The following is a 144,179-nucleotide window of genomic DNA, read 5'->3' as shown; positions in this document are numbered from 1 at the left end:
GAAGTAAATATTTTTATCTTCATTTTATAGCTGAAGAAATCGAGGTTCAGAGAAGTAAGATGATTGGCTGAGGACGTGGTGGAGGTGGGATTTGAACCCAGATATGGCTGACTCCTGACTCTGCTAGGTTCCCTCCACTGCAGTTCACTGTCTCGTCAGGCACAGCCAGGCCACTGGGTGGAAGGCAGGGTTAGGTCAAAGCTATTCTGCCCCTCAGGAGGAAGTGCAGACTAGCCAGGAATAATTCATGGCAGACTCCATTTGCCATGAGCTTCTCCTCCCAAGGCATCATGGTGGCAGAACCAGGAATAGGTGGTCTCAGAGATGCCCTGTGCTTCGTTCACTATTTCTTTCTTTTCTTTCCTTTTTCCTTTTCTTCCTCCTTCCTTCCTCCCTCTTCCTTCCTTCCTTCCTTCCTTCCTTCCTTCCTTGTAGGTTCCATGCCCAACATAGGGCTTGAACTCACGACCCTGAGATCAAGAGTCACATGCTCTACCAACTGAGCCAGCCAGGTGCCCTTCTTTTTCACTATTTCTGCTTCAGAGCAACAACCTTGAGGTCCATCTACCTCAAGCTCTCATCCTATGGTGGACCCCCATTATGCTATCCCCTAGAGTGGTATTTGAGCCCCTGCTTGTGCACCTCCACAGACAGCAAGCCCACTCCCCACAAAGGCAGCTCTGCCATGGCTACCATTCCAAGCTGTGTTGGCCCAGGTCCTCCAAGCCTCCATCAGTCTATTGATAGAAATACAGCCCCATATACCAGTAATTGGCTTTCTCTGACTCTGTCCCCAGCATTCCTGCAGACACTCCTAGGGATGCCCTGAAGGTGTCTCACAGGTGCTCTACCTTTGGAGCTACGCTTCCCAGAATGAAACCACCTGCATTAAAAATGTTGATTTTTTATTTAAAAAAAATGTTTAACGTTTATTTATTTTTCAAGGGAAACAAATGCAAAAATGAACTATTGGGACCTCATCAAAATAAAAAGCTTCTGCACAGCGAAGGAAACCATCAGCAACACTAAAAGGCAACCGGAAGAATGGGAGAAGATATTTGCAAATGGCATATCAGATAAAGGGTTAGTATCCAAAATCTATAAAGAACTTATCAAACTCAACACCCAAAAAACAAATAACCAACTGAAGAAATGGGCAAAAGATATGAATCGACACTTCTCCAAAGAAGACATCCAGATGGCCAACCAACACATGAAAAAATGCCCAACATCATTCATCACCAGGGAAATACAAATCAAAACCACAGTGAGATACCACCTTGCACCTGTCAGAATGGCTCACGTTAACAAGTCAGGCAACAACAGATGTTGGCGAGGATGTGGAGAAAGAGGATCTCTTTTGCACTGCTGGTGGGAATGCAAGCTGGTGCAGCCACTCTGGAAAACAGTATGGAGGTGCCTCAAAAAATTAAAACTAGAACTACCCTACGACCCAGCAATTGCACTACTAGGCATTTATCTACAGGATACAGGTGTGCTGTTTCGAAGGGACACATGCACCCCCATGTTTATAGCAGCACTATCAACAACAGCCAAAGTATGGAAAGAGCCCAAATGTCCATCGATGGATGAATGGATAAAGAAGATGTGGTATATATATATATATACAATGGAGTATTACTCGACAATCAAAATGAATGAAATCTTGCCATTTGCAACAACGTGGATGGAACTGGAGGGTATTATGCTAAGTGAAATTAGTCAGAGAAAGACAAAAATCCTATGACTTCACTCATATGAGGACTTTAAGACACAGAACAGATGAACATAAGGGAAGGGAAGCAAAAACAATATAAAAACAGGGAGGGGGACTAAACATATTTCTCTTAAATATGGAGAACAAACAGGGTTACTGGAGGGGTTGTGGGAGGGGGGATGGGTTAAATGGATAGGGGGCATTAGGGAATCTACTCCTGAAATCATTGTTGTACTATGTGCTAACTAATTTGGATGTAAATTAAAAAAATAAAATTAAATAAATAAACAAACATTAAAAAACATAAACAACAGAATTTTTGCAACTGGTGCTGACAAGTACAAAGGGAATTCTGAAAATTTATATTATGGCTATTTTGCAGTGAAATCTCAAGAAGAACATAGAGATTAATAGGATTATTCTGCAAAGTGAAAACAGTCTGCATCTGAGGCATGTTATATATTTTAATAAAACTATGCAGTGTATGAATGTAAAAAAAAAAATGTTTATTTTTGAGAGAGAACGAGCAGGGGAGGGGCAGAGAGAGAGGCAGAGAGAATCTGAAGCAGACTCTGCACTGACAGCAGCAAGCCCAGTGTGGGGCTCGAACCCAAAAAGCATGAGATCATGACCTGAGCCGAAATCAGACACTCAATCAAGCCACCCAGGTCCCCAAAACCAATCCTCAGTGCCCATAGGAGGTATGCAGCCAAATTGTCAAGAAGCCACCGTTGATAAACCGTGCTGATGCTCCTTCTGGCATCTTCACAAAACTGTCCCCTCCTTTTTGCAGTACTCCTGGGACTCAGATGTGGGCACCAAGGATCCCCTCCCTAAATCATCCTTTTCCCCTTGCCCTGTCATCAAACCTCTTTTATCTTCTTCAACTCTCTTTCCTTAGCATGACTTTTTCCCAGGGAGCCCTCTATGGCTTGTGCAAACAGACCCTCAAGAACCTTCCACCTCCAGTCCTCCAGACCTGTTCTGATAGACCTAAATCCTAGATTCAAATCAACCTCGGCAAAAATAATAATAGCTAACATTCTTTCATTGGACAAGTGTTTATTGGGTTCCTACTTTGTTCCCAATAGCGTTCTAGGCTATAAGTTCTTATCACGCACTGGGCAGCATTATAAGGACCTTCCACATATGAGCTCATTTAATCCTACAATAGCTCCGGTGAGGAAACGCAGGCACCAAGAGGTAGGTAAGTTGCCGAGTAATAACCATAACCACCATTCATTGAGTCTTCTCTCTAGGTAAGATACCAGACCAGGCACGATGCATTCATTCCCCGGGGCCGCACAGAAGGAAGTGGAGAGGTCTAGGGTAGGCCAGGTGCGGTGTGAGCCCCAGCTCACTGGGTGGCCCTCGCTTTACTCCTTCCGTTTGTCCTAAAGGAAAGCACCCTTCGATGGCTGAAATGCCCAGACTGCAGTGAGTTTCCCTGCCTCCCTAGAACCTGGAGGGAAAGCAGAGGGGAGAGGACCGGGCCCAGAGGTGCCAGCGCTGCGTGCAGAGGGGCAACCGTGACAAGGTCAATGGGGAGATCCGCCCCAAACAGTGGACTCCAATTGCTTCCCAGGAGGAGCCCAAGCTGCAGGGGGCGCCCGCGAGCCGATATCCCCCGCCCAGTTCTCGGCCACCCCTGGCCGCCGGGACCCGCCGCCCAACGCTCAGACGCCGGGAGCCCGAGCCCGGCCGGCGTGGAGGGAGGGGGTCTCCTGCAGGTTCCAGGGGTGACCATGTTTCGGGGCCCACAAATAATCAGAATCGGGAATATTTCTGCCTACTTTGTACTGGAAACAGCAGTACACGACGTGGGGTGGCGAAGAGGATAAATGTAACACCTGCGGGTCTGTGGCAAACCCACGAGCCTGGGGCGGGGCGGACAGGGCTGGCTGCGCCGCCTTGGTCAAGACACACCCCTGCCCCAGGTCTCAGTTTCCCCATCCGTGACTGTCAGCGTGTAGCTCCCTCGAGCCGGGCAGGTGGTGGGGAAGATCAGGGTCAGAGGTATTCCCCGGTCCCCTCCCTCGGCGCTGGTTCCGGGCGGACACGGGTGGCGGAGACGAGGGAAATCGGCTCGCTGGCGCGGGGGGGGAGCGTTGCGGGCTCTGGCGCCCCCTGCAGGTCGAGAAACGCCGCGCCGCCCGGAGCCGGCCGGGGAGGGCGGGCTCGGCTGCGCGCGCGCTGGTGTCACTGCGGGGGACGGAAATGACTCACCGCTCCTCCGGGCCAAGGGGCGGCCGGGGCGAGTGCTGAGACGCGGCCACAGGAACCCGGGACAATGGCGGGAAGCGAGAGGAATGTGGGCCTGGCTGCCGAAGCGCTGCCACTGGGTGCCCCAGACCCGGGCCCTGCGGAGGGGCGGAGCGAGGCGAGGCGGGGCGGGGTGGTCGGGCGGGGCGGAACGGGGCGGGGACGGTGCGTGGCGGCCCATCCTGTAGAACCGTCCCGGGTCCTCTTTCCAGCGCGCTACCCCGACGCCGCGGTGGCTCTCCGTTGCCCTCACTACAGGGCTCAAACTTGACTGGACGACAGAAATATCCCAGGGTTTGTTAAAACCCACATCCCGGGCCCCCACCCCAGAGGTAGGTCAGAGCTGGGGCGACACCAACGTGCGTGTTGAACAAACTCCTAGGAGGTGCTGCGAGGCAGGGGTCCTGGGACCACTCCTTGAAGCAGCACCACGTTAGAATGAAGCTCAAGCTACTCAGCTTAGAAAAAAAGTTCAGGCTCCTGTTACGGGGTTGCCCCAGCCTCACCTCTTCCCCACTTCCTGTCCCCCTCCACACATGTTGTAGCACAACACGATTTAAAAATGAGCAAAGAACTTGAACAGACATTTCTCCAAAGAAGCTATATGAATGGCCAATAAGCCCATAAAAAATGTGCCATCACCAATCATTAAAGAAATGCAAACCAGGGGCGCCTGGGTGGCTCAGTCGGTTTAGCGGCCGACTTCGGCTCAGGTCATGATCTCGCGGTCCGTGAGTTCGAGCCCCGCGTCCGGCTCTGTGCTGACAGCTCAGAGCCTGGAGCCTGCTTCGGATTCTGTGTCTCCCTCTCTCTGACCCTCCCCCGTTCATGCTCTGTCTCTCTCTGTCTCAAAAATAAATAAGCGTTAAAAAATTAAAAAAGAAAAAAAGAAATGCAAATCAAAACCACAGACACCAGCTTACCCATTAGAATGGCTACTGTCAAAAAAACAAAAACAAAAACAAAAAACAGGGGCACATGGCTGGCTCAGGAGGAAGAGTAGGTGACTCTTGATCTCAGGGTCATGAGTTTGAGCCTCCAATTGGGTGTAGAGGTTACTTAAATAAATAAGTACTTAAAACAAAAGCAAACCAAGTGTCGATAAGGATGTGGAGAAAGTGCAACCCTTGTGCACCATTGGTGGGAATGTAAAAGAGTGGCTTTTGTAAAAAAACAACAACATGGCAGTCCCTCAAAATATTAAAAGTAGAATTACCATATGATCCAGCAATATACCAGAAAGAATTGAAAGCAGAAACTCAGGGGCACCGAGGTGGCTCAGTCGGTTAAGTGTCTGACTCTTGATTTTAGCTTAGGTCATGGTCTTACTGTAGTGAGGTCTCTGTGCTGACCATGTAGAGCCTGTTTGGGATTCTCTCTCTGCCCCTCCACTTCTCTTCCTCTCTCTCTCTGTCTCTCCCTCTGTCTCTCTCAAAATACATAAATTTTAAAAGTGAGGGGGGGCCTACGTGGCTCATGTGGTTGAGCATCTGACTCTTGATTTTGGCTCAGATCGTGATCTCACAGTTCATGGGATCGAGCCCCACGTCAGGCTCCGTATTGAGAGCACAGAACCTGCTTGGGATTCTCTCTCTCTCCCTCTCCCTCTGCCCCTCCCCGGCTCAAGCATGTGCTCTGTCAAAATAAATAAATATTTTAAAATTTTTTAAAAAAGAAAGCAGAAACTCAAAGAGATACTTGTATGCCTGTGTTCATACCACCATTATTCACATCACCAAATAATGGAAGCAAATGTCTATCAACAGACGAATGGATAACAAAATGTGGGATATACATACAATGGAACATTATTCAGCCTTAAAAAGGAAGGAAATTCAGACACAGGCTACAACACGGATGAACCTTGAAAACATTGTGCTAAGGGAAATAAATCAGTCACCAAAGGACAAATATTGTACATTTGCACTTACGTGAGGAACCTAGAGTAGTAAACTCATCAAGATAGAAGATTTGCCAGGGATGAAATAGGGAAGGAAGGCAGGGGAGTTATTATTCAATGGGTATAGAGTTTCAGTTCATTTTATTTAAAAAAATTTTTTTTAAGTTTCTTCTTGAGAGGGAGAGACAATGTAAGTGGGGGAATGGCAGAGAGAGAGAGAGGGAGACACAGAATCCGAAGCAGGCTCCAGGCTCTGAGCTGTCAGCACAGAGCCCGATGCAGGGCTTGAGCCCACAAACTGTGAGATCATGACCTGAGCCGAAGTCAGAGGCTTAACCGACTGAGCCACCCAGGCGCCCCTGTTTGTTTCTTTTAATTCACACATTTATGCTAATGGACAGTGGGCTCCTTGAGGGTGGGACATCACTCAATTCTGTGCCCTCTGCACAAAAACAAGTAGGGTGAGTCCCCGGAAAGATTTGGTCCATGAATGGATGGGGGGTGAGAGTCAAAGAAAGAGTGAGTGGATGTGTAGATGGGTGGATGGATGAGTTACTAGATGTGTGAGTAGATGGATGAATGTCCCCAGGGTGTAGAGGGGCCCCTGCAGTCACCTGGGCTTTTTGCCATCGAGTAGGAGCCTGTCCTAAGAGGCTGTGCCCACCGACCTGGCCCAGCATGGTGAACAGCTCGGCAGTTTTCCAAATCTGGACATGAGTTTTGGGCATGAGCCCTAGGCCAGCGGTACTGCACATACCCTTTGGCAAATGTCATGGTGAAACTGCATGACTCTGGAGACCTGAGTTCTTTTCCCAGCTCTGCGCTCATTCTGTGACCTTGGTCAAATGGCTTGCTCTTTCTGGGCCTCTATTTCCCGCCTACAAAGTAGGGAAGGGGCAAGGTGCTAAGGTTTGCCTGGCTCTAAATCTTTGTCCATTTGTTTTTCTTTAAACGATTTTTTTGTCTATTTTGAGAGAGAGAGAGACAGAGACAGCGTGAGTGGGGGAGGGGCAGAGAGCGAGAGGGACAGAGAGGATCCCAAGCAGGCTCTGCACTGTCAGCACAGAGCCCTATGTGGGGCTCAAATTCATGAAACCATGAGATCATGATCTGAGCTGAAACCAAGAGTCAGACGCTTAACCGACTGAGCCACCCAGGCACCCCTTCTTTAATCAATTTTAATCAAAGTTAATGATGAAATGTTTTGAGTCAAAAAAGGTACGAGAAATACTAAAACAGACATCCATGTACTTACCTACGCAGATTTAACAAATGTTAACATTGTCCCACATTTGCTCCATGTTTCTTTAAAAAAATAATAATAATAACAATTAGGGGCACCTGGGTGGCTCAGTCGGTTGAGTGTCCGACTTCAGCTCAGGTCATGATCTCGTAGTTCGTGAATTCAAGCCCCACGTTGGGCTCAGTGCTGACAGCTCAGAGCCTGGAGCTTGTTTTGGATTCTGTGTCTCCCTCTTTCTCTGCCCCTCCCCTGCTCATGCCCTGTCCCTCTCTCTGTCAAAAATAAACATTAAAAAAATTAAAAAAAAAAAAAACAAATAGAAAAAAACTGAGAAATCTAAAGCTTTTCCCCTCCTTCCCCGTTTAGATAACCACTACTCTCAAGTTACTATATGCTTCCCGTCCGCCCATATGTGCTTTTATTCCATGGCTATGTATCAAAATGTACAATATTATATTAATACTATCTGATTACAAAAATACTACACACATGTAATATATACTAATATGTGTTTATAAATGGTATCATACTGTGTAAATTCCTTTGAAATTTGCTTTTTCACTCCTGTTTCTGAGATTCATCCATGTTGATACATTCTGATCCATCCTTTTATTATTTTTTTTTTTAACATTTATTTATTTTTGAGACAGGGAGAGACAGGGCATGAACAGGAGAGGGTCAGAGAGAGGGAGACACAGAATCGGAAGCAGGCTCCAGGCTCTGAGCTGTCAGCACAGAGCCTGAAGCGGGTCTCGAACTCACGGACCGTGAGATCATGACCTGAGCTGATGTCGGACGCTTAACCGACTGAGCCACCCAGGCATCCCAATCCATTTTTAAAAAAATATTTATTTATTTTTGAGAGAGAGAGACAGAGCGTGAGCAGGGGAGGGGCAGAGAGAGGGAGACACAGAATCTGAAACAGGCTCCAGGCTCTGAGCTGTCAGCACAGAGCCCGACGTGGGCCAAACCCATGAGCCACAAGGTCATGACCTGAGCCGAAGTCAGACGCTCAACTGACTGAGCCACCCAGATGCCCCTGGATCCATTCTTTTAAAATGCTATTTGTATAGTTTTGAATTGTACGAATAAACCTCAGTTTATTGATCCATTCTCTTACTGATAGACTGGTTGCTGCTTCCCTTTCTGTTATTATGCAGAGCACTGCAATGAAGATTTTTGTACATGTCCCTAGTGCAAACATGTGGGGAGGTTTCCATGCAAATAGTCGCATATCTTCTGCTCTCACAAATCCCTCAGAAACACTTGGGACCATAGCATTTCCAGTTTTAGAATGGTTCTGATCTTAAAAATGTAATATGCTGAATGATTCTATTTCTTGAAAAGACAAAATTCAAGTGGATGGAAAACAGATCAATGGCTGCCAGGGGCAGGGGTGACTGGGGGGGAGAGTGTGATTATAAAGGGGAGAAATCAGGGTTGTTTGGGGTTGTTCTGTATCTTGATTGTGGTGGTAGTTGCACAAATCTACACGTGTTAAAATTCTTAGAACTGTACAAAAAGGGGGTTGCCTGGGTGGCTTAGTCAGTAAAGTGTCTGACTCTTGATTTTGGCTCAGGTCATGATCTCGTGGTTCATGAGTTCAAGCCCCACATCGGGCTCAGCACTGACAGTGCTTTGGATTTTGCTTGGGATTCTACCTCTCTCCCTCTCTCTCTGCCCTTCCCATGCTCTCTCTTTCTCTCTAAGTAAATAAATAGAGTTTTAAAAAAAGGACTGTTGGGGTGCCTGGGTGGCTCAGTCGGTTAAGTGTCCGACTTCGGCTCAGGTCATGATCTCACTGCTCGTGAGTTTGAGCCCTGCATCGGGCTCTGTGCTGACAGTTCAGAGCCTGGAGCCTGCTTCCGATTCTGTGTCTCCCTCTCTATGCCCCTCCCCTGCTCATGCTCTCTCTCTCTCTCTCTCTCTGTCTCTCAAATATAAAATAAAACATTAAAAAATAAAGGACTGTACAAAAAAAGAAAGAAAAATCTATTCTAAATTTAAAACTATTTAAAAAATAAAAATGTTTCAATGTAATGTGGTGGATATATCACATATTACCTAAAACTCCCAGTGGGGCATCCCATAATCAAACAGTAATGTTTCTTCAGCAAAATTCCCATATGGACAATCATGTTACATGGAACTATGTACATGAAGATTATTACATGAAGACTATAAATAACTCAAATTAATTCAGTGTTTTCTTTTTTTTTATTGTAATAAAATACACGTAACAAAATTTACCATCTTACCCATTTTTTTTTAAAACGTTTATTTATTTTTGAGACAGAGAGAGACAGAGCATGAACGGGGGAGGGTCACAGAGAGAGGGAGACACAGAATCCGAAACAGGCTCCAGGCTCTGAGCTGTCAGCACAGAGCCCGACGCGGGGCTCGAACCCACGGACCGTGAGATCACGACCTGAGCCGAAGTCGGACGCTCAATCGACTGAGCCACCCAAGCGCCCCATCCATCTTACCCATTTTTAAGTGCACAGCTGGTTCATTGGTAGGAAATACAATCACAGTGTCATGCAGCCATCATTATCCTCCATCCAGAGAATGATTTTCATCTTATAAAACTGCAATTCTATACCACATCCTGTCCCCCTCCCAGCCCCCGGAGAACACCATACAATTTCCATCTTTATGATTCTGACTGCCCTAAGTACCTCATATAAGTGGAATTATATACAGTATTTGTCTCTTTGTCATTGGCTCACTTCACTTAGTACAATATCCTCAAGATTCATTCATGTTGTAGCACGTGTCCAAATTTCCTTCTTTTTCCAGGCCGAATAATATTCCAGTGTGTGTGTGTGTGTGTGTGTGTGTGTGTGTGTGCATCACATTTTCTTATCCATTCATCTGTGGACCCTTAGGTTGCTTCCATGTTTTAGCTGTTATGAATAATGCTGTCATGTACGTAGGGGTACAAATTTCTCTTCGAGATCCTGCTTTCAATTCTAGATCAGGTTTTGTCCTGAAGTGCATTTAAGGCAAACTTAGGGGTGAAAAAAACTTGCAGTTTTCACAGTTTTCTTGCATTTGGGAATTGAAGATAGGGAACTGTAGGCTTGTACCGATTCATAGTCCCACCAGAAATATACGACTTCTCCTTTCCCCCATCTTCATCAACATGGTGTTATCAGGCTTTTTAATTTTGGCCAATCTGATCAGCCTGAAATGAGGTCTCATTATTTTTATTTGAATTCCCATGATTGCTCGTGAGGTTGAGCATTTTTTGTTTCTCTCTGGGTTTCCTCTTCTGCGAATTCCATGCTTCTCCTAAATTCTCCTTTTTTTATTGATTTATAGGGATTTAAAAATATATCCTGGATATGAACAAGTAGCAATGGATTGCAAATATCTTGCCTTTTCTTTTTTACGGTTCCTTTTGTCATAACAGAATGTAAAAAGATTGTCAAATTCATCAATATTGTCCTTCATGATGTGGGTGGGCCCTTTGTGTCTTATTTAAGAAACTCTTATTTGCTTAACTCTGTTAAGAAACTCTTAAACTTCATGTTCATGAACTTATTCTCTTGTAGTTTTTTTTTAAGTTTTAAAGTTTGGCTTTTTATATTTATTTTTTTTTTTAATTTGAGAGAGAGAGAGAGAGGAGCATCTGGGTGGCTCAGTCTGTTAAGCGTCTGACTTTGGCTCAGGTCACGATCTCACGGTTTGTGAGTTCCAGCCTTACGTCGGGGTCTGTGCCGACAGCTCAGAGCCTGGAGCCTCTTCGGATTCTGTGTCTCCCTCTCTCTCTGTTCCTCCCCTGCTCACGCTGTCTCTCTCTGTCTCTTAAAAATAACTAAACATTAAAAAATAATAATAATAAGTGAGAGAGAGAAGAGAGAGCCTGAGCAGGGCAGAGGGAAGGGGAGAATTTTAAGCAGGCTACAGGCTCAGCGCAGAGCCTGATGCAGGGCTTGATCTGACCACCCTGAGAGTACGACCTGAGCCGAAATCAAGAGTCGACCTGCTCAGCTGACTGAGCCAGCCAGGCGCCCCACCGGATATATTTTTTAAACTAAATATGGGGCGCCTGGCTGGCTCAGTTGGTAGAGCATGTGACTCTTGATCTCTGAGTTGCGAGTTCGATCCCCACCTTGGGTGTAGAGATCAGTGAAAAATAAAGTCTTGCAAAAATAAATAGAAAATATATCTGGACTCTTTGAGCAGAGTCTGAGGAAGGGATCTAATATTATATTTTGCATTTTAGCCACTTGTTCTAGTATCGTGCTCCATCAGTCTCTTCCTTACCCACTGATTCGTAGTAACCACCCCTGCGGTGGCCCGAGTTCCCATCAGCCCACGACCCGTCTTTGCGTCCTCCCTCCACTCAGTTCCATGCTGTTTGTCCACCTTTGCTAATAATAAATCTTTATACAGGCAGGACAACCCGCTCCCTCCTTATTCTTCTGCAATAGTGTCTTAACGACGCTTGACCCTTTAGTCCTTCCCTTTTTTGTTACAAAAGTTCAAGGAAAAGGTGTCCATTTCTATAGAAAAAAAAAATGTTGGATTTTGGTTAGTGTTGTCCATGGGCCACAATTTCCGTTAGTAAGGAGTAAGTTAGTAAGGAGGAGAACATTTTCTTCCTCAGAAGAGAGAGGGCAGTTACACCTCACTCATTCTGAGGTTATTTTTCAGCAACCTCCGATGTCTAGAAAACAAGAGAAAACAAGAAGAGGGCGAAAGGTCTCTGAGAAGCTCCAGACAACCCAGAGCCTATGCACTAAATCACACCCCTTCCCACAGGAAACCTCCTCGGGCCTCCCTCAGCACCTAGTTATTCACATTTACCTTGGTCTCCACTCTAAGAAACTTGATCATCTGGTTTCCTAGCCAGATTTGGAAAAGTCCAGAAGATAAGAGGCCAGCAGAGTGCGGCCACTGACTTCTGGAACCTTGGCGGCACTGCTGGGCACTCAGGTCGTGATCTCACGGCTCATGAGTTCGAGCCCCGTGTCCGCGCTCTGTGTTGACAGCTCAGAGCCTGGAGCCTGTTTTGGATTCTGTCTCTCCCTCTCTCTCTCTCGGCCCCTCCCCGGTTTGCACGCTCTCTCTTTCTCAAGATAAATAAACATTAAAAAAAAAAAAGGCAGATCCGTCCCACGTTGTCAGTCATTCATTCAGGAGCCACCGTCACCTGGTGGCTTCCAGCTGTGGCCATTCCAGTTGGAGGTGAGAAGGGAAAGTGAAGAAACTCGAGTTCAGCAGTTCCTCTTAGGCAAGTGAGGTGGGATATGCACCGACTCCCTGCGGTCCTGTCCCACGGGGAGAGGTTGGCCCTGTGGCCCTACCGGGCTGCATAGGGACTGGGAGACAGAATCCTGAGGAGGCAGGTCACAGAGGGCCGTTGTAGAACTTTGACTCCCATGCTGAGTGAGACAGGGAGCCATTGGTGGGTTCGAAACTGGCAACGACTTGATCTGATCTGTGAAACCTCTCTCCAGCTGCCACGTGGAGAAAGCTGAGGTGAGGAGAGCGTGGGGTCAAGGGCAAAAGCAGGGAACTCGGTTTGGATAAGCCGCCCCTCGGGCGGAGCTGACCTCTCCCTCCCTTGCTCCGTTTCCACGACATTGCTCACGCTTTCGCACTTATCCCTTGTCCATCTATCGTCTTCCGGGTCAGCGTGTCCACAGTATCTGGCTCAGAACAGGTGCTCGCCACGTCTGTTCCAAGCATGTGAGACGCACCTGAAATAACATGTGGAACCTGGCATGTTGGCTGGGGTTCTTTGCAAGCAGAACAGACCAGTTCTGGCTGTCAAAAGGGAAGGGAAGGGAAGAGAGGGGAAGGAAATTTGGGAGAAGCCCAGCACCCACAGGAAGCCTGGAGCACCAGGCTTGGAAGAAGCACCGGAAACAGAAGAGAAGGTCCTCCGCAGTCAGGTTCCCCTGTGGAGCTAAAGAAGCCACCGGATCTGGGACTCTCCAAGTCCTGGGAGGGGCTGACTTGGAAGGACTTCGGTCACGTGGTCAGGCTTTGGTCTCACTGGAGTGGAGGAAGAACTGTGGTCGAGAAAAAACCTCCAGATACCCCTTTGGCTTCCACGAGGGGAGGGTAAGTTGCCCTGATTCATTGTCTCAGTGAGGCCTCGCTCTTGAAGGCCAGGTCATGGGAAAGGAAACCAGGGAGCTGTCAGGGGAAATAAATGCTGGGTGGCCGAGAGCCAGCAAATGTCCACTATGCTTTCCTAGGGCTAGCAAAGCACAGAGGCACGACCTGTGACCTGTGGACTGCGAAGGAGAAGCATCTTCCTCACCTTGGCGTCCCTGTGGGCACCACAGGACCTAGCACTCACTAGGTGCTCACCTAAAGCTCATCCAGTGACTGAACGGCAGGCTGACTGGCCACGGACCCCCAAGGGCTATCAGTGTCTCCTGAAACATCAAGTTTATGAATAAAAGGGGACGGGATGAAATGGCAGCAGCCTCAATGAAAAGATTTGCCAAAAAGAAAAAAAGAAATGTCTCGGGAGAAATTACAGCCCTGTTCTTTCCAGCCCTTCCCAAAGGCCCTGTCAATCTAGCTCTGAGCAGGATTAATGTTTATTTAAAGCAATTGGCCCCATGCAGCCTGGCCGATCGTGTTGGATGCAGTGGAGAGATTGGGCAGCAGGGGGTGGGCTGGTCTCCAAACCCTCTCGGAAGCCAAGGATCTGGCTCTGACACGGCATCGAGGAGTGAAACCCAGCAGCCTCAAGGGGAGAGCCAAGCTGTTGTGTGATGTGAAGTCAGTGTCTTCCAGGGAAATCCACCGGACCAGGCATCAAGAAGTGTCCCCACAGGTGCTCCTGGGCCTGGGACATCGCAGAAACGCCCTTAGATACATTGCAGGGATGAGTGTTTGTAGGAGGGGGGGGGGGGTGAGGCGGGAGCTGCACCCTGAGCCCTCAGCCCAGGCACCTGCAACCAGAGTGGAAACACACTTTCAGCTTTTCCACGGAAGACTCTGTTCGAGGAAAGGATTCTTCTGCGTAATAACAAGACCAAGTGTGGGGTCTAGTTCACTAACCCAGTGCACACCCATTTTACAAAGCGGCTTGACTTTGTGTGTGGGAAGGACACTTGTTATGTGACGTCATTAAGCCTTAGTTTCCTCATAAAATGAGGCTAACATCAGGAGACTGTGGCGAGATAAAATGGGACAGGGCATGTGACTTGATACTATTTTGGTATACTCATTGGCGTTCATTTCTCGCCCTGTATTTTTCATCCCCTTTCCCTCCTTCAGTGGTTTTGAGGGTTGAGACAGGGTGGAGAGGAAGAGGGAGGGAAGCAGGAAAACCTTAGAGCTCTTTTGCCAACTACACTTCATTCAGTAGTAAGAAAAGTTTTTTTAATTAAAAATGTTTAAAAGGGACACCTGGGTGGTTCAGTCGTTTAAGCGTCTGACTTCGGCTCAGGTCAAGATCTTGTGGTTCATGACTTTGAGCCTTGCATCAAGCTCTGTGCTGACAGCTTGGAGCCTGGAGCCTGCTTTGGATTCTGTGTCCCCTCTCTCTCTGCCCTTCCCCCACTCACGCTGTTTATGTCTCTCTCTCTAAACAAATAAACTTAAAAAAGAGAGAGAGAGCCTAGCCCTCAGGAGAACTGAGATGGTTTTTGGAGGGATAAAGGGAGAAAAGAGGATGCATGCAAGGGTTCAAAGCACCTTGGCCAGAAGCAGGGGGGAGAGGAGACCCCTTTCCAGAAGCAGGAGCACAGTCCCCTGGCCTGAAGAAGAATGACAAAGGGCAAGAGACCTGTGGCTCTTAGGGAGGCAGCAGGAGTGGGGGGCTAATGGTTTGAGGATGCATCTAGGCTGGGCCAGTGACCACGAACAGGGAAACATCGGACCTAGGGGGGCCCTGCGGACCACGTAAGGGCAGCCTCAGAAGTGACTTGGGGATTGTTGTATGAGGACCACAGTGCCAGCCTCCCACCACACAGCATTGCATTAAGAGCTCGGAACCACAGAAACTCCTGGAACAGGTTGTATACTTACCCCCACCACAGCCCCCCCGGCCAACGCCAGCCTGATGGAAAGAGACTGGAAGTAAAAAATGAGGCATAGTTATAGAAGACAAAGAAGATTCTATTTCTTGCCTCCCCGAGGTGCCTGGGCACTGGGAGATGGAAGGCTGGGATCCGGAGGGGACTGCACACGCACTTCGTTCCTCCTCGGCTTTCCTCCCTGTCTCTGCATGGAATGCCGCCTTCTCCCCAGACCCCAGTTGCCTCCTCCATTAAATCCAACTTTGGCTTCCTCTGCAGGGTGGAGCCACATTTTCTGACCGCTGTAAAACACTGGGGCTGTTTACTTCATCCTGTGGGTCCGTTAGACCCTTGCAGGAGCAGGGTAGAGGGCCGTGAGGAAAGAACGGTACAAGCTGGTCTCTCAAGGCTCCCCATGCCCCCACCCCCCTCCAACCCAGCCCTCGAGAGGGCCATGTGGCCTGATCCCAAGACTTGGCAAGACAGCCACAGACATCTGCAAAGTGACAAAAGGGGAGGCGGAGCCTAAGAAGAAAACAGCATTCACACGTGGAAATGCCTGGAAATGTTTTCCAGACACATTATTCTTCTCTGGGCTGATTTTCAAGGCCAACAGGTCCTGGGGCCCAAGGCCCCTGGAGGTGACTCAAGTGGCCTGAGCAATACGCAGCCACTTCCTCCCTGGAACGTGTGTGTGAGCATGTGCACACATGTAGGATGTGTATGGACACATGTATGTGAGTGAGTGTCGGCGTGCGTGGAAGCGTGGGTGTGTGTCCATCCCAGGACGGGGCCTCTCCCTGGACCTCTGGAGCCGGGTAGGGCATTTAGCAATCCCCTAGACCCAACCACTTCTTTCCAGGGATGTGGGGAAAGAAGTTTACGTCAACTTCCAAAGGGGCGTTTTAACCTGTACTTCACAGAGAAGCAAACCCGGGGCCAGATGTGTTGTACCCCCCCCCCCACGGCCAATGCTCATTTTGTTTTTGAAATCTAATTGACATATCTTTTTTTTTTAATGTTTATTTATTTATTTTGAGAGAGAGAGTGTGCGCGTGTGCGAGTAGGGGATGGGCAGAGAGAGAGACAGAGAGAGAGAGAGGGTGCGCAGCACCCGAGGCGGGGCTCAAACTCACGACGGTGAGATGGTGACCTGGGCCGAAATCGAGAGTCAGACACTTAGCCGACTGAGCCGCCCAGGAGCCCCCTGATGGACATCTCTGGGCACATACTATGTGCCAGACACTGTTCTAAACACTTCACACGTGTTAGCTCATTTTGTCCTAATGGCGGCAGGTACTATGATTAGCATGTCAGAAAGGAGGGCCCTGAGGCACAGGGTTTAAGTAATTCACTAAGATAGGGGAAAAAAAAAAAAAGCAAGGGGAGGAGTCAGGGAGGAGTCAGAAAGCCGACATTCACTGAGGGAGGGGAGAAGTGAGCAGGGAAGGGAGGAACGCCACTGAGGGCTCCATTAATAAGCCAGGTTAGCACAGTGGGCAGCTGGGTTCGTCCCCACCAGGGCCAGCTGAGAGGCTGCAGAGAACCCACATCAGGATTCAGCAGGGGAGTGAGAACGGTCCTCATTGGTTGGTCTCGCCTGGGGTCTTGGCACTTCTCAGCTGCCCCTGCGTGGGCTTCACATCCAGGGAATATCCTGGGGGTAGAGATTCAAGAAACCACCCTCATGAGGTACTGTCCCCAGCTGGCTCCAGGTGGCCCAGGGGACACAGGCATGGCAGGATCTGTTACCTGGAATGAGGCCTAACACACGCGTGCTCAACAAATGCTCATTTTTCTTCCCTACTCTCTACAGACACTTCTCCCCCCACCCCCGCCAGACATTCCTGAAAACCAGTAGAATCGGTTCCATTAAATGTCTGTCAAAATGTGATGTGCCTTTACCACACCATGGACTTTTCATATGTCAAAGACTCACAGGTTAGAAAACTTGCTTTATCAGATCACGACCCAAGTGCTACTTCACAAAAATCAGTCGCTGTGAATGTTCATAGCAGCAGAACTCGTGACAGTCAACCGGTGGAAGCAACCCAAATGTCCATCGGTGGATGAACGGATTCAAAATTGTGGTATATCCATACAGCAGGATATTATCCAGTCATAAAAGGGACCGAAGTATTGATACATGCTATAGCATGGATGAACCTCAAAACATATCGCTAAATGAAAGAAGCCAGACACAAAAGGTCATATAATATGATTCCACTTATATGACGTTCCCTGAATAGTTAAATCACAGAAAGCGTATGTGTCATTGCCAGGCTGTGGGGTGGGGTGGGGAGGAGGAATGAAGAGTGATTGCTTCATGGGTACAGGCTCTCCTTTGGGGGCAATGAAAATGCTTTGGGACTAGATAGAGCTGATGGTTGCACAACATTGTGAAGATACTAAACACCAGTGAAATATTTTGCTTTAAGTGGTTAATTGTACATTATGTGAATTTCATTTCAATTTAAAACAGTATCTCACGGTCACATTGTCCATAAGGAATAGAGAGAAGAGTCAAAGGCAGATCTCAGGTGAGCCACACAGGAAACAGGAAAGCGACCTCCCCTGCCCAGAAAGTCCTGCCAAAGGGATTCCCAGTGTCAACCACAAATTAAGAGAGAACAATAAAGCGGCATTTTTTTGTCTTTCAAATTGGGACGTGTTTTCACAAATAATACCCCACTTTGGCATGAGTATAGCAAAAAGGCATTCTCATACACTTCTGGTGGGATAAAAATGAGTCTAGGGGGCACCTGGGTGGTTCAGTCGGTTAAGCATCAGACCTTGGCCTAGGTCATGATCTCATGGTTCATGGGCTTGAGCCCCGCATCGGGCTCTGTGCTGTCAGCAGAGCCCGCTTCAGATCCTCTGTTTTCCTCTCTCTTTGCTCTTTCCCCTTTCACACACACACTCTCTCTCCCAAATTAAATAAACATTAAAAACAAAAAAAAGAAAAAAGAAGTCTTCCTTATTTAAAAAAAAAATGAGTCTAGCCATTTTGGAGGTAGGTTTGGCATTTTGTACTATGAGACTTTACATGGTTCAAGCCTTTAAAAAGTATTTTTTTAATGTTTATTTATTTTAAAGAGGGACAGAGTGCAAGCAGGGGAGTGGCAGAGAGAGAGGGAGACACGGGCTCCAGGCTCTGAGCTGTCAGCACGGAGCCTGACGCGGGGCTTGAACCCACGAACAGCGAGATCATGACCTGAGCGGAAGTTGGCTGCTTGACCGACTGAGCCACCCAGGCGCCCCGGTTCAAGTCTTTTTAAATGAAACATTTCCTTTCCAGTTTTTATGTGCAGGTGTTTTACTCAAGACTGCATTTTTAGCTGGACCTTAAAGAAGGATGTGTATATGTCCTAAGTCCATGATCAGTGGTCTGATATTTTTTTTTAGAAGAAAAAGTCCCTACCCTTTGACTCAGTGTACCCTGTTAGGGTCCTGGCCAGAAACAGGCCCAAGCATTTAGTCTATAACTGAGGTGGTATTTCAAATCAGTGAGGGAATATTCCTATCAAGGAGAAAGGCTGAATGATGGAATTTGGACAGTTGGCTATTTGGAAAAAAAACAAGTTTAGATCTTTACCTCATACTTTATGTCCAAATAAATTCCAGACGGGTTTAAAAACTACATGAAGAAGGAGAGGAAGGAGGAGGAGGATGAAGAAGACGAGGGGGGCTAGAGAAAAGAAAAATAGAGTTCTAGGAGAAAATTAGGAAAATCTCTGTCTGGTACTCAAATGGGAACAGTCCTACAAGCAAAAAGCAAAAGGAAGAATATAATAAAACAACGAAAGTTTGGAAAACATAAAAATGTAAAGTGTACATGTTAAAAATCACCCAAAACGGGGGTGCCCGGCTGGCTCAGTCAGTAGAGCAGATGACCCTGGTGTCAGGGTCTGAGTTCAAGCCCCGTGTTGACCATGGAGCCTACTTAATTAAAAAAAAAAAAAAAAAAATCACCAAAAACAAAATCAAGAGGTCATTTCTAAGATTACAAGAATACTTGCAACACTCATGACAGACTAGACATTTTCAAGTGCTTCTAGAATTCAACAAGAGAGGGGCTCCTGGGTGGCTCAGTCGCTTAAACTTCGACTCCAGCTCAGGTCATGATGTCCAGTTGGGTTTGTGAGTTCCAGTCCCTCACAGGGCTCTGTGCTGACAGCTGGGAGCCCGGAGCCTGCTTCCGATTCTGTGTCTCCCTCTCTCTCTCTCTGCCCCTCTCCTACTCCCGCTCTGTCGCTGTCTCTCTCAAAAATAAACATTAAAAAATTTTGTTTTGGGGCGCCTGGGTGGCTCAGTCGGTTCAGCGTCCGACTTCGGCTCAGGTCATGATCTCACGGTCCGTGGGTTCCAGCCCAGCTTCGGGCTCTGTGCTGACAGCTCAGAGCCTGGAGCCTGTTTCGGATTCTGTGTCTCCCTCTCTCTCTGCCCCTCCCCCGTTCATGCTCTGTTTCTCTCTGTCTCAAAAATAAACGTTAAAAAAAATTCTTTTTTTTAAATTTTGTTTTAATCCTTAAAAAGAAATCAAGAGAAAAAAAGCTAAAAGTAGGAAAACGGACAAATAGGGGAAGGGTAGATGTTGGCATCTATTTTTAAAACGCAGCAGGCACGTGGTCAGGGGACTGCGGGGAGCAGGAACAGAAGCCAGGCTTTCCGCGGAAAGGACATTCCCTTTTTCCAGCCAGGGACAGTGACCCGCTGGCCCCTGTGTGCGCCAGGCCTCCAGGGAGCAGGGGGCTGGGATGCCTGAGCTCGCCCTTTCCCTGGGGCGGGAGGAACAATTCCATCCTTTGTTGAGGCTGCACCCGGGGCGGGCCCCCGGGGAGGCGGTGCGTCCTCTCCCAGTTTTCCGGGGCGGACGCCGGCCTGCGGGCGCTGGGAGTTGGGCGCGGGGCCGCCTCCCGCGCGCTCCACCTGGGCTCCCGGCCGGGGCGCCGGCCACCGGGGGGCAGTGCTGCCCAGCGGACGGCCGGCCTGGGCCCGCGCAGGGAGCCCACAGAGGCCCCGTTCTTCTCCGCGGGGAGATGAGTCACAGCCCAGGCAAGTGTCCGGAAGGGCCTCGGATCCGGTGCGGCTGCGGACCCCGGGAGGGGGGCGGCGGGGGCGAGCGCCGGAGTCAGCCGGCTCTCTCCGGCTCCCGGGTTCCTAGGGCTTGGCAGGCCGCACCGCGAAACTGGGTCAGGCCGGTGGCCTAGTTTGTGGTTTAGCAACAGTGGCCAGTGGCAGGAGGTGAGTAGGCAGGGCATCTCGATTTCCTCTCTGGCTCATTCATGTGACAAACATCTCAAGAGCCCCAACTAAGTGCCGGGCAGGTCAGGGGACACTCTGACGGGCAGTTTCTAGTGAACTTCTGAAGCCCAGGCCATGTGAGTTCACAATGTGTAATCTCAGGACCCTGGAGGCTGGGCTTGCCTGGGTAGGTCCCCAGGTCACTGGGCTCCCTGTCACGTATCAAACTCAGCTGCTCAAATTGGAAAGCCTCATCCTGACACTGGATTCCCTTGGGATCTAACCCCACCGTCTCTGCACTCCACCATGTGTCCTCACTCTGGTGTCCCATACACCTGCCCCTCCTTCCAGCTCATCTGGGCCTGGGGCCTGTGTTTTTATCCCAGCTGGCAATGGCCACCTGCCTCCTGCTACCTCCAGCCCGCCCTGTCATCTCTCTGCTTCTGACCCTGCCCTGAGATGTCCCAGGACTGTATCTCTTTTTCTCTGGTTAAGAAACAAAATTCAGGGGTGCGTGGGTGGCTGAGTTGGTTAAGCGTCTGACTCTGGATTCTGGCTCAGGTCACAGTCTCTCGGTTGGTGAGATGGAGCCCCAAGTCCAGCTCCGTGCTGGCAGCGTGGAAACTGGTTGGGATTTGCTCTCTCCCTCTCTGCCCCTCCCCTGCTCGCGCTTGCCCTCTCTCTTCAAAGAAATAAACATTAAAAAAAAGTTCAACTGAGTAAATTTGAAAATCGAATTGGCCTTGTTAAATGAGTCATGAATCAGGCAGCACCCCCTCTAGCAAACAGAGGGGACCTCGGAGCAGTTGTACGAAATGAAGGTTTTTATAGGGTGGGGCAAGAAAGTTATTAGCCAGAAAAGAAAGAGAAAGAAAGAAAGAAAGAAAGAAAGAAAGAAAGAAAGAAAGGGGAAAGAAAGAAAAAGGAAAGAAAGGAAGGAAGGAAAGAAAGAAAAGAAAGAAAAAGAAAGAAAGAAAGAAAAAGAAAAGAAAGGAAGGAAAGAAAGAAAGAAAGGAAGAAAGGAAGAAAAAAGAAAAAAAAGGAATGTTCCAGGTGAGGTCTCTTTCCCTTAGGGGGAAGGGTTGGGGGTCCTATAAGCAGCTGACCTCATCTTCCTTTAGAGGATGGGGAGCCCCTGTGGCAGACTCCTTGGCCCTGGTAGGAAAATTCTTGACTGACTGGTTACGACTGCATTTCTCAGGGAGGTTGAAACTGCAGTTAGATTCCGTATTAAGCCCTTGTTTGGGGACTCAGCCGAAGTGACACCATTTGGGGCCTGTGGTTTTTATTTTTTATTTTTTTAACACTTCCCAAAATTTTCACCTATTGCAAATAGAGGATTATCTTGTCACCTGGTCCTACGTTGTGAGCTCCTGGACCTCAGGGAAGCTGGAAGCCACCTGTAGAGACCAGGGCTGTGAGCTGGAGGCGGGGTGGGGGGGGGGGGGGGGGGGGGTGGGGGTGGTGGTGCAGCTGGAGACCCGGAAAGGAAGGGCCTCTCTGGCCGAGGAGGAGGAAGCATAGGGGAAGGAAGAAGCAGCGAACTTGAGCAGCACAAAGACCTTATGTACCAGGAGGAAGGTCAGCGAGAGAGTCAAATGGAGGAGGGGCTGAGTCTCGAGGAAACCGGCTGTTTCTCCCCTCTTTTTCCTTCCTCTTTCCTGCAGCCCCCAGGTCCCCACTTGAGGTCGAGTCTGACACTGAAGTGACACGGCCATTGCTGCCGCTTACACTTTGTTTTGCTGACAATGGCGGCTCACCCCGCCCCCGCCCAGCCCCCCTCCCTGCTTCCGGACAGCTTCCAGAACATCAGAGTCCGCTCTGCCTGCGTTGCAGGTGGACGTACTGAGGCTCAGAAGGGCTAAATGACTTGCCAGGAAACACTGCAGAGGGGTGGGGGGGAGGAGGTGGGAGGGGAGAGGGGCAGGTAACTCCAGGCCCCAAGCTCTCCACTCTGGAGGCCGGACCAAGTGGGAAGTAGGTGCCCTGGGCCTTTGCTGGATGACTGTTCATAGCTTTGAAGGTGTCCGTTTGTCTTTAGCCTTTTTAAATTATTTTTTTAATGTCTGCTGTAGAATGTCCAAGCCATACAGAAGTGTATAAAATAGAAGCCCCATGAAAATCTGATTCTCTTCCAGGTCACATCTCGCTGTTAACAGTTTGGTATAAATCCTTCCAAGCTTTTCCAAACAGACAAACGACCAAATAAATAGATTTGAGCATACCGTTCTAGAGCTTACTCGGTTCTCTTGCTTTGTCCCTTTCTTAGAAGGCTCCTAATATCCCACCATATGGTTAACCTGGCCCTCTCAGATGGATGACTAGGGAATTTTCCGGTTTTGTCTTTACAGGTACACATCCCTGGTGCCCTGGGGCAACATCTCTGGGGGAGTAACTTTCTAAAAGTCAACTTGTGAGACAAAGGAAATTCGTGTGTCTGCTAGTTTCTTTAAAAGCTTGTGACTGGTCTGGGGCGCCTGGGTGGCTCAATCCGTTGAGCATCCGACTTTGGCTCAGGTCATGATCTCATGGGGATCATGAGTTCGAGCCCCACATCTGCCTCTCAGATGTCAGTGCAGAGACCCCTTCAAATGCTGTCTTCCTTTCTCTCTGCCCCTCCGCCCGATGGCGCTATCTCAAAAATAAATAAAATATTAAAAAAAAAAAAAGCTTCTGATTTGGGGTACCTAGGTGGTTCATTCAGTCAGTTAAGCGTCCAACTCTTTAAAAAAATTTTTTTACATTTTATTTTTTTCATAGAGAGAGACAGAGCACAAGCAAGGGAGGGGCAGAGAGAGAGGGAGACCCAGAATCCGAAGCAGGCTCCAGGCTCTGAGCTGTCAGCACAGAGCCCGACGCGGGGCTCGAACTCACAAACCGCGAGATCATAGGGTCCAACTCTTGATGTCGGCTGGGGTCATGATCTCAAGGTTCATGGCATCAAGCCCCACATCTGGCTCCACGCTGCGCATGGGTCCCGCTTGGGATTCTCTCTCTCCCTCTCCCTCTCCCTCTCTGCCCCTCCCTACCCGCCCCCTCTCAAAATAAATAAATAAAACATTAAAAAGAAAACATAAAATAAAAGCTCGTGATTGCAAGGGACTGTCAGGCCCTGGCAGGGCAGGCTGCATGGAGCCACCCCGCGAGCAGTTTCAGGTGTCGCCTTCCAGTGATCCCTCCCTCACCACCTGCTTCCCTGCTCCCTGGCCTGGCCCTCACCCCCAGCCAGGAAGCAGCTCAGTCTAAAGCTTCTAGAAGCCCTTGTGCACGAGTCTCTGGGGTGCTTCTCTCAACCCTGACCCATCCCCCCAACACACACACAGGGCACAACCTCCTTATTTGCCATCAACTGGGCTGATGCTGCCCAGTCAGCCATGGACTCCCAGAGTCTCCCTTTTGCAGCTTAGCAGCTCTGTGCACTAGCTTTGGTAACAAATCCTCCTCTCCCCTCCTTTTAAGGCAGTGACAAAGGCAGAGAAACTGTTTCTCTCCAAAAGCAAATCAGGCCGTCTCCACTACCTCAGAGCTGGGCCTAGATCTGCTCATAGGGTGTCTGCTTGTCTTAATGTGGGGTCTGGGGTCCACTCTGGGGGTGTCTGGTGAGTGGTGTGGGCCAGTCGAGCAGTGGAGTTTCATGGCACCTGTCTACACACACAGCTCTGAGCCAGGCACTGGGGGGTGCCCAGTCTACCTTCTTTCCCTCAAGGAAACATTAAAAAAAAGTTTTTTTATTTTTGAGAGACAGAGACAGAGCATGAGCAGGGGAGGAGGAGAGAGAGAGAGGGAGACACAGAATCCGAAGCAGACTCCAGGCTCTGAGCTGTCAGCACAGAGCCGGACGCAGGGCTCGAACCCACAAGCCGTGAGTGAGATCGTGACCTGAGCCGAAGTCGGACATTCAACCGACTGAGCCACCCAGGCACCCCTCAAGGAAACAATTTTATATTAGGCAGCAGAAAGACTGTAACCAGCCCAGTCGAAATGCTGAAACCCTGGGACTCTGGCCTGCTCCACAGGCCTGCACAAATCCTCTGTCCTTTCCATACCTTAATAAGTCATCCACCTTTCATGAGCTTTTCCTTCATTCAGGGACTAGTTTGGAGATGGGAACCCACAGCAGCAGCAACTGCCTCTTTTACAAGCTATGTGCTGATGTGGTTTGGAGTGTTGGGGTTCGGAGCCAATGGCCAAGAAAGAATTCTTGAGATGTCTTTGGAGCAGAGAGAGAGGGGGTTTTATTAAAGCATGGGGACAGGACCCATGGGCAGAAAGAGCTGCTCTGGGGGCACCTGGGTGAGGTGCATCTGACTTCTGTGAGTTAAGCCCCTCCCCCACTCACACTCTCTCAAAAAATGAATAAACGTTAAAAAAAATTAAAAAAAAAAGAGCTCCACTGACTGGGGTTGTGAAGAGTGATCATAAATCTTCAAGTTGGGAGGGGGTTAAGAAATAGCGGAAGTCTCTAAGGTATTTTGGAAGCAAGGTTTCCAGGACCTTAAAGGGGCTAGCTGCTGTTTGGAAAAGGTCGTTTATTACTGTTTAGTAAAAACTCGGTCATGAGACCCTTCAGATGTACATCAGGGGCCATAAGCTTGGAGGATGATTGTCAACATATATCTTTGCGGGGGGAGAGAGAAAGGAAGTTTCCAAAGGAATATTTATATGTTAAAATAGATTTACAGGCCCCCCGGGGGGGTCACGATGATGTTAAGCTAAGATTTTCTTTTGCCCCTAGCACAGTGTCATCATCGAGGCAGGAGAGTTCCTGGAGGGACGTCGCTCCACGTCTCTGTGTCTCTTAAGGACTTGTCAGTGAGCTGTAAGTTATAAGGAAACTTATTTTCTTTTTCTTCTGCCTTTGTTGCTCCCATCGAGTGCCAAATCGTTTTTGGTAAGATAATACCCAGTGCTGACGAGGCTGTGGGGAACTTGTTACCCCTGCATGTGCTGCTGACTGTGGTTTAGATGGACTCTACACTTCAGGAAAGCAATCAGGCCAAGTGCACAACAGCTACAAGGTGTAACTTTTGACCCACCAACCCATCTTTGGCATTACAAAAGCTTCCTCCTTCCGGGACCTTTTTTTTTTTTCTTTTTTTAACGTTTTTATTTATTTATTTTGAGAGAGAGAGAGGAAGCAGGGGAGGGGCAGAGAGAGAGAGAGAGAGAGACAGAGAATCCCAAGCAGGTTCCACACGCTCAGTGCAGAGTCCTACGCGGGGCTCGATCCCATGAACCGTGAGATCATGACCTGAGCCAAAATCAAGAGTTGGACGCTTAAGCGACTGAGCCACCCAGGTGCCCTTGGGGAGCTATTTTTAATAGGAGAAAAGAGGGAGCAATCTTATTTAAATGTCTAACCAGCGAGAGCTTGTTCACTAGATGGAAAGCTCCAGGGCCCTTTCCTTGGGCCTATGGGCTGCCAGAGGCTGCCGCCCAGAGTAGGCTAAATGTTTGCAAACCAGGGGGCCAAGAGATGCAGGGTGGTGTGGTGGTCAGAGAGCCAGCCTGCCTGATTCAAGGCCCATCTCTGCCACTAAGCTGTGTGGCCTTAAAAGTTGTATCACCTCCCTGTGCCTCAGTTTCTTCCAGTAAAACGAGGATGCTGACTAGAGCGGGACCAAGTGCATGGAATTATTATGAGCATAAAAAGGTAAATTATGTGAAGCAGAAGTGTGTAGAAATATCAGCTGTTATAATCACCGAACAAACCAAAATGGGGCGATTATGAATGGTACCTAAGGGCACGTGTGACTCCTGATCTCTGGGTCGTGAGTTTTAGCCCCACATTAGGTGTAGAGACTGCTTCAATAAATATTAAAAAAAAGAAAAAAGAAAAAAAAAGGTAACTAATACTGTGCAGCAAAGTGGAGAAGATATGAATGATGTAATCACTCCTCTCTGTTCTCCGTCTCTTACCTTGCCCTCTCTAGTATGTTCTTTCTGAGCTGTCATGTAGCCGAAAAGCAAAACTAACCCTGTTCTGCAAAACAGCACACATTCCTTCCCTGCTTGTGTCCCTTCTACTGATAGCTCCCTTCTATGGATAGCTTTCAGCCATCATGATTGGAATAACTTCCCCTTGCATCCTAGCTAACAGAATGAATGCACAAAGGCAGGCATGAATGAATGAATGAGTGCATGAATGACAAGTGCTGGAGTAGAGGGAGGCCCTGGATGCCAAGGAAGCCAGGGTAGGCTGGCCACTGCCTGGGCAGAGGTGGGCAGGCCTGAGAGGCTGGTTATGCGTCCTGATGGGTGCACACCCAAGGGGCAGCTAAACAGTGTCCTCTGACACAGTGCCTGCACACAGCCCAGCTCAGGGAGGTGGCCCTCGTACTGGTTCCGGCAAAAACCTCTGCCCACCCTGGGCTGCAGCCTCTGTGCCTTCCCCTCCGGTGGAAGGACCCTGCGCTGCAAGGCTTGCATTTTGGGGGCAGGAAGCGGGGCTCAGTTCCATCCAGTTCTCCGCCTCCCTATTCATCCTTCCCTGATCATCTGCCTGCTCACAGGAGGCTGAGAGGGGGTGTGTCTGTTTTTAAGGCCTTTGGCATCTATTTCAGAAATTAAACACTGAAGCAATGGCTGATACACTAAAAAGTTTTTCTCTGGTTTGCCTCAAATTTGTTTGGGGTAGGGGATAATGATAAACACCCCTGTTGCTATAGAGATGTGCTCCCCTTAGGCAGAGTACTAACAGCTCCCTACTTTAGGCTAGGCCTTATGCTAAGTGCTTCTGGGGTTTGATCTCTCATTCATTCATTCATTCATTTTGAGATGGCATGAACAGGGGAGGGGCGGAGAGAGAGGATCCCCAAGCAGGCTCCACGCTTTCAGCGCACAACCCCACGTGGTTATTGATCCCACGGTTCGTGAGATCATGACCTGAGCCAAGATCAAGAATCGGACGCTTAACTGCTTGAGCCACCCAGGTGCCCTGGCTTGATCTCATTTAATCCTGATAACCCTAGGCCTTACATACTAGGATGATGTCTAACTTCACAGGTGAGGAAGAGGAGTTTCTGGAGGTGAAAGGGACTCGTTCAAGATCACACAGCTACAAAGCAGAGTAAATCTTTTATGTTATTTAAAGTTTCATTTATTTAAATAATCTCTACTCCCAACATGGGGCTTGAACTCATGACTGTGAGATCAAAAGTCGCACACTCCACCAACTGAGCCAGCCAGGTGCCTAAGTAGAGCAAAGATTTTAAACCAAGTATTTCTCGACTCTGAAGCTAACGGCCTTACAAGTGTGTAACTGGACTCCGCCTTGGCCTTGTCTGAGGATGTGTCTTTGGCCTCTCAGTATTTAGTGCCTAGAAAACAAGCTAGAGTGACCCAGAAGAGCTCCACAGAGGCACTCTACCTCTCTCTCTTTCCCTCTTTTCCTCCCTTTCATTTGCAAAGTAAGATATCAGAGATGGGATCGCCTATGTTGTTTCTGGGAGAAGGAATAGTATGCAGTTTTTTGTACTTTTCCATATGGCTTGACTTTAAAAAGCCATGAGCATTTATCTTTAAAAACAATAAAATCATGAAGACATTACTTTAAAAATACATGTGGAGATTTTTATTTATTAAGCATGTGTTTACTTTTAATTATTTCTAAGATTTTATTTATTTGATGTTTATTTTTGAGAGAGAGAGAGACACAGTGCAAGCGGGGGAGGGGCAGAGAGAGAGGGAGACACAGCATCCGAAGCAGGCTTCAGGCTCCAACTGTCAGCACAGAGCCCAACATGGGGCTCAAACTCACGAACTGTGAGATCAAGACCTAAGTCAAAGTCGGACACTTAACTGACTGAGCCACCCAGGCAGCCCTAAGATTTTATTTAAGTAATCTCTACACCAACATAGGGCTCAGACTCACAACTCTGAGATCAAGAGTTGCACACTCTACCGACAGAACCAGCTGGGCGCCCCAGGCATGTATTTACTTCTAGATCCTACTTTGCTCTGCCAGCCAGGAAGCTCCAAGTCGAACTCTGCTCAACTGCAGACTGAGCAACTGTTTTGCTGGCCTGAATCCTGACTCCATCCTTTACTATCAGGTGGCTTTTTGGCAAGTTGGCTTTTTGGCAAGCCCTCTATGCCTCAGTTTCCTCATCTATAAAATGGGGATAACAATACTTGCTTCATAGGGTTGTTGCGAGGATTATACAGCTTAAACACTTAGGAGAGTGGCTACATCACAGTGTCTGTAAATGTTAGCCATTTTTCCATTGGAATAGATTTTCATTGGCTGGATTTTTACTGTCAAACCGTTTTTCAGGAAGGGCTCACAACTGTTAGACCCTTTCACCTGTGTCCTCTTACCTTGCACCCCATTCATCTGTCGCCAATGTCTTCTCTTTTTTTTTTTTTTATTTTAAGGTTTATTCATTTTTCAGAGACAGAGACAAAGTGTGAGTGGGGAAGGGCAGAGAGAGGGAGACACAGAATCCAAAACAGGCTCCAGGCTCTGAGCTGATGACAGCACAGAGCCCGACGCGGGGCTCAAACTCACAGACCATGAGATCATGACCTGAGCCGAAGTCAGATGCTTCACCGACTGAGCCACCCAGGCGCCCCTAATGTCTTCTACTCTTGACATGATCTATAACATCCCATTGAACTCTTAATTATAGATGCCACTGCTTATAATCTGTACCATGAGCGTGTACCACTTAAGAAAAAAAATTGAAAGACAGTGTTGATTCTAAAGTACATGCTAATTTCAGAGTTGTTCAAATGCGGAGGGATAAGAGTGTTAGCTTTTAATCCAGGAGTATGTTAGGGATGTTCTGGTCCTTTATTTCTGACTTGGCCCCTTCCTGCCTATGAACTGCCCCTGCTGCTTTGATGGCATCTGTATCGGTTGACCTGGAGAAGTCTCCCACCTGGCGCAGAGCCACTCTCGTGGCTGTTCCTGTTGGGTCGGCTCCAGGCAAGTGAGTCTAACCCTGGTGCTCAGCTGGTGCAAGAGGTTCAAGCTTCCTCTAGGTTAGGCACCTGGTAACCAGAACTGGTGTTGATCTCCCAAGCCAGTGGCTGTCGGGTCAGCTGACCTTGTCATCTCCAGTGACTGCTCTGCTGCTTCCTGTTTCGGCCTGTGCGTTCGATTGTTCACGTGGGTAATAAAAGTGATTCATTTGAGATAAGTTCCTAAGGAGAGCAGCGCGGAAGAAAAAACTTGACCAACGTCCAGTGTAATTTCCCCAGGCAGCACGCAAAGGGCAGAGCTCAGCAGTCATTTCCTGGTCTGTGTAGGTTTCCATCTCCAAATGAAATTTGGAGTCATTCCTTGTAAGTTCATGTCTTCTGTGATTCAGGGAAAAGTGGGGCGTGTTGGGGAAAAGTTAGGCCTGACAGCATGCTGACCCCAGAGCTTGGAGGCACAGGCAGGGACTAGCATAGGTGTCTATGTTGACCGAATGCCTTGCCTAAAGAAGAGTGCTCATCCACGGCCCTGGAGACAGAGGAAATAGAATTCAAATCCTGGATGTCATTTCTTAGTTGTATGGCCTTGACCAGTAAGTCGGTCTCTCTGAACCTCCACAGCTCTGTAATAATACTTGAGTTGCTGGAAAGTACCAGGAATAGCATTGAGCACTTGGCCAATGCTCAAGGAATGGTAGTAACAAATGCTGAATGCCTACTGGGTACCTGACACTGTACAGACAGATACAAAATAAACACTACTTGTGTAGGGGAGGCATTATTACAGCATTTATATAGATAGATAGATCTCGAAGCTCCAAAAGTTACAAGCTGTTAAGTGGCAGGGTCTGCAATCAACCTTGGGACTACTGCAGCCTCAGCCAACACTTCTGCAAAGTCCTCTGGGCAACAGGCCCTGGGGTGAGAAACGAGGCCAATCTGCTATATGAACACCCTCCTGATGGGCCAGATGGGGCCAAGCCTAGAAGGCTGGGTCTTTGCCAGGTGCTGAGCAGCGTGGCCCAGACATTCTGAAGGAGGTGCTCTCTCCAGGTCGCACAAGCTGGGTCAGTTGGCTCTGGGCCTCTCATCCAAATTCCCCAACACAGGGGTACTTCCATGCCTGCAACCCAAGGGCTAGTCTTTCATCTCTCCATGGTTCCAAAGAGCTGTCACTGTGACCCACAGGCCAGCCAGGGGCAGAGCCCCGAGGCTACAGGACCCCCTCGGGGGAGGCATTTGCCTTCTTAATGAGGCGGCAACACCTAAGGAGCAGTGACAGGCAACAGGGCATAGGCCAAGGAAGTGGTGTAGAAATTAAGACTGATGATTTGAGAAAGACAAAAGGGCAAGACCACTTTGTGCTGGGGCAGCATATCTGTGACCACCAAGAAGAGGCCATCGACGTAATGGTCAGAGACTCAAATATCTGCAAGAATTGGAATGTCATGAAATTCAGTAAAACCAGTGAAACAGGCTCATGTCCCAAAGCAGGTGATGGTAGAGACACCCTGATGTGGGGCTGCGGGCGCTTGGAGCACAGGCCCACAGGGGTGTTTGCTTCCTCTTCTAAGCTCAACTGGTATCATTCAAGCTTGAAGCCTAGAATTTCTGCCAAATTGTCTTAGGGGCTTTAGACGTCGGGGAGACAGTTGGGGAATACAAGGAAATGGATACCTGTGTGCTCTGGCAGTTTCCATCTGTTTAAGAAACATGAAGGAAGTGGGGGGCCTGGGTGGCTCAGTTGGTTAAGTGTCCAACTCTTGGTTTCAGCTCAGGTGATGATCTCACGATTTGTGGGATTGAGCCCATGTCAGGCTCTGCACTTGCAGCATGGAGCCTGCTTGGGATTCTCCCTCTCTCTATCTCTGCCCCTGCTCACACCGTCTCTCTCAAAATAAATAAATAAACTTAAAAAAAAAAAAAAGCATTTAGGAAGTATTCCTGCTGGTCCTATAGAAAGCTTTAACTGTGCTTTCTTCAACAATAAAGGATTGAATGATGGTATGAGACAGACCCAGTGCATCACTTGACTTACTGGGTGAACTTCCCATTTTGCATTTGAGCCAATTAGGCTGAGTGCAAACATGTTTTTGTTTTTGTTTTTTAACATTCTACATATTTTTAAGTAATCTCTACACCCAATGTGGCTCAACCTCATGACCTCGAGATCAAAAGTCACATGCTCTTCTGAGCCAGCCAGGCGCCCCAAAGCTGAGTGCAAACTTAGGTCTTTATGGTTTCCATTTTATAGTAGCCTCACTCCTTGCTGTATTTCATACCATTATCTCTTTCTCAGCTATCTTTTAATATTCATCCTTATTTTTCTGTAAGAACATTCCATTATTAATCAATTGGAAGATCTACACAAAACAATTTACCGGAGTCACCGCTTCACCTGTCTTCAGAGGACAGTCCTTTGTCATCACTGTATTACACGTTTTCCTAGCCAAAGTCTAGGGTTTATTTTCAGAACAGAAGAACAACTTCCCATGGTAGTACAGGTAAAGAAAGTTCCTAGCTTTCGATCATCTCTAAAAGAGAAACCACAAGGGTCATCAGAGTTGTAGGCTCTAATAGGGAGAATAATGCCAGAGTTGGTAAAAGTGGAATTAAAATTGATCTTCTTTCCTCAATCCCAGCCTCAGTCTTTTTCTCTGACTCAACTATTAAACCCACAAAATGCCAAATCACAACCACACAAAGCTACCCAGCTACCTGTAATATAAATACATCAATTTACACCCTGCTCAAGCCAGCTTTTTGCTTTTGGCTAAAAGCAAGCTTTACAGAGCCAAGCACAGGATGAAATTGCCTACAAATCTTCACTTCTCCTAAACATCTTATCATAAACAGAAGCTAAAGTTATGATGACCATTTCTCCAGGTTGCACTTTATTGCTGACAGCTCTTCCAAGGGGATTTAAAAACAAAAAAAACCAGTATACTCCAAATGGATGCTTTACCTGATTTTGAAACTGACATACAATTAACTATATTTAACTCTATTGTAGATATTACTTGTATATTATAATCTATACATTCTATAGTTAAAATGCATTGTTAGGCCAGAAACTGGTCAGAATTTTATCGCCCGCAAACCTTCATTCTGATGAATCTGATGGCTGGATTCACTCTCCGGTTTTTGGCTTGAGAGGCGATATTTGGCTTCTCAGTCTCTTTCTCATCCCTGTGCTGGCTGGCTGAGAGCCAAGTCCTCTGTACCCATCGGCCACTGCCTCAACCCAGAAGCATGCTCCTGCCGTAATGCTGTCTTGTTGCCCTGAGGACAGTACAAACCAGCTGAATCCAACTTTACTTTGGCACAAGTAGGCAGAGGACATCAACCATCATAAAGTCAAGATTTGCAGACCTAAGATCAAGTTACAGGTCTTCAAGTGTCGCTTTAAATCATTTGAAATTGTGAAAAGATAGCATGGCTGCTAACTGCGAGGCACCCCTGTGGGCACTAAGATAGGAAATCACATCTGAACATAAATGATCTCTTGCCAGTTCTCCGAATGGCATGCTTCTGGCAAATGGGAGAAAGCAGTATCATTCCGATAAAATAGCATCGCTAGAATCTGACCCAACCACATCTTCCCTACCTTCCTTGGGTCACTCAGTCTGAAGCAGTATCATCCTGTTATTATCTGTCTCCACAGATAAATGGAAAATTTAAGTCTGTTTCTACGTGACTTACATTCCGCAATCTTCCATTCACCCTGGCGCTGTGACGTTCACATGAAGAGGTAGTAAGCAATCTGGCCTTCTCAGAGAATGCATCTTCCAAAAATGCGACTTTTACTTGATCACATACATTGGTTGGAGAGCAAATCATTTAATGTTGTCAAGAATAAGAAATGGTATCTTATCATTTTCAAATTATAAAGCAGACACATTCTGAAGTAAAAAATCACAACGGGGGGCGCCTGGGTGGCGCAGTTAAGCGTCCGACTTCAGCCAGGTCACGATCTCGCGGTCCGTGAGTTTGAGCCCCGCGTCAGGCTCTGGGCTGATGGCTCGGAGCCTGGAGCCTGTTTCCGATTCTGTGTCTCCCTCTCTCTCTGCCCCTCCCCCGTTCATGCTCTGTCTCTCTCTGTCCCAAAAATAAAATAAAAAACGTTGAAAAAAAAAAATCACAACAGGTTTAAAGATAAGATGCTTCTGTGCTACTTTTTGTAAGATAGGTGATTCTCAAGAAGCAACTTGGGCACATTTTCAACTGGCTTTCAAATTTATAACTTCCACCCTTCACAGAGCCAACTGGAAGAACTTTCAAATAATTTCTCGGTGCAAACAAGTCTTCGAGAGCACACGTGGCTAATAAAAGTTTTGCTTATTTCACCTCCTCAAAAGGCCCACGTCACTAGACTTTCCTTTGGCTACTTTAACGAGATAGACTTACTATGAGGCTGTTGGTTCCCCCTAAAAGACTATAGTTTTCTTTTGCTCAATAGTTATTTTCCCTTGTTCTACAGCTTTTCTCTATTATTTTTTAAATTGTATGTATGCACGTTATGTACTCTCTACCCCCAAAGCGGGGTTTGAACTCATAACCCTGAGAGATCAAGAGTCTCCCGCTCCACCGACTGAGCAGCTGGGCGCCCCAAGCTTTTCTGTGCTTTTAAAGAAAGCATTAATAATCACAGCAGTTCTCCCAGAACACATCAACATAAAAGCTGCTGCGTCCCCGAGGCATGAACTGGCACAGGGATGGTACCTGTACTATTTACTCATCAGCCTCCTTGCTTCATTTGCTGTGGTGCCTCATCAGGCTCCCGACGGAGACAGACAAAAGCAGTGAACCTTCCCACACACAGAAGAAACATTTGTGAGAGTGGTTTTTTTTTTACAAGTCTTTAATTTAAAAAACTCAAAAATATATAATCAAGCATTTTACATAATGCATACATTCTTAATATCTGCAGGTACGATAAATAACAGAAGGCAAAAGCAGATATACTGTATTGCTTCTCTTTGGCAAATCACCAATTATCACCCCCTGCAGAAACATATGATACATGTAAAAAAAAAAAAAAAACAAAAAACAAACAAAAAAGCAATACCACGGTCTTAAAATTGTCCCTTAGTATAAACAACAAAATATTTAGCAATAATACAGTAGATGGACTTTTCAAATGGACTAAAATTTATAATACTTTACACCACGGGGTTAAAGTAGCAAGCTGCTTTCCAAAGTTAAGGCCCACAACAATAGTTATGGGGGCGGGGCCATGACAGGACACACACATCGTTTTCCTAGTTATAACCCTGGCTATGTCATATTCAAATTCTACCTCGTGGATAACGTTCCTAAGGAAAACAAAATCGTTTCCCTAGGGGTTTTACTTGTAGGTCGGAGGTCTGACCTCCACCCCCCAACCAAATTTGCATTTTTTAATGAGGAAATTCAGCTTTCTTCAGCCAATATTTACCATCTAACTCAGTGGCCCAGAATAAAAAAAAAAAAAAATCCTTCCACTTTACAGCTAAGATATACATTGTGGATCTACTGAAGCAATATATACATCTTGGAACTAAAAGTTAAAAAAGCAAAGGGCCCATTCAACACATAGCAGCTTATATCTAAATATATACATGTATGTATATGTTTTCACAGTTAAACTTTAAAAAAAAATTTACATTTGATATGTTTGGAAATACTTCTCCTATAGTCTATAAATAATATTTTAATATGATCAAATGACCAAAATGCACTACAAGAATGTATCAAATTAAATAAATCTTCTAAACCTTGAAAAACAGATACTTGAAGTCAGTCAAGCTTGAGGTTTGTGTCACGTGTGCTCGGTCAGTCCCTAGCACCAGGAAGACAGAGCCCTCTAAATGCGGTAGGAGAGAAACTCCAACACTTTGGAAGGAACTGGCAGCTCCTGGACTTCTTGGGTGGGCATCACTCTCCTGATTGACATACGACATAAATGTTGAAGGCTAGGGACTTGCCTTGGAGTGGCCCAAAAATACACACTTCCATCATGTGTCCTAAACAGAAACAAAAGAAATCATTAGCTCAGTCACACGTGTACATGTATTTAAACATCCTACAACTCCAACAACTATCATTCAAAGCTGTGTATGAGAGTCATAAGCTACACATTAAAACCTAACTTAAAAAAAATTTGATGTTTTTGTTTATTTTTGACAGAGAGAGAGAGAGAGAGAGAGAGAGAGAGAGAGAGAGAGAGAATATGAATGAATGCAAGCAGGGTAGGGGCAGAAAGAAAGGGAAACATGGAACCTGAAGCAGGCTCGAACTCACGAACCATGAGATCATGACCTGAGCCGAAGTCAGACACTTAACAGACTGAGCCACCCAGGTGCCCCCATGTTAAAACCTAATTAAGAAGACCTAACCAACGATCTCCTCTATGACAAAGTAACAGTAGTACAAAGAGCCCTTCTGGAAGATTTAATGACAATAAAATACTGGCTGCTTTGACCAAAAGCCACCTTAAATTGCCTCTTAAAGAGAATAGAAAATTCTATTTACCCAGCAGCTAAAACACTGCCATCAGTAGAAAAGGCACAGCAAAGACCATTGCTCAAAGGTGCAACTTGAACTGGATAATCTTCATCAATTCTCCAGAACCTCACCATTCTAGAAAGGAAATAAATTGTACAGTGAGTAACAGGAAATTTAAAGTAAAAGCAACTTCTATAATTCAGATAAAAATGGCACTCTGTTCCAAGTCACAAAATACACACAACATGCACATATCACATCACTGCAGCAAGCAATTACTGTAACTTGTTTTATCAAATATTTTCTAGCCTATACCAATTGGTAATTTGGACCAACTGACACTTAAGGGACTATAATGCATGGCTACCTCTCCTTCCACGTATTCAGATCTAAAATGGTCACAACCGGAATCTTTCTCTTTACACTCAATTAATATCTGATCTGTTTTACTCTCTTTCCAAGGCATTAAAAAAAGCCTTTTCACATAGGTAGAGTGTGTCTACAAACAGCAGAGACCTGACATTCAAAATCTGAACAAACAGAAAAACAGTGACTGCTGGCCAAAAAAAAAAAAAAAAACACCCAAAAAACTCTCCCTGTACATTTGCTAATGTCCTGGAAAGATGATAATGAGTCACTTTCTGAATTTCTGAAACTGCTTACTGCTGCATCCTTGCACACTGCATGATAAAAGCATGAGAAAACGGAATGGCTGTATCTAGTTTCTGCTTTGTACCAATCAGCAGTGCATCTCGCTCGTCTGCCATCTCATCTTGTAGCCTCAACTGCAGTGGACACAAATCACCATTTTTACCATTTATTCCACTTTGAAAACGTCTTTCTGCTTCAACCTTTACAAGGTATTACTGAAAAAAAAATCTCTGTGGGCTCATTAAAAATCTCCCCAGGGGCGCCTGGGTGGCTCAGTCGGTTAAGCGGCCGACTTCGGCTCAGGTCATGATCTCGCGGTCCGTGAGTTCTAGCCCCGCGTTGGGCTCTGTGCTGACAGCTCAGAACCTGGAGCCTGTTTCAGATTCTGTGTCTCCCTCTCTCTCTGACCCTCCCCCGTTCATGTTCTGTCTCTCTCTGTCTCAAAAATAAATAAACGTTAAAAAAAATTAAAAAAAAAAAAAAAATCTCCCCAGTTTGCTTACACTGGTTAACAAACATGGCGCACAGGGAAGGCGTGCATTACCTTTAGTGCACCTGGATACGCTTCAGGCCAATATTTTTTTTTCTTTTTTAATGTTTTATTTATTTATTTTGAGAGAGAGAGAGAGGGAGAGAGAGGGAGGGAGGGAGAAGTGGGGATGGAGAAAGAGAGAGAGACAGACAGACAGAATCCCAAACAGGCTCTATGCTGTCAGCACAGAGCCTGACGCGGGGCTTGATCTCATCAACTGAGAGATCAAGACCTGAGTTCAGGCCAATGTTCTTTAAGACACACAACATCTCCCCAAGTCTTGTTTAGAGAAAGAGACACTAAAACCCACACTGCAGAAAGGCTTTTTTTTTTCTTTTAAGCTTTGAAAATGTTTTCATTAAGTAGAAAGATAAAAGGAAATCTTTAAAAGACAATAATAAATAGGTCAAATTGTAATTCACACACTTACTTATCATCAGCAAGGCTTGCAACATGCAGTCCATCATGACTAAAAGACACAGATCGTACCCATCGGTCATTTGCTCCTCCAGCAAATATTGGAGTAGGCGGGGGAAACAGGTGCCTGAGGTCAAATACATGTATTCAGTGGAAATGAGGGTCACTTCAAGAAGCAAAACTATCCAGGTACAGAGTACATCTGTCTTTGAATGTTTAAAGTGGCCTCAACGAACACAACTGAGGAGCCTGGGGAGAGCTGATAGATTCATATTCAATGAAAGGAACCTTAGAAGAATTACTAATCTCCTTTTTACAATGCGGTTTAAATCACTAAGATTAACTCCAACTTCAGTTTCAACTATTTTCCCTGACATGAAACTCTAAATATAATGACCACTTCTACAGAGTCATATGCTGTTACATGACAATAACACGATCTGTATCAAGACAGCCAAATTTATTTTTAGAATTTGTATCTACAGCTTTGCATTATTCAAGGACTTAAATAATACTGCAACTTAAAAATTATGGCAAAATGCAATTTTAGGTTCAACATGTTAGTGATTCCAATCATTCATGTAACTTCTTAAAAGCTATACGGACAGCCAGAGATGAATTACAGACTACAATTGATGCATGCTGCACCCACCCAAATTCCATCAGAATGTCTCCAGTATGTGGATCCCAGATATATACTCGAGTATCATAAGATGCAGTAGCCAGCAATGCTCCATCAGGAGAAAAGTCACAAGCTACAACATCATGGTGATGTCCTTCTAGTTTCCGTATCATGGTATATTTATCCATATTCCAAAGGAAAACCTGCAATAAAAAGGCAAATGTTATAGCTTCCTTCAGACACACAGAGGACAAAATGGCACAACTTAAACTACAACTGCTACGCTTAATTAACATTACATTAAATTAAACATTATAAATTATGAATAATTAAAAGAATATGCTCAGTGTCATAGTCAGATTAAAATCAGTCTTTAAGTTAATTAAAGTAGACATGCAAATTCTATTTCAAATGTTTCTGTTAAATGTTAATTTAAAAATAAGCCTAAATGTAAAAAAGGCAATGCAATTTAACCTTAACCACAAAGTTATACTGAAATCCATTTATTCCAAAAACTAATTAACTAAAATATACAGAAGTAAATAGGGTTAAGTACTACAAACCCCCTTCTTTTTTTTTTTCCAGAAACTACCAAATTTGTAAAAAATATACAGACAGAAAATGTAATGTTAACAAATTGTTACTCCATTGGCATCTCCCTTTGAGATAATCACTTGTTTACAATAGGCTTGGGTCACCAACGTGAGCCTAGGAAGAGAAACAGATACTGCAAGCAAAGAGAATTTTCACAGCCAAATGAAATTTCTTTGGCAAACAACAAGGATGTTAAACCACATTATGAAATGAAAAAACTAATTTATGAAAATATTACAATTAACAACATGTCTGTGAATCAAGATTTGCCAATCTTATTTTTCCCAAACCGACCACAATCATTAGACATTTAAACTATAAAACATTTAAATTACTTTAGTACAAGTTTACATATACTTTTCAATTGTATAAGACCAGAACTTAGACTGTGCAGAATAGCTCTGAATAGGATTCAAACGTTTACTTCAGTCTAGTTACATTAAATGCGAGCTTGGAGGTTTAGAACGATCCTAATAAGACAATCTCTCCTCTTGGAGTAAAGCAATCCTTTTTGCTACTTTTTTTTCTGCACAGACACAATACATTACTTCCAGAGAAAAATAAATACGAATTTTAAGTTGGATCAAAGACTTAAGGTATCTCTAACATCGCAAAGAATTCCAAAAAAATAGCACAGAGAAACCATCTGAACGCCAATGACATTACATTAAATTGGTTTCACATGTCAGACTCCCAATTCCTTGAGACCGGAAGATCAATTTACTTGGAGGAGTCAGTGGGTTTCACTGCGGGGGAAATTACTTTAAAAAAGAAAAAAAGAAAGAAAGAAAAGCAGAAAGTGGACATCGACCAGCACCTGTGTACGTACAGTACACCTTGCAGCCGAATGCAAGGTTACTTCATCCTACGGTAAAGGTCGCCCCCAGCCCGGTAGCCAGAGATGCCACTCTTTCTGCCCAGCTAACACCATTGTGCGCCTGTGTGCGAGTGGTGCCAGCATAACCTCAATCACACCAATATTGCTGCCACCACCTGTGACAGGGAAAGCAAGAAGCATATGGAAAACACACAGCCTAAAATAGCAATGTCAATATCTAGCTTTGTTCTTCTTATGATTTTTAAAGAACTGAATACTTTTTTTCTAAACTTCCAACATTTGCAACTATCATTTTAACATACTTCTTGGCTAAATAAAATGCATTTATAACCAGCCTCCCACCCCCCATTAACTCAGTGTATTGTGAATATCACATGTATTTGGACTTCAACAATTTTCATAAACATCTGAAGCTAAATAAGATCTCCTGCACTATACTAAGTCAGAGCTGGTAGACAACTAAAAGAGAGTTCATCAATAAGCATAACCCTCTCAAGTCACTTCATACTTAATCTGTCTACAGGTATGCTATGCAAGATAGACCATGTCAATTCATCTATAATTCACTCTAGACATATACGAGTGCTATTTTTATTATTAGATTTTTAAGTTACTTTTTTTCAGTTAAATGTCCAGGACCAGCTGGGACTCAAAACTTTTTAAACGGCAAACTGGACAAAAAAATAGAACAACAGAGAAGAAAATAATTAGCGGGAATGTCTTAACATTTGGACTAGATCTCTTCTATATCGCATAAACTTTCCTAGATCTTAGAAAAACATAAATTTGACATATCCCTTACTTTAAGAATATTACCTCTAACTAAAAGCAATCCAATTTCTCACTCCACAATCAGTAACTATATTTAATTTCCCTCATGCAAATTTTCCCCATAATGAAATAAAACATTTAAGATATTCATGACACCGAGCAGACTTAATAGGTTACTTAGATTTAAAGTGATTATGCACACATTATAATCCAATTCACAATGAATGTCCAAGAACTTTGATACATACTGCTTTACTGGCTCCCACTGAACACAGCATAGACGAGTCAGGAGAGAATGCACAGCTATACACCCAGTTCTGATGGCCCCTCAATACTTTCATCATGTTTCCTGAACAAAAAGAAATAACTGGTGTTAACCCCAGAGTTCACTTCCAAAGAGTAGCATTTCAAAAATGGCAGAATCACAGAATCGCAAGCTTCTACAGTGGCAGTGATTTATCTGTAACAGGGGTTGGACACTACACCAGTTGCCTGTCTTTGTCAAGTTCTACTGGAACACAATCATGCCCATCTGTTTCTGTTGTACTACAACAGCAGACGGAACTACAGCAGAGATGGCATGGTCCACAAGCCCAAGATATTTACCATCTGGCCCTTTAGGAAAAAGTCTCCTGACCCTTCATCTACGAAGACAGAATTCTTTTAGTCTAAGCCCCTTATTCTACAAATGAAACATTTCAAGGCTGAGACTTGAGAAACACCTTCAAAATACCTTTCATCCTTCTTCCTTTTTGATAACTACATTCCGCTCAAAAGCCCCCGTGCATTAGACCTAAAGCACACAACTATGTCTACGTAGATTTTAACTCTTAATTTTACAAATACCTACTGAATGCCTACTGTATGTCAGCCACTGAGGATACAGCTGTGAATAAGACAAAGTCCCTACTCTCTTGAGCTTACGGTTAGTTTACTGAGTCTATGTTCTTAAAACATATGCACTGAAAATGTATTGAGAAAGCAAGCAGTATTTAATATGCAAAACAAAATAAAAATTTAATTACTGTTACAACTGTTGAGAAATCTCTTCATCTCTCAACAGCTGAGCAGTCAGCAAATGATGAAATGCAGAGGAGGTCCGTCATGGTTTGGTAACATTAGCATATGATTTTTATCAGGCAATGGTTATTACCCATCAGCCGGAACGAGTCTCCAAACCTGAGGGTTTTGTCTCCCACTACATTTAAGTTGCAACACCTCTGAGCAAGACCTTGACCTCCAGCTTGAGGTTGGTAGAGCCCTAAAACATATTATTTAAGTATAAGGTGTTAGCCAAAACTGTAATGTCTTTCATTAGCAGCTAAAAAGGGGGAAGAAATGCTCATCTCTGGTCCTCTCAAATAAGATAGAACTCTCCAACTCTGTAAGCACTGCAACTGACAAAGTTTCAGAAAAACTTGAGTAGTTAACACTAACATACCTTTTATTATATTGGAGAGCAAGTCTTTTACTTTTGATAATTTGTTACTTAACCTATCCAACTTACTATAATGCTTATTAGCATTTAGGTATTACAGATTCCAGTGTATAAATCACATTTTAATCTATATTTGATTTGATTACTAAATTATGTGTCTGTAACTTCAAAATCTACTTAAATTTTTGCTAAGCAAATGAAGGAAGTTAATAACCTTCCCTAAGATGAAAGAAATAAACCAACACAGACCAGTTCATACCAAATCCTAAAACTGACCCAGATTTTGTCCTCAAATCGTTGATACAGATCTGTGTGGTTAGTTTCTGAATAATATGTTGTTCAGAGTAACTGCTGGCTCCTATTCTGGATTACATTTATGGTTTTGCTTGATCTACACAGAGAAAGGGACCAAATGATTAGAGAAAAGGAAACTTTGATCGTATGCCACTTTGAAAGTCAAATGCCCTAGATGATCGCCACCTCTCCAGAAACTCATTATGTTTCACAGGCTGGAAAAAAGACATACCATCATCTTTCAGGTCCCACACTCTCAGAGTTTTGTCTCTTGAAGCTGATACAAGGATCAAGCTCCCATCTGGAGCAAAAGTTAAATCTCTGACCACTTCAGTATGATCCACCAAGTTAAGGAGGAGTTTTCCTAAATGCAATGGAAAAGGGGAAAAAGACAATGTTAGTAATTTTATCAGCTTCTATTTTTTTAAAATAGGGCTCTTCACCATTAAAAAAAAAAAAAAATCTAAAGTAGAAATCCTTGGCACCTCCTTAGCTTATCAAGTGTAAGGTGACTTATTAGCACTTTTACTATCACCTTTAAAGAGTCTCTATTTTTATACTGTTTTAAAATGGATTATTTCCAGGAAAGCAAAGCCTAAATTTTTTAGGGAAGTTTAAAGGGAATTCCTGAAGTGTAAATCAGTTAATTTACTATCAGGAAAGCTTAATTATCATTTTTAATCTTTGTAGAGTATGATTTTAAATATAAAGTCAAAATTTCCCTTGGCTTTGGATTACTAACAGAATGTCAAGCTCCCCAGAAGATAAATGTTATCAAATAACCATCTAAATTTTCAAAGATAATCAGTGAAAAAATGTACTTGAAAGAGTTTTGTTTTCTATGAAAATCTATGTGCTTTCCTTAAGTTTTTTTTTTTCAAGAATCCAATCAAATTTACTGACTCATTATCCTCACTCAATATTGGTATCACTTGCCGTGTTCTACCATATTGTTTTAATGCTCATTTAAAAAAACCTTCAAATTTTTGAGTACATACTATCAGTCAGAAACTGTGTTAGTCAGTTAACAATATGTTCACTTTTAATTGCCCAAAGAATTTAACTTCAACCTATCTAGTTAAACTTCAGATAAAATGTCACTAAAACCTTCCAAAGGTTAGACAATGATTGCTGAAACCACATTTGCCTTGAAAGCCTCCAAGCTATCACTGAAAAAGTATATAAGAAAACACCCTGCTATTTGAGTCATAAACTAAATTACTAGTTTATAAATGATAATTAACTAAATGTTCCTTAGACATGCCCTTTTCTGCTGTAATATTCTCTGAAGAGTGATCAAGCAGTAAGAACTCTATTTTCTTAAATTAAAACCACGAGCTGAAGATGATATTCAGGCCAATTATAAAGACACATTCATAGCATCAATACTTGCTTTTCAGTAAGTTAAAACCCTCAAATCACATCTTCTAGTGCCTAGAGATGCCCTGCATCATAAAACAATCAGGTTTGCTTTTAAAACTATGGCTCTGTACCTGTATATACATCCCATATTTTGATACGCCCGTTGTTTAATCCTGTGGCAAGGAGTAGCTGATCTTGTCCAAATCTGAATCGATGCCATTCTATATTGACACAACGACTCTGTTTTTCTGGAACTGAAGATCCAAAAGCAAGACTCCAGACTATGTCACCACAGTCTATAATATGTTCACGAGGCTTATTTTTCTGAGCACCATCACTGTTTTGTCTTGACAATCTCAAACTGCTTGAATTGGTGATATTCTTGGTGCCATGCAAGAGACTGAGGGGAAAAAAAGGTCAGACTGAAACCTAGTTATTATTTACTCTGAACTTCTATAGATATTAAATAATGATAAATGTTTGTTAAAATAACTTCAGCATTATTTGTCACAGTGACACTGAATAACAATAGACTCCTATAGATGAGAAGGGGGAAAGCTGCTATTAGTCACAAGGGTGTGACCAAATAAAATCAGATCAAAAGAAATTCTCAGTTGCAAAAAAAGACTAAATTCAACAATAATCAATTTATAATTTATTTGTTTCAAAATTTTCCTCAAAACCACTATGTCTATTAGGACTCCTTTAGCTAACCTAAAACGAGTATAAACAAGCAAAACACAAAACAAAAACCTGATAATTATAAAACTGACACCAGAAAATTACCTTAAAAATAACCCATAATAATCAGTAGTTTCCCATACTTTCTAGACCTAAAGCAATATGTAACTATGACACTAATGAATATAACTATGAAGGTCAAGTAGACACAAAAAGCAGGGAGAGATTAAATTTAGTATATGATACATCTTAGAAAAACGTTTAACAAAAATACTGAAACTCAAATAAATCCAAGCAGAGGAATTTTAAGTACATAAGAAGTAATTACATGATCAATTACATGTTATCTAATAAAATGCTGTGAAATCCGAAAAGTGTCACATAGCAAAGGTCACCTGCCCTAGCACAACACAAGGTATACACTACCAAGGAACCATGATTCTGCTTTTTAATACACATATTCTACACTGTATAAGGTCAGATAATTCTTCCTACAAATTTTCCAATACATATATTCAGCTTATGATTAAGACATATTTATAATAGTCTACCAAGGAAAAACTTACGTTATCAATATCTTTTTATTACTCCACACACAGAAAATAGTAAATCCTACCAAGAGATACAAAATACAAAAAAGGAAAGAGTCTTACAAGTTCTTAAGGCACTGGGACCACGGAACAAGCTTTACTGTACGATGTCCTTGTGACCAAGCAAAGTATGAACCATCTGGAGCAAAAGCAACAGTCCAATTTTCACGACCACATTTCTTGTCAAAAGGAGCCGCTGGAGCTAAAAGTTCACCTATAGTACGTGATCTCACTAAAAGAAAAAAACATATATATAGGATGTCACATATAACCAACAATGGAGACTGCCTCCATATTAATTTGAGACTCTCCACTCCGTTGAGCTTCTATGCAGACAAGGTATAAGGAGCTCTGCTTTCTACCATCTGAAGGGAGACCCTTGGTGTGAAGACGCGTTAATGATAACAACTACCTTCAAGTTTTGATAAAATGATTTTCCAACATTTCCTCACCCAAAAGCTTTTTTAGAAAGCTTCAATAAAAAAAACTGGTTAAGTGATAATAATGTAATATATCAGAGCTAACAATTACTAAGTCCTGACTTTTGCATTGCCTTAGGTTTTCAGCAAATTGCTAACATTTAAAATACAACAGACTAGGGGTGCCTGGGTGGCTCAGTTGGTTGAGCATCTGACTCTTGATTTCGGCTCAGGTCGTGGGATTGAGCCCCACATTGGGCTCTACACTGAGCATGGAGCCTGCTTAGGATTCTGTTCTCTGTCTCTGTCTCCCTCTGTCCCTCTCCACTGCTATTGGGCACGCTCCTCTCTAAAATAAAAAATAAAAATAAAATAAAATGCAACAGACTAAACAAACTTACCCAAAAGTTTGTAGCTTTCAAAAATCACAAACCACTATAAAATACAGTATTACATCATTACTCAAAGGAAAGCTCTATTAAATGGTCTATTTAAATGTGAATATTCTTTTTTTTCAGGACCACATCACAAAAATCACACAAAAAACCTCTAGAACTAGAAGGGACTTATAGGTTTAGTATAACCTCCCAACTAGTGCTTTAAAATGCTTTACATTCGTGGGGCGCCTGGGTGGCTCAGTCGGTTGGACGTACGACTTCAGCTCATGTGATGATCTCATTCATCAGTTTGGGCCTCACATTGGGCTCTGCGAGGAAAGCTTAGAGCCTGGAGCCTGCTTTAGATTCTGTGCCCCTCTCTCTCCCTCCTCCCCAACTTGTGCTTGCCAGAAAGAAAGAAAGAAAGAAAGAAAGAAAGAAAGAAAGAAAGAAAGAAAGAAAGAAAGGAAATGCATTACATTTGTGATTCTCAAATAGTGGTCCTCAAGCATATTACTAGTGGTCACAAACTGACCTCAAATTGGAAATAATTCTTTTGGTTTTCAAGGACAAATTTCATATATTTTAAGTTTAGTTAAGAGTACTTCAATTTAGCATTCGTAACAAAAACTGGCATATTACCAGAGTACACAGAGAATTTTTGTTCTGCATTTAACAAGAAGCATGATCAACAAGCTCTTGCTGTTCATGTGTGCAAGCAAATTTGGCCAGAATTTCCTCAATTTGAGGAAAAGAATCTTTATCAGTGTATCACCAATGCTCTCTTGGATTGGTCTTGATTTCAAATTTTGCTACTCTCCCTTTTTAGGTATAAATTATTACCAGTTTTGTTTCCCTATTTTGTGATTGGTTGTCTGGTCAACACAGTGTATTTTTATGCTTTTGGTTTAAACTTCCCAGCAACTAAACTACATATATCCTTATAAAGGGGTGCCTGGGCGGCCCAGTAAGGTGAGTGTCTAACTCTGGATTTCAGCTCAGGTCATGATCTCACAGTTTGTGGGATGGAGCAATAGCACAGAGCCTGCTTGGGATTCTCTCTCTTCCTCTCAAAATAAATACACTTAGAAAGCAAAACAAAAAAAAACCCTACTTCTACTTATTGCTAGAGCAGACTTACACATACAACCCCCTCAAATGTATTCATTCAGGTGTCACTTCACGTCTCAATGCGTGCTCTGCCAATAGCCAGTGGAGCACCTGGTATATGACAGGTGACCAGTAAATATTTATTGAATGAATATGAAAGCATATGTAGAAGTTACCATTCTTACTGATTTCAATGTTTCCTTGCCCAAGTCTTTGATACATTTACCCACGAACTATGGTTTAAAAAGTAAAACAAAACTGAGACCAAATTTTCTAAGATATTCATAAATATGAATGCCTAAAAAGGCTTCTTCTATTTTTGTGCAGCCGACATTACCAAAAACTTCCCTTTTAATAACTCAAAAACCTTCCTCTTTGCTACTCATCCACTCAGTCCTGACTGTGACCTAAGAGAATAAGTTTAATCCTCTCTCACATGATAGTCATATATTGAAGACAGCCATGACATCAGCAACTAAATCTTTTCACCAGGCTAAACTCCACAGGCCTTTCAATCATTCCTTAGATTACATGATTTCAAGTCCATTTCCCACCTTCGCCTCCATCACTTCTCTGGATAAACTGCAGTTAGTTATGGTCCTCATAAAAGTGGCACCCAGAACGAAACACTATACTTTAGGTGTGGTTGAATCGAAGCAGCAGAACCCCCATCTACCCCTGCCTCGATTGTATCAATACAGCATAAGGTGACATTAATTTCACAGGCAGTTATATGACTTTCTTAATACAAAATCCACAAACCAGTGACCCTCATATGCCTGCACAATGATTTTTCTTTTCTCTTTTCTTTTCTTTCTTCTTCTTCTTCTTTTTTTTTTGAAACATACAAGTGATTTTTGAAAGGGCTTGCTGCTGCTTATATTCCTCCAAGCCCACAGTCATACTTGGACATCTCACCACAGTAGTTCATTGTGCCTGGCCCCTGAATTTGCAACTGCTGCCTAAATCCTTTTTTATAACCTAGGTTTCTGTTTAATCATACCTATCTTTAAAAAAATCCATAAATTTTAGGAGGAAAAATGAAAGTTCACAAATAAGGGAAGAAAATTTTATTTACTTTTTTTATTTAAAATTTTTTTTTCTCTATTTTTGAGAGAGAGACAGAGTGCAAGCAGGGGAGGGGCGGAGAGAGAGAAGGAGACACAGAATCCAAAGCAGGCTCCAGGCTCTGAGCTGTCAGCACAGAACCCAATATGGGGCCAGAACGTGTGAACTGTGAGATCATGACCGACTAAGCCACACAAGTGCCCCAAGAAACAAGTTTTAAAATTCAACTGGGGAAAAAAAATTTCAACCAAAAAATCCAAACATTATCGTAAAGAGAAAGTCCCTGGCTAAATTCGATGAGTATACTCGTGTTAACTCAAACAACAGAGGACTGGCCCTTGCATTCAACTTCAAAAACATCTGGTTAATTAGACTATACCTCACCACTCCTTTGGCAAGCATAAGCAAGACTAACTTTCCCACAAAAGACTCATTTCTTTTTGTCTATATTTTAAGATCACTCTATTTTTCTTTTACCTTGCTGACAATCACAAAACTCCTCTTGTATAAAGGCTGGAAATTAACAACTAAAAAACTGGTTCAAATAACAAAGACCATGAAATAATAAGTGAATTTATTCTTAAATATTCAGAAATTCAAGAAATGGGGTCACTATTTTTTTTTAAGTTTATTTATTTAGAGAGCTTGTGAATATGTGCATGCGCGCAAGCAAGAGACAGAGAGGGAGAATGAGGCTGTGCACTGCCTGGAGAAGCCCAATGCGGGGACTCGATCCCACCAATCCTGAGATCATGACCTGAGCCGAAATCTAGAATCAGATGCTCAACCGACTGAGCTACCCAGGCGCCCCTGGGGTCACTATTTTAAAACTGCCAAATAAATAGCTGCCATAATGTCACGAGTATTATATGAATAATTACCTTGGTGTTTCCTTGCTTGTTAACAGGCATATTAAATGATCTTTGCATCAAATGATTCAAGCACTGGTTTAAATATTATCAAGTAGCACAAGGTTGTAATGAAGTGCTTTAAAAAATGTTTTTAGGTTAAATCTTTATTATCTGCATCTGTTTAATGTTAGTATCCTAAGAAATCCATGATTTAATGACTTTATATAAGGGAAAAGCTGCCTGTCCTGGGAATTCAGCCATAAAATACAAGACTACATTATCTGTACAGTAGTAGTAACACACTGAGTCACTGCTGAACCAAGCAAACCAGATTTAGCTCCTTCTTCACATTCCTGCCTGCAATTTCAAAACCAGAAAGGGAGGATCTGTGGTAGTGCCTTGTGAAAGAGGGCAGTAGCTCCAGGCACTCACTCCCTGTCACATCGCACTTCTTTAATCACTCAAGGAATCTTGCCTCTTCTTTTAGTACTTGAGAAACCAAAGAGCTATAATTAATACCCAAGAAAAAAGGGGAAAAGTTAAGTCCCTACTGATAGATACAGAGCTACACGGAGATAGCAGTGTTTAACTCTGTATCCAAACGGTACTTCAAAAAGAAAGAAACAAAGAAACAAAGAAACAAAAACTGGGTTTTTAAAAAAAGCTTAAGAAAAGGCCAAAGTTCTTTTAGATATTTGGCACTTAGCTAGTAATATTATATTATATCCAGGAAATAACACTGGGACCTAACTAAATATGCAAAAATTTTAAGTGAAAAGGCTGCTTAGTGGACGGTTCTACCTTATGCACGTATGCTCAGAAGCTCTATCCATCCCTTAGGAGAGGACTGGAAAGTTTTCAATATAGTTCATCAAGATGAAGTAAAACACAGATAAATGAAAGATAAATCTGTGATATTATGGGGGCGGGGGTGCAGCCCACTGGACTAAGAATAAGAACTTCTGAGTTCTCTGTTCCACTTCAGGACCTACTTAATAGACTTAAAGCACAGTTAAAATAAAAATGGGGCATGGATTTTGTTTCCTCTGTATATCTAAAATAGTTATTAAAACCAGAGTTAAAGTCCCCTCCTAACCTGCCATTCGACCTTATCTCTAAGAGAACAAAAGTCCAGAATTCTAAGATAGCAGTCTCTAGATGTAAAAATTCAACCCACACACAGGACAGAGGGGCCTTTTGGCTATTTCAGCTTCTCCCTTTCTCTAGAAATACCTCCTCCATCTATTTTAAGGCATCCATTTAGCCGACCAACGGAGAAATGCAAAGGCTCTCTGCTAAGTAGCCACCTCCAATTTTCATCTACTTTATTTTTTATAATTTTTTTACTTATTTTTTTTTTTTTTTAGTAATCTACAGACCCAACATGGGGGCTCCAACTCATGACCCCAAGATCCAGTCACATGCTCCACCCACTGAGCCAGCCAGGCGCCCCACCAATTTTCACTTCATTAACACTGTAAGTTCAGTTTTTGGTTTTTTTTTTTTTAATAAAAACTGGACATATTTAAGGCGTATAACGTGACCTGGTAAGTTCGGTGTTTACTAGGCATATCAATCAATGCACAGCACCAACTCCCCCCGTTAGTTGTTCCCGTTACTTTACCCCAAGAGAGAATTTAAACGTGAGGTGCTTTGAACCGAGCCGCCGACACAACCTTCAGTGTCTACTGCGCAGACCTCAGTGTGGCAGGGCTAGTCTCCAGCCCCGTTTTGAGGCAGCCTTTGCAGGCTGCGCTTTCATCCAACAGCTTTTCCTCGCTCACTCCACCCAACCATTCAGCTCCTCCCTGCTCCTCAGTGTAGGAAAGATAATTGAGTCTCCTCCCCTGAACCCGACGCCTTTCTTAACGCCAGGCCATTTTTTTTTTTTTTTTAAACACTGCTTTTTCCAGGCTGATAGCACCTCTTCGGTCGCATTTCTCCTTTAAGAGTGGTTGATACACATGAGGACCCCTCCCCTTCCATTACAGCTCAGAACACACAAGTTTACTTTTCCCGTCGTAAATTTCGAGTCCGCGAGACTCGCCCAGCACTCGCCTATCCCATCCACTAGACGCCCCAGTCGTCCAGCGTAGAGACAGGTTGATGGCAGTGCGGAGACCTCCTTAGAGGAAACTGGGTCCCCAGGGGTGGGTGCCGCCCCCGGCCACACGGTCACTAGGGCCCTCGGCGCCCAGGTTTCCCTGGACCCTAAGTTCTGCCCACTGCCTCTCGCCGAGCCATCAACGCTGACCCCATTTACCCCTCGGCGACACCCACCAGCGGGGCCGCTTCCTTCCTCTTCGCTCCAGGGCTTTGGCCCCGGCTCACCCGACTTCCCTCTGACTCCGAGACTGTTCCTCCTCTAGGGACTCCCTGCCTCTCCGCAACCCCCGCGGGCTCACCAGCACCCCTCACCCCCCCCCCGTCCCATTCCTCACCGATCTCTTTCTCGTTGACCCTCGGGGGAAAGCTGGCCATCTATGGGGCACCGTCTGATTCCGGGGGCGCGATGCGGACGCAACGACAGAGAAGGGATCCGCGAACGTTGAGGGGCGTGACGCGGGATCGGTCCCTCCCGGACCGGGGGACGGAGGGGAGGGGCGGGGGCGGTGGCGGCAGCCTCTGCCGACTGCCCCGGGAAAGCTCCGGAAGGCTTCGGACCAAACTACGGAGTCAAACACAGACAATAGACCCCGCTCCCTGCCTCAAGCCTACGGACCAAGACACTTCCTCCGACGCCGCCAACTGCAAACCAGACACTGGAGACAAAATGGCGGGCGGCGCGGGAGATAGCAGGGCGGCGCGGGCGGGGTCTCGTGACGTCGCCACCCGAGCTCCCGCCCCCCGACGCTCGGGACGTGACGGCCTGGTCTCGGCGCCCCGCCCTGTTTCTGTGAGGAACCACCAGCCAGGACAGGAAGAGGGGAGAGGCTGAGGCGGAGCAGGGGCTGCATCCCCAGCCTAGGCGAGGCTGGATTGCTGAGGAGGAGCTGTGCGTCCGGCTGGGTCTCGTTCCATCCCCACCCCCAGCCCCGGGACCGGAGCATTGTCTGTGTATCTAAGTTGAAGTACCTTGGAAAAGGCAAGCGGAGAAGTTTATAATACACGTTAGCCCGCCGCTTAAAGACGGCATGGAATTGGGGCGCCTGGCTGGCTCAGACCATGTGACTGGATCTCAGGGCCGATCTCAGGGCTGTGAGTTCAAGCCCCACGTCGGGTGTGGACCCTATTTAAAAAAAAAAAAAATGGAATTTACACTGACTGAACCGAAAAGAATAAAAAAGACGTTTAAGGTTTTAACCCGCTTCGGCCACCTCCCCAGTCCCCACGTGTTTGATGCAAAAAAAAAAAAAAAAAAAAAGACGAGAATGAACATCGTCGCTGCGCCCCAGCCTTGCGGGGGCCGTCGTCCCGACGTGGGCGGCGGGTGTTTGCCCGGGCCGAGGTCCCACCCCGCCCCGGGGCCTCCCTGCGCTGCCTTTGTGTTGGCGGGTCAGGCACCCCCGCGGCTTCGCCGGGCGGGTGGTCGGCGCGGTCCCGGCCTCAGCGGAGACAGACCCCGCCCTGTCAGCTCACCCCGAGGTCTGGGCCTTCTGGAGGCTGCTAGCTATTCACACAGCAGGGCTGATGAAAGTGTCGGTCTGCCAGAGCCACGTTGGTTCCTGATCACAAATGACACAATCGCATTGTGCTGGGCCCTTCTCTGGACTCTCTCAACCTTGTTCCAACGGAGGACATCTAAGCCTGGGAATTTCAAATATGTGGCAGATACTGATGGGAGAGAGGAGCTGCCTTAGTCAAACTCTTTTGAGAAATGTCAAATGACAACAAAAGGCAAGACTACTTTTTCTTTGCGTGACAATTCTTCCAACAGTGAAATGTTGAATAGCAGGTAAAAGAAAGCACCCCCCCCCCCCACCACCACCACTTTTCTTTTCGTTAACCTACTTATGGACGGCTTACCCTGTGCCAGGCACGGGAGGAGGGGGGCGGGGGGGGGGCTAGTTGTTGAGTATTTAGAGTAGAACAAAAGAAAAAAATTATTAAAAAAAATTTTTTTAATGTGTATTTCTTTTTGAGAGAGAGAGATAGTGCAAGTTGGGGAAGGACAGAGAGAGAGGAGATACAGAATCCAAAGCAGGCTCCAGGTTCTGAGCTGTCAGCACAGAGCCCGTTGTGGGACTTGGACCCATGAACTGTGAGATCATGACCTGAGCTGAAGTCAGATGCTCAACCTACTGAGCGTCCCAGGTGCCCCCAATGTAATTATACCTCTTAAGGGTGTGATTTTTCTACGGTATTTGCTTATGCTGACAGGGGGGTACCTGAGTATAAAAGATGGGGAGCAATAATTATTATGTTCTTTTGTTCAAAGAGAATAAATATAACCATGCAGATGTAAATAATTAGAATTTAGGAGTAGATTACACTATAAAATTTTGTGTCTTGCCTTTTTTTCTTTCCTATTCTAAATTATTTTCCTATATTGATAAACACACACACACACACACACACACACACACACACACACACAACTTTGTACCACATCATCGTAGGTAAACATAACTTCATTTGGAGTGGACTTTTCCCCTTCCTCCCCCAGAATACATACTATTTAATAGCATGGAAAGGTGGGCTTCTTCCGTAATTAACTTTTCATTACTCATATGGACATTGTAGGTATATTTCCCTCCATGTCATGAATATGTCCAGTTCACAATTGTGGACTGTTTTTAGAGAATACGTACTCATCCCAGGTTAGAGTAATTCAAATGGCTGCAGTTATGTGTCTACACTGGTCTCCAAAGTTACAGACAAACTTCTTTCTTTTTTTTTAATTTTTTTTTTCAACGTTTTTTATTTATTTTTGGGACAGAGAGAGACAGAGCATGAACGGGGGGGAGGGGCAGAGAGAGAGGGAGACACAGAATCGGAAACAGGCTCCAGGCTCCGAGCCATCAGCCCAGAGCCTGACGCCGGGCTCGAACTCACGGACCGCGAGATCGTGACCTGGCTGAAGTCGGACGCTTAACCGACTGCGCCACCCAGGCGCCCCACAGACAAACTTCTTAAATCAGCTTTAAATTGGGGAGGATTCCTACAGGATCTTATTTCAGAACCTGTATCTTGGTGAGAGTAGAAGTATCCCCTTCCGGGGCGCCTGGGTGGCTCAGTCCGTTGAACGGCCGACTTCGGCTCAGGTCATGATCTCGCGGTCCGTGAGTTCGAGCCCCGCGTCGGGCTCTGTGCTGACGGCTCAGAGCCTGGAGCCTGTTTCAGATTCTGTGTCTCCCTCTCTCTGACCCTCCCCCGTTCATGCTCTGTCTCTCTCTGTCTCAAAAATAAATAAACGTTAAAAAAAAAAAAAAAGAAGTATCCCCTTCCTACAACTAAAAGGAAGCAATATTTACTTAGAGCAACAACCAAACGTGACTAAGAGTTAAAAACAAACAAACAAAAAAAAAACAAAAAACAGGGGCCCCTGGGTGGCCTAGTTGGTTAAGCTTCAACTGTTGGTTTCAGCTCAGGTCGTGATCTCATGGTTCATGGGTTTGAGACCTGCGGCAGGCTCTGCATTGACAGCTCAGAATCTGTCTGGGGTTCTCTCTCTCCCTCTCTCTCTGCCTCCCTCCCCAACTCCCAGCTCTCACGTGCCTGCTGTCTCTCTCAAAATAAATAAATAAACTTAAAAAAAAAAAAACAACCAAGAACTGATAAATTGTACAATAGGGGTTTGAAGCTTACCACCACCACCAGGAAAGGAGAAAAACAAAAAAAACCAACATCAAAATGCCAAATATTTTATTGTTCCCTAGTGTGGTTAAATGTCAGAGATGAAAAAGATTACCATAGTTTTTTGACTCTGTAATGGTCATGACCAAAAAAAAAAAAAAAAAAAGTTAATAGCAGTTTGGAAAGCCTGCATTGTTGAAGCAATAGGAGAGTTGCTCCTTTGCTTGTTTGTTTTTGCTTTTTGGACCTCTCAACTATTACTCCAGGCTAAGCCTGAGAATTCATCCAAGTTTATTCGGTGCTTGGATGCTAGGTAAGGAGTTTCAAATCATGAGATTTGTGGAGTTGCATCTGGGATCCTAGACGGAGAATGTGGAATTTGCTCCGGATTTAGCTAGACAAGCATAATTTATACACATCAACATGGGCATCAATAAACAGAATAGTAATAGATACATCTAAAAATGTGAAGCATGCTGGGAAAATGATCGGAGCCAGAGGAAAATCCTGCAGGCAACTGCTTTTGGCCGTGGTAGTCTTGCTGGGGACAAAACGTCTAATAGCATTCCCAGTTTTACCTTATCTTAGTTTTCACTCTTCCTTCTGATTTCACAGTGTGGTATGAGCAGAATGTTAGCAGCGAGTTTTCAAAGATGTATAATTTGATCTTAGTTTACAACTATACCCAGAATGGCTCAAAAGTGTGGGAAATGGTACAGCCATATAGATGTTTCCACATCTGTGAGCCAGAATGCTCCTGGCAGCTTATAGGAAACTATTGTATTATATCTAAAAGGGTAAGCAGGAGGCCCCTTCTCTGGTGTTCTGTAGAGTTCCCTACTCTTGTTGCTGAGCCGGCCCAGCTCCACCTACTACTTTCTCTTCTTACCCCCAAACTCTGGGCACTTACATGCAGGCTGTGTCCTTTAGCTCAGTCCTCGACCTTCAGGGGAAATCTGTGTAAAATGGAATATTCCATGCCATGATGGAGATTTTCCTCCTATCAATCATTTTTCTCTTCCTCTGATAGAACTTTGCATTTTTATTTTTCTAAGTGTTTCTGCCTGTGACCATTCCAGACATTAGGAGGGGAAGAAAAGTACCCTTCACCAACTGCACAAAATGCAAGGATTTCTCTTCCTTGTCCCCCTCTCTATTCTCTTGTTTCTTGTTGGGGAAATTCTTCCTGAGTCCTCCTATTTCCAGTTGCCTGGCTTTAGGGACAGCCAGATTTTTAGTCCGCTGTTTCTCCCGTCTGGTGGAGGGCAATGACATCAGTTGGAATTTGAGACTTTTTCCATGGACCCCAGAGAGTCCTGCGGAGAGCTCCCAGGCTGTCTCCACTGGAGCCTCTGGCCCCTGTCTGACGGTCTTGCCCTTGTGTGATGGATTTGAACGCAGGATCTTCCTACGGATGCCTTGACTTGCTGGTTAACAAGTCAGGGCTTTTTTAGGTCAAGGAACTTCTGGCTGATCTTCAACACACTGCCACGTCCCTGATTTTATTCTCTTCCACGTTGTTTTACTTTCCGAATTTGTTTTTTCCTTTCTGTGAAATGAAAACTCTTGACAAATGGAAATGTTTCATTTTCTTGACTTGGATTTATAGGTTTCTTAGGGCCATGACCTTTTTATATCTTAGAAAGATTTTTAGGACTTGGCACATGGTTGATATTCAGTAAATGTTTGTTGAACGGAATGAAATTGTATCTTTCATCTACCTTCCTCATAGGGTGTTGGAGATTAATTTAGAAAGCAGGTGTTCCTGTGAATGTCTTTAGAAAAATGAAGGGAAATCCAATTAGAAAGTTTGCTAGTAGGAAAGGTCAAAGGTTGAGGTAGTTTTAGATGGAAACCAATAAAAAAACCTATTGTGTGAATTTGCTTATTAGTTTTACATGAGATAATAAGTGTAATGAAGAGATTGTCCCCAATATATAGTTAGGAATCTTTAAGACTGAGCATTTATTTTTTGTTTGTTTTGTTTTTGTTTTTTAAATATTTATCTATTTATTTTGAGAGAGAGAGAGAGAAAGAGTACACACACATGCGAGCAGGGGAGACACAGAGAAAGAGGGGGAGAGAGAGTCTCAAGCAGGCTCTGTGCTGTCAGTGCAGAGCCCAAAGTGGGACTCGACCCCACAAACTGAGCAATTATGACCTCAGCCGAAATCAAGAGTCAGACGATTAACTGACCTGAGCCACCCAGCTGCCCAAAGACTAAGCATTTAAACAAATTTTCAGAGGCACAGAATCATTTTCAGACTCCCAGCTTCGAGGTGTATTGGTGATGAAACCGATGTCCAATTGTACAAATGACTCTCTCACATTCGGACAACTAGGTGGTGGGAAAATGGGGATGAGACCCAGTTCTGCCCATAAGAACCCAGCTCTTTTTCCAGGCGCCTCGGTGACTCAGTTGGTTGAGTGGAGTCCGACTCCTGATTTCAGCTCAGGTCATGATCTCAGGGTTGTGAGATCAATCCTGGAGTTGGGCTCTGCATTGAGTATGGAACCTGCTTGGGATTCTCTCTCTCCCTCTCCCTCTGCCCCTCCCCTGCTCTCGAGCACTCTCTCTCTTTCTCTCAAAAAATAAAAATAAGTAAACTTTAAAAAATCTAAAAGAGCCCAGCACTTTTTCTCTTGCACTGTAGCTCTTTTAGCAGGGTGTAGTTATTGGTATACATTCCATCTCCCCCAAAAGTTAATGGAAGACAGAGGTCATATCTTTTTTTCATCTTGCTCTTTATAGAAGATAAAAGGTATAACACCCGACAAATGTGGCTCCCAAATGGTAGGTGCTCAGTGAACTCCCTTCAAATTAAATTCTTACCTGGTGAAATGTGATTCTTCTTGGCCACATGTTCATTCTTTATTTACCTTTATTTATCGTTAAATATTTGTTTATTGCCTGGTATGTACCGAATACCATGCTAATATTTAAATGAGAGTTAAAATGCAGATCTCCATGTAGCTTTGAGTCTATATTAAAATGTTACTGTGAGGTGTTAAATATCTCAGAAAGGAAAGGAAGTGAATTCTCAGCTGGTCTATTTCCTTTTTATAGGTTCATTTGCATTTCATAGAATTTTAGTGCTAAAGGGAACTTAAGGTTACTTAAGATCATGTTGTCAGGAAGTGACGAAGGGCTAGAATGAATGTCATTGTCTCCCTCAAAATCCAATATTTTTTCTGTGACAAAGAATTCCTTTCTTTCTTTTGCATTTTGGTGGGTTTTCTTGTTTGTTTTGTTTTGTTTTTGTTTTTTGAGAGACAGTGCGGGGAGGGGGAGAGGAAAAGAGAATCTTAAGTAGGCTCCACACCCAGCTAGGAATGCAACACAGGGCTTGAACTCACGACCTTGAGATCAAGACCTCAGCGGATATCAAGAGTCAGAGGCTTAGTGCTCGCTTCAGCAGCACACACACTTCTCTACAGAGAAGATAGCAAAAAAAAAAAAAAAAAAAGAGTCAGAAGCTTAAGCATTGAGCCACCCAGGCATCTCTCTCTCTTGCATTTTTGGAATAACATAAGCATTAGTTGCACTTATGAGTGTCAATAAAATGGAGATCCACGTTTCTTCTGCATTAGATGTCAAAATGCCTGAAGGAGGGGTATGGAGTGAATAGAAAAGGAACACAGAGCAATGGATTCTTAGCCAAAAGAACTCAAAATGCTGTAATTATGTCCTGCAAATTAGAGGATATTAGAGCCACAAGGATCCTTAGAACCCGCTTAAGCAAGCCCTGTTAGTTTCCAGGTGAAGATGCTGAGGCCCAGAGAGGTTAAAGAGACTTCATCAAAGTCATACAGTAAGTTGCTAGAATCCTGATACAGTAAGTAATTAGAATCCTGATATCCTAATTCCCAATCCACAAGGCCAGTATTTCCTAAATTTCAGTCATTTGCAAACTACATTTCAACTTGTCTGAATCCACCTACCATCTGTGTTAGTACTTAATATTTTTGTCAATTTATTCTTTATAATTAAAATTTTTCTTGGGGAGCCTGGGTGGCTCAGTCGTTAAGCAACTGACTTCCGCTCAGATCATGATCTTGCGGTTCATGGGTTGGAGCCCCGCATCAGGCTCTGTGCTGACAGCTCAGGGCCTGGAGCCTGCTTTGGATTCTGTGTCTCCCTTTCTCTCTGTCTGTCCATCCCCTGCTCATGCTCTGTCTTTCTCTCTCTCTCTCAAAAATAAATAACAAAACATTGAACAAATTTTTAAAAATTCTAATATGAACTATATTTTCATACTCCAATTTGTTTTAAAAAGAAAATTTGTTTATTGCCTAAACTTATAGTAATCTGGATATCAAAGATCAATCTTTTCTTGAGGTAAAATTAAATATGCCTCATGGAGTTGTTCCTATGGAAATTGGATGGCCAAAGGAAGATTTGAGGATTGAGAACCAAAAACTAATTCAAATGCTTAATTATTCTAAGTGACACTATCACAAGATCCAAATAAATATGGAAGAGGGAGGAAAAGCTTTAGTTAAGTTGAAAAAAAAAAAAAAATGAAAAGACAGGTCAGAGATTTTGGATGGCTACAATGCGTCTTTCCTTCCCATGGTATGACCTCCTCCCTAGGAGGCATTGCATTTGGAATATTAATACTTGTTGGTCTGATATTCTGTCTGTATGTCATTTGTAGAAATCATTGCATGTGCCAGAAAAATAAGAAAATTTTGCTAGCCCAGATGTTCCAAATACCCTCCCTTTATTTGGGGCCTCTGGATCGACCTCTGAACCTGTCCTGACTGCCATACTTGTGACAGCGTCCCCTGTCAGCAGGAAGCAGTAAAGATCGGTCATTGTCCCGATTCCTAAAGGCAATTAGGAGTCACGTGTTCAAAGAGGGGAATATGATAAGAAAAGATGGGATTCAGTAGGCAAAGAGGGAAAGGTTAGGACCTGAGATCTCTGGGTGGAAAAACACACACACATATTTTGGAACAATGCTGGGAGCCTCTGACCACAGCAAACCCCCTTGGGTGTAAGATTCCTCTTAAGAAACAAATGTCTGTGCCTTGTGCCCAAAATAACCTATAAATGAAAATGGAATCAACTTAGAAGAGGAGGGATTGTGAGAATTGAGATGATTCATTTTCAGAAACACCAAATAAAAGTTATGCTGTCTCATTAAAATAGGTTTACAACCTATTGGAAATATGTACCTCCCCCCCGCCCCCCATACACACACACCATGGAGTCCCAAAACCTTAGACACTTCACTTCCTGGTTCTTCTTCCCCTCTCCGTTTCGTGGGCTTATTTTTCCTAGGCTTTGCAATGAGCATGTGCCAAAGAACTGAAGTCTCTGTGTCACCTCAAGGAAGGTACATTTGTACCATTCAGACTACTTTGGGGCCTTACATGGGTGTAGGTGACTTCTGGGTAAGGCTGTAACTTCTGTAGTACTCAGCCAATGAGGAATCAGGGGAGGGACCTACACGCCAGGAGATACATTGTCTGCTGTAACTGCCCTGAGTGTGCCTATCCATCAGACACCTGCTCTTGCAAGAACATTGATTAAAGCCTCACTTCACTGGGGGGAAAAAAAGAAAGAAATTTTATTTGCCATTATCATAAATGGAAAACCAGTATTGTTTGCTATGATTAGAAGATAAACATAAATATTAAAACTTTGGAAATATTTCTAAATTCTGCTTAATAACTCCTCTTGCTGAAGGTGCAGAACCTGAGGTTTATTCTCTTTTTATTTTCATTTCATATTTTCATTTTTTTTGTTATGCTTATTTATTTTTGAGAGAGACAGAATGGAACAGGGGAGGGTCAGAGAGAGAGGGAGACACAGAATCGAAGCAGGCTCTGAGCTGTCGGCACAGAGCCCGACATGGGGCTTGAACTCACGAACCACAAGATCATGACCTGAGCTGAAGTTGGATGCTGAACCGACTGAGCCACCCAGGCACCCCTTTTTTTTTCTTATTTTTTTAAAGTTTATTTATTTAGTTTGAAAGGGAGAGAGTATGGGTGGGGAAGGGGCAGGGAGAGAGGGAGAATCCCAAGCAGGCTCCACACTATTGATACACAGCCTGATACTTACTGGGCTCCATCCCACAAACTGAGATCATTACCTGAACTGAATCAAGGAGCCAGAAGCTTAGCCTACTGAGCCATCCAGGTACCACTATTCTCTTTTTAAAGAGAGGAATAAGCAAGTGTTAACGACCCAAGATGAGAATTATGTCTTGATATAATCAGAGACAATTAAAAGGGAATGACTTCCTCTCTCTATTTTGTCATTTTATTCCCACCTGAAATCATTTTGTGTACCACTGGCAATTCATAGCCACATTTTAGGAAACACCGCTTTATTCCATAGTAGCATCTACTGAAAAATGTGTTTTGATTCTGCGCTTTCATCCCTGGGTAACATGGTATTTTATAAATGTTAACTGGCTCTTACCTAATCTATGTCTTAAGGGCACAGACTGTTAGTTCTTCATCCCACAGAAGAATGTTCTGAGTTCCAAAGAGGTTTTGAGAATTATCCCAGCACAGGGATAAGTATGGCTGAGCCAGGGGCAGATAAGTTAGGAGCTTAAATTCCTAATAGGATTTGGCCACTTTCCTCCCTGTAATGTGATCTGGGAACGTAAGGGTTGTGCAACCCAGGTTTGCTCCAGCTGTCAGACAAAGGACTAAGAAAGTGGGGAGAAGGCTAACTTTCATCAAACTCTGGCCCTTGCCAGGTTAGCTCACTTAATCCTCCTGACAAATGCATCCCCATTTCACAGAGAAACAGTTTCAAAGGTGCTAAATAACTTGGCAAATTCACATACAATAGGAGGCAGAGCTAGGATTCAAATGTCTATCTCTGACGTCATGAGATTATAAATTTGGAGACCTGGGTTCTAGACTGATTTCACCACCAAATTGAAACATTATACTGATTGACAGATCAAAGGATCCTGAGTCATTATCATCTCTACTTCCTTTTGTCTGGTCATGGGCTTCCTTTAGATTTCTTGTCACCTCACACAGAGGCACAAGTAGATTCATGTAGTAGGCCTCTCACTCCATCTCTCTTCTTTGCGCAAGTACCTGCGGAAGTACCATTTGGCTCTTACTTTGTATTGTATCGTATGGTTACATTATTTGAGCAATGGCAAAATTTGAGAAATTGGTTTAAAAATTGAAATTCCGGGGGTGCCTGGGTGGCTCAGTCCAAATCTTTTTTTACTAAAAAAATTTTTTTTAATGTTTATTTATTTTTGAGAGAGAGAGAGAGAGAGAGAGTGTGCCTGCTAGTGGGGGAGGGGCAGAGAGAGAGAGAGGAGACACAGAATCCAAAGCAGGCTCCAAGCTGTCAGCACACAGCCCGATGCAGGGCTTGAACTCACCAACCACAAGACCATGACCTGAACCGAAGTCAGATGATTAAGCAACTGAGCTACCCAGGCGCCCCAGCCCTTGTGTATATCTTAGGGCTTCTCATGTTCTTTTCAGCTGAGTACCCTCAGCCCGGTAGAGGACACAGCCGCATTGCTCAGTTTTGCTCCCTCTGGGCAGCAGCTCCTTCAGCAGCCTGGTGCCTTAGAGAGCAGCGTCATCTTCATTTTACATTTCAGCAGGTCATTCATAGACACTGCCTCGTTCAGCCCCCATCCTGCAGTTCTCACCCTGTCCAAGCCGTGGTCTGCCACCTCCATGGCCCACTGGGTCATATTTTTTAACGTATAAGTTTTGTAGAGCATCTGGGGAATACTTTCTAATGGGAAAAAAGGGGCCTGTCTTTCAACTTTATTTATTGAAACATAGCTAAAAGTTAATGGACTCATATCACATTTGGAACCAGCAAGTTGACATATCCCTCTTAGTTCTCAATGGCTTGCCTGATCCAATCATTGATTTGGTTGAGATTTCTTTTTCTTTGTTTTTGGAAAGAGAGAGAGAGCATAGGGGAGGGATAGAAGGAGAGAAGGAGAGAGAATCTCAAGCAGGCTCCATGCCCAGCACAGAACCCGACATGGGGCTTGATCTCACAACCCTGGGATCATGAACTGAGCCAGAATTAAGAATTGGATGTTCAACTGACTGAGCCACCCAGGCACCTCGCAATCATCGATTTTGGATAATTCACCTATCATTCATCTCACCCCCAACACAACCTACTGTACACACACATACACACACACACACCTAATCATTTTCCTTTCTTTTCTTTTTTCTTTCCTTTTTTTTTTTTTTTTTTGGTCAATAAACATAAAGATAGTGGGTAGTAAAATTGCATTTAAGATGCAGGGACTCTCCCTCATATCGATGTCTTATAATATTTTAAAACTGGTAATTAGTCTGCCGTTGGAGAGATTCCAGTTTTATTGATATGCAATTTGAAAGCACAAAAATTATTTTCAAATTAAAAAATATTTTAATGTTTATTTATTTTGAGAGAGAGAAAGAGAGAGAGATGACAGAGCGGGAGCAGGGGCAGAGGGAGAAAGAGACACAGAATCCAAAGCAGGCTCCAGGCTCTGAGCTGTCTGCACAGAGCCCGACACAGGGCCGAATTCATGAGCCGGGAGATCATGACCTAAGCTGAAGTCAGACGCCCATCTGATTGAGCCACCCAGGCACCCCCGAAAACACAAAAATTATTTCCAAGCCACAGAGCAAGGAATAGTGGAAGTCCTTGAGTCAGCAACAGAGACAACAGTCAAAGCCTCTCATTGTTTGCCAAGCTCTTGACTTGCTCTCTTGGAAAAAGTGATTCCAAACCAAAAGTGGTTTCAAACAAACATCTCTAAAAGGGAGTGAAAGCTCAAGATACTCAGCCACAGAAAGGAATGAGATCTTGCCATCTGCAACCACATGGATGGACCTAGAAGGTGTTATGCAAAGTGAAATAAGTCAGACGGAGAAAGACAAATACTGTAGGATTTCACTTATATGTGGAACCTAAAAAATAAATAAATGTATAAACAAACAATCAAAAAGCAGAAACAGTCCCATAGACAGAGAACAAACTGATGGTTTCCAGAAGGGAGGGTGGATACAGACAAAATAGGTGAAGAGGCATGAGAGATACAGACTTCCACTTATGGAATGAATGTCAACGGGATGAAAGGTACAGCATAGGGAATATAGTCAGTGCCAACATAACAGTGTTGTTTGGTGACAGGTGGTAGTTACACTTGTGGTGAGCATAGCATAACATGTAGATTTGTTGAATCACTATGTTGTATACCTGAAACTAATGTAACATTGCATGTCAGCTATACTTAAAAAAAGGAAAAAGGGGAAAAAAGCTCAAGGTAAGTGAGAAGGAATTAACAGAGTATAGATAATGGGGCAACTGGGTGACTCAGTCAGTTGGGCGCCCGACTTCAGCTCGGGTCATGATCTCACATTTCTTGGTTTCAAGTCCCGCACAGGGCTCTGGGCTGACAGCTCAGAGCCTAGAGCTTGCTTTGGATTCTGTGTCTCCCCCTCTCTCTGCCCTTCCCTGCTCACACTCTTCTCTCTCTCTCAAAAACAAATAAACATTAAGAGAGAGAGAGAGAGAGAGAGAGAGAGCGAGCCTCCTGGGTGGCTCAGTTTGTTGAGTGTCCGACTTCGGCTCAGGTTGTGATCTCACGGTCTGTGGGTTCGAGCCCTGCATCAGGCTCTGTGCTGACAGCTCAAAGCCTGGAGCCTGCGTCAGATTCTGTCTCCCTCTCCCTCTGCCCCTCCCCTGCTCACACTTTGTCTCTTTCAAAAATAAATATTTTTAAAAATTAAAAAAAAAAAAAGAGAGCATATATAGTTTCATAGAGGAACTTGTCTTCAGGCCCAGACAATTTCCAACCCAGGGTTCTAAAAGAATCTACAAATGTGATCATAAAGCCAGGGTAGAGACTCCTTGAGATGTCAGGAATAACAGGTGTTAACTGAATTTGTAATTGGTTGAGGAATTGTGCCCAAAGGGATTGACAGATGGAATGAAACCAAACTAGAGGAAACACTCTATGAGAGATTCCTTGAGGAATTAGAAATCAGGAAGATGAATGAATAGTCATCAGTCAGAAGGAAGTACCATCTGGAACGTACATCGTTAGGTCTGGAGAAGTGGCAGAGGTGAGGGCAAAAGATCAGAACTTGAAGTCTGGGGGCTGCCTGGGTGGCTCAGTGGGTTGAGCGTCCAACTTCAGCTCAGGTCATGATCTCACAATGCAGGAGTTCGAGCCCTGCGTCGGGCTCTCTGCTGACAGCTCAGAGCCTGGAGCCTGCTTGGAATTCTGCGTCCCCTTCTCTTTCTACTTCTTCTCCCTCATGCTCTGTCTCTTCCTCTCTCTCTCTCTCTCTCTCTCTCTCTCTCAAAAATAAACATTAAAAAAAAAAAAGAACTTGAAGTCTAGAATTTGTCTCTCTCGCTGACAATCTGCATGACTTAGGGTACAGAGCTTTCGGTGGCGGTCTTAGAAATGCTTTGTGAATACAAGAGAAGATGTCTGTGAAATGCATTATGTCTCTAAAAGGCAAAACTGTGTATGAAGGTAGGCGTAGTATTATATTTCTCATTTATCTCTCAGACTTCACTGAATTCATTAGATAGTTGCGTAGCTGAAATTACCAAATGATTTAAGGAATAAACTACAAATTATGGAGCAACAGGCAGTTCTAGAGTGGGTATAAGTGAATTGGGAAGATAACACCTAACTATTTCATTGCTTTGTAATAGGACTAGCAACACTGCGGGAATATATAATTTGTTTTTCTTCTGCCAAAATAGAACCACTCCCCCAGAACTTTTCCTTAGGTCTTTCTTGTTGTTTTCCTCCAACCCTTATCTTTTTTCTCCTTTTTGAAACCTCTCATCCATCTACTTCTTTGGGGCGGGGCATTGTTGAAGGACTAACTACCTAACACTCTCTCGCCATAGCCTTGCTTAAATGAGTCCAAATATTCTCAAATCATATTGCTGTATATGAACTTGGAAGGAAAATAACAAATGCTCACAGAAAGTAGGGGATGTAGAAGAACTGGACGGATTTGAAATCCAGATAGCTGAGTCACAGAAAGGAAATGAATGAGGCTAACATATAAATCAAGCCATGTGAGGAATCAGTTTTCCTTAAGTGAAAATCATGGTTTATGGCCATTCTATACCAGTCCCAGAACCCAAGACTCCTCCAGTCTGTGAAACATAGCCCTGAAAGGAGCTGCTTCAATTTGTTCTCTTGTTTCAATAACTTCTTGGGTTTGGATTCATTCAGGATACTACATGTAGATAAAAGAAGGCAGACGTAAGGAGGAGAGAGAAGCCCAAGAATATGTTGCTAAGATTTTCTTTTTTGTTGCAAGTGGCTCTTACTGATGGAGAGCTCATTTTCTTATCTCTTTATTTTTTATTTATTTATTTTTTAATTTTTTTTAACGTTTATTTATTTTTGAGACAGAGAGAGACAGAGCATGAACGGGGGAGGGTCAGAGAGAGGGAGACACAGAATCTGAAACAGGCTCCAGGCTCTGAGCTGTCAGCACAGAGCCCGACGCGGGGCTCGAACTCACGGACTGCGAGATCATGACCTGAGCCGAAGTCGGCCGCTCAACCGACCGAGCCACCCAGGCGCCCCTCTTATCTCTTTAAAATGTACTGTTTCATATTCCTCCCTACACTTGACCTTCCTTTCAACTTGCATTGGAGTCCCTCCAGAACAAAATTCTATTGTCCAACTCAAAGGATAACTTTTCCTATTTCCTTTCTTCTTGCCTGCCCTATCATACATAGGTGGTATGGGTTTTGCTTATTAAAACTTTCTTGTACCTGATATTTATTTTTATCAAAACAGTCCATGCAACTAGTTTAGGGAGGCAAATAATGCTTAAAAAAAAATAAGCTTATGCCAAAAGCAACAGCTTCTTGATGCCTCAGCAGGTTAAATTGAACTCTTCTGGCTTCTGACATTTGTCTCCATATGTCTAAGAAGTATGTGTATAGTATCTCTTTTCATTTTGTCACTTGGCAATTTTTATAAGTTAGGCAATTGTGAATAGCTTAGAGATGTGAACAAGCTGTTCATCTGATCAAGTTTATTGTTCTTCAGAATTCAGGTATTGAGTTTGGTTAGCCTTCAAAGCACAACGTTGACATAACCAAACTATGATACATTATCCTGAATGGTAAAGTTCTTGGAAGAACAAACCCAAAGAAGATAAGGCATTTATCCAACTATAAAATCCATGTAATACAGTCAGGATTCAATCACAGATGCAGAACCCACTAGGAGGTGTGTGTGTGTGTGTGTGTGGTGTATATCATATCCTATATATCATATCTAGTATTACACAGTTGTGGGAACTGTTTAAGCTGCCTCTGTAAGGCTACTGTCTTCATACCTAATCCTGGAGCTTGAAGACTTCAGAGAAGGCAGTCTGGAAGGGAAGATATGTGTTAAGTACAGAAAAGCAGCTATAAACTGGAACCTACAGCTATGATCTAGAACTCGGGAGGATAGACTTGAAACCATGTCAATTCTCACTGCCTCTTACCTTGATGGTATAGATCCTACAGGAGAGGCTGTCCTCCTTCATCATATATCTAGCCCAGGAGTTGGAAAAGCTGGAGAAGGATTTAGGGGAAGGTGGAGCAGTGGTAGGTCCCTTGCCAGTGAAGTAAGGCAATAGATAAGCAATGATATGAGCTACAAAATGGCTGCTGGTTCCCTTCCAAGCCCCACATCTGCATAAGAATGTTGTGGCCCACCTTAGGCGGAAACATGCAGGGAGGGAATTCTGGGAAATGTAGTTCAGTGCACATTATAAAGCAACCACAGTGGGCTCCATATCAATTTGACACATGTATATAGACATTTTTTTTTCTTCTGCAAATAAACAGTTAAGGATTCAAGTGCCCATTCTGCCCCCTTAGCAAGAGAACAATTAGAAAGCACCTAATGTTTCTGGGGCCATGTGCCCTTCAGGAAGAATTATTTGTAAGAGAAAAAAAGAATAATGGCATTTAATCCCTGGAAATTACCTAGAAGTCCATCATCAAGGATATTTGGCCAGCTCCTTTTTCTACTGCCCAAATATAACTGCTGGATAAACCAAGGTTTCTGAAATTGTGTTCCCCAGAAAGCAACAAAACCTGGCAGAGCTAGGCTTTTAAGTCAGAGCCCTTTCATTTCCAATCATCTTATTTTAAAGAAAACAAACAAAAAGCTTACAAATGAGTCATCTCTGTAGTCTTGGCACTTACTTGAATTTTGTTTTTACCTTTCTTTAAAGTAGGTAGGCTCAAGTTTCTCTCTCATCATCGCAGTGGAATCTAAAAATTGCTTTTTATATTGTTCCAGAAGCAAGAACAATGCAGGCTGTTCAGCAGAGGGTAAATTTTTAGTACTAAGGAAAGTGCTGTCATGGAGCCAAATATTTTAAAGTTTTTAGATGAGCAAACCATTTCCATTTAGTATAACTCTTTTTTCATGGAGAGTTATATAAAAGGTCAGACACTACCTAAATTTTAGCTATAAATTATAAATATAAAAAATTATAATTTTTCCCCTAAGCTATCCATAGATGAAATTTATCATTCTTGCCACTGTAATGGCATGGCATATAAGCAACCGACCTAAAACCAACAAAAGAAAACATAACACCCACAACAACTATCTGTTTCTCCCCAGCCTTCTCCATGTGATAGTCATAAAAAGCTCCACTAAGGGAAAACTCTTCAGAAATAAATTATGCCTTTGTAAAACAGAACTTAGCTGAAGTTGATCACATCAAACAAACAATAAGCAAAACTGTAACCTGTATAATGTTTATTTCGTTTTTGAGAGAGAGAGGGAGACAGAGAGTGAGTGGGGGAGGAGCAGAGAAGACAGGATCGGGAGCAGGCTTCAGGTTCTGAGCTGTCAGCACAGAGCCCAATGCGGGGCTTGAACTCACGAACTGTGAGACCACAACCTGAGCTGAAGTCCACATTTAACCGACTGAGCCACCCAGGCACCACAAAGCTGTAAACTGTATAAAGGAAATCCATCTAACTTGTAAAATGGTTCTCTCCCAGTCTGGTACCTTGTATGAAAACTGGATAACAAAGAATTATAGTAATTGTGTCACAAAGGCAGAGACAGATGTTTAAATTTCAGGAAGTTTTAAAAATAGATTTCCAGTGTTTATGCTGTTGACAAACAGGATCTCACAGATCCTTTCTCTGGCTCCTAAGATGTGCCCCCATTTTTCTTGCCTTCCCGGTTTGTTTGGGTTGTTTTAGTGGGGGTGGGGGTGTTCTGGCAGGGCTTAGCCACATGGCTCAGTTTCTCAGTGAGTTCATCTTCCTGTGTTAATGTATTACTCGATCATTCTATGTCAGTGAACTCTGCTTCGGCAGACCCTTATCTCTGAGTCTTTCTACTTTTTGTAATGAATACCATTAGGGATTCATCAGTCCTGGGGGCAGGGAGACATTCCTCACACCATTTCTCTAACTGTCCTGTATAGGTTTTCTAGCCTCAGCAATACCTTCCTCTAGAACCGGTGTCTTCAGTGATGACTGTCTGGCTCAATCAATGGAGTGCATGACTCTTGATCTCGGGATTGTGAGTTCGAGCCCCATGTGGGGGTGTGGAGATTACTTAAAGAATATAATCTTTAGGTGTACCTGGGTGGTTCAGTCAGTTAAGTGTCTGACTTTGGCTCAGGTCATGATCTCGCAGTGTATGGATTCTAGTTTGCGTTGGGCTCTGTGCTGACAGCTCAGAGCCTGGAGCCTGCTTCGGATTCTGCATCTTCTTCTCTCTCTGCCCCTCCCCTGCTCGCGCTCTGTCCCTCTCTCTCTCTCAAAAATAAATAAACAGTAAAAAAAAATTTTTTAAACAAAATAAAATCTTAAAACAAAAAAAGGAACCAGTGTTTTCGTTTATCCACGTACTGTTCACCTTATGGAGCATGAGGAACGTTAACTGCATACCGATACTAGACTCCTAGATTTAAAGAGCTCACCCTTCTGGGGCGCCTGGGGGGCTCAGTCGGTTAAGTGTCTGACTCTTGATTTCGGCTCAGGTCATGATCTCAGGGTTGTGGTATCAAGACCCACATCCAGCTCTGTGCTGAGTGTAGATTCTCTTAAGATTCTCTCTCTCTGTCTCTCTCTCTTTCTCTTTCTGCACCTCCCCCGCTCTCTCTCATTCTCTCTCTCTCTCTCTCTCCCTCCCTTTGCCCCTCCACCACTCTCTCATTCTCTCTCTCAAAAAAAAAAAAAAGTAGTCCCATTTATTTGGGGATGGGAAGAGAAAAGAACAGCAGCAGGCGCTTATGGAAAACCTCCAAATTCTATGATAGCCAGAATTTCCATTCATCCCTACTTGGGGTGGGGGTGGGGGGCAGGGAGAAGGGGGTGGGGGGGAGGGGAGGCAAAAGAGTAGCAAACACTTTTCTGCATATGTTCCTGAGTTGTTTCATTGTACTTGCTAAAACCAACTCTGTTTAAAATTCTTATCCAGGATGCCATGAACCAGCACATTGTTTTCTTTTTAATATGTGGTACCTGCTCGCTTTCACATACACGGTGCGTTGTATGCCTGCTGTGTTTCATCATGACACAGGGACATGTTTCTCTTTAGACTTTCTAAGCTGACCTGTCTTTTCTTTTTTTTTTTTTAATTTTTTCTTTTTTTTTTTGTAATTTTTTTTTAAACGTTTATTTATTTTTGAGACAGAGAGAGACAGAGCATGAACGGGGGAGGGGCAGAGAGAGAGGGAGACACAGAATCGGAAGCAGGCTCCAGGCTCTGAGCCATCAGCCCAGAGCCCGACGCGGGGCTCAAACTCACGGACTGCGAGATCGTGACCTGAGCTGAAGTCGGACGCTTAACCGACTGAGCCACCCAGGCGCCCCTTTAATTTTTTCTTTTAATGTTTATTTATTTTTGAGAGACAGAGCGTTAGTGGGGGAGGAGCAGAGAGAGAGACACACACACAGAATCCGAAGCAGGCTCCAGGCTCTGAGCCGTCAGCACAGAGCCCGACGCGGGGCTCGAACTCACGAACCGAACCGTGAGATCATGACCTGAGCTGAAGTCGGTCGCTTAACCGACTGAGCCACCCAGGCGCCCCTGACCTGTCTTCAAATGCAAGACACGCTTCTTTAGAAGAGCATGCTGTGTAATTGCGTTTAAATATTTACACTGGCACCCTTAAAATGTGGTACCGTCTTTAGGGGCTTTGTTAACAGAGGCTTAGAAAAACAAGGCAAGATGATAATAGTTCTCACTCCCTAGCATTCTCTTGCTCTGATGAATGAAAGTTTCAATGTATGCAGCAAGGAGTAGTCCCCAAGGTGAGCAAGCTTGGGTGTCAATTTTCATAAATTATTTGGCTTTAGACAGTTGGAGGAGGAGGCCACTTTTGCCAACTCCATTACTGCTTTACTCACCAACCAGCTGAGTCCCCAAGCCAAGAAACTGCTGGCTAGAGATTGCCTCTATTTGCTACAGTCTTCCCGGTGGATACTGTTAGCAGCTAGGAATGAAGGTTTTTTTTTTTTTTTTTTTATTTGTATTAAAAAATTGTTTCTTATTTTTTTTTTTTTTTGGGGGGGGGGCACGGAGCACGAGTGGGGGTGGGGCAGAGAGAGAGGGAGACACAGAGTCTGAAGCAGGCTCCAGGCTCTGAGCTGTCAGATGCGGGGCTCAAATTCCCAAATCCTGAGATCATGACCTGAGCCGAAGTCAGACACTTAACCAACTGAGGCAAAAAGTATCCCTGAGGTTATCCTTATCCTTACCAACTGCCTCAAGTAGTGGCTAAAGGATAAGGCTAAAGAAATTAAAAAAAAGGATGAAGCCACTAATTCGACACCCCTCTCCTGAAAATTTAACAGCCCAGCCTCCTCAGCTGACAGCAGTTTAACCAGCAAGAGGATATTACTTTACAAAGTTGTTTGTGTTAGACCAGTGGGAATAGAAGCATCAGGTGATGCCTCTGTAGTTCTTTCTGAATCAGGAAATTAGTATTTTTCTTTTTGTTTCTTTCATGGCTCTGGTGAATCCTCAACATGTAATCCCAAGAGGTAAAGCCAGATAGAGCTGAAAGAAATGCTTCTAGGGGTGCTTGGGTGGCTCAGTTAGTTAAACATCTGACTCTTGATCTCAGCTCAGGTCTTGATCTCAGGATGGTGAGTTCAAGCCCTGTGCTGGTTTCTACTTAAGAAAACACAAGAAAAGTTGGCTAACATTAACAACTCAGGCAACAACAGATGTTGGCAAGGATGCGGAGAAAGATCTCTTTTGCACTGCTGGTGGGAATGCAAGCTGTTGCAGCCACTCTGGAAAACAGTATGGAGGTTCCTCAAAAAACTAAAAATAGAACTACTCTACGACCCAGCAATTGCACTATTAGGCATTTATCCAAGGGATACAGGTGTGCTGTTTCAAAGGGACACATGCCCCCCCCCATGTTTATAGCAGCACTATCAACAATAGCCAAAGTATGGAAAGAGCCCAAATGTCCATCGATGGATGAATGGATAAAGAAGATGTGTATATATATACAATGGAGTATTACTCAGCAATCAAAAAGAATGAAATCTTGCCATTTCCAACAATGTGGATGGAACTGGAGGGTATTATGCTAAGTGAAATTAGTCAGAGAAAGACAATAGTCATATGACTTCACTCATATGAGGACTTTAAGAGACAAAACAGATGAACATAAGGGAAGGGAAATAAAAATAATATAAAAACAGGGAGGGGGACAAAACAGAAGAGATTCATAAATATGGAGAACAAACTGAGGGTTATGGGAGGGGTTGTGGGAGGGGGGATGGGCTAAATGGGTAAGGGGCACTAAGGAATCTACTCCTGAAATCATTGTTGCACCATATGCTAACTAATTTGGATGTAAATTTAAAAAAATAAAAAATAAAACAAGTTTAAAAAAAAAAGGAGGAAAAAAAAAAGATAGCCTCTCCGTGATCTCAATCAGAGTATCAGGAATCTTCCTAGTCCAGTGGGATTTCTTCTGGGTGTTCAGTTGGCCCTTTCTCCGCTTTGTGGTTTGAGTTTCAGCAGAGTTCAAAATAGCTAATGGTAAAGCAGAGGAGAACCCTAGAAGGGCCAACGCAAAGGTGGATGCCTGTTGTGGAAGGTTGGCTAGCAGTTTCCAGGCCATGATGTTCACTGGCATCTGAAACTCCCTGACGACCAGCCTTGGATGTGCAGAAACAGCTTCTGTCAAGCCAACCAGGAGTGGCTCAGCACAGAGACTCTTGAAGGGGCTGGAAACATATCAAAACACTTCAGCTGAAAAAATGTGCTGTGCACAGAGAGTCAGGATTCTCATCAAGGCCATAACTTCCCGTGGTGGTGTAATTTGACACAGATCTCTAACTGGGAAGAACAACAGGAAAACTGTCCAAAATATGCTTTGATTTCTTGTTACCTCATGATCAAGATGGTTCTTTTACTTATGTGTCTGGTACCCAGCTGGCATGGCTGGAACAGCTCGGGGCTGGGCAGTAGCACCATCTCCTTTGGGGGCCTAGCTTGGGCTTCCTCACCACATGGCTGTCTCAGGGGAGTTAAGTTGCTTACAGGGTGGCTGACTTTCCCTAGAGGGTGCCTTGCAAGAGAGCCAGGTGGAAATGCAAAGCTTCTTATACCTGTCCTTGAAAGTTTCAGAATTTCACTTCTGCCAAATTCTATTGTTCAAGAAGTCAGGAAGGCCAGCCCAGATTTAAGGGGAGGGGGAATTCGACAATACCTCTTGAAGGGGGAGGGCATGCCATCTTTGAAAAACCCAATCTGCCATACCTCAGAACTCTAAAATTTTCTAAGAACTTTTTTCTTTTCTTTTCTTTTCTCTTTTCTTTCCTCTTATTCTCTTCTCTTCCTCTTCCCTTCCCTTCCTTTCTCTTCTCTTTTAAAAAAAATTGTTTTTAATGTTTATTTCTGAGACAGAGAAAGACAGAGCATGAGTAGGGGAGGGGCAGAGAGAGAGGGAGACACAGAATCCAAAACAGGCTCCAGGCTCTGAACTGTCAGCACAGAGCCCGACACGGGGCTTGAACTCACAAACCATGAGATCATGACCTGAGCTGAAGTCGGTCGCTCAACCGACGGAGCCACCCAGGTCCCCTTCCTTTCTCTTCTCTTAAGTGGAGCCCCAACTCAGGGCTTGAACTCACAACAATAAGATCAAGAACTGAGTTGTGATCAAGAGTCAGATGCCTGACTGACTGAGCCACGTTTAACAACTTTCTAGTATTGGTAATTCTAGTGTGCTGTATTTTTGTAGGAAAAAAACCTAAATTTTGCTCTTGGTAAGTTTATTTGGCAAGTTGGAAATTTATTACTTTGCAAAGAACAAAATGTCTATATTTGAGTTTTAGCCATATTTAAGTGTTACAGTGATTTCGAAGAAGCTAGTGACTCCAAAGTAGTAGACTTTGATTAAGTTGACTTTTATTTTATTTGAAAGAGAGAGAGAGGGAGGGTGCAAGTGATCAAAGGACAGAGAGATTGGGGGAGAGAGAGAGAGAGAGAGAGAGAGAGAATCCCATGAGGGCAGAGAAGTGGGAGGGAGACAGAGAAGCGGGGCTTGTGCTCGCCTGATGTAGGACTAGAACTCACGACTGTGCTATCATAACCTGAGCTGAATTCAGATACTTAACCAACTGAACCACGTAGGTGCCCTGATTGAGTTGACTTTTAAAACAAAACAAACACCTTTTGGATTTTCAATGTGACATAGACATTATAGTAATAAATGCTTTTCTACAGATTATTTTTATTCAAGAGGATAAATTCAATGAATGTAATAGTCAAAATTTTATAAAGAGATGAGAACAGGATAAGTACAGATAAAATAATACCCAGAAAATCCCCTTCTTCTTTTCCTTCCTCTTCCTCTTTCTCCTCCTCCTCCCCTCCTCCTCATCCTCCTTGTCCTCCTCCACCTTCTTCTTGCTCTTTTTCTTCTTCTTCTTCCTCTTCTCCTTCTCCAGAAAATCCTAATCTAAGACTAATTAGACACAACTGCAAGGTCTTAATGATAAGACCCAATGAATTCAACCTCCATTGTTGAACTTGGAGGAATCAGCCCAAGAGAAACCTAAGTCATTACAGCCAATCTCCTTCACATCATCTTTTGGGATCCAGTCAGCAGAATGGGACTTGCATCTAGAAATAAACCCAGTCACCAGCACAGAAAAAGTCCATGAGTAGGGGTGAACCAGTGGGGAAGAGGGGAAGATCTGCATAAGAGCACAGATAAAGAAGGTTTAGTCTGGAGGATAGTCATCAAATTAGCAGAATCTCCAAGGAAGCAGGCAATGCAAGACAGTAGGACTCCTGGGTGGGACGTAATAGGGGAGGCATCAAGGAGTCTCCAGATAGCACAGACACCATGAAGGCCCAAGATTCAGGGGCAATGCTCAGATTCCCAAGAGAGACTAGACTTGCAAAAGCAAAGGACGTGTAGTTACTTGAAACAAAACGAGATTAATGCCAGTTACATACCAGTCATGTTCTCTTCTGTCTAAGGTTATGACCAGTCTTGGGAGCAGAGGTGGAGCTGAAGTAGAAATCAGCTGATCAGATGTGAGGGTCCCAGGAGGCCTGTCCAGGACAGGAACTAAGCATATTTGGCCACAAACAACACAGTGACTCCCAGGTGAGTGTGTCCCAGAATCACCTAACTGGGTTGTTTAAAAGTCATATTGTGGGTGCTACCCCTAGTGACCCGGGGTCAGCATAGTGGGGTGTGTGCCTCAGGATTCTGCATCTTTACGACCCTCCCAAGTGACTCCTTCAGCCCACATTTTGAGAACGACAGGAAGCACAACCCTTTCCACTTAGTTGCAGGCTCAGAGATGACGAGGGCAACCGCTTGAAGGTTTTAGCTCACAGATGGAACTTCTAGAATTTGAGAGGACTTCAGAGGCCCTTCGACATAATGGGGCTTCGTGAATAATTCGTCAGAAATGATCTTATCTCTGGGCCCCTGGGTGGCTCAGTCAGTTGGGCCTCCGACTCTGGCTCAAGTCATGATCTCGAAGTTTGTGAATTCAAGCCCCATGTCGGGCTCTGTGCTGACAGCTCAGAGCTGGGAGCCTGCTTCAGATTCTGTGTCTCCTTCTCTGTCTGCCCCTCCCCTGCTCACACTGTCTCTCTCTCTCTCTCTCTCTCTCTCTGAAAAATAAATAGCCATTTAAAAAAAGAAAAAAAAATGACCTTATCTCACAAATTTTGCGTTTCCACTTCTGCAGCAGGGCTATAACTGCCACATCAGAGGTTTGAAATGTAACTGGGAACATTTTGCATCATTTAAAAATGTGAAGCATTTGAGAAGTTTCCCAGCCTGATTTCAAAAGCCACACATTGAAAATAAAAATGCCTTTTTCCCCCTTAAACTAACTCTTGTTGATGGTAGAAAGTTAAAAATTTAGATAAGCAAAAATAATATTTTTAAACATCCGTAGTCCCACTACCCAGAGATAACCACAATTAACCTCCTAGTGTATATATTTCCAGCCTTTGCCTAGACAAATATACTCGTATATGGGCTTGTTTTTCTCCCCTTTGTTTTTTTTTTTTTAATTTTTTAAATGTTTATTTAGTTTTGAGAGAGAGAGAGAGAGAGAGAGAGAGAAAGCATGCACATGAGCGAGTGGGGGAGGGGCAGACAGATGGAGACACAGAATCAGAAGCAGGCTCCAGGTTCTGAGCTGTCAGCACAGAGCCCGACGCAGGGCTTGAACTCACAAACCATGAGATCAGGACCTGAGCCGAAGTCGGATTCTCAGGATGCTCAGGCTGCTCAACCAACTGAGCCACCCAGGTGCCCCTCCCATAAATGGGATGATACTGTACACGCCTCAGTAGTGGTGGTTGTTTTTAAAGACTTTGTTTTAGGACCAGGCTCTGATGTCATTCTCTGTGCCTCCTAGACCCTCTGGTATTCCATTTCTACTTCCCTCAGCATTTCGGCTTTGTTCTTTTTTTTTTTTTTTTAAGCTTATTTATTGGGGTGCCTAGTGGCTCAGTTGGTTAAATATCTGACTCTTGATTTTGACTCAGGTCATGATCTCAGGGTTTGTGGGATTGAGTCCGGTGTTGGGCTCTGCGCTGACAACATGGGGCCTGCTTAGGATCCTCTCCCCCTCTCTCTCTCTCTCTCTCTCCCCCCGGCTCTGTTCCTCTCCTGCTCATGTTTATGCTCTCTCCCTCTCTCAAAATAAATAAATAAACTTAAAGTGTAAGCTTCTTCTTAAAAAAAAAAAAAAAGAATTGCCAGAAGGAAGTGTAAGTGAAGAGGGAAACTCCACAGCCAGAGGAGCAAAAATGCAGACACGCAGGCTTAGCATCCAGTGGGAAATAGACATAAGAGGGAGTTCACTTATTTGTGCTTTCAGTGCATATTTATTGACCACCTCTTGTGGCCCCAAAACTTATTCTATGTACTGGCAATACAGCAGCAAATCTCTGCTGTCATGAAGTTTTCATTGTACTGGACAGAGATAGGAAATAAACACATGAGAAAGAGACACACGGAGATTCTAGATGGTGACACATTTAATGAAAAAATAAAACACAGTGAGGTGATAGAAAGTGGCTTCAGCAGGGAGCAGGCCACTTTAGACAGGTCACAAGAGGCTTAACGATAGAAGTAGGATTTGAGTCGATATAAGGAGGAGTCTAGGCAGCTGGATTAGCTTCCACAAAGGCTCTGGGGCAGAAGGGAGCTCAGGGTATTTGAGAAAGAGAAGGAAAGCCCATTGTGGATGGAGTGAAACCAGCAAGGAGAGCTCAAGCAGGTGATATGGGAGAGCTCAGCAGGGGCCTGACCACACGGGGCTTATAGAGCAGGGTGAGGGCTTCAGTTCCTGCTAAGGATGACAGGAAGACAGGAAGACATTGGAATATTAAGGGGAGGTTTCCATTTTTATTTTTACTTTTATTTTTTTTTATTTGAGAGAGAGAGAGGGCATGAGTGGGGGAGAGGGAAGGAGGGAGGGAGAGAGAGATAGAGAGAGAGAGGGAGGGAGAGAGAGAGAGAATCTTAAGCAGGCTCCATGCTCAGTGTAGATCCCGCAACCCTGGGATCATGAACTGAGCCGAATTCAAGAGTCAGATGCTCAACTGCCTGAGCCACCCAGGCACCCTGGGAGGTTTCCATTTTTAAAAAAAATTTTTTTTTCAACGTTTTTTATTTATTTTTGGGACAGAGAGAGACAGAGCATGAACGGGGGAGGGGCAGAGAGAGAGGGAGACACAGAATCGGAAACAGGCTCCAGGCTCCGAGCCATCTGCCCAGAGCCTGACGCGGGGCTCGAACTCACGGACCGCGAGATCGTGACCCGGCTGAAGTCGGACGCTTAACCGACTGCGCCACCCAGGCGCCCCTCATTTTTAAAAGTTCCTACTGGTTATTATTGTGAACATGGAGTGTAGGAGGGCATGAACGGCAGCAGGGAGGCTGATAAGAGATCACAGCAGTAAGTAGAGAAGTAATATTTTGGGATATGTGTGACAGTAGGAGCTGAAAAAAATAAAGAACAAGTTGGACAAGCATTTAGATGTGTAGACTGTGGACAAAGCGAGGTCACGTGACACAGAGGCTAGTGAACCAGCTTAAAACAACCTGGGCAGCCCACGAGGCTTGAGGTACCTGAGGGATCCTGTTGCCCTCAGTGCCCAGAGGCCCACGTGCTGTAGTGGGGGAACCCCTGCACCATTTTCTGTCTCCATTCATGTCACCTGAGCATCAAAACAATGGGCCTATGCCCTGATGTTTCAGACTTCTTAGGGGCAACAGCTCTTTCAGTATCTTCTAGAAGTCCCTCTCTCCCCAGCGCTCAGATCAACACTGCACTAAGGGGGTGGCTCAGTCAGTTAAGCATCTGACTCTTGATTTCTGCTCAGGTCATGATTTCACGGTTCGCCCCACATCAGGCTCTGCACTGCCTGAGGAGCCTGCTTGGGATCCTCTCTCTCCCTTGCTCTCTACTCCTCCCCTCCCCTGCTCACTCTCTCTCTCAAAATAAATAAACTGAAAAAAATAAATAAATAAACTCTCCGCTTCCAATACCCTGTCCTCTGGTAGGGGAAATGTTTGTGCAACAACTTTTATACTAATGGAGTCCCAGGGACAGACTCCTCTAGGTCCCCTACTCGAGCCTCCTCGCACTCCATGGCCAAACTTGTCTAACTAGCCCAGTGCTGGACACAGGTTCCAGCCAAGACGGCTTCAGCAGTGTTATTTTAAACCTCCCTAATTAATCTTCTCTAACATGTTAAAATATTAAGATCCTATTAGCAAAATTGATTTTGATAATCTAAACTTGAAATAAATACTTGGCTAGCAATACCTCTAATCTGAGTTTGCTGGATTTTTGAACGTTTTCCTCCAATTTAAAAAAAACAAAAAAACAAAAACAGGGAAACAAACCAAAGAGTTAGAAATAAGGCATGCTATGATAATTTCTAGACTAAATTTGAGTGCTAAACCGAGTGTCCAAATACCAAATGTCAGTCGTCAGAAATATTCTCTTTTCCCACCGAAATTCAGTCTTCCCAATGTCTGAGCCAGTACTAATAGAAGATAGAAGAACTGTGCATCAACAGTGTCAGATTATTCAGGATTAGATTATGAGCAATTAATGTACCTGCTTGTCCAGTCAAGGGTCCATGGGTCCCTAGAATCAAAGGCTTATCCCTGGAGAAAACCTGAGCGTTGGTTTGAAGAAGAGCAGAGACTGAGGCTGCTCCCCCTCAGCTTTTTCTCTTTCTCAGCCCCACCTCTATGTGCGGGTGGTTCATGTGGGGTGTGTGTGTGTGTGTGTGTATGGGTGTGTGTGGTGTGTGTGTATGTGGTATGTGGGGTGTGTGTGTGGTGTGGGTGTGTGTGGTATGTATCTTCAAAGAGGAATCTGATGGCCCAGCTCAGATTTTCAAGCCACATTTTCAAGCCACAAGTCATAGGTCACTGACCAGGCCAGGAATTAGTTGCCTTTGGGCCTGAGGTCTATCTCTGACCGTGTGGGTTATGGCCAGGGAACTCAGGGTCATACGGTATACCACGTGATCATTCAGGAGCGGCTAGATCTGGGAGCGGGAGTCCCCCAGAGGAGGATAGATGGGCAGATGCTAAAATACCCTTTAGTATATCCTCCCCATCTGGGACTCAGGGGCCCACTCACGACTGCTAGGTTAATGTGTTGCTACCCAAGTCTCCTTGGTAGCAATAAGACCCAGGACCCAGTCCCTTGGGGGCATCTAGCTGATCCTGAGTTGCCATTGTCCCACCACCAACTGAGCCAGCCAGGCACCCCTGAATAGAGTTTGTCAAAAAAATAAACTAAATATAAAATCAAAATAATTACTTTTCATGTTTTCAAAATAATTTTACTTCTAAAATACTTAACACTACCTATCACAATTAAAAGGCAACACGAGTATATTTTTTTAAAGACTTTATTTTTAAGTAATCTCTATACCCAACATGGGGCTTGAACTTACAACCCTGAGATCCAGAGTCACATGCTCCACCCACTGAGCCAGCCAGGCACCCTGGCAATGTAAATCTAGTAAATGAATATCAAACGTTAAATGGAAATTACTTAAGTAAAGCCAAAATGTTTGTTTTTGAAAATTCAGCGTAATTTTGTTAACTATTTTTATTTTTAAAAAAATCTGTGCATTTCTAGAATAACACCACGTAGTGCCTTTGAAAAGAATATTCCGTATACAGGTGTAGTTGAAGAGTTGAATTGTTTAGTATTGCAAAATCCTTCCCAGTCAGCATGCACAACTGTTTTGAGTGCTGTGCTATTTTGTTAATTTGTGGGTACCTCCAGGACCACAAATTAAAACGCAAAGAAGATGTAAGAAAATGGAATTCAGGGGCACCTGGGTGGCTCAGCTGGTTAAGCGTCTGACTTCGGCTCAGGTCATGATCTCATGGTTCGTGAGTTTGAGCCCCACGTCGGGCTCTGTACTGACAGCTCAGAGCCTGGAGCCTGCTTCAGGTTCGGTGTCTCCCTCTCTCACTGTTCCTCCCCTGCCTGTGCTCTGTCTCTCAAAAATAAATAAACATTTAAAAAGTTAAAAAAAAAAAAAGGAAAATGGAGTTCAGCCCTCCTGAGAAATGATAGCTCAATAGGCAAAAATCTTTTATGCTCACGCTGAGCCGTAGGAGGGAGGATTTGACAAATTAACCAGCTTGGTATCTCTCTTACCTAAATATTCTCCCTGCCCACCAGGATGCATCGTCTTTAATGCCAGCCCCTGCCCAGCTCACACGCTGCAAGGCATTGTTCTCAGCCACCTTTTGTATTGAGAACAAAGGACAAACGCACAGGGGCTTAACCAGCATTGGTGGATGTTGAGAATTACAGATTGCTCTCTGCCATGCTGAGCACCAGATCCTGGGTGATCCAGGCACTGGTTATGTTCTTCAGGTGACTCATATTATCAGGGAAGTCTGGGGGGGAGATAAGGAAGGGCAACAATATCGTAGATATTGTTAGAATTGTTAGAATTCCTACAACACAGTAGCTCAAACGACTGAAATTTGCAAAACTTATGGATGATTTTGCCAAAGAAATCATGCTTCAGGCTATTGTAAGATCACTTAATTGTTGTATGGACAGAACTGATTTCACGTATATTTTCAAGTTGCAGTGTTAGCTTTAAATTTTAAAAATATGCTTATTTAGTAACATATTGGTATTATCAAGCATGATGACATTTACTTATTAATGTTCTAGAGTATGGCAAAACAAAATATTCTTGTTTATGCATTGGGGTGGGGGAAACATAAAGATCTTACAGAGACCCACGTAGACCAGCTATGCTGCTCATCCCAGGGTGACACATTTCTTTTCTTTTAAAAAATTTTTTTAAAACATTTTTAAAATTTATTTTTTAAAGGTTTTATTTCAATTCCAGTTATTTATTTACTGAGAGAGAGAGAGAGAGAATGTGGGAGGGGCAGAGAGGGTGAGAGAGAGAAATCCCAAGCAGGGTCCACGCTCTCAGCGCAGAGCCCGATGCAGGGGTCAAACTCACGAACCATGAGATCAAATCAAGAACCTGAGCTGAAATCAAGAGTCGGACGTTCAACCAACTGAGCCACCCAGGCGCCCTGACACTTCTCTTCTGATGGTCTTTTTGCTAGAGGTAGTTGGATTTTTTTTTTTTTAATTTTTTTTTCAACGTTTTTTATTTATTTTGGGGACAGAGAGAGACAGAGCATGAACGGGGGAGGGGCAGAGAGAGAGGGAGACACAGAATCGGAAACAGGCTCCAGGCTCCGAGCCATCAGCCCAGAGCCTGACGCGGGGCTCGAACTCACGGACCGCGAGATCGTGACCTGGCTGAAGTCGGACGCTTTAACCGACTGCGCCACCCAGGCGCCCCGGATTTTTTGTTATCTGATATACACACACATACACAGACACACATGCACACACTCCCTCTCTCCCTTCCTCCCTCCCTCTACCCTCAGTTTTCCAAATTATGCAATAACAGGAAGCAGAAATGACCAGAACTCACAATTCCAACTTTTGCTTAGCAAATTTACGGAAGGAAGTAAGAAAACAGGTGGGACCAGTCAAGGAACCGAGGCACACGGAGGTTAAGTGACTGTATTGGAAAGGACCGTCAAGGGAAATACGAAGAAAGCTTTTCTAGATTAACCCCCAAACCACTGTGATGCCTGTGGCAGCGTGGAATTCTGGAACTCTTCTTGTGACTTAGTCCATACGTGTAACCACATGTGCCACTCCATTGCGGACTCTGCCTGATGTGTGGTACTTGGCTTACCAACGGAAACCTCATCTTATCTAGATCTCTCTAGCAACGCCACTTCATTTGCATTTACTGGGAGCAGTCGATTTTTCCCCCTGGATTTTGGTGACTAAACAGATGGAACTTTTCAAAGCTCAGAACAGCCACTGGGCACAGGGCTGACCCAAGGTCAGTGTTCTGGTTGCTGTGCATCCTCTCTGAAAGGTGTCTGCTATTTCTTCCACTCCTTAGATTATTTTGCTTATTAGAGTCTGGCGTTCCCAGGGGGATCTGAGGGCGAGTGAGAACAAAAGCAAACAAGATGGCCTGAAAAACATTCCCTGTGCTTTTGACCTTCGAGGGACCTGCTAGGAAATGGAAAGCCTTTTGCTCTGCTTCCTGAGACAACTGTAGCAAAAGGAATTTTCAGCTGGGTATTATTTTTGGGAAGCGTTCAGATTTCTCTGAGCTGATTTTTTTCCCCCCTAACAGAACAGGAGTAAAGAAATCCAAAGATTATCTTAACAAAAATAGAGGCAATGCTACTCTGTCTGTCTCCCTGTGTGCTGAAGCAATTAGGTTAGGATAGTGTATTTATGTGAGTAGGCCCTTTCTCCAGACATGTTCAGAACTCAAAATGTTATGAAGATCTTTAATGCTATGATTTAAACCTAAAGACCTTTTCTGTAAGTTAGGAAAGAAAAAGAAGTAAGAAATGATTAGTACTTTTGTATAAGATAGCGACTCCGAATGCTAACATCGAATTCCACCCCACCTTGTGCCTCCAGTTCCTGAAAGAAGGGAATAAAACACAGTAATGAGCATCAATGCCACATTTCAGAAATGTTGAGGGGCGCCTGGGTGGCTCTGTCGGTTAAGGGGCCAACTTCAGCTCAGGTCATGATCTCACGGTTCGTGGGTTCAAGCCTCGCATCAGGCTCTGTGCCGACAGTGTGGAGCCTGCTTGGGATTCTCTCTGTCTCTCTGTCTCTCTCCCCCCACCTCTCTCTTTTTTATAAATAAATAAATAAATAAATAAATAAATAAATAAATGTATGTTGAAGAATTTCTACTGGACTATAGCAAGTAGTCCATCTTGAAGGAAGAGGTCCAGGATACCCTGACGTGCCTTCTCCCCAGGAAGCAGAGTTCTAGAAGAATTATAGGAGATCCTGGATCCCACTAATATGTTCTTTTTTTTAAATGTTTGTTTATTTTGAGAGGGAGGGAGAGAGAGAGCGTGAGCAAGAAGGGGCAGAGAGAGAGGGGAGAGAGAGAGTCCCAAGCAGGCTCTGCACTGCCAGTGCAGAACCCAACATAGGACTCAATCCCATGGACTGTGAGATCGTGACCTGAGCCAAAACCAAGAGTCAGACGCTTAACCAACTGAGCCACCCAGGCGCCACCCCCCCCACCCACACCCTCCACTCACTTAGGAAGAACATAAATGAAAGGTGAAAATAGACCTGGGTAATCACTACATTTGAAATCTCTTTTACCTTTAAAAAACAGTTGTACAGGAGGCCCATAGTTACAAGTGAGTCCCCTATGGGGAAGGGGAACCCTTTCTGAGAATAGGTACAGCAATAAAGGAGGCTATACCAGGGACTTGGGGCCCCCCAGGCTAGTCTCACGGGCCTCAGAGAAAGCTGGCCCAGGTGCATCATCAAACACTTGGGGTCACAGTGTCTGCTCATGAGCTGATAACCCTGAGCTCTTCCTTTTTCCCTGAGGTTGAGGGTCAAAGAGGCCTTGAAATTAAGATAGGAGAAGAGCATCTTAGCATCTGGTAGACAGGAGGAGATGGTGACAGGATCCCAAGAGAGTCATCATTTACCTTGTTTCAGGGCCTAATAAGATGCTTATCTCTCAATTTTCAAAGGTGGAAAGGCAGAAAAAACCAACAACACAGGAACCATTAAAATATTCTGTGACATGAAGAGAAGGGAACATAGCTCCCGAGGAAAACCTCTCTGCGGAATAAGAGTTGGGGAGGAAAAGAGGCCCCTGGGTGTCTCAGTTGGTTAAGCGTCCAATTTCGGCTCAGGTCATGATCTCACAGTTCATGAGTTCGAGCCCCATGTCGGGCTCTGTGACAGCTCAGAGCCTGGAACCTGCTTCACATTCTGTGTCTCCCTCTCTCTCTGCCCCTCCCCTGCTCACACTATGTCTCTCTCTCTCTCAAAAATAAATAAACATTGAAAACAAAATAAATAAACAAAACAAACAACAACACACACACAAAACCCTATTATATTAAGAATTAGAAGACTGCTTTTTTTGTTTTAACTATCCCAAACTAGTATCTTCAAAACTGCTTAGAGTATTCCCACTAATATTAGGTCAAAACTATCACCATTACTACTTAACATTGGTCCTCAAATTCCAGTTATTGCAAAGCAAGAAAAAGAAGTAAAGCGGGACTATTAGAAAGGTGTTGAATTTATTATTTGCACATCACATGATCATTTACATAAAAAACAAGTAAAGAGGTCAGTTATCAGTATATAAAAATCAATAGCTTTGAAGGGCACTGGGGTGGCTCCGTCGGTTAAGCGTCCCAATCTTAATTTCACCTCAGGTCATGATCTCATGGTTTGTGGGATTGAGCCCCATATCAGGCTCCAGAGCCTGCTTGGGATTCTCTTTCTCCCTCTGTCTCTGCCCCTCCCCTCTTCTCAAGCACACGCATAGTCTCTCTCAAAATAAATACACTTAAAAAAATTAACAGCTTCAAAATGTTAGTTTAAAAAACCCAGATTACATAAAATGGGTGTTATATAAATGTATTATACTAATAATAGCAACAAAAACATAAACAGAAAATGTCAAACCTTTAATGAAAGAGTATGCCTTGGGGGGAGGACTGGATATTGTCAAGAGGCTGTTCGCCTTGAATACATTTATAAATTTAATATAATTCCAATCAGAGTGACAAGGGGATTTTTATTTCGGAACTTGACAAGATATCTGGAAAAATAACCAAATAAAACACATTGACAGTCACCAAGAGCTGGGCTTGCGTGGCAGATCTTAAAATGTGTCCTAAAGCCTCAGTGACCCAGGCAGACTTGCCCGGGCAGCTCTGAAAGGTCAGACAGATTCTTGTGTGTGACACTCAACACACAAGTGCACACTAAGAAATCAACATGAGAAGGTGAAGGTGCTCACTTTTTAAATGAGCAGTTCACAGAAGAAAGATTGCAACTGGCCAATAAACAAATAGTTTTTGATGCAAAATAAAGCAGGATGTCATTGTTACCTACCTAACTGGAAAACAGGAAAGACTGTTGGTGAGGATGACTGTTGGGGAGATGAACCTTCCTGGACACTGCCGGGGAAGTGACCATGCCTGCCTGGCATCCCTGCCTTGTCTTCCTTTTTTTTAAATGTATTTGATTTATTTTGAGAAAGAGAGAAAGAGAGAGAGCCCTTGAGTGAGTGGGGGAGGGACAGAGAAGGGGAGAGAGAGAGAGAGAGAGAGAGAGAGAGAGAGAGAGAGAATATCCCAAGCAGGCTCTGCCTTGTCAGCACAGGACCCAACTCAGGGTTCCATCTCATGACCCGTGAGACCATGACCTGAGTCGAAATAAAGAGTCTGATGCTTGGCTAACGGAGCCACCCAGGCACCCCCCCCCCTCTTCTTTTGATAATGGTACTCTGATACTTCCATAAGGAACCACCAACTTTCTCTCATAGTCCACATGCTTTAGGTGGGGCTGATCCCACTCACCCCACCTCCACCCCAGGGATAAGCAAAAGACTCAGGTCAGTAAAGGACATAACTTTTGCTTTAAACACCAAGAAAGAAAGCTTCCACATAACTTTTGCTTTAAACATCAAGAAAGAAAGGTTGCTAAGGTGGTGGATTGTAGTTCAAGTTTACCTGGAGACAGTACCGCTCAGAGACAGAGCAAGACGATGTCCAGGCAGCATGGTTTGAGCCCCTGGATCCAGTCATTCCTGAAACAAGATGTACCTTCCTCACCCCCAAGGTCCTAGCCATGTGGGCCAATGCCTTCCTTTTGCTGTTGTTACTCAGTTAGGTTCCACTTAGCTTTTTGTCACTTGTAAGACTCTAATACACCTATCGATCCTGCAATTCCCTTTCTAGGAAATGGGCTAGGGAAATAATCAGATGTGTGCTCAAAGTTTAATGTCTAACGGTATTTTATCACAGAGTTATTTATAAAAGCAAAAAATTAGAAACAACAGGACATTGATCAAATAAATTATAGTATATCTATAAGATAAAAGACACAACAATTAAAAATAATGATTTAGGAAGTTAGTTAAGGAAGTATTTTTAGGATATGTGCAGTCAGTAATTCTTTTCTTTGTGCTTATATGTTCATCTCCATTTTTTCTTAATGAGCAAATATTTCTATAATTAGGAGGGTAAAAACAAAAGTATGTATTTTTTAATTTTATTTTTAATTTTTTAAAATTTACATCCAAATTAGTTAGCATATAGTGCAATAATGATTTCAGGAGTAGATTCCTTAGTGCCCCTTACCCATTTAGCCCATCCCCCCTCCCACAACCCCTCCAGTAACCCTCAGTTTGTTCTCCATATTTATGAGTCTCTTCTGTTTTGTCCCCCTCCCTGTTTTTATATTATTTTTGTTTCCCTTCCCTTAGGTTCATCTGTTTTTTCTCCTAAAGTCCTCATGTGAGTGAAGTCATAGGATTTTTGTCTTTCTCTGACTAATTTCACTTAGCATAATACCCTCCAGTTCCATCCACGTAGTTGCAAATGGCAAGATTTCATTCTTTCTGATTGCCGAGTAATACTCGAGTAATGTCGAGTAATATATAATTGTATATATATACCACATCTTCTTTATCCATTCATCCATTGATGGACATTTGGGCTCTTTCCATACTTTGTCTGTTGTTGATAGTGCTGCTATAAACATGGGAGTGCATGTGTCCCTTCGAAACAGCACACCTGTATCCCTTGGGTAAATACCTAGTAGTGCAATTGCTGGGTTGTAGGGCAGTTCTATTTTTAGTTTTTTGAGGCACCTCCATACTGTTTTCCATAGTGGCTGCACCAGCTTGCTTTCCCAAAAGTATGTATGTTTTTAAAAATCCATGATTAGAGAAAATTATACATACCATTGATTTATCCATCTTTTTTTTTTTTTTCCCATCATCATATCTTTTACTTCTACTCAATCTCCCCTGGTGATTTTATGTTAATTCTTAAAATTTATTTATTTTTTTAAATGTTTATTTTTGAGAGAGAGAGAGAGAGAGAGAGAGGAAGAGGCAGAGATAAGGAGACAGAGGATCTGAAGCAGGCTCCCCACTGTCAGCCCAGAGCTGAATGCGGGGTTCGAACTCACAAACCGTGAGATCATGACCTGAGCTGAAGTGAGATGCTTAACCAAATGAGCCACCCAGGCGCCCCTCCCTGGTGATTTTTTAACCCACCTTACTGGGTAATATCGTTCCGAAGAATGGGGACTGTTATTTCTATGTTCAATGCAGTTGCTAGCCCATTGTGGACATTTAACAAAATAACATGTAATTGTACCTGGCAAGTACTCCCTTCAGGAATTTTGTTGTGATATTAGGGTCAAAGTGGTGAAGCAAAACCCATCCAAGACATCCAAGAAAGCTCAGGCCTTCCACCTCCCTTACCTCTCTTACCGAACTTCCCCTTCCCAGCGAAGTGTTTATCTCGACCCAACACACCTGATTTTTTTTGTGTATATTCAGCCCCAGAGATTGGGTGGATGTGGACTGATAATGAGGGCAAGGTGTCCTCTACTCTTATCATTTTATTTATTTTTATCTCTATGAAAATCGGATGCTATACAATCCTGTTTTTTTATCAGCAGCAACCTCAGTTGTGTCCGGAGGTTGTCGTCATGAGCATCCATGCCCAGTAAAGCCTGGGGGTCTCTCTTAGCAAAAGAACACTCTGAACTAGTTTCCTACAACCGTGCTATCCTCTGTGGTAGCCACAAGCCACATATGGTACTTAAATTTAAATTAAGTAGGGGGCGCCTGGTTAGTGTGGTCAGTTAAGCAGTGGGCTTGATTTCAGCTCAGGTCATGATCCCAGGATCGAACCCTGCTTCAGGTTCTGTACTGGGCATGAAGCCTGCTTAAGATTCTCTCTCTCTCTTTCTCTCTGCCCCTCTCCCCTGCTTGCACTCTCTCTTTCTCTTTTAAACAAATAAATGAATAAATAAATTTAAATTAAGTAAAATAAAATGAAATAAAAATTCAATCCCTCAGTCACACTAGCCACACTACCAGGGCTCCATAGCCACACCTAGCTGGGGATTCCATATAAGATGACTTAGACACAAAACATTTTAAGCATCCCAGAAAAATCCTGTGACTGTGTTGGTCTAGAAAATCCCTATGCTCTCCCACCTAATGGAATTTAAAACAAAGGAAACTAGTTCTTAGGATACCATGTTAGCCATGAGCAGAGATTGTAAATATCCCTCTTCCGGGCAGGACAAGAGGGAAATTCCTTTGTGTTAAACTTTCTGTACTCAACTGACTTTGGAGGCGTAGGGATCTTTATCAGAATTTGTTTTAGAAGGAAGACAAGAATTAAAAAAAAATCTTCTAAGTCAGAGAGGATTTTTTTTTTGCTAGGATTCTTTGCTCTTTTCCATTTTAATCCAGTCTATTTGGGGATCCCAAAAGTTGATTTGATGGATTAGCTTTCTGGAACAACAAGGGTCACACTATTTTCTCAGGCCCTCTGCCTACTGGTTACTTCTCCAGAGTGTCAACAATCTCTTTTCTTGTTTATTGGATATTGTTTTTAACCACTGACAAAGATCAACAATTTAATAGGACTGCTGATGAAAGTTATAAACTGTTACAATCTCTATGGAGAGCAATTTGGTCTTTCTATCAAAGTTACAAATGCACATGGCCTTTGACCCAGGAATTCCCCTTCATGAATTTATCCCACAGACCTACTCATGCAGCAAAAATGACATCTGTGCCAGGTTATTCACTGCTGCACTATTTAGAAACTTTGGAACAACCTACATGCCCATGAATAGGGATCTGCTTAAATACGCTATGTCATTCATATAACAGAATACTGTGAACATACATACCATACAAAAGGGTGGAAAAGCTCTTTATGTGCTAGCTGGGAACCATTTCAAAGATCTATTGTTAGGTGAAGAATAACACGCCATTATTTGTGTTTTTGAAAAGGTATAGAGTAGAGGAAGGATGTACAGAATATTTACGTGTGTGGAGAAGAGTGCCAAAAGCACTTTGCCAAACCTGATAACTTTGACTGACTTCATGGTCTAGCAAGGCCCTGGGGCCTGAAGAATGACAGGATTTTAATGGGACATCCCCTCACAAATATGAGGTTCTGAAGGTCTACCCCTCTCTGAGAGAGGAGGGAAATGGGGAGCTGTAGGGGGTGAGGGGTGAGAAGGAAACTTTAAGGACATGTACTGAGGTACCATTTCAGTATTGTATCATGTGGATCAATTGTCGATTAGAAAATATATTTAAAGGGGCGCGTGGGTGGCTCAGTTGGTTAAGCATCCAACTCTTGATTTTGACTCAGGTCATGATCTCATGATTGGTGAGATCGAGCCCTGAGTCAGGCTCTGTGCTGACAGTGTAGAGCCTGCTTGAGAATCTCTGTCTCTCTTTCTCTCTGCCCCTCCCCTGCATGCGCGTGCTCTCTCTCTCTCTCTCTTGCAAAAATAAGTGAACTTAAAAAATTAGGAAATATAATTTAAAATAGAAAAACATTGAGTTTTCCAAAAGACTCCCTCACCTTAAACCTTTCTTTCACAGTTTTTGTTAACTGATAAATTGGGAGTTAGAGGAATGGCTTTCATGTCTGGTAACATGACAGACTGGGTAACCCTACTGAGTCTCCCTCTGAGAACGGCTAATTATGACAGATGAAATATGAGACGTGTCTTCTTGAATGTATCTGTGATCTGGGAAGAAGTAAACAATCCCTGGACAAGGACCAGAGAAGAGTGCCAAAGGCACTTTGCCAGACCTGATAACTTTGACTGACTTCATGGCCTAGCAAGGCCCTGGGGCCTGCAGAATGTCAAGATTTTAATGGGACATCCCCTCACAAATATGAGGTTCTGAAGGCCCACCCCTCAGGGAAGAGATAAATTTAAAATACCACCCCCCACACACACACACAACAAATAAAATACAACAAAACAAAATAAAATAAAATACCACCCTCACCTCCAGCAGTCTACAAAGAAAGTAGCCTTTTTCTTTTTTAATGTTTATTTATTTATTTGAGAGAGAGAGAGAGATACAATGCAGGTGAGGAGCAGAGAGAGAGGGGGAGACAGAGTATCCAAAATGGGCTCTGCACTGACAGCAGCGAGCCCAACCTGGGGCTCCAACTCATGAACCATGACATCATAACCTGAGCTGAAGTTGGATGCTCAACGGACTGAGCCACCCAGGTGCCCCGAAAGTAGCCTATCTTAAATCTTGGCACGGAGAATGGGGGGAACTCCTTCTCTACCTCCATCCACAAGAAATCTTAAACCCAAGCTGGTTCCACACAGGCTGCAGCCTGAACTTCAGAACCTCAAGGTGAGGATGTACAGTGGTCCCTGGAAGATAATGTTCTCTAGTGCCTGACAGAATCAAGCACAGACCCTTTCTGGAAGAACCCACTTTTATCTTTGGACTCAAAGAATTTCTACAGAAAAGGGAGATGAAGGGGCACCTGGGTGGCTCAGTTGGTTAAGCGTCTGACTTCGGCTCAGATCATGAGCTCGCAGTTTGTGAGTCTGAGCCCTGAGTTGGGCTCTGTGTTGATGGCTCAGAACCTGGAGCCTGCTTCAGATTCTGTGTCTCCCTCTCTGTCTGCCCCTCCCCTGCTGGCACTCTGTCTCTCTCTCTCAAATATAAATAAACATTAAAAAAAATTTTTTTTAAGAAAAGAAAAGGGAGATGAAAATTGAGAAGATTAGTAAACACTCAAGGAAACAAGGCATCACAAACAGGAGCTCACAGAACCCAAATGTAGAATCCGACTTGCAAAATCACCAGATATTGAAATGATCAGAGCTGGAACATTCGAGAAATAAAAGAGAGACTTCAAACTCTGAGTAAAGAGCGAAGGGTTTTAAAAAAGAACCAGGGTTGGGGTGCCTGGGTGGCTCAGTTGGTTGAGCGTCGGACTTCGGCTCAGGTCATGATCTCGCGGTTGTGAGTTCAAGCCCCCATCAGGCTCTGTGCTGACAGTTCAGAGCCTAGAGCCTGCTTCAGATTCTGTGTCTCCCTCTCTTTCTCTCTGCTCCTCCCCAGCTCGCGTTCACACACACTCTCTCTCTCTCTCTCTAAAAACAAAAACAAAACAAAACAAAACAAACAAACAAACAAACAAAAAAAAAAACACGTAAAAAAGCATCAGGGAAGCCTGGGTGGCTCAGTTGGTTAAGCCTCCAACTTCGGCTCCGGTCATGTCACGGCTGGTGGGTTCGAGTTCCTGGTTGGGCTCTCTATTGTCGGCGCGGAGCCAGTTCAGCTCTTTGATCCTTTGTCTCCCTCTCTCTGCCCTTCCCCCCTTGTGTGCTCTCTCTCTCTCTCTCTCTCTCTAAGCATTAAAAAAAATTTTTTTTCAGAAAGAACCAAAGAGAGCTCATAAAAGTAAAATATATTTACGTATGCGCGAATTCCAATGGAAGTTTGTTCTCACACAGCCAATGAAGCATGTGCTTGCCCACCAGAGCTCTGTGTGGGGCAAACACTGTAAGTTGCCCACCCAACAGAACCCAGCTTTACCTGGGCATCAGGGGATCTTAGCTTCCTTCCGGGGAGCCACGCCTCCTCTCCAGCCCCAGGGCCTGAATCCTGATTGGTCAAACTCTAAACCAATCCCGGTTGTCTGTTCTTTTTGCCGGTGGTTGATAGGCAAAGGGTTGTGAAACCATTCTAGGCGTTAAGATACGAGGGGGAGTCGGCTGGGGGCTTTGGGAAAAGAAAGTAGCCTTTTCTGCCTCTGTAAAGAGATAAATGGAGAAACACAGCGCTCTTCTAACTCTAGCCATTGCTGTCTGCAGTGTGAAGCACGGAGCTACAGCAGCCATCTTAGGACCGTGTGGGGAGCTGGCCTAGAAGGACAAACCAGTACTCTGAAGGTAAGGTGGCAAGAACCTGAGCCCTTAGTGACTCAATTTTGCTGGTCAATTAACTAACTGGAATCATCTGACCTCCAGAATTCTTGCTATACGAGATGATTCCTTTCACAGTTGTGTACGCCGTTTTGAGTTGGGCTTTCAGTGATTTGCATCAGGAGGCTTCTCGAGGGACAGCCCACACTCTCGCACTGCGACACACACCTGGGGCAGCAGATCAAACCCAAACAAGAGGAGCAGGGACTAAATTCACAACCAGTTGGCCGCTCCCCTGGATCTTGTAGAAAAACTGTGGTTGGCCTCTCCCCAACTTCCAGAGGACAAGGGTCCAGGGGCAATGGGATGTGGTCTGGCACTTAGGAACTGAAGAAGAGTATCTGCTTTACACCGAGAGTTCAGCTTTTGACGTCATTCGTGTAGTTACTCATTACAAGTGTGTAGACACTAGGTAGGATGTAAGGACAAACAGCGCTGTAGAACAAACAGGGTGCATCTTCTGGGGCCCCTCCCTTCCACGCTCACCAATCCCCTTGTTGGTGCCAACCCCACCCCTCTCCACAGGTACCGGTCCCTCTTGCAGACTCTTTGACAGGAGGTAGAATTCTGTACCATCTGAGAGTTTGTGTGTGGGCCGGATCAGGCCCAGCGTGGACCTTGCACACTAAAAAATCAGAGTGAGCTCTTAAACAGCACCCTTCTGCTTTGGGGTGGACTCTATTCCCTAGCCTATTCCACACCCACTCGGAACCTAAAGAAGGGCTGGAGTCAGACTGTCCTACAGAAATCCATTGATTCATTCAAAGAGGAGCTCACCATGCCCTATTTAAACCTCTGTGGTTTTTTAGAAGTTTTTATTTAAATACCAGTTAGTAAACCTACAGTGTAATATTAGTTTCAGACGTACAATATAGTGATTCAACACTTCTATACATTACTCAGTGCTCGTCACAACAAGTGCACTCCTTAATCCCGCCACCTATTTCACCCATCCCCCCATCCACTTCCCTTCTGGTAACCATCAGTTTATATTTAAGAGTTTGTTTCTCTACAGTTAGGAGTTTGTTTCTTGGTTTGCCTCTCTCTCTGTCCCTCTTTCTCTTTTTTTACCCCTTATTCATTTTAAACCTCTATGATGTTGCACATTCTATTTACTCTCCTTGCTCACCTGCCGAGCTCATACTCACTCTTCAAGGCCAGCTGAAATATCATCTCCTCCATGAAGCCACCATAATTCCCAGTCTCTCTTCACACCATTATCCCTCCTTGACAAAAGAGATCACCTCTTTCTCCACACTCCCAGCATGCTTTGGACACATCTTTGTTCACTTGGTATTGAAAATCATTTGCTTGTGTGTGTGCATTTCTCTCTCACACATTGCTACTCTAATATGAGTATACATATGACTGAGAAAACTGTAATTTCAAAAAGATTAAAATAAGCCCTTTATGAGGACATATAACAAACTCCTACAATCAACAATAAAAATAACAAATACCCAATTAAAAATGTGCAAAGGACCTAAATCAACATTTCTCCAAAGGAGATATAAAAATGGCCAATTGCACATGAAAAGATGCTCAATTATCATTAGTCATCAGCAAAACCACAATGAAATGCCACTTCATACTCACTTGGATGGAAAAAAACTGATAATAACAAGTGTTGGTGAAGATGTGGAGGAACTGGAACCCTCACAAACAGCTGGTGGGAATGTAAAACAGGGTAGCCACTTGGAAAACAGTCTGGCATTCCTCCAAAAGTTAAACATAGAGTTACCACATGAATCAGCAATTCCACTCCTAGATACATACCTACTAGAAAGGCAAACATGTCTACACAAAAACCTGTACATGAATCTTCATAGCATCATTACTCATAAGAGCCAAAAAGTAGAAACAGCCCAAATGTCCATCAACTAATGAATGGATCAACAAAATGTAGTATATCCATATGATGGAATATTTGGCAATAAAAAGGAATGAAGTATTGATTCATGCCACAGCATGGATGAACCTTGAAAACATTATGCTTGGGACTCTTGGGTGGCTCAGTCAGCTGAGAATCCAACTCTTGATCTCAGCTCAGGTCATGATCTCATGGTTCATGGGTTTCAGCCCTGCATCAGGTTCTGTGTTGGCAGTGCAGAGCCTGCTTGGGATTCTGTCTCTCCCTCTCTCTGCCCCACCCCTCTCATGCTCTCTCTCTCGAAATAAATAAATAAAAACTTAAAAAAATAAAATAAACCCACCACATTATGCTTAATTGAAAGTAGCCGATCACATGAAACCACTTATTGTAGGATTCCTTTTCTTTTCTTTCTTTTTTCTTTTCTTTTCTTTTCTTTTTTCTTTTCTTTTTCTTTCTTTCTTTCTTTCTTTTTTTTTTGGGGGGGGGGGGGTATAGGATTCCAAATATCCAGAATAGTAAATCCATAGAGACAGGAAGTACATTAGTAGTTGCCTAGGACTGAAGAGGTGGGGGTGGGAACAGGATGGGGAGTGCTAACAGGCATAGTGTTTCTTTTTTGGGTGATGAAATTGTCCTAAAATTGATTGTAATGATGTTTGCACAACTCTTAAATATTGTAAAAACCATTGAACTGTACACTTTAAATGGGCATATGGGCGTATGTGCATGGTAAGTGAATTATATAATATCAATAAGGCTGTTTTATATATCACATAAATACATTAAAAACAAAGCAAAAAAACCTCCAAACAGAGCCAGCCTCCAGCCTTCTTCCTGTTTCCACAGCAGAGGTTTCTCTCCTGTTTGCCTTTAATCCATTTTATCTTCCTGTTGACTAGAATCCACCCAGCCAGCAAACTCATGTTTGCTCTGCGGTAACATCCCGAGGATGCACCAGGTCCAGGGCCTGACACTTCTCAGCAGTGCTTGCCAACTGGGTCAGTGTTAGGGAAGGCAAACAGCCCAGGCTGGCCCCGTGGCTATTTCAGAACATGACAACATGAGGGCGTGAGAAGCAGTCAGAGAGAGCCCCTCCACAGGCTTCCCCTGGATAGGACACAGGAGGCCTTTACTTCTGGTTGAGACTGCTTACTGACCCAGGAGGTAAAGCTGGATACCGAGGCCTGGGACTGGAAATAAGAAAGCACTTCCAGAGGACAGGAACCGACTCTGGGGAGTCATGACAGTGGAAGGGAAGGGAACAGAGGCTGAGCAAGCACTGTGCCATGAAGACTCCTAGCTGCCTTACACACTGATCGCGTTCAATCTTCCCAATGATGCTGTGAGGTGTGAGGGAGGGATTCTCATTACTCCTGTTTGACAAATGATGGGACTTAAGTTCAAAGAGGTGAAGTAACTTGGCTAAAGTTGCATAGCTAGAAGTGCTTGAGCTGGATTCTACTCTTTAAAAAAAGAAAAAAAAAAGATTCATAATAGCCTAACTATCCCACAGTAGTGGACTGGTTAAATTCATTATGCTTCATTTATACAGTGGGACAGTATGCAGATACTAAAAGAATTACGCATGCATTAAATACTGGTATGGGATGATCACTGATGACTTAAAAAAATTTTTTTTAAGTTTATTTATTTATTTTGGGAGAGACTGAGAGAACGTGGCAAGTGGAATAGTCTTTCCTGACCCCTCAGCTTATGGAGATTGTATGGTTTTCCTTTTTAAAAAAATTTTTTTTAATGTTTATTTATTTATTTTTATTTAAAAAATTTTTTAATGTTTATTTTTGAGAGAGAGAGAGAGAGCGCGTGCGCGCACGCATGAGTAGGGGAGGGGCAGAGAGAGAGGGAGACGCACAATCCAAAGCAGGCTCCAGGGTCTAAGCTGTCAGCACAGAGTCTGACATGGGGCTCGAACTCACTAACCGTGAGATCATGACCTGAGCTGAAGTCTGACCCTTAACTGACTGAGCCACCCAGGCGCCCCAATATATTTTTTTGAGGGTGGGGACAGAGAGAGAGAGACACGGAATCTGAAGCAGGATCCAGGCTCCAAGGTGTCAGCACAGAGCCTGATGCAAGGCTGAAACCCATGACCTGTGAGATCATGAGCTGAGCTGAAGTTGGAGGCTTAACTGACTGAGCCACCCAGGCGACCCAGTATGGTTTCCCTTTCTTGCTCCAGGTTGGTTCCTTTCTCCATAGGAAAGCAGATTATGTCGGCAATAGTCCAGTGCCTGCCTGTCTGGCACTCAAAGATAGTAGGTGCTTAATATGAGTTAGCCTTCCTTCCTCCTCCTCCCCACTTAAATGATCTCTCAACAAAGGTAGGGAGAAATGAGGCTTCCCTTCCTCCCGGCACATATGTAGACTTCGTTTCTCCTTGAGATTGCTCAATTTCCCTTCCTGTGTTTGCAATTTCTCCAAGTATGTGACTTGCATTTGGCAACTCTTACCCTATGGCAATGGGGACAGTGGAGTTATGCCTCACCTACCACGTTATCCTGCCACAAAGTCAAACTGCACTCATTGGCCAGACCCACCTGCCCCCTGTCTCTGCTGAGAGCTCTTCTCACCCTAGCCAGCTCTGGGACCTGTCCTGTCTTCTCTGGGCCCCAGTCCCATTAAATGGAGGACATTTCTCTCTTTTTTTTTCCCCCTCACCACCTAGCATTTGAACCCCTTTCTTATGTCTGGAGGACCCTTGACTTTATTGTCTTATTAGGAGGAGGCACCCACCTCTCACTAGAGAAATGGAAAATGCTACACTAGAGTTACGTTCCTTATTCTCCTCTTTGCAACTAAGGCCAGGGCATGTAGTCTAGGCTTACCAGACAGAGGGGCCTGCACCAGACTTTGGTGGGTAGCTGGTGGTAGGGGGGCAAGCAAGGGACCCCAGAGCATGTCCACTGCTGGTGGTGAAGAACACGGCAGGTCTGGATTCCCAGCACAGCCTGGGCAGCAGAACTAGTTAAGACACACACGGGAAGGTTCCTCCGTTTGGGGCTGTGTCCCTGGCAGCTCTGATCCCAGTCCTTGAGTCTCCTGGGAGCGCTCATCCCCTTTTTGAGACCTCTTCTCTTAATTTAGTCATTCAGTTTCTGTGGCTTATAGCAAGGAACTCGGACGGTTTTACAGTGATAGAGTCTCTGACCTGTCCTTCTGAGCCTGACTTTCTCATCAGTCCTCACTTTAAGCAAGAGAAAGGGGACACGGAGGCACATGGCTGGTTCCATTGGTTGAGCGGGCAACTCGTGATCTCCGGGCTGTGGGTTCAAGCCCCATGTTGGGTGTAGAGATTACTTAAAAATAAAATCTTAAAAAAGAGAGACAGAGAGGGGCGCCTGGGCGGCTCAGTTGGTTAAGCGTCCAACTTCAGCTCAGGTCATGATCTCACGGTCTGTGAGTTCGAGCCCCGAGTCAGGCTCTGTGCTGACAGCTCAGAGCCTGGAGCCTGCTTCAGATTCTGTGTTTCCCTCTCTCTCTGACCCTCCCCCGTTCATGCTCGGTCTCTCTCTGTCTCAAAAATAAACGTTTAAAAAAATTAAAAAAAAGAGAGAGAGAGAAAGGGGACGCAGAATGCATCTCAGGAAAGGTGTTCGTGTGCTCACACTGTCCTTTTGCAGCCCTTCACCTGGCGTTGTGTAAAATATACTCGACTCAGAGTAGCAGCCCTGTGAGTTAGTCTTCATTTTGTCAAAGCCACCCCAGTGACCTGAGGCGCATGGGGGCGGGGCTCTCATTCCTTTGGCCTTTGCCTCTGAGCGCCAAGATGGCAGTTCCAGCCATTACAGCCATGCACGAAGAAGGAAGGTGGCTGTCCAGCTTCGAGAGAGCTCTTTCCAGAAATCCCTGGTGGGCTAGTGCTTCTTCAACATTGGCCAGAACCATGCCCCAGAACCCCCAGCCGCAAGGGAGGTGAGATGTCAGGTCTTCCACAGAGGAGGAAACCAAGGGAAATCAAGTTTGGAAGGGCAATGGGTCCAACCTACCCTGTCTGCACAGGTTCTGAGAAGGAAGCATGCAGCGCTGTAGGGGCGGAAGTGGACACATCTAACTCTATCAGGGGTGCTGGGGGTGATGGGAAAGGGCTTCCCAGGCTAAAGGCCCAGCTTAGCAGCGTTCTAGGCAGAGCCAACCACAGGAAGCGCAGGGCCCGTGCTCCGGAAATGAGGCCCCATCGGTCAGAAGGGGTCAGATGCTCACGAGTTCGGTTTTCCTCAGCTATTTGCTGAATCGTCTGGGGTGCTTTGGAAATAGATTTCAAGGCATTCTCAGATTTACCTAATCGGAACCTCCAGGTGATGCCTGTGAGTGTGAGACAGTTGGCTCCAGTCTCAACCAGGGGTTCTAGAAGCGTAGGTGCCAAAGCTAAAGCTGCCCACAGGGGCCCCACCCTGACCACAGAAGCAGAACAGGAGTCCAGCAATTAGGGAGCTGCCTGCTGAGGGATGGTCCTGGGGGCACTGCTAACCCATCAGTTTCCTGGGGCCAGGAATGAAGGAGGACCAGTTCTGCATGGTAAAAACAAACCCTGGAGAAACAGCCACAGAGTCTTCTAGATTCTCTCTGGGTGTGACTGAGGCTGCACCTTCTCAGGCTTTTGGCTCTTCTCAAAGCCAGTCCAGCCAGGCCCGTGCCCTTCCCAGGGGACCAGAAGGAACTGGAGGAAAGATGAATCATCAGAACAGAAGGTCGCACTCTCCCAGTTGGTGCTCACCCGCCCCTCAGGGCTTCCGCTACTGCTCGGCCCCTACCTCTGCAAACCCTAACTCCCCACCTCCCCCACCCTGGAGTTAGTCCAAGAAAGGTGCAGCTGCAAGTTGCTGGATTTGAGGGAGGGGAGGCAGGGAGAGGCACCCATGGTGCTGGTATCTACCCTCTGCACTGGTTTAGAACTAATGCAGGACAGCCTGCTCCCAGCATCACTGGTTTTGCAGGGCAAAGCTTCATTTCTCTCGAGTCGGACATATGTCCTAAATCAAATGGAGTGACCTCTAGGACTCCGGGCTGGCCCTGGCGTTGGTAGCTAGAGAAGACATAGAAAAAAACATTGCACCAATTTGTAATGTGCAGCACTGGCCCTCAAAATGTGAAGTTGGGGGGCACCTGGGTGGCTCAGTCAGTTAAGGGTCGGACTTCAGCTCAGGTCCTTGAGTTCCAGCCCTGCGCTGGGCTCTGTGCTGACAGCTCAGAGCCTAGAGCCTTCAGGTTCTGTGTCTCCCTCTCTCTCTGCCCCTCCCCAGCTCGCACTCTTTCTGTCTCTCTCTCAAAAATAAAATGTTAAAAACAATAATTTAAAAAGTTAATTAAATTAAATTAAAAATTAAAAAATAATTTAAAAAAATTTTTAATAAAAAAATGTGAAGTTGGGTGCATTTGTCTTGGGTCATCTTCCCATCTCCCCTTTCATTTTGTCAACATTTATTTGAGGTTTATTTGAGGACCTGCCCTCTGCCAGAGGCTGTGCTAGTCTGTCCTCTCTCCTGCCCCCAGGAACAGAAACTTGCAGTCTGGAATAGACAGAGACTATTCATCATCCCTGTGATGATCCCTGGCAGAGCTCATCATCCCTGTGATGAGCAGGGAGGTCCTGAGGCAGGATGGCCAGAGGAACCTCAAGGCTGCCAGTGCAACTGGAATAGGGTGAACAAAGCAGAGAATTCTTTGTAAGAAAAGAGACCGAGAAGAAGTTTAAGAGAACCAGCTTTGCAGTCATGCGTGCTTGGGACCCACTATTTCCTAGCTGTCTACATTTAGGCAAATGGTGTAATCTCCCTACTGCTCATTCTCCTTATCTATAAGATGGGAAAAAACAGTGCATTCACGGTGCTCTACATGCTTCCTTAAAAATAAGTGGCAGCTATTATTAGGGTTATTATAAACACCCAAATACATGTTCAATATTCAGTATTACCACTTTCCTGGAGAGGTTTTCCAACAACATATGCTAGATTTTGTTCTTTTTTTTTTTCATTTTTTTTTTTTTATTGTGGAAAAATATACATAACATCAGATTTATCATCTCAACTGTTTCCAAGTGTGCAGCTCAGCGGCGGTGGGCACAGTCCCATGTTATTGTGCAAACATCACCATGATTTATCTCCACAGCTTCTTACATCCTAGAAAACTGAGACTCTGTGTCCCTGACACTGTGACTCCAACATCCCCCTCCCCAGCCCCTGGCCACCACCCTTCTATTTTCTGTCTCTGTGAATTTGACTATTCTAAGCACATTAGATAAATGGAAGCAGGCGATATTTGTCTTCTTGTGACTGGCTTCTTTCACTTCGCACGATGTCCTCAAGGTTGTGGCATATCCCTCCTTCTTAAGACTGAATAATGTGCCATTGTACGTATACGCCACATTTTTGTTTATCCATTTAACCAAAGATGGACCTGGGACTGTTCTACCTTTCGGCTGTTATGAATAGTGCTGCTAGGAACGTGGGTGAGCAAGGATCTCTTCGAGTTTCTGCTTTTGATTCTTTCAGGAACATCTCCGAAATGGGATTGCTGGATCATATGGTAGTTCTATTTTTAATTTTTTGAGGAACCTTCATACTGTTTTCCACAAAGGATGCACCATGTTACATTCCCACCACGGTGCATAAGGGCTCCAGTTTCTTCACATCCTCACCAACACTTGATCTTTTCTTTTTTCTTTTCTTTTCCTCTCTTTTGTTTTTTCTTTTCTTTTCTCTTTCCTTTCCTTTCCTCCCTCCCTCCCTCCCTTCTTCCTTCCTTCCTTCGTTTCTTCCTGCTGTGGTTGCTGTCCTGCTGGGTGTGATGTGTCTTTTTTTTTTTTTTTAACATTTTTTGACATGTATAAAAACATTTTAAATTACATTGACATTTGGGGCACCTGGGTGGTTCAATTGGTTGAGCGTCAGACTTCAACTCAGGTCATGATCTCGCAGTTTGTGGGTTCAAGCCCTGCATCGGGCTCGCTGCTGTCAGCACAGAGCCTGCTTCAGATCCTCTGTAACCCCTCTCTCTGCCCTTCCTCTTCCCTCTCAAAAATAAAAATAAACATTCATAAATAAAATAAATCAATTACATCAACAGCAACATGTCTCCTGTGCTGTTTGGAATATGTGGGCACGATATACCAACAACCACAAATTGTACTCACTGCTTCCCCCATTCCTCGAGGTGGGGGCTTGCTGTCATTATTCCAGAGCTCCATTACAGGCACCATAAATAAGGGCAGAGGAGTAAAGAGCTTGGCTGGGTGTAGGCAAGACTATCGCCGGAGTCCGAATTAGGATCCAGTCATTTTCAGGTGGAAGCGGAAAGTTTCTCTTTGAATCAACACTTCCTCCCACTTTCTTTTCATTTGAGTCAACAGAAACCCTAAGAGTTTAAACCCTTTCCAGGGAGTTTTGAGCATAAGGAAGCCATCTTGCTTTCAGTTTTTGGTTTTGAACACTGGGAGGTCCCTCAGCGACTGGCCTGGGTCCTCGGAATGGTCTCTGGAATGTGGGCAGATCGTCACAGGTCCTGCTTCTGCCCATCCCCGCTCACCCCCTGTCCCTGCCAGCAGTAAGCCCATATCCACTCTGAAGGGTTCTGTTCAGTCACGCCCCTGTGCAGCCCTCCTCTGGCCTGCTCAGGAGCCCACCCCCTGGCCTGCCCCTGCTTGCTGCACACCTTATCAGATAAGCACAGCACAGCCTAGCTTCTTTCTCCTGCAGGACACACATGGGTCTCTCTGCTCTCCTGGGTCCCCGTGCTAGTGGCTCTCCTCAACCTGGGTACAGGCCGTGCCTGGAGGAATTCGACAGAGCAGGGACACAAATAGTCATGGCAATCAGCGACTGGAGTGCTGCATAAAAGAAAAGTTAAGTGCCACGTTAGATAAAAAATCAAGGCCTAGGGGCCATGGGTGGAATGCTGGGAGGGGCAGTTCACCACTGAGCAGGGAGTTGGAGACCCAGCAGGAGCCTTGGCTCTGCAGGTGAGGGTTGGGAGGAGGAGAAGGCCACGGACGATCCCCCCCCCACCCCCACCCCTGCTCCATAGGAAGGCAAGGTCTCTAACTGCTGCTGATGGCCTGGCCAGGGGTATCCAGCTGGGCATCCAACCACCTCAGCTGCACCTGTGAGATGTCTGAGATGGGGATGGTGGTGCCAGTCAGCAGGCCAGGTGGCCAGTCGAGGCCTTACAGTTAAAGCACATAACAGGGACTTCGAACCTAGTCTGGGATAGTCAAGAAAAGGGCGTGGTGATTTTCTTCCGGGTTTGTTTGCCCTCAGAACACGGACTCCTCCCAAATTACGAATGACAACAATCCTGTCACCTACTGATCGCTTGGCGTGAAGCAGGTGCTCGGCTAAATTCTTTGCATGTACGATCTCATTTCATCTTCACATCAGTCTTTTGAGGTTTTCTCACTGTCTTCATTTTATAGATAAAGAAATGGAAGAGTTTATCTGTAGGGAGGTTAAGTAACTTTGCCAAGGTTCAAACGCAGGTCTGTCGTACTCAGAGCTCAAGCCTTTAACCACCAGACTCTTGTCTATACTATGTTTTATTTCAACAGCTGGGATGGGTTTGACCTTTCTTTCATTCTCAGTTCCTCCAACACAATCCATAGTTAATTAATTAATTAATTAATTAAAGGTTTCATGCCCCGTATGGAGCCCAGTGCAGGGCTTGAACTCGCCACCGTGAAATCAAGACCTGAGCTGAGATCAAGAGCTAGACGCTTAACCCACGGAGCCACCAAGGCGCCTCCAACTCATCCATATTTAAACCAGTCACCTAGTTTCTGCCTAAAAAACCATGCTCATCGTATTTAAATATTTATTAGAAGCCTCTATCTCTGTGATGGCATATTTCCCAAATAATTTTTGCAATGAAACCAGAGACAGAGAGAGAGAAATACTGGTTAAACTCCACTGTACAAAAAGTTTTCAAATTTTAACTATCTGAATGATGGATGTGTAACCTCATTGTGATAATCATGTCACGTATACATATATCAATTCATTAAGTTATATGTCTTAAACTTTCACACTATTATGTCAATTATATCTCAAGAAAGCTGGGGGGGAAAATCCCCAAAAACAACAACAACAAAAGAATTTTGCTGAGGTGAATATCTTTCAAAATCAGAAGGTCATTAAAGAGAGAGTTTTGATGAAATGGGATTTACTGTTCACATTTACTCTTAGTATAACACTGCCCCTATCCCTTGGTATCACCTTCTGTTAGGTAAGTTACCTTTGCTCACCAGGCATTAGCCAGCGGGGAAATGGTCTGCATTTGACAAGGAAGCCCAACGCAGACATTGCATCTCTGCTTTAATCTTTCAGGAAAAATGTCTGCTTTTATGCCTGGCCTCACTATAAAAATCAGGTAAGTAACATGGAGAATAGGGGCTATCAAGAAACTACTCACATAGGCTAACTGGGATTACTGGAGACCACGGAGCTTTTGGTGACTTCTTCTGACCTCTGCTGGACACACATGGAATTGCATGGCCCTCAGGTCCTTCAAAGCAACCGGCCGAATTAGCGTTTTAGAGTTGAAGTTTACAGAGTGTCTCATCTAAATCTCTCACATCACAGATGAAGTAATTAAGGCCCCACGGATTTCTGAAACTCATTCAAGGCCTCTCAGTGACACAGTGGCACATTGAGGACCAGCACCTAGAAATGTATTATCTCCCAATAAGACATGGATATGCATCCACTGATGAACTTCTCTGGGACAATGTCCTTTGGATTATCTGTAGAGAACCACCATTATTAGAAATGGTAACCGCTGGGGCGCCTGGGTGGCTCAGTCAATTAAGCGTCCAACTTCAGCTCAGGTCATGATCTCACGGTTTGTGAGTTCGAGCCCAGAGTCGGGCTCTGTGCTGACAGCTCAGAGCCTGGAGCTGCTTCAGATTCTGTGTCTCCCTCTCTATCTGCCCCTCCCCTGCTCATGCTCTGTCTGTCTCTCTCTCTCAAAAATAAATAATAAAAACATTAAAAAAAAAAAAAAGAAATGGTGACAGCTGACACAGGCAACATGGATGATAACCAAGAATAAAAACTGGGATTATTTGAACAAGGACATAATTATTTTTATGTCTCATATCCCATAATCTCATAATAATTATCATCAGTCACTGTTAGATGATACATGTAGAGTAATAGAGAAGAGATTCAGAGAACTCATTTTCACAAAAGGCCTTTCTTTCTTAGTTGCAAATTCCTCTTCCTGGTTATGGTTTGTTAAAATTAGTTGGCATTTCCAGAAGCAATTTCAACTGACTATAGGAGAGAAGACGGCACACTGTTAACAGAATCTCTTCTTTTTCTTTTTTTAACTTTATTCATTTATTTTGAGAGAGAGAGAGAAAGGGGGGGGGAGAGAGAGAGAGAGAGAGACCCAGTGGGGGAGGGGCCAAGAGAGTGGGGGACAGAGGATCCAAAGTGGGCTCAGTGGTGACCAGAGAGCCTGATGCGGGGCTTCATTTCATTCGCCAGGAGATCATGACCTGAGCCTCTGGGGAGTGCAATCCTTTCCCATTAGATATTAGAGCAGAAGTCACAGTGCAGGGACTATTGAGAATGAGCTAAGGGGACAGGATTCTGGAGCTTTGAAACCCTTTGGCCAGAGCAGTGCTGATCAGTTTTAGGATTTCTTTGCTCCTGTAAGGAAGATTTTGTTTTTGCAAAGTTTTGAAAAAAATTTGTAAGGTTTATTTATTTGAGAGAGAGAGACAGAGCACAAGCCGGGGAGGGACAGAGAGAGAGAGAGGGAGACACAGAATCTGAAGCAGGCTCCAGGCTCTGAACTGTCAGCACAGAGCCCCACACGAAATGGGGGTCATGACCTGAACTGGGGGTCATGACCTGAGCCGAAGTCAGACACTTAACTGACTGAGCCACCGTGTTTTTGCAAAGTTTTTTGTGACTGAAAAATTATTTTCAGGACACAGGCGTAGTCTCATTCCCTAATTTTACATAGGAGGAAACCGAGGCTCATGGAGGTGCAATGACTTACCACTAAGTTAGAAGCAGAGTCAAAAACAAAACCCAGGGACTTGGAGCCGTCAGGGGTCTTGGTTGTTAGCTACAGAAGCCAGTTCCGGATAACTCAAGCAAAGGCTCACAGGATCTGTCAGAATGGATGGGAACCTGAGGGTCAGACTTCAAAATAGCAGGAACCAAGAGTGTCTGGAGGGCCAAGAAGCTGAACAGAGTTCCCAGAAAGTCCAGAAACTGTCTCATAATCAGAGAAACCTATTCAAAATATCAATCATTGCCTCTCCTGGGCTGCAACCCATGTGCCAACCTTCCACTCTCAGTCTTGCGTCACTTGTTCAAGATTCAAAGTCCCAGGAAAGAGTACCTGGTTGGCTGAACTGAAGTCACACGCTCATATCCTGGCTGAACTGGAGTCAGGAGAGACGGGTCTGGCTCCATGAACTCCCAGATGAGCACATCACCATGATTACCCACCTACAACAGGGGAAAGGGATAACATCCCAAGAGAAAATTGGAATACTGTTTAGGGGGAATGGATGTGGGCAGCCCATGGGGTAACCACAGGGAGCTCGAAGGAAGATAGAGCAGATCCTGACCACATGGATAAATTGCCCCAAACAGAAAGAGACACAGCAGGGGAGAAGGGTCCTTGTTGATGTCTAACCTACCTTTGTTCTTCAGAGGGTAAGTTCTTTTTGGCTCTTACGTTCTTGGTACAGTTGGGAAGATCCCGGACACTGTTCTCTGTATACTCCACCAACTTATCACCAATTTGAAACTAGTTATTTAATAATCCTGTACCCATTGTTGAACAAGGGCTCTTTCAGAATAGTATTTCTTAAAATGAAGGCCCGGGTCCAAGGTTAGGCTAAAGAACAGGCCAGATCTTTAAGGAAGTTATGATGGTGTATCAATCACGACAGAAACAGACCCATTAGGATGTGTATAGATGGAGGGATTTATTTTAAGGAATTGGCTCATGTGATTGCAGAGGCTGGCAAGTTCAAAACCTGCAGGGTAGGTGGCAGGCTGGAGCCCAACATGGTCTGATGGCAGAATTCCCCCTTCTCCCAGGGAACTCAGTCTTTTTTCCATTAAGATCTTCAGCTGATTGAATGAGGCCCACCCACATCATGGAGGGTAATCTGATATACTCAGAGTCTAATGATTTGAATGCTAATCTCATCTAAAAACAAATAAACAAAACCTTTACAGAAACATCTGGAATAATGTTTAGCCGAATACTTGGTACCATGACCGAGCCAAGTTGACACATGAAATTAACAGACAGGTCTCAGAAAAAGAGCTGGGAAGGTTTAATGACTTTACAGCCAGCTATAGCCACAGATTGACCCCGGGCAGCCACTTTTCTCTGAGCTTGTTTCCTCCTCTGTAAGCATTTGAGTTGGGTGGTGTCTAAGAGTTTGGGGGGTAAAATAGCAAGGTGAGAATAAGCCTCAAATTTATACCCTCCCAGATTCTTATGAGAAATTTCCAACAGAGTTTAAACTGGTGAGGGGGGCACCTGGCTGGCTCAGTGGGTAGAGCATGTGACCCTTGATGTCAGGGTCATGAGTTCAAACCCCATGTTACTTAATTAAAAAAAAATAAAATGGTGAGGACTTGCATCAGATTTGGAAGCCAGGTAGAGTGCACTCCTCATGGGTTTCCTACCTAGTGTTTATTTCCTTCTTTCCACTTATTTCACTCAGGTTTCCATCTTCCCTCACATAGCCTGTGTACTTCTAAAAGAATTGACTTCATGCCCAGCACCAGATGTTGGCCTGCTTGGCCTCAGGGGATTTCCATCCCTCTACCATTGATTGGTTCAGGAACTCAGTGTTAATTACACAACATTTCCCTGGACACAAATGGATTCACAAAAAAGTTAGTAACTAATTGGAACCAATACAGTGTAAGGAGAAGTCTGCTGGAAGCTTCTGAAAAAGTTCTATCTTCCTGCCTCAGAGATGCCTGCCAGAAGAAACCCTCTGTCTTCCTCTGGATATTGTCAGGAGAGGTTTAGAACTGTAGTGCCTGGGGCGCCTCCCTTGGCTCAGTCAGTAGAGTGTGTGACTCTTGATCTCGGGGTTGTGAGTTTGACCCCACGTTGGGTGTAGAGATTACTTGAAAGTAAAATCTTAAAAAAAAAAAAAAAAAAAAAAAAGAATTGCGATGGCCAACTGGCCACCAGTAGAAGATGAATCCAGCTTAAGGGAAAGAGGAGCCCCAGAGAATCCCAAGAACCAAACAAAGTTGGAGACCTGGCTGTATCACATCTGAACACCTCCTAGCGGTGGACTTTTCTAGTCACAGGATCCGATAAATGTGCTCTTTATTTTTTAAGCAAGTTGAGCGGGGATTTGATTAGTCACAACAAACAGAAACCTGACAGACACACTATAAAAGCCACCATTGAAACGCTTCTGGAATTGGTGCTAGGCAAACTCTGACAGACTCCTTCTCCTCTCCTGTTACGGAACAACAGCAGGAAGCCTGCACAGCAGGGCTTTCTCTCTGAGCGGACAGCTGCACCAGGCCGTGCGTGAGTCCAGTGGGCTTTCTCCCAAATCAGCAAACAGGGAGACATCTATACAAAGATGCTACAAATCAACAGAGCAGGGCCCTCCTGGAGAACCAAGGGGGATTCTCCGGTCTGAGATAAATGTATGCAACATTTTAGAAAGTGTATGAAGTGAATGCAATTTTTTAATCTGCTCAGCATCCCTCCCTCGCCTCCTTCCTTTGATAATTGGCTTCATCCAATGGACACAGGTCTGGAAGTGAGACCCAGGCTTGACCCGGAAGTCTATCCCTGTAAAGATTCCCTGACACCAGAAGAGAGAAACTCTATTGCCTCTTTGGTTAGGGAGCTGAAAGGATACGAATTTGGTGTTGCTAGTGTTCATGTTTCAAACTGGGGGACAAAAATCCAACTGTAGTAGGAGAAAATGAAGCCAGAGAGATTAGAGAGGGAGAGAGAGAGAGAGAGAGAATGACCCAGCAGCATGAAGCCCTGATTCCAGTCTTCTCTCCGAGGTCCCTGGAGACGTCCTACCTCTTGAGACTCCCTTCAGCCTGTCCTCTTCCCCAGGGTCTTTCCAATAGTCTCCTCCTCCCTCAGGCCGCTTCCAGCTGGGGGTCTGTTTCTTGTTTGTGAAAAAACTCTGCTGTTCCTCTCCAGCCAAATCTAAGGGAACATTGGCCGATACAGAGCAAGAAGTCACAAGGAAGGATCCATCTGAAATCAGGCAATATTTTCATGGAGAAGGCAACACGAATGCCAACTGGAGAGCTGCACAGAGGCAGAGCTGCCAGAACTTACCGAAGAAGACAACCTTAAGAATTTCCCCCAGGGGCGCCTGGGTGGCTCAGTCGGTTGAGCGTCCGGCTTCGGCTCAAGTCACGATCTCACAGTTTGTGGGTTCGAGCCCCGCATCAGGCTCCATGCTGACAGCTCAGAGCCTGGAGCCTGCTTGGAATTCTGGGTCTCCCTCTCTCTCTGCTCCTCCCCCGCTCATGCTCTCTCTCTCTCTCGCCTTCAAAAATAAATAAAAACATTAAAAAAAATAAAAAATATATAAAAAAAAGAATTTCCCTGACAAGGGCGCCTGGGTGGCTCAATCCGTTAAGTGTGAGACTCTTGGTTTCGGCTCAGGTCATGATCTCACAGTTTGTGAGTTTGAGCCCTGCTTGGGATTCTCTCTCCCTCTTTCTCTGCCCCTCCCCTGCACTCTCTCTCTCTCTCTCCCTCTCCCTCTCTCTCTCTCTCTGTCTCTCAAAATAAATAAATAAATAATGTTTAAAAAAAAAAAAAAGAGGAGCACCTGGGTGACTCAGCCAGTTAAGCATCTGACTTCGGCTCAGGTCATGATCTCACGGTTTGTGAGTTCGAGCCCCGCGTCGGGCTCTGTGCTGACAGTACAGAGCCTGGAGCCCAGAGTCAGCTTTGAGTTCTGTGTCTCCCTCTCTCTCTCTCTGCCCCTCCCCTGCTCACACTCTGTCTCTGTCTCTGTCTCTCTCAAAAATAAATAAACATTAAAAAAAATTAAAAAAGAATTTCCCCTAGAACTCAGAGGATAGATATGAAAGCTACACAATCAAGAGTGCAGTGGAGGACTTACCCAGGAGATCTGAGGTCGATGTACAGGCCAACAGCCCTTTCTTCAAAATGCTTGCATTCAGATGTGCTTTAGAACTTAGAATTCAGAGCGTTTTACGGAGATGACTTGGTGTGTAAACTGGTAATACATTCCCCCCCACTTCTGCCCCCAGTTTGGTCTATGTCAGCACTTTTTAATAAAAATATCATGTTTCTGCTGTAAAACATTCAGGGAAATACAGACAACAAATAGTTCTGCATTATGTGGGGTCAGGGTTTACTGCCAAATAAGTGTTGCCAGTTCATGAAAGAACTTTTGGTTTTCAGAGATGTTAGGATTTTGGAATTGTGACTCAAGGGACCTGAGAGCACAGAACTCATAAAATCGAAATCATCAGGGGTGCCTGGGTGGCTCAGTCAGTTAAATGTCTGACTCCGGCTCAGGTCACCATCTCTCGGTTTGTGGTTCAAGCCCTGTGTGGGGCTCTGTGCTGACAGCTCAGAGCCTGGAGCCTGCTTCTCATTCCGTGTCTCCCCTCCTCCACTTGTACTCTGTGTCTCTCTCTCTCTCTCTCAAAAATAAACAAACATTTAAAAAAATTAGAAAAAGAAAAAGAAAGCATCAAAGAATCAAGTTGGGGGGGCGAATAAAGAGCTGAAGATAGCAAAATTTTGAAGCTCAAATGTCATGGAGTGTCAGGTGAAATTAATTTAAACAAAACTTAGGGCACCTGGGTGGCTCAGTGGGTTGAGCATCCAACTCTTGATTTCAGCTCAGGTCATGATCCCAGGGTCTTAGGATCAAGGCCCACATCAGGCTCTGAAATGACTGTGGAGCCTGCTTGATATTCTCTCCCTGTCTCCCACTACCCTACTCCCCCCCTCCCCCATTGTGCTCTCACTCGCTCTCTCTCTCTAAAATAAAATTTAAAAAAATACAGAAAGTTCTTTTTCTTTTTATTTAAATTTTTTTAATGTTTATTTATTTTTAAGAGAGACAGAGAGAGGGAGTGGGAGAGGGGCAGAGGGAAAGGGAGACACAGAATCTGAAGCAGGCTCCAGGCTCTGAGCTGTCAGCACAGAACCTGATGTGGGGCTCAAACTCACGAACCGTGAGATCATGACCTGAGCCAAAGTCGGACGTTTAACCGATTGGGCGACCCAGGTGCCCCTCTGCTTATTTTTTTAAATACGGAAAAATCTAGTAATTCCCTGCACTGATGTCCTAAGTCTCCATACCAAACTTTATGCCCTACACACAGTAAATGTAATTTTATTCATGTATGTTACATGTGTGCTTCATGTATGTTTTCTACATGTATGTTACATGCAAACATAGTGTTCACATATGAGGCCGCAAAGAACAGCCCAATCATTTCTGAGAGATAAGCTGACCAAGCTCACCCAGCTGGCAGGTAACAACACAGGTGGGAATTCAACCTGGAGCTGCACCTCTCTACTTTTTCCAATATCTCAATATTCTCCGAGGACAGCAAGGGAATAGTCATTAACTTCCAAGTACTGATCACAGAGAGAAGTATTGTAATTTGGTGACAAAAAACAATTGGCTGAATGCCTGCAACAGTGTAACTATTCCATAAATGTTAGTTCAGTGAATAAACGAGCTAATGAAAACATGAAACAAGGCTCACCAAGGAATTTTGTATTTTACACGAGATCTACTCAAAAGCCCTACTCTTTCTAGAACATGTCTGAGACACAGTTGGGGAAGGCCGCTGTTTCTTTACAATGCAAGTGATGTATCCAAGATGCTCTTAGGTACCATTAGAGGAGGCATTAAGACCAGGATGTACGTGGGACCGAATTGCAGTAAGACTTCCCTAGGGTGACAGGGATCAATGGGAGACAGGACCTAGAGAGTCCTAATGGTCTTCACTTACTCTTCCTCAAAACTTTTTAAGTTTCCCTCATGGTGACCCATCCCAGAGTAATGCACATTTAATTCAACTTCTAATGCAGGGAAATCAATAGCATTGTACCACAGACAGTTTATTACACATAATCTGAAGTTTAACACATAAATAAATAAGCAATATACACAAACCATGGCACTTAAGAGTACAATTTGGGGGCTCCTCTTTTCCCACAAATCCAATTACTTCTTACATCTTATTAAATATTTCACATTAAAGAAGAATAAAAGAATTTAAAGTTGTTTTTTAAAAATCTCGGCTGGAATCGCTTGGAAATTTTTCCTTTAAAATAAAAATTACGATGGCTTTGGCTTATTTTAAGCAATCTCTATGCCCAACGTGGAGCTTAAATTCACAACCAGGAGATCAAGTCACATGTGCTACTGACCGAGCCAGCCAGGCAGCCCTTGATGGCTTTTATTTTAATAATACTTTGTAAGTTGTTTTAACATACCTTACCTTATTTTGATCTTCCTCCTCATATCCTTGTGAGTTAGAGAGGACAAGAACACCCATTTAGCGGGTGAGTGAACTGAGGGATGAGAAGAGCCTTCCCATAAGAAATGGGAGTCCAATAGGCAGTCAAGGGTCATTTTAGTACCAAAAGGGACTTGGTTCTATTTGGATGGGACTGGTGGGGGTAGGAAGATGGAAGCAGTCTAACCCCGAATTGTGTCTACCACCGGAATTCGGACATGTCTAGACCTGGTAAGCTAGATTCACCAGAAGTCTATGTTTCTGTAGGTTGGTTTTGTTAGGTGTTTGGAGACTTCAGGTGGAGTGAGGGAGTTAATCGTATCCCTTAAATCATGGCCTATCAGCATCATCGTCAAGGAACTACTCTTATTTTTTCCATTATATTCTTTCCTTTCATACCTTATCCCTAGTCCATATAAAAAAAGTTCAAGATAAAGTTATTCTCTAGTTACCAGGGCGAGGTGGGGACCAGCATTGTTTCTGAGGTACTGGTAATGTTTTAGTTTTTTATCTGTGTTATGATTATATAGAATTACTCACTTTGCAAAAATTCATTGTGCTATATATTTATGATTGGTGTGGTTTTCTGTGTGAATGTTACATTTCAATAAAATTTTACTTAAAAAAATTCCTGCTGGGGGCGCCTGGGTGGCTCAGTATTGTTCCATCTAGAGACATCTTTGATACTATATGAGAGACATTTATTGGTTTTATGTTTTAAAAATAATAGCATCAATTTTAGGTGATTTCTTCGGAATGTTTCACATTTTGTCTTACTGAGAAAGCAATTTATGGTTTTAAAATTGCACAGGGAAAAGGATTGTCTTTTTGACAAATGGTGCTAGAACAATTAGACATCCATATCTGATAACGTGTACAAAATTTAACTCAAATGTATCACAGACCTAAACGTAAAACCTAAAACACTAAAATTTCTAGAAGAAAACACAGGAGAAACTATTTATGGCCTTGCATTAGGCAAAAATATTTTAGTGACACTGAAACATTATGTATTAAAGGAGAAATTGATAAGTTGAGCTTCAGTAAAATTAAGAATTTCTGTTATTTGAAAGACTTTGTCAAGAAATTAAAAACAGAAGCCAGAGACTGGGAGAAAATAGTTGCAAATCATATATTTGATAAATGACTTGTTTCCAGAATATGTCCAGAAATTCCAAAACTCAGTAACAAGAAAAGAAAGTCTTCTTAAAAAAATGGGCAAAACACTTGAACAGACACTAACACTGAAGAAGATATGTGAATAGCCAATAAACACATAAAAAACACTCAATATCAGTGGCACCTGGGTGGCTCAGTTGGTTAAGCATCCAACTTCGGCTCAGGTCAGGATTCCATGGCTTGTGAGTTCGAGCCCTGTGTCAGGCTCTGTGCTGATGGCTCAGAGCCTGGAGCCTGCTTTGGACTCTATGTCTCATTCTCTCTCTGCCCCTCCCCTGCTTGTGTTCTGTCTCTCTATGTCTCTCAAAAATAAATAAAGGTAAAAAAAATTTTTTTTAAAGACAATATCCGTAGTCATTAGGGAAATGAAAATTAGAACCACAATTATATACCTCTACATACCTTTTAGAATGGCTAAAATGAAAAAGATTGATCATAATAAGCCTTGGTGAGGCGGTAGAACAACTGAAACTTTCATATGTTGGTGGGAAGGTAAAACGGTAAAACCACTTTAGAAAAGAGTTTGACAGTTTCTTTTTTTAAAAAATTTTTTTTTATGTTTTATTTTTTATATTTGAGAGAAAGACAGAGAGGGAGCAGGGAGGGGCAGAGAGATGGAGACAGAATCTGAAACAGGCTCCAGGCTCCAAGCTGTCAGCACAGAGCCTGACATGGGCCTTGAACTCACGAGCAGTGAGACCACGACCAGACCTGTGGTTTGACAGTTTCTTAAGGGTCACACATGCACTGACCATATGACCCAGTCATTCAGTTTCTAGGTATGTATCCAAGAGAAGTGAATATCCCATCAACAAGTGAAGGGATAAAAAAAAAAAAAAAATCAGAAACCCATACAATGGAATAGTACTCAGCAATAAAAAGAAATAAACTATTGATACATGTAACAGTGTGATTGGATCTTAATATTACAGAAAGATTACTGTGTGACTCTATTTATATAAAATTCTCAAAATGCAAATTCATCTGTAGTGATAAAAAGATTAGTAGTTGCCCTAGGGATTGGGACAAGGGTATAGAGAGGGATAAGAGAGAAGGATTACGAAAGAATACAAGGAGGGGTGCCTCGGTGGCTCAGCAAGCTAAGTGTCCGTCTTTGGCTCAGGTCATGATCTCACGGTCTGTAAGTTCAAGCCCTGCATCAGGCTCTGTGCTGTCAGCTCAGAGCCTGGAGCCTGCTTCAGGTTCTGTGTCTCCCTCTCTCTCTGCCCCTCCCCTGCTCATGCTCTGTTTGTCTCTCTCTCAAAAATAAATAAACATTAAAAAAAATTTAATTGGATGGAACAGGAGGGTATTATGCTAAATGAAATTAGTCAGTCAGAGAAAGACAAAAATCCTATGACTTCATTCATATGAGGACTTTAAGAGACAAAACAGATGAACCTAAGGGAAGGGAAACAAAAACAATATAAAAACAGGGAGGGGGAAAAACAGAAGAGACTCATAAATACGGAGAACAAACTGAGGGTTACTGGAGGGATTGTGGGAGGGGGGGGATGGGCTAAATGGGGAAGGGGCACTAAGGAATCTACTCCTGAAATCATTGTTGCACTATATGCTAACTAATTTGGATGTAAATTTTAAAAAATGAAATTAAAAAAAAGGAATACAAGGAAACTTTTGGTGATGATAGATATGTTTATTACCTTTTTGTGGTGGTGGTTTCACAGGTGTATACATATGTATACATATGTATGTACATATGTACATATGTATTCGTACTTACGAAATCGTGCACTCTAAAATGTACAGTCAATTGTGTATCAGTTATACTTCAATAAAGCAGTTTAGGGGTGCCAGAGTTGCTCAGTCGGTTAAGCATCCAACTCTTGATTTTGGCTCAGGTCAGGATCTCACTGTTGGTGAGTTCAAGCCCTGCGTTGGGCTCTGCACTGACAGGGTGGGGCCAGCTTGGGATTCTCTCTCTCTGCCCTTCCCCCATTCAGTCTCTCTGTCTTTCTTAAAATAAATAAATAAGCTTAAAAACTTGTTACAGTTTTCTTATTAATGTGTATTTATATCTGTAAGTTCCCATCTAATCATAGCTTTAGATGCCTTTAGACACAAAGTGCTTTCATTTAGTTCTAAATATTTAAGAATTCCCCTTATGACTTTTCTTTTTATCTGAAGAGTTATTTAGACATGTTTTAGTTTACAATCATACATGACTTTCTAAAAAATTATTTATTTTTATTTAAGTAATCTCTATACCCAACATGTGGCTTGAACTCACGACACCAAGAGTCACATGTTCTCCAGACTGAGCCAGCCACTCCCAATCATATGGGATTTTTTAAGCTAACATTTGGAACTGATTTTTACATTTTTACATTGCAGTTGGAGAAAGTCTGCATGATTTTATTTTTTTTATTTTTGAGAGAGACAGAGAGAGAGAGCATGTACTAGTGGGGAGGGGTGGGGAAAGAGGGAGAGGGAGAGAGAGCATCTTTTTTTTTTTTTTTTTTTTTAATTTTTTTTTTCAACGTTTTTTATTTATTTTTGGGACAGAGAGAGACAGAGCATGAACGGGGGAGGGGCAGAGAGAGAGGGAGACACAGAATCGGAAACAGGCTCCAGGCTCCGAGCCATCAGCCCAGAGCCTGACGCGGGGCTCGAACTCACGGACCGCGAGATCGTGACCTGGCTGAAGTCGGACGCTTAACCGACTGCGCCACCCAGGCGCCCCAGAGAGAGCATCTTAAACAGGGTCCACACCTGGTGCAGAGCCCCATGCAGGGCTCGATCCCACAACCCTGGGATCATGACCTGAGCTGAAATCAAGAGTTGGACGCTTAACCCATTGAGCCACCCAGGCGCCCCAGAAAGTCTGCATGATTTTAGTTCTTTGAAACTCACCAAGGTTTTCTTTTCTTTTTTTTTTTTTAACGTTTTATTTATTTTTGAGACAGAGAGAGACAGAGCATGAACGGGGGAGGGTCAGAGAGAGGGAGACACAGAATCTGCAACAGGCTCCAGGCTCTGAACTGTCAGCACAGAGCCCAACGCGGGGCTCGAACTCACGAACCACGAGATCATGACCTGAGCCAAAGTCGGACGCTTAACCGACTGAGCCACCCAGGCGCCCCAAAGAGGTTTTCTTTGTAGTCTAGTTCAGGACCAATTTTGGTGATTGTTTTACATGTACTTTCAAAGAAAAGAATATATAGATAGGGATAAATGAACAATTATATCTATACTTATTAGATCGGGCTTGTTATTCATATCTTCTTTATTTTTCCTTAGTATTATTTTCCTTGTTTGAGATATAGTTCCTAAAAGGCGTGTTTTAATACCTAGAAACGTCAATGTGTCTTTTTCTCCCCACAATTCCTCCGGCTGTTAATTTTTTTAGCATAGAGCTATAAGGTTGGGTGCATGTTCATGTCCATGTTTTTTCTGCTCCTTTTAGGGCTTCTCTTTGTCTCTTGGGATGCTTTTTCTATTTTGTCAGCTATTGAACTTGTTTCCCTGGCTTCCTTTTGGAAGCCCTGCTTGTCTAGTGCATTTTTCTCATCTCTGTTTCTTTCCATTTTTTAAATCCTTTTGCTTTAAATTCTTCTCTTACAGTAAGTATAATGTGAGATTCTTTTTAAAAAAACTCCCAGTCTTTCACCATGAAGTATGTTAGCCGTGGGTTTTTCATATACAGCCTTTCTTATGTTGAGGTATGTTCCCTCTAAACCTAGTTTGTTGAAGGTTTTTTCTCACAAATGGAGGTCGTACTTTGTCAAATGTTTTTGTGCATCTGTTGAAATGATCGTATGGTTTTTATCCCTCCTCTTGTTAATGTGATGTATCACACTGATTAATTTGTGAATACCGAACCCCCCCTTGCATTCCTGGAATTGTTAAATGATTTTAAAAATCCAATTTCTGGGGCACCTGGGTGGCTTAGCCGATTAAGCATCTGACCCTCGATTTCGGCTCAGGTCGTGATCTCACAGTTGGTGAGTCTCTGCACCGATGGCACGGAATTTGCTTGGGATTCTCTCTCTCTCCCTCTCTCTCTCTCTCTGCCCCTCCCCAGCTCACATATGTGTGTGCTCTCTCTCTCTCAAAACAAATAAACAAACAAAAAATCCAATTTGAGAATCTTTCTATTGGTGAATTTAACCCATTTACATAAATTCTAATCACCAGCATATTAGGACTATCTACTATTTAATTTCGTGTTTTCTATTTCATACTTTAAAAAAATAGTCTTTTAAATGTTTATTTATTTTGAGAGAGAGGGGAGAGAGAGAGAGAGAGAGAGAGAGAGAGAGGCAGAGAATTCCAAGAAGGGTGGGGCTCAACCTCACCATGAGATCATGACCTGAGCCAAAATCAAGATTCAGATGCTTAACTGACTGAGCCCCCCAGGCACGCCTATTTCATAATTTAATCTTGTTTCTTTTTTTACTCTTTTCCACCTTTCATTGGCTAGAACAGATTTTCTTCTGCTGTTTGGAAAAGTCATACATTCTATTTTTATTTTTCTGGGGTTTATTCCTCACACGTGTTACGTATACTCATCTCCATTTAACTTCTTAAAAGTATCAATATCTATTTGTTTTCTCCCAAAGAGACATGTACCAGATGTGTTTCACTAGCTCTGGTCTTTTCTTTCTTTCTTTCTTTCTTTCTTTCTTTCTTTCTTTCTACCTTTGTTTATTTATTTTTGAGATAGAAAGAGAGAACACAAGCAGGGGAGAAGCAGAGAGAGGGAGACACGAAGTCGAAGCAGGCTCTAACTAGCCTCTGAGCCATCAGTGCAGAGCCCGATGTGGGGCTTGAACTCGTGAACTGTGAGATCATGATCTGAACTCAAGTCAGACACTTAACTGCCCGAGCCACCCAGGCACTCTTTCTTTTCTGCTATTAGTATTGCCTAGAGTTTGGGTTGTGGCTTATTATAATCTTTTTCTTTTTTTGTCATCATTTATTTACATAGCAAAGAAACTGGCTAACTTATTTCCATGCCATACATCTCAAAACATGCTCTGGCTTTATTTTTCTCCTTGCTGGAGACCTTCCTCCAACAAGGTCTTCAAAGCAGATGTTTCTGTGGGGAGTCTTCTGAGGGCCTCCTAGAGTACACGGCCCTATCTTCAATTTGCTCCCACATTAAAAGATAGCTTAGCTGGATGTAAAATTCCAGGATCAAAATTCCTGTCTCTCAACACCTTGAAAACCTCTGTTTTGGGTTTTCGTGAGGATCCTATTGAAGATTCAGACATCAGCCTAATGGTTGTCCCATTAGAGATGATCTGCTTTTCTCTCTGGAGAACTTCTTGAAGACAAGCTCTCTGCTTTGTTCATAGCTTCATCTTTAATGCCCTGAGCAGTGCCTGGCCCAGTCCCGCAGTCAGCATTTTCTGATGAATGACTGTCACAGCATTCCGCCTCCAGGATTAGCACTGGTGGCAGCTGTGAGCTTACACTGCTGAGCAGGGTAGACAGGTGCAGTGTGATTTCAGAGGAAAGCCACACAGAAATCCAAACTAGTCTTCTTATGCTTATAATGACCTATTGACAGCATGGCCCCAGGGTTCAACTTAAGGACAATATCACGTTCAAGAAGTAGAGAACGGGGGCGTGTGGGTGGCTCAGTTGGTTGGGTGGCCGACTTCGGCTCAGGTCACGATCTTGCAGTTTGTGGTCTCCAGCCCTGCACTGGGCTCTGTGCTGACAGCTCAGAGCCTGGAGCCTGCTTCAGATTCTGTGTCTCCCTCTCTCTCTGCCCTTCCCCCACTCGCACTTTGTCTCTCTCAAAAATAAATAAAAACATTAAAAAAAAAAGAAGTAAAGGACACAACCAAGAATTAATTTAAAAGGAACTCTCTCTCTCTCTGTCCCTCCCTCCTCCATGGGGACCTCTCTTCCTTGCAACTCTTTGCCCTAGGGCTCTTTCCTGCTTATTGTTTGTATTTGACCAAAGTGGACAGTGAGTAGGGGCTGGTGATGTGGATGAGAGAGGCGAGAAAATAGTCTGGCAGCTAGAGAATCTGAGAGGACTTCTGTAAAAAGCCTCTTGTTAATAATTTATATTCCTGAAATTCTATCCTGGCATTAGGTGTCTCCTGAGTCTTTCCTTCTAACTGGACTACACCTCCTTCCCAGACTATTCAACCTCTACTCGCCTTTCAAGATAAGCTCAGACCTCCACAGGGCCTCAGATAACAATGAGGAACTCATGTATACATTATATGTTATGAGTCCCCACTTGCTCGGTAATAAGAGTATGTTCCATTTAGCCCAGGTGATCATGTCATATTTGGAAGGAAAGCATGATCTGACCCCCGACCAGTGCTGGCAGTTTTTCAATCCCGCATAATAGAATCAAACTCCAGACCAATTAGATCAGAATCCCTGGAGTTCGGGCTCAGGCAACAGGAATTTGTAAAACGCTTCCATAAGCTGATGTTTATGTACAGCCAGGATTGAACACCACTGCCCCAGCATCCCTGACCAGTGGATACCCAAGAGACAGCCCATGCACTGTAATCTGACACAAAAAGTAATGACTGGGTTTTTAGGTTTAAACCAAAGCTCAAAGCTTTTCCAGGAATGTGACCGTGGACAAGTGCATTAATGTCTATGTGCTTTGGTTTCCTTGTCTCTTTAATGGGAATTTGAAAATATGCCATTCGATCTAATTGCAGAGGACGGTTAGACGTACACGGACGTGCGGATTTCCACTAAATAAACTTTAAAACGCTTAGGAAATTGCTTAAACAATTTACGATCTATATGCTAATAGACGTATTGTTTCTGTGATGGAAATTAACATTTTATTTCTTTATTTTTTAAAAAGTAATCTCTATGCCCAATGTGGGGCCCAAATTCATGACCCAAGGATCAAGAGTCAGTCACACGCTATACCACTGAGCCAGCCAGGCACCCCTTCTGTGATAAAAATTAAATTAATTTGTCCGGGCGCCTGGGTGGCTCAGTCAGTTAAGTGTCCGACTCTTGATTTCGGCTCAGGGCATGATCTCAGGGGCATGGGCTCGAGCCCCTCATCGGGCTCGGCGATGAGCGTGGAGCCTGCTTCCGATTCTCTCTCTCTCCGCCCCCCCACCGTCCCCGCTCCCCTCCTCGTGTGCTTTCTCTCTCTTTCAAAATAAACAAATAAATAAAAGCTAAGAAATTTTAAAAAGCAGTGTAATTTGAAAGCCAAAATCAATTAACTGATTCATTGGAAATAATAAAAACGTTATCCTTTTAAGATGGTGGTGAGGCTTCCATGAGAGCTGGTAGCAGACAGTCAGCAGGGTGCCTGGTGTTTTGCTAGTAGCCAGTGTGGAAGCCAGCCTCCAGGGGACCACAGTGATTTCTTACCACCTAGTATCCATGCCTCTCTAGAGTCTTCTCCTACATAGTTTTGGGTGTTGTTGTTGTTTTATGATTTTATATACAAATTTTTTTTGATGATTATTCATTTTTGACAAAGAGAGACAGAGCACAAGCGGGAATGGGGCGGAAGGAGAGGGACACACAGAATCTAAAGCAGGCTCCAGGCTCTGAGCTGTCAGCACCGAGCCCGACGTGGGGCTCGAACTCACAAACCGTGAGATCGTGACCTGAGCCGGAGTCGGTTGCTTAACTAACTGAGCCACCCAGGTGCCCCATTTATGGTTTTCTTTTCAAGTAACCTCAATACCCAACGTGGGGCTCAAACTTACAACCCCGAGATCAAGAGTCACATGTTCCACCGACTGAGCCAGCCAGGCTCCCCTCCACACAGTATAATAGAACTGACAGACTGTGACTTCTGAGGCTAGTTTGTAAAAGACATCGCAGCCTCCTCTTTGTTCTGTTTCTCAGATCACTTACTCTGGTGGAAACCAGCTACCATGTTGTGGGATCATTCAAATACTCTATGGAGAGGCCCATGTTGGGGGACCGAGGCCTCTTGCCAACAGCCATGTGAGTGTGCTATCTTGAAGCAGATCCTTTAGCCCCAGTTAAGTCTTCAGATGAGTGCAGCCCCAGCTGGGATCTAGACTCACGAGAGACCCCAAGCCAGAACCATTCTAAACCAGTCTTGAATTCCCGGACCCACAAAAACTCTGTGAGATAATAAACATTTATTGCTGCGTAAGACTGCTGAGTTTTGAGGCACCTGGGTGGCTCAGTCGGTTAAGCGTATGTCTTCCACTTGGATCATGATCTCACGGTTTGTGAGTTCGAGCCCCGCATCGGGCTCTGTGAGTATGGAGCCTGTTTGGATTCTGTGTCTCCATCTGTCTCTGCCCCTCCCCCACTCACTCGTGTGTGTGTGTGTGTGTGTGTGTGTGTGTGTGTGTGCACGCGCTCTCTCTTTCTCTCTCTCACTTAAAAGTAAATAAACATTAAAAAAAATTTTTTTTAAGTTAAAAAAAAGACTGCTAAGTTTTGGACTAACTTGCTATGCAGCAATACATGACTAAAAGACTCAGCAAAGCTATCATCAGTATTATTATAAAGTACTTCCTAATTTTGCGCTGAAATCCACCTTCTTGTAATCTCCGCCCTTTTTTCCAGTTCCGTCTTTTCGAGCCACACAGAAAGAATATAATCTCTTCCTCCTGCTCCGTGTCAGTTTTCATGCCAACAATTTAAGTAATCAGACATTAGCCAAGGAACAGTCACTGTGCCAGGCACTAGGGTTGCAAAAATAAATAGAACGGGGACTCTGCTCAACCAATGTCGTTCCACGTGAGAGGTGCCGTGATGAAAGGACCTGACCCCCAGATGCAGAGGAAGGGGGTCCCTACGGAGGCATGGTTGGTTCTACTTAGAGAGGTGAGGGAAGGCTTCTCAGAGGCGGTGGCCGCAGAAGCCTGAGGGATGAATAGGAGTTCATCAGGCAGACAGGAGGAGAAGGCTTTCCAGGCGGAGGTTACAGGCAGTAGACCCCTCTCCGCATCCCTCCACCTAAGCCCTTTCCTCTCCAGGTCACTCATTTCTTCCTCGTGTCGGACTTGAGACACAGTTTTGAGTCCCTCCACTGCCCCACCCCCACCCCCAGTCTTAGTAAGGCCACTCAGGACACACCCTTTCCCCTCACGATGGGGCATCCAGACAGAGCCAAACCTCCTCCAGGGTGGTCTGACCAGTGTGGAGTAGAGTTAGCCATCACCTTTTTTTTTTTTTTTTTTCAGGAATCGGGGGTTTGTGCTCGGGGTGGTGCGTGTGTCATATTTTTTTTTGCACCCACATCCTTCAGCTGACTCACGCTGAGCCTCCAGGCGTCTGGGCTGCTAAATCATTTGTCACACGTGCTCCTGTTAAACCACATCTCCCCCAGCTTTGTGCTTTTGCCGTTGTTTTGTTTTTACAATGTTTCATGGGTGTTTTGCAGTTCGATCATCGCATCTCCACAAACTGCTCAGCTCAGCTCCCGGTTGGCAGGGGCCACGCGGAGACGAGCTGTGCCACAAACAAAACCCACTTGAGCGCACACCGTGGAAACAGAAACCCTCTGTCATTCTAAGGCCATTGTGGTTAGGGGTGATTCAGACTCCCTGCGGCTCGGGCCAGCCTTCAAAGATCTCACCCGGGAGGAGTCTGTCTCGGATCTGAAGACGCCTTCTATGAAGCAAAGGCCCGGCAGGCGGGCGCTGGGGAGGCTGTGATGCGGAGCAGGAGCTGAGCTCCACGGAAGGAAATTGGAAGGGGATGTTTGTCTGGTTCCCCACGGTTCCCACCTTCCCCTGGTCAGGGAGAATCGGGCCATTGTCTCAGCGGAACCCTTGGCTTGTTTATCTTCTTAGGCCCGGCTTGGTACAAGGTTTCACTTAGTTTTTCTTGCACCCAAAAAATGGCCACAGGAAGGGGCTGACCTGCTTTTGGCAAGCATCCAGCCCATGCTCTCCTTCTCCATTTCTCTGCCTCTTTCCTCCATCACTGGCTTCTAACCGAAAATAAGAAGAGCAACCTTTTCCCTCTGGTCCCACCGAAGGCAGCGTTTAGCCATTCATTTCTTCAGCTGGTATTTAGTGAGTGCCACCTACGTGCCAGAGGTTGTTCTAGGTGCCTGCCATCCTAATGTGGAAGATGGTCCCTGACTTGGAGAGATCGCGGTTCTGGGAGGACTCTCAGCTGCGTTAGAGGCAGCACAAGAGGAGGTGGGAGCATATAGGAGGGGCATTTGACCCAGCTCTGGGATGGTGGGGATTAGAAAAGTCTTGTAGGAGAGGAGACAATTAAGCATGTTGTACGTGCCAGGCACCGGGTTAGAAATCTTTACGTCTATATTATTTTATTTTAATCCTCACAACAGCACTGAGAGGTAGCCACTGTAATTTTCCAACTTCACAAACGAGGAAAGTGAGATTTAGAAAGGTCAATTTACTCGTGGTTTTACTGAGAATAAGTGGCAGAAATGAGATTTTAGACTCGGGTTTCTGTAGCTCTGGAACCCATTCTTTTACCCAGGGCTGCTGTGAATGGTTGTGCATGTTGTACACTGCACAACTTTAGTGATGGCCCTGCTCTGATTGATGCATTGTGCATGGGGAGGATAGCCAGGCAGAATAAGCCTTCTTTACAGAAATATGAGAAAACAACCTATATTCCGGAATCGGGCTCACACAATGCAGCTGTGTCAGGGGCTAAGAAATTCCCCGAAGATGGGGAGTTCCTTTGTACACCCCGTGACCGCTGATGGAACTGACTGCTAATGTCTCTGGAGGGATCCTAGGGTTTTGTACTTGGTGCAGAGACCCAATTCTTCCTCTCATTGAGCTGTGGAACTCTCAGGGGGATGTGGCCTGAATATGCATCATTCCCTTCTGAGCTGGTGGCCATGCAAACGTTCCTGTACATGAGGTGCAAGTGGTCCCAGGTCTCCAAACTGCTCAGGGTTCTACAGATAGTCAACCAGCTTCTTATGCTTGGGCACCAAAGAGAGCCCGATAAGCAAATCATTTCCATAGCCAAGCCACTCCTTTGTTGAAGTAATCACAGTAGCCACGAGCAGTCCAAGGATCTGGGCACATCCAAGGTGGATGTGCTGGGCTCTCTGACAGCATCGGATTCCTCCAATGCTCACACTTTGGGAAGCAGGCAAGATCATCACCCTCCAGTTTGCTGATGAGGAAACTGGGGTTCAGAGGTGTTGGGTGATTTACCTGGGCTTATATGTGGATCGAGCAGCTCTGATTCTCACCAAATCTTGCTGCTGCTACAGCCCGTAGGCTTCTAGCCTAACATCAGCCCTCAAAAGGTAGCCAGAAAAGGGCAGGAAACAACTTGGTTCCAAAACCACTTGAGGGCTTTTATATGGTAGGGTCTCTCTCTACTTTTTTGTTTTTCACAGATTTTTCTAGAACTGGGGTTATCACTCTCAAAGCTCAGGAATCTCTTGTCGGTGGAGAGTCTGGTTTTAGACATGATGGCACCAGGGTCTTTTTTAAAGAAAATTACTTGTTTACAAAAAATTTGGGGGACACCTGGGTGGCTCAGTAGGTTGAGCGTCTGACTTCAAGCTCAGGGTCATGATCTCACAGTTTGTGGGTTTGAGCCCCGCGATGGGCTCTCTGCTGTCAGCACAGAGTCCGCTTCGGATCTTCTGTACCCCCCCCCTTCTCTGCACCTCCCCCACTCGCTCACTCTCTCTCAAAAATAAACATTAAAAAAATTATTTTATTTAACTATAGTTGACACACAAGGGCCTTTTCTTTCTATGCAACAGTCTCGTACTGAAGGAGAGTAGAATGCATTATTAAATGTTTTCCTGGGATTGACATGCTCCCCCCTCCTCGCCCCGGGTCTTGTTTTTTAATTTTTTTTTAACGTTTATTTATTTTTGAGAGAGACAGAGACAGAGTGTGAGTGGGGGAGGGGCAGAGAGAGAGGAAGACAGAGAATCCAAAGCAGGCTCTAGGCTCAGAACTGTCAGCACAGAGCTTGACGTGGGGCTCGAACTTGTGAACCACGAGATCATGACCTGAGCTGAAGTTGGATGCTCAACCAACTGAGCCACCCAGGCACCCCCTGGGGTATTTTTGATAAAATAATTTCCTATATCAAATAGGGTTCTCTGTTGTCCTTCACTGACTAAATTAAGGAGGAGAGGGGTGCCTGGGTGGCTCGGTCAGTTGAGCATCTGACTCTTGATTTTGGCTCAGGTCATGATCCCAGGGTCATGGGATTGAGCCCTGCGTCAGGCACCGTGTGGAGCATGGAGGCTGCTTGAGATTCTCTCTCTTTCTCCCTTTGCCCCTCTCCTTCACTCTCTCTCTCTCTCTCTCAAAATAAAAACAAAATAAAAATAAATAAATTAAGGGGGAGAGGGAAGTGGAACTCACAGGAAGGATGTGGGGCCAGTAAGAGAACATAAAAGCCGCCGTCCTAGTAGGGACAAGAACCAGGGCAGCTCTGGGGAAAGAAGTGGCAGGAGCTGAAGGTTAGTACTTCAGGACATTGCTGTCAGGAGAGGTCAGCCCCTGCTCCTTTCTGCCCTTGTTCCTGTGCCCAGGGGACAGAGTATGGTTAGCCCAGCATACCTGCTAAGGTTACCTGCTATGGCTTGGCACAGGGAGAAGAAATCATCATGCCTGCTAATCCCACCAAGCCTTCAGGCAAAGAACAAGATCAAGGTGATGCTTCCTGGAGAAGGGGAATAGAAGCTGGGCTATCAGAAACCATTGCCGTCTGAGTGCCAGAATGTATCCATTAATAATTATTAATTATTATTATTAAATTATTATTAAATATTATTATTAATAATTATTAATGTATCCATTAATAATCTTTCTCCAGAAATGGAAGACTAAATAATTGGGAAGTCTTGGAGGTTTAAAAATTAACAACTTAGGGGCGCCTGGGTGGCTCAGTCAGCTAAGTGTCCAACTTTGGCTCAGGTCATGATCTCACAGTTCATGAGTTCGAGCCCCGCGTTGGGCTCTGTGCTGACAGCTCAGAGCCTGGAGCCTGCTTTAGGTTCTGTGTCTCCCTCTCTCTCTGCCCCTTGCCTTGCTCATACCCTGTCTCTCTCTCTCAAAAATAGACATTGAAAAAAAGTCACTTCGGCCTCAAGAAAGAGACAAAGGAAGGAAAGAAACTTACTAAATGCAACGTAGTACCCTGAAAGAGAAAAAGGACAGTAATGCGTAAATTGGTGAAATCTGAATCGAGTCTGCAGTTTAGTTAATATTCGTGTATCACTGTCAATGTGTTGGTTTTGACACATGTACCACGGTTATATGAGATTTTGGCATTAGGAGAAACTGGCAAATAATATATGGCAAATCTTTGCAACTTTTCTGTAAATCTAATGAAAAATTCAAAAAACCTTTTCAACAAAAATTAAATGATAAGCTTTGTTATAAACAATATTTGGGGCCCTTGGGTGGCTCAGTCAGTTAAGCATCTGACTCATGGATTCAGCTCAGGTCATGATCTCGAAGTTCGTGGGGTCAAGCCCCACGTCCGGATCTGCGATGAGTCTGGAGTCTGCTTGGGATTCTCTCCCTCTCTCTCTCTGCCCCTCCCCCACTTGTGCTTTGTCTTTCTCTCTCCCTCTGTCTCTAAAAATAAATAAATACACTTAAAAAAACCCAAAAACAACAATATTCAATCGTGAGGGTTCCCAACACATAAGCTAATTTTATACAAGACACTCATTGTTTCATGAAATGAATAAGAAATGTATTACCTACTAGGAATCCCCCAGCTGGGTCATGTCCTCATCTGAGGGTCTAGCTCCTTCTGCAATGGGTGTGCAGTCAGTAGAATGGTCCCTCTCCCAATCCAATCTGCATATTGACTCAGAATCGATGAAATTAGAGATATCTACAGACGGAGAAATCAGAAATCATGTGTCTCCTGAGATGGTGCAATAATGCACGGTATACCGCGTCATGGCAGAAGACCTCTTGCCCCAAATGGTTGACCTGAGTCTAGTTAAGCTTTCGGGTCCGATTTGGGGGGAATGTGGGAGGTGGAGGACACCATGAGGAAAGAAGCCAACCAGGCTTAGCTGGGGATCAGGAAAATCCCCAGCTGGCTGTGGGGGAGGGAAACGTCCTCAGTCTCTCCCTGTTCTGAGTCCGAGGCACATTGTTGCTTCTTTTGTATATTACATTGTCATGTCCCATATTAGAATGCTGCTTCTTGGGGCGCCTGGGTGGCTCAGTCGGTTAAGCGTCCAACTTCGGCTCAGGTCATGATCTCGCGGTCTGTGAGTTCGAGCCCCGTGTCAGGCTCTGTGCTGACAGCTTGCTCAGAGCCTGGAGTCTGCTTCAGATTCTGTCTCCCTTTCTCTCTACCCCTCCCCCACTCACACTCTGTCTCTGTCTCTCTCAAAAATAAGTAAGCATTAAAAAAAAAAAAAAAAGAATGCTTCTCAGGGCTTTTAATTTTATCTGCAGAGAGTTTTGTCTGGCTGGCTGACTGTGTGCTCCATAAATGTTTAATGAAAGAGTAGAAAAAGTCAAAGTCAGGAATAAGTAGCGGAGCGGAGGGCTGTCCTGTGTTAAGAGAGTTAAGAGCAGGGCCGGGATCAGGGCGGGGTATGTGAGGCGCTTGCCTGGAGAGCAGAGTTTAAGAGGATGCCAAAAGACTCAGTAATCAAGAAAATATTTGAATGCGATATTTAAAAAAAAAACAAAAATTAGCGTAAAAAAAAATCCATGATGAACAGAATATCAAAAGTTTAAATGAAAGTCCTGCACTGGCACAGCCCTGCATCCCTCACCCTAACCCAGCCCAATAAAACTTCATTTGCAAAAGCAGGCCACTGCCGACTTGACTTTTTGAAAATATTACATTAAGACATTATGTTACTCGAATACTGAGTTTTCTGCTGCCATTTAACTGAGCTCACCTTAGCCCCAGCCCTGCTTAAGAGCACAGGACCTTTGATTGGATCCTGGTTCAGAAAAACTAGCATCCATCTAGGACTTTTTGAGGATTAAACTGAAAAAAAAAATAGCATAAAATGATATTGGTAAATGTTGTTAATTTTTAGGTAATAAAATAACGGCGTTGTGGTTATGTAGAAGATGTCCTTATTTTTTGGAGGAGGCTTCAGCAAAACTATATATAATATAGATAAAACAAATAGACAAAATGTTAATAGTTGAATTCCGGTGGTAGGTACACGGTTATTCATGGTACTATTCTTGCAATTTTGTGTTGGAAAGTTTTCACAGGAAGACGTTTTTGAAAAATCCCATACAAGCCAAGCCAAGCTTTTATAATAACATAATAGATTGACGACCATCTAGAAGAGGCTGATTGCCATGTATTGGGGAGTAGGGAACAAAGCAACTCACTTGCCCTGAGACTATCCCTATCTAGCTTTGAGGAGCCCAAGGTGCTGTGGCCTAGTCTGTGGTATCTTCTGACCTTGAGTGTCTTTATAAGTTTGGCCACGTGTGTCACAGAGAGCTGGGATAGCTGTTAGGTAGGTGTCTTATTATAGCCATTTTCAAGTTCTTCTGACTCCGTAAAAGATTTTGTATGGAAGAAAAGAGGGATGCCTGGGTGGCTCAGTCGGTTAAGCGTCCGACTCTTGATTTCTGCTCAGGTCATGATCTCAATGGTTGTCAGATTGAGCCCCGAGTCTGGCTCTGCACTGAGCATGGAACCTGCTTGGGATTCTCTCTCCCTCTCCCTCTGCCCCTCTCTGGATGCCCCCCTGAGTGCTCTCTCATGAAAGGAAGGAAGGAGGGAAGAAAGAAAGAAAGAAAGAAAGAAAGAAAGAAAGAAAGAAAGAAAAGAAGGAAGAAAGGAATAAAGAAAGAAGGAAAGAAAGGAAGGAAGGGAGGAAGAAGGAAAGAAAGAAAGAAAGAAAGAGAAAGAAAGAAAAAGAAAGAATCCAATGAGGATGTTGAGAACAGGCTTCGGAGCTGGGTAGTGTACTTTTTCATCAAATAGGGCTGCTACTTGGCCCCTACTTCTATTTCTAAATCCACACAGGGAGGCCTCCAGCAACCATTGGGTTCCCTCTCTCTCCCCACCACCCCAGAGCACTATAGCTTCAATTTGGAATCAAAACATTGAGCTCCTGCCGTCTCCACACCCAGCTGGGCCCTCTGCACTCACATCACCCCTTTTGGCCTTCACACGAAGGTAATGTAAACACAGATCTGGCAAGTGAGCGTCAGGAAAATCAGGTGTACTGAAATTCCATAGAGGCAGGAAGTGTCCATGCTTGCTATGTTGTGATAACAGTTCACCTAATGGTAATCAAAAGGCAACTCTTGAGGCGTCTGGTTGGCTCAGTCAGTAGAGCATGTGACTCTTGATCTCAGGGTTGTGAGTTCAAGCCCCATGTTGGGCATGGAGACTACTTAAAAAAAAAAAAAAGACAGGGCACCTGGGTGGCTCAGTTGGTTGAGCTTCTGACTCTTGATTTCAGCTCAGGTCATGAAGTCACATGAGCTTGAGCCCCGTGTTGGGCTCCACGCTAACAGTGTGTAGCCTGCTTGGGATTCTCTCTCTCTCCCTCTCTCTCTCTCTCTCTCTCTCTCTCTCTCAAAATAATTAAATAAACTTTAAAAAACAAAAGAAAATATCACCTAAAATCAAAGTGAAATTGAATCCCATGTAGAAACTATGCTAAATGGTAACTTGTGTCTGGGGTTTCTCTAATATCAGCATGGGGACTAAAATATAACATAAATTGTGATCCAGTCATTGTAACAGGCCTGAAGTAATTCACCCACGGTACAGAGGACCATCAGTGTTTCTGACTGCCTAGCATCTCTATTTAGGAGAACTTCCCACTGTGTGAGTCAAAGCAAGCCTCACCTCCCCCTAGGGAAATAGAAAGTTCTAGAGACTAACCTCTTCCCAAGCAACCCTTAGAACAAGGGCAAATGACTTTGGTTGGTCAGTCAAGATACTCTCCTCCTGGATTTTAAATTGTAAGCAAATGAGGTAAGGATGAATGAAAAGTCAGAATCCATGTGTATTGAGAGGATGTGATTGAAACATCCTGGTTGGATTGCTCTTGCTAAGAGATCACCATCTGGTATTCTGCTCCAGAGCCCATGTCCCTATCTTAATTTTTGTTCTCCTGCTTCTTGTAAATTTTTTGTAGCGTTGTAATCTCTTTTCGGTTTACGATGACTGGAGTTGTTTTCTGATGCTCATGACCAAGAATTGACTATGTACACATATTTGAAATGCAGTCCCAAGTCCAGTCCCAAATATTAAAGGGATACCAGGATGAGCACAGTATGGGATGCCTTGCACATGGTACATGAGAATACAGGTTGGGGCGCCTGAGTGGCTCAGTTGGTTAAGTGTCCAACTCTTGATTTCTGTTCAGGTCATGATCCCAGGGTCATGACATCGAGCCCTGTGTCAGGCTCCACACTGACAGGGTGGAGCCTGCTTGGGATGCTTTTTCTCTTCTCTCTCTGTCCCTCACCCGGCTGTGTGCATGTGTGTACTCTCTTTCTCCCTCAAAATAAATAAATAAACTTAAAAAAAAAGAAGAAGAAGAAGAAAGAATGACCCAGCAATTGCACTACTAGGCATTTATCCAAGGGATAATGGGGGGGGGGACACATGCACCCCCATGTTTATAGCAGCACTATCAACAATAGCCAAAGTATGGAAAGAGCCCAAATGTCCATCAGTGGATGAAGGGATAAAGAAGATGTGATACACACACACACACACACACACACACACACACACACACACACAATGGAGTATTACTCGGCAATCAAAAAGAATGAAATATTGCCATTTGCAACAATGTGGATGGAACTAGAGGGTATTATGCTAAGTGAAATTAGTCAGAGAAAGACAAATATATGACTTCACTCATATGAGGAATTTAAAGATACAAAACACATGAACATAAGGGAAGGGAAGCAAAAAATAATATAAAAACAGGGAGGGGGACAAAACATATTTCTCTTAAATATGGAGAACAAACAGAGGGTTACTGAGGGGTTGTGGGAGGGGGGATGGGCTAAATGGGTAAGGGGCACTAAGGATTCTCCCCCTGAAATCACTGTTGCACTATATGCTGACTAACTTGGATGTAAATGTAAAAATAAATTAATAAATTAAAAAAAAAGAATACGGGTTAATGCAGCGAGACAGGTTTGTGTTCGGATTAACTCTCGGGGTGCCTGGGTGGCTCAGTCGGTTAAGCCTCCAAGTCTTGATTTTGGCTCATGTCATGATCTCACGGTGGTGAGATCAAGCCCCACGATGGGCTCTTTGCTGAGCGTGGTACCTGCTTAAGATTCTCTGTCTCCCTCTCTCTGCCCTTCTCCCACTAATGTGCTCATGTGCACGTACACAGTTTCTCCGTCTCTCTCAAGAAAAAAAAAGAATCTTGAGCCTACCACATATTAACTGGGTCATCTTCCGCATGTTCCTTATCTTCCCTGGCCGTCATTTCCTCATCTATAAAATGAGGATGCTGCTCACGAGGTTGTTATGAGGATTAAATTAGATACTGGCTCAGCTCAGTGCCTGGTATGGAAAGGTTCATGATAAATGTTGGCCATGATGCTGATGATAATGTTTTTTTTTTTTTTAATTTTGATGATGATGATTCTTAACGTTAAGGAATTTGTAGCCTTGTGGGAGTGGCTCATAGTTACCAGTTCTTCCCAAACGTCCATGATAGAGATCAGGGCCGGTAACGTCAAAACAAAAGGTAATTGTGTACATGGGGTCTAGAAAATGGGCAGCGAAAGAATACGTACATTTGTCAGTCATTTAACCAACAAGGTTCACAGATACTTAGATATTTGTTGAGCTCCTATTATGTGCCATGACTTTCCCTAAGCCTGGCTTCTGTGGTATCTAATGAAGGGGAAACAAAGCTCTACTCATTAAGAGAGCAAGATCTGGCAAGGAGCCTAGAAGAAGTAAATTTCTCTCAAAACCATCCTCTTTCTTTCTTCCTCAGATGGGCTTCTGAAGGCTAACTGGTTTACTTTTCCAAGGACTTTAAGACAAGGAAGTAGATACCCTGTAAGTGTGGTTACTATGAATCATTTCCCACACTCTGGGCTTCCGTGAAAAATAAAGTTTCTAAACTTGCAAAGATGAAAACCAGATTCAAAAATGATATTTGACCCCACTGAGAAGCAGACAGCCTGTGAAACCCACCCCGTGCAGATACACATTACAACTCAAATATTTTTTGAGCACATCCTTTGTGCCAGACATTGGGCTAGGTACAGGGAATGCAACCGTGAATCAAGTAGGATGATGCTTCCTTGGGGCTCCTGGCTGGTTCACTTAGTAGAGCATGTGACTCTTGATCTCGGGGTTGTGAGTTTGAGCCTCATGTTGGGTGCAGAGATCACTTAAAAATAAAATATTTAGGGGCACCTGGGTGGCTCAGTCGGTTGGGCATCCGACTTCGGCTCAGGTCATGATCTCACAGTTTGTGGGTTCAAGCCCCATGCCGGGCTCTGGGCTGACAGCTTGGAACCTGGAGCCTGCTTCAGATTCTATATCTCCCTCCTCTCTGCCCCTCCCCCACTTGTGTTCTGTGTCTCTCTCTCTCAAAAATAATAAATAAACATTAAAAAAATTAAAAAATATAAAACCTTTAAAAAAAAAAAGAATGGTGTTACTCTCTTGGTGCTTCCTCTATGATGGGGAAGAGAGACAGTCACCAAAGAATTATATAAATAGTCATGCAATGACAAATTGTGATAAGTACCTGTAGGAAAATTTTTAGAGTCTATGAGATCATGTAATGGGGGCACTGACTAAGTCTAAGGAGTTAGGGAAGGTTTTCATGAGTAAGACCACATTTGAGCTGTGATGCTAAGAATGAGTAGTGGTTGACTGCGTGAGGAAGGGAGGAAGGAGCAGGTCAGGCAGAGAAAAGAATGTAGATAGATAAAGGGCCAAAGGAGGGAGGGAGCAAGCCCTGGGTACCTACCTCTTAAGATGTTATGAGAAATGTACAAGATAATACCTGTCAATAAATATTGACTGATTGGCCACATAATATTAATAAAAACTGGCATTCATTTAAGCCCTTATTATGTTCTAGGAACTTCTACAGTGTATTAACAAGGTTAATGAACACTAGCAGCTATAGCATGGGATTCCCAAACCTGTGGCTTAACCCAACAAAGATTCGTTACTCCCTCACCTCACACTGGATTGGGCAGCTGTCCTGGGCGGTCTCCACCAAGCAGTGACTCAGGGATCCAGGCTCCTTCTAGCTTGTAGCTCCATTAGCCCCCAGGGCCTCCTTGAAATTCTCCCTTAGATCTTTTCTATACAAGTGCCCAACTCGGAAAGAAAGGGTGTGGATGGTTGTATGAGACATTTGGGGGCTTGTAAGGGGTGCCCATCACATCTACCCTCACTCACCTGGCCAAATCCTATCATGGATTGTTCTACTCATGTTGAAATGTTGAATAAGCTGGCGGTGGGGTGTGGAGGGAGATACTTGCATCTTTCAAAGGGAGTTAAAAGAAGGTTGAGAAACTGCACAAGGGTAGGGAGTAATTTACAAGGGCGTGAATTTATTTGGGGGAAAAAATAAAGGAATAGGCATGCTTCCTTCCCCACCTCCTTCCCCCAAGCTGACCACATTTCACATTTTCTAAACCTGATGGAAATTTCCTCTCCAATCTAGACTTTGGCCTAGATAGGGAGTGAGAAGACCAGGAGTGAGGAATTGATTGGCAAAGAGAGGAGGTTCTTCAATAACAGAAAGTTGCTTAGAATGTAGGGGAGGAAAAGTCCTCAAAGGCCAAATGGGGAGCTTTAGGCTGTGCCCGGATTTATGTTTAGGTGTTAGCAAGTGTTACTGGGAGGTTGGAGAGCCCAAATAAGCACCAGAAGAGACAGGAGTGTGACATTAGAGACAGGAGTGTGACATTACCCTGGACAAGGCTTGGAAGTTCCCAGTGGCGAGACTGGACAATGAATAACGAAAGTAGATGGGCTTATCGAGAGCTTCTGTTCACACAGACAGCAATACACATTTTACCTGCTTTTAATCATCACAAGATTCCTATGAAACGTGCACCACTGTTCGTCCCATCTGCCAAAGGTCACACTGCTCAGAAGTGGCCAGGCTGGGATTTGAATGGTCCTTCCAGCCCCAGAGTCCAGGCTAGAGCAGGTGTGCCTGGCCTGCATGAAGGCTTAATTAAATGCTGATGTTTATGCAGTGGAAACACACACACACACACACACACACACACACACAGCACAGTCAATTACTTCTCTTAACAGTCTGGGTATTAAATACTTTTTCCTTTACCTCTGCTGGGCTCCCAATTGGAGAGAGAACCTTCACATCCTTAAGGACAATCTGCTTGTCTCACCTGGATGGCGTTAGCAAGAGTGCTAACTTCTGGAAAGCTTTTCTTCACAGTCAAGGTGAGCCAAGTGAAAAGTTGGTTCCATTTTCCCCAGAGAGTGACAGTTCATTTCATTCCAGCAATAAACTGGCTTCCAGGGAAAAAGGACTGTTTAAAGGTCTGTGTCAATTACACAGTGATTATGAAATTCACGATATGACTAATCCAGGGGCTGAACCTATCATTATCTGATATAATCCAAGAACATACAGTTTAACAGGCTTTTTGCTTCCCATTAAGGAGAAGTCGGTTTGTGTCTGTGCTATACTACAGATGACTTTGCTCACTTCTTAGATCTCTTCTCTCCACGAAAGGGAGTAAACATTTACCAAACAGTTTCTGAATTAAACTCAGTGTCCTGGAAGTTCCATGGGCTATTTTTCATGGATGGCTCCGTTTGGGAATTCCTGTGTGTTGCCTGATACAATTTGAAGTACCACAAAGGCCTTTGACCTTGAAGACTTCCCTTTGAGGATCTGCATATTCTTTCCTGTACTTAGTGTCTATGATTAGATTACAGGCCATCATAACCAGCTCACAACTTCCTGAAGCATTCCTCATTTATTTATTTTTGGACATTGTATAATTTCTTTTCCCTTAAGAGTACTCTATAGACGGTAACTAAAACCTATTGGTAAGAAGCACCTACAAACATACCAGCTTCTAAAATCAGAAGGCAAAAAATTATTGCCCCAATTCCGTCACTGACATTGTTTTTGGAGAGAAGTCTGAAAAATCTCTGAAAGCTCTGACCCCTTTCAGCAAAAACCGTTTGTGGTTCCTGAGCGTTAAGGGCCATGTTCTGTGTCCTCTGTCCGTGTTTCCCTGCCCAAAGCTGATTGGTCCAAAGACTGGCACCTGTTTCCAAAGCTGTCCTCTACCGTCTAGAGGCAGCCATTTAAATGCCCTGATACGAAAGGGCACTTTGGCCGAAAAGGAGCGCGTTCTGCCGGGTGGTGCCTGGCTGATTCAGTTTGACTGCTAGAGATACTAAGGTAATCAGAAAAAAGAGGAAGTAGAGACAGTCAATGTAAAGGTGGAAGTCTAGAGTCTGGAGCACAAGGCACCTGCTGTTGAGAGGCCAGCACGATAACCAGGTATCCGTGTTGTATCCCAAATGCCCATTGGTTTTCTTGATTTCCTCTTCTCTCATTTCTCCATGTAACCTGATAGTAAGCCCCCAGTGACTGAGGAAGTACCCCAGAACTCTGTCTCTCACCACCTGTGGTGGGCTGAATACGCTGCCCCTCAAACCCCCACCCCAAGATGTCCATATCCTAATCCCCCAAAACTGTGAAGTCACTAAACCTGTGGCAATTTGTTACAGCGGCAATAGAAAATTTACGCATCACTTGACTGACTAGACCAGTGTGCTCCATCCTTTTTTTTTAAATGCTTATTTATTTTTGAGAGCAAGATAGAGCACGCGAGAGTTACAGGTGAGCAGAGAGAGAGAGGGAGATGCAAAACCGAAGCAGGCTCTGTGCTGACAGCAGCAAGCCTGATGTGGGGCTTGAACCCACAGACCATGAGATCCTAACCTGGCCTGAAGCTGGGCACTTAATGGGCTGAGCCACCCAGGCGCCACTGTGTGCTCTCTTCTTGAGGAAGATGGGAAGTAAGTAACTTAAGCCCTTGACAGTTCTGCCTATTAGCTGAGTATGGAGAGAAGTTCCCTGATCTGTTCTGAAGAGGTCATTTCATTTTGCCGGGAGAATAGAAGGGGAAATAGAGAAAATTAGGTAATTAAATAAAAATGACAAGAGAATTGTCATCGGGGCCACGGTCACTCAGAGAACCTGCCATAAGAACGGTATTTGTAGAGAGAAAGAATTTGACGTTACGATTAAAAACCAACACGAACAAAGACAGAAGAGAACCAGGTAAAACGGCAACCCGTCTTCAGCCAGGCTGACACATTCACACAGTCATTTCTCATTAATTCAAAATCCGTCTGGAGCTAGGTCTCAAGGCTCTTGTTAATTACTTCTTTCAAGGTATTTTCATCATTGTAATTGAGCACACCCCTGGGTGCCATCCTAGAAATGAGTACGTTAATGACCACATACAACACACTGAGCTAAGCGCTTACACACATTAACCGGCTTTCCAGCACACCTTTCGACTCTCCCATTATAATTTATAGAGAACGCTCTGCCAGGTAGGCTCACCTGTCATCCTCCATAAGGACCCAAATGACAATTCTCTTCTGTGTTTAATCAGTTGAATCAGTTTCTTCTGCCTGTTCCTCACAAAAGTCTTTCTGCTGCTGAAGAAAATGAGGCCTTTAGGAAAGAAAAAAAAAAAAAAAAACAACCCACAAACCACACAGGTTTCCATTCATGTGGTATCTTTTAGGATGATTGCATTTGGAAGGCAAGCACAAGTTTCATACACATGCTGTTCTTTTTCCCCTTAGTGGCCTGATACACTTACAAAGAAATCTTTTTGACTGAGGTAATTAGGACCATTCTGATGGTTACAGTATCCATCATTTTGATAATTACTGTGTTGTCAGTTGCAGATAACAGAATTCGCTTAACTGGTTTGCACAGAACAGGATTAGAGCAGAGTATTAGGTAGTTTAGAGCTTTCCAGCAATGCCAGGGCAACAGGCAGTCAGGAGACTCCCAGGAGAATCCCCAGACTACCACACGGTCAGAATAATCCCAGGAGAAATACCCAATCAGAAGCAGGACTGTTGCCATGGAAACCCCATTGCTGTTACCACCACTCACAAAACCTACGATGGTGGAGGCAGGACCCTGGCTCCTCTCCCAAAGCCTGTCCACCGTCATACTCGCAGAGATGGATCCAACCACAGGTAGCTGCTACTTCATTTGAATCATTCTCGTGGCTGGGGTACGTGTGCATCGGCCTGACGGGAGCTGGGTCGTATGCAGAACTCTAGCTCCCAGGGAGTCCAGGCCCTGTGAGTTTCAGATAGGGCTGGGGGTGTGCCTGGGTGGCTCAGTCCGTTGAGCGCCCGATCCTTGGATTTTGATTTTGGCTCCGGTCATGGTCTCATGGTCATGGGATCGAGTTGGGCTCTGCTCTGACATCACAGATCCTGCTTGGGATTCTCTCTCTCTCTCTCTCTCTCTCTCTGCCCCTCCCCCGACCCCTTCTCTCAAATAAATAAATAAATAAATAAATAAATAAATTAGGGTTGGCATGGATGTTGTGTGGGGCAGTCTGTGGAATCTGTCACAACGACTGGATCTACTTCAGGTAATTCGTGTGACAGAATGGTGGTAATCATGAGGGTCACGATGAGAATAATAGCTAGCATTTTTGGAGCGTGCTATTCCGCTATGAGCACCGTGCTGAATATTTTATGTGCATTTATGTGCACACTCCTCAAAGCAACACTCTGAGGTAGGTACTATTTATATCCTTGCATTGGAAGTGAAGGCGCTGACGCACAGAGTTAATGAACTTGCCCCAAGTCTCCTGGTTAAGTAGAGTCCGTCAAACTCAGGTCTGTCTGAAATCAAAGTCTGCGCTTTCAGTTAGCGTACCAATGATGATACTTTACCATTATCTTTTTAGTCCATCAGCTTGACTAGCTAATCTGCATTTCCCACGTTTCTAGAAGGCTTTTGCAAACACAGGGACTCTGATACCAGTGTCACTGGAAAAAAAAAAAAAAGTTGAAATTCTGAATGTAAGATGCAAAGGAAGGGGTACACCCAACCCACTCTGGGTTATATCACTTTCGTGTCAGATCTAAGGTGACTGGCCGGTGACAGGAGACGCACCAAACGGAAAGAGTGAGCTGAAAGAATTTACCTCTGAAGAGGGTGGAAAAAGCATTAGATTTCTATATCAGGTACAGCCTATGTAGGTTACTTTATCTGAAGCGGTGGGGGGTGGGGAGTGCGGATGAGGGGAACTTAAAAAGACTACCCTTGACTCTGGGCAAAACTTAAATGATTTTCTTCTCTTCCTTGATTACGATTGCCAGAGCCAGCCAGACAGGACAGGACATGTAGTCGCACAAGGGTCCTGCTGCGTTTTGAGCTTGAGGCTGAGGACCAAGTGCAATTAACATTCCAAGGTGTGAAGGGTTTCCCCACCACACGAGCCCCGCAGCATCTTGCTGTGATTACAGAGGCTGAACTGTGGCTTTCTTAATATAAAGTGTACACATTAAAGATACACAGAAAACGTCTTCAAAGTTGTAAGTCCAAACATTGCATAGAGTGTGGGACTATTATAGAATGGGGGGTAGTTTCTTTTTCTTTTTTTTTTTTTTTAATGTTTTCTTTCTTGAAATGTTTATTTATTTTTGAGAGACAGAGACAGAGCACGAGGAGGCGAGGGGCAGAGAGAGAGGGAGACATGGAATCCGAAGCAGGCTCCGGGCTCTGAGCTGTCAGCACAGAGCCTGATGAGGGGCTGGAACCCACAAACCATGAGATCATGACTTGAGCCAAAGTAGGATGCTTATCTGACTGAGCCACCCAGGCACGCCTCTTTTTTTTTTTAATGTTTATTTATTTTTTGAGAGAGAGAGGGAGTGTGTGCACATGCAAAAAGGGGAGGGGCAGAGGAAGGGAGAGAACCCCAAGCAGGTTGCTCACTGTCAGCTCTGAGCCCGACCCAGGGCTCAAGCTCACAAAGGGTTTGATCATGACCTGAGCTGAAACCAAGAGTAGGTTTCTTAACCAACTGAGCCACACAGGCACCCCTGGGGGATAGTGTCAAAGGGCATGGAATTCAGTGTGTTCCTTTTTTTTCTAAGTTAAAAAACCAAAAACCAAAACCCCCAAACTAAGACTCAAACCAACTCCACTGCAGTCATGCTTTAATCCCATTCGAAACTGTGTCATCCTGTTGTATTGAGGCCCACAGGGAATAGGGCCCAGCAAACCCCTGGACCTCCTGGTATCTGGCGTAGACATGTTTGCTGCCCTGAACTGCTTTCCTTAAAGCGAAGGCATTTTCTCTTCTGCACACAGAACGGTATTTTCCAAAGTGGAGAGTGGAAATCGCTAGCGGGAGGGTGTACGTCAATGGACTTTAACTGGTATATAAACAAATATTTTTTATTTTCATACTTAGGAGTTTAAGCATATACTAAGAAAAATATATAACAGCAACTGTGAGATTCATGGATACTGCTTATAACAAGGCTAGGAGTTGTTTTAAGAGGAGGGAGTCACTGCAAGGAGCTACATTGACAAATAAATGAATCAAGTGGTGCTCTGGCTGGCAAACCCAAAAGTTGTTCAGGTTGTCCTACAGGGATGGCATGTGGGACACTGTCAAAGGGAACAATGGGGCTGGATTCAGCTGGGGAGACCTTGAACAAGTCGCTTCTCCCCGGCCAACTTCAGACTGTAAAATAAGAGATGTTGGACAGTGGAGGGGTGTCCTTATTCTAGGAGCCAAGGCTCCCATGGTGTATCAGGGGCTGTCTCAGGAAGGAGGGTGAGGCTAGCCGTCCAGGCTCCTGCTCTCCCCGACTCCCTACCCCACTTTCAGCCCAAGCAACTTTCATTGGCATTCCATATCAGGCTTTTAATAGAAAAATAGGAGGCACTGAGGGAAAAAAAGAAGGCAGATTATAAAATCTGGGAGCACCTGGGTGGCTCAGTTGGTTAAGCGTCCGACTTCGGCTCAGGTCATGATCTTGCGGTTTATGGGTTCGAGTCCCACGTTGGGCTCTGTGCTGACAGCTCAGAGACTGGGGCCTGCTTCGGATTCCGTGTCTCCCTGTCTCTCTGCCTCTCCTTGCTCGAGCTCTGTCTCTTCTCTCTCAAAAATAAATAAACATTAAAAAAAATTGCAAAATTTCTCTGGGCAGCTTTTTAAACACAGCTGGCCTGTTCAACCATCCCAAACGTTTTTCTAAAGGGGTATACAAAATCACCTGGAAATAAATATTTATTGTAGGGTCGGCTGGGTGGCTCAGTCGGTCAAGCGGCTGGCTCTTGGTTGCAGCTCAGGTCATGATCTTCTGGTTCGTGGGTTCGAGCCCCACATTGGGCTCTGCACTGATAGTGTGAAACCTGCTTGGGATTCTCTCTCTCTCCCTCTGTCTCTGTTCCTCCCCCACTCTCTCTCTCTAAAAATAAATAAATAAACTTAAAAAATATTTATTGTAGCTTATATATTAATATCAGGTCAAATTTACAATAAGTAGATTCTGAATAGAGCTATATTTATTACTATGTTGTGTACACATTTTAAAATGCTTTGAAGCCCTTTGAGAGTATACTGACGTTACAGAGCATAATTTTACATTTTACATATATTTTAAAAGATAGAAAAGTTTATAGTTGCTGTAACTATTCGTCTGATGCATTGCTGATCATGTCAAAAATGCATTAGCTTCATAGTCCTGAGTCAAGAACATAATTTCTAATTACTACACTATGTGAGAAAATATTATCTTACAAAATAAAATGCACAAGCTTTATGGTTAGAGAGTTTGGGTTCAAATCTTGGTATTAACTTACTACTATTACCCTTTTCCTCTCTAAATCTCACTCTCCTGACCTACAAGATAGAGAAAATAATAATAAAGTGACAGGTTATTGCCAGGCTGTCTGTAAACTACTCAGTCCGGTGCCTGGTAGCACATCATAGGTGAGATGATGATATTGATGGGGATGAAATGTCTTGCTTTCTATTTTCCCTTCTCTTTTTTAACTTTTTCCCATCCATATGACTCACACTTCTCCTCTCTGATCATTTATTTCATTATTCACTTTTTTAGAATTTTTATCATAATCACTTTATGTAATGATGGAGTGTTTGATAATTTATTTTTTTAGGTGTTTGTTTATTTTAATTTTTTTTTTTTTATATTTGAGAGAGAGACAGTGTGAGAGCAGGGGAGGGGCAGAGAGAGACAGAATCTGAAGCAAGCTCCAGGCTCTGAGCTATAAGCACAGAGCCTGACAGGGGGCTCAAACCCACGAGCTGTGAGATCATGACCTGAGCCCAAGTCAGACCCTTAGTCAACTGAGCCACCCAGGAGCCCCAATGATTATTTGTTTTTGAGACAGAGAGAGAGAGAGAGAGAGAGAGAGCGAGAGAGAGAGAGCAGGGGAGGTGCAGAGAGAGACGGGAAGAGAGGATCTGAAGCAGGCTCTGCACTGAGAGCAGAGATCCCAACACTCAACCGACTGAACCACCCAGACACCCCTTTGATAATTTATTTAACAAGTTAATGATACAAAATTTCATGTCCTCTACACTTAGTCACACGTCCATGTGACTGTGACAGGCGAGTAAAATGAGGGGGATAAAGTCAACATTGAGACTGACTTTCCCAAGAAATTTACCTCATTTCAATGATGGAACCCCTCTTATATGTCCAGTGCTGTGCTGGAGAATCATATGCCCTGATTTTAATAAGTTTTATTACTCTAAATTACTTTCTGACTTTACTTACTTTACATACTTCAAAATAGTCCCAATTTTTAGTTCTAAAATATAGCTACTCTACCTATGAGAACTTTGCTCTGCTTAGAAACACATGAGGATCATGAACTCGTTCTTACCGCTTTGGGACTCTGTTACATAGAAGTGAAGGCTTCCTCTATGGGAACCTTAAAAATAAGCCATCTACCTCGGAATGGCTACCTCAGCATTTAGCACAGTGTGTTATTAATGTTTCAGGATGAAGTGTTTTGTTCCTTAATGCTGTGTTAGGGTAATGTTGTTACACTGGTTCTTTTTCTTCCTCCTGGTGGTGTTTGCCGTACTTCCCAGAGCCTCTGATAAGCTGATATGCACTGTAATTTCCTAAAAGGAAGATACAGTCACGTTGGCCAAACTTAACCACAGCGCGTTTTCCTGAGGAGTATCTCTTGAATGAGAGAGTTCAGTGGAACATACTCCAAGATAGGACGACCTGCTTTTATCCTGGGACTAACATGCTGGCAGTTATCGGGTCTCCCTGTTTCGTTACATAGACACTAGCATTTCCCACCAGTGTGGCTTCGTGCTGGTCAAGATGATTTTTACAAAGTGGGCTTCGTGCTGGTCAAGATGATTTTTACAAACCTAAAGGTTCTCCTCACAAGGAAACACCGCGTGTTTGTAACTAAATGAGAGGTGAGTGGTAACTAAGCCTACTGTGGTCATTATGTTGCAATACATACAGGTCCAGCGTTTATGCGGGCTACCTGAAACTTACACAGAGCTCTGTGTTCCTTCCATCTCAGTAAAACTGGAGGAAAGGTGATTTGAAAAACATTTTTGGCAGAAGCCCAAAGAATCCCTGCTAGATGCCTTAAGCATCAAAGAGAAAAACTGACATGTGGTGAGGATTATAGACGGAAGTAACTCTTCTTGGGAGGCGTTACTTCTCTCCTAGCCCATGAGGACCAATCAATAACAATGAGAACTCTTTTCGCTTACCAGGCACTGTGCTATGCACTTCACCTAAATGAACTCAATTACTTCCATAGCGTAGGTGTAGATGTTATGAGTCCCATTTTTCAATAAAAAAAAAGAGCGTTAGAGAAAGTTAAGTAACTCGTTGGACGTGACCAGCAATTATCCGGAAGTTCTGGATTCAAATTGAAATCTCTGGCACTAAAACCCATGGCCTTAAACAATAAAAAGAATGAGGGGGAAACACGACTATTTATAAGTGGACGTTTGGATACCCATCTACCCTTGTAGGGCTCCAGCTGCCAGGACTTTAAGTCAGGCCAGAGCCCCCAAGGTGTGTGACCCAAAGTGACCACATTAATTTCTCATACCTTAGGACAGTGATTAGACGCTGACACTTATGGGGTGTTTCCCGGGTGCCAGGTGCTGCTATGATCTTCACAAGCATTATTTCACTTAAATTTCCAAGTCCCAAACTGTGAGGCCTATGTATAATGATCCCATTTTTACAGATGAGCATAGGTCCAGAGAAGCTAATTTGCTTGCCCATTGCCACACAGCTAGGAAACAGCAGACCTGGCCTTCAAACCCAGGTCTGCTCTGTGTTCAAGACACACGCTTAACCCACTTTCCTGTGCTGTTACCCCACCAGGTACTATATAAGACAAATTGAATAGTCTTGATTCAATATGTCCTTAAAAATCCAGGTGCCCTGGGTGACTCAGTCAGTTGAACGTCCAGCTCTTGATTTCAGCTCAGGTCATGATCTCATGGGTTCATGGGACTGAGCCCTGTATCAGGCTCTCACAGCCCAGAGCCTGCTTGGGATTCTGTCTCTGCCCCTGCTCATGTTCTCTCTTTCAAAATAAATAAATACACTTAAAAAAAATTCTATCATAGCTCTGAATTAAAGCTGGAAGAACACTGAAAAATTAGTCCTCTTTTCAGATATCTCTCAGCTGTGAACATTTGATTTTTTTTTTTTTTTCCCCTAGGCAGCACTTAAATCTCAGTCCTATTTAGCGGGATTCCACTTTTGGGAGAGCTTGATAGGAGCCCCCTGGCATGTTTAGGAAGCTGGAAAAGGCCCGACTTTTCCTTTCCTGCCTCCTGGCTCAACCAATGGGATGTTCCAGCTGAGAACAGTGATCTTGGAGGGAATGATGATACAAAGACACAGGAACCTTTAGGGAGCACTTACAAAGTGCCTGTGGAGCGGACTGTCCCGTGGCCGTGGCCATGAGTAATGTTCCTGTGTCATGTCTTTGGCTAGGTTTCCTGCTGACTCATGTCCATTGGTTCTTTCCTGTTTGCTGGGGCCAGTCGCCCAACTTACCCACCTATTCTGTGACCCACCAATATCCTGCCAGTGCCCTCCCTATCTGTTTAGGCAAACTGTACATGGCTCCTGATGTGTACAACCAAGAACCTGACATGTACACAATGATTCACACATTTGGAATTATATAGTTGGAGCCGAGGATGGACTTTTGTCTTAGACTTCTACATCTGATAAAAAGGATCTTCTTTTCTGAGGTCCGAGGTGAAGGACATAGGTGTGGCTCTGTACTTGGGTAACAACCACCTTTTGTACTTTGGGGCTATGAGCAGTGGGTTCCAATTTCTCAGCCAGGCCTCCAGGGCTTTGACCAGAATGGCCCCATGCATGGCTCTGTTTCCTACTCTCCTAGACTGGGCCTGTACTGCAGCTGATGTGGCCCTCTGGCTGATCTGTAGCCTTGTTTTTCATTTTCTGACCCAAATACTCACCTGCCTTCCAGAGGTCAGCCTTTTATCTTTCTTTCTTTGTTTCTTTGTTTCTTTCTTTCTTTCTTTCTTTCTTTCTTTCTTTCTTTCTTTCTTTCTTTCTTCTTTCACACATAGCGATAAATGGAAAGCTTGGTGTTAATG

General features: G+C 44.2%; 1 protein-coding gene and 1 long non-coding RNA gene across 4 annotated transcripts; one reads left to right on the top strand and one right to left on the bottom strand.

The window, feature by feature from the left end:
- Positions 1-33,384: 33,384 nt before the first annotated feature.
- Positions 33,385-51,608, bottom strand: WSB1 (WD repeat and SOCS box containing 1). Of its 3 annotated transcripts, none has more exons than XM_049637894.1 (9): positions 51,459-51,608; positions 44,622-44,790; positions 43,419-43,687; positions 42,158-42,289; positions 40,442-40,542; positions 38,021-38,193; positions 37,382-37,495; positions 35,796-35,903; positions 33,385-35,287 (listed from the first exon to the last, which is right to left on the bottom strand). In XM_049637894.1, the coding sequence occupies exons 1-9, from the start codon at positions 51,517-51,519 to the stop codon at positions 35,128-35,130; spliced, it is 1,287 nt and encodes a 428-aa protein (XP_049493851.1). In that variant the 5' UTR covers positions 51,520-51,608; the 3' UTR covers positions 33,385-35,127. The 3 variants fall into 3 exon arrangements, with proteins under 3 accessions (XP_049493851.1, XP_049493848.1, XP_049493850.1); XM_049637891.1 differs by lacking the exon at positions 51,459-51,608 and adding an exon at positions 50,825-51,156 and having other exon boundaries at positions 34,121-35,287; XM_049637893.1 differs by lacking the exons at positions 33,385-35,287; positions 35,796-35,903; positions 37,382-37,495; positions 38,021-38,193; positions 51,459-51,608 and adding exons at positions 38,635-39,577; positions 50,825-51,155.
- LOC125927513 (uncharacterized) lies at positions 51,598-94,177 on the top strand. The gene is made up of 3 exons (XR_007459357.1): positions 51,598-52,278; positions 74,618-74,747; positions 91,927-94,177. It is a non-coding gene; the product is annotated as an uncharacterized LOC125927513 (long non-coding RNA).
- The last annotated feature ends 50,002 nt before the right edge of the window (positions 94,178-144,179 follow it).

The sequence above is a fragment of the Panthera uncia genome, chromosome E1, assembly GCF_023721935.1.
Source record: "Panthera uncia isolate 11264 chromosome E1, Puncia_PCG_1.0, whole genome shotgun sequence".
NCBI classification, from domain to species: domain Eukaryota; kingdom Metazoa; phylum Chordata; class Mammalia; order Carnivora; family Felidae; genus Panthera; species Panthera uncia.
This window is presented reverse-complemented; position numbering and strand designations above follow the sequence as displayed.

Excerpts from the sequence above, each read along its gene's own strand:
- WSB1 (XM_049637894.1), bottom strand. The coding sequence starts at position 51,519 with ATGCCGTCTTTAAGCGGCGGGCTAACGTGTATTATAAACTTCTCCGCT. Across the intron at positions 44,791-51,458 it reads CTCCGCTTGCCTTTTCCAAG|TGAGATCACGTACTATAGGT; the intron begins GTACTTCAACTT and ends TTTTTCTTTTAG. Across the intron at positions 38,194-40,441 it reads CAGTGGGAGCCAGTAAAGCA|GTTTTCCTTTGGAATATGGA; the intron begins GTATGTATCAAA and ends TTTTTATTGCAG.